This window comes from Balaenoptera musculus, chromosome 14 (assembly GCF_009873245.2).
Source record: "Balaenoptera musculus isolate JJ_BM4_2016_0621 chromosome 14, mBalMus1.pri.v3, whole genome shotgun sequence".
Classification (NCBI taxonomy): domain Eukaryota; kingdom Metazoa; phylum Chordata; class Mammalia; order Artiodactyla; family Balaenopteridae; genus Balaenoptera; species Balaenoptera musculus.
Genome location: NC_045798.1, coordinates 47540508 through 47684686, shown reverse-complemented (window position 1 = coordinate 47684686; position 144179 = coordinate 47540508). Strand labels below are relative to the sequence as shown.

At 36.4% G+C, this 144179-nt stretch overlaps 1 protein-coding gene and 1 pseudogene across 3 annotated transcripts; one reads left to right on the top strand and one right to left on the bottom strand.

Annotated features, from left to right (window-relative positions):
• Positions 1-32005: 32005 nt before the first annotated feature.
• Positions 32006-124052, top strand: TRAPPC8 (trafficking protein particle complex 8). Of its 3 annotated transcripts, XM_036874530.1 has the most exons (30): positions 32006-32529; positions 38764-38958; positions 51682-51771; positions 52591-52765; positions 54865-55018; positions 57293-57386; positions 58025-58281; positions 58637-58752; positions 59475-59625; positions 65194-65294; positions 68944-69049; positions 74784-74804; positions 75692-75823; positions 79672-79896; positions 81128-81236; positions 82659-82853; positions 84011-84141; positions 87377-87451; positions 87977-88103; positions 89996-90150; positions 96043-96485; positions 97833-97980; positions 99190-99286; positions 107590-107658; positions 107749-107807; positions 110177-110350; positions 113327-113428; positions 115843-115988; positions 121967-122056; positions 123004-124052. In XM_036874530.1, the coding sequence occupies exons 1-30, from the start codon at positions 32373-32375 to the stop codon at positions 123236-123238; spliced, it is 4329 nt and encodes a 1442-aa protein (XP_036730425.1). In that variant the 5' UTR covers positions 32006-32372; the 3' UTR covers positions 123239-124052. The 3 variants fall into 3 exon arrangements, with proteins under 3 accessions (XP_036730425.1, XP_036730427.1, XP_036730428.1); XM_036874532.1 differs by lacking the exon at positions 74784-74804; XM_036874533.1 differs by lacking the exons at positions 32006-32529; positions 38764-38958; positions 51682-51771 and having other exon boundaries at positions 52628-52765; positions 54865-54983.
• LOC118880006 lies at positions 61819-62401 on the bottom strand (annotated as a pseudogene).
• Positions 124053-144179: the final 20127 nt, after the last annotated feature.

Below are 144179 nucleotides of genomic sequence, written 5' to 3'. Positions count from 1 at the left end.
ATTCTGTTTGCTAATATTTTGTTGAGGATTTTTGCATCTATATTCATCAGTGATATTGGTCTGTAATTTTCTTTTTTTGTAGTATCTTTGTCTGGTTTTGGTATCAGGGTGATGGTGGCCTCATACAATGAGTTTGGAGTGTTCCTTCCTCTGCAATTTTTAGGAAGAGTTTGAGAAGGATGGGTGTTAGCTCTTCTCTAAATGTTTGATAGAATTCACCTGTGAAGCCATCTGGTCCTGGACTTTTGTTTGTTGGAAGATTTTTAATCACAGTTTCAACTTCATTACTTGTGATTGGTCTGTTCATATTTTCTATTTCTTCCTGGTTCAGTCTTGGAAGGTTATACCTTTCTAAGAATTTGTCCATTTCTTCCAGGTTGTCCATTTTATTGGCATAGAGTTGCTTGTAGTAGTCTCTTAGGATGCTTTGTATTTCTGTGGTGTCTGTTGTAACTTCTCGTCTTTCATTTATAATTTTATTGATTTGAGTCCTCTCCCTCTTTTTCTTGATGAGTCTGGCTAATGGTTTATCAGTTTTGTTTATCTTCTCAAAGAACTAGCTTTTAGTTTTATTGATCTTTGCTGTTGTTTTCTTTGTTTCTATTTCATTTATTTCCGCTCTGATCTTTATGATTTCTTTCCTTCTGCTAACTTTGGGTTTTGTTTGTTCTTCTTTCTCTAGTTCCTTTAGGTGTAAGGTTAGATTATTTACTTGAGATTTTTCTTATTTCTTGAGGTAGGCTTGTATTGCTATAAACTTCCCTCTTAGAACTGCTTTTGCTGCATCCCGTACGTTTTGGATCATCGTGTTTTCATTGTCATTTGTCTCTAGGTATTTTTTGATTTCCTCTTTGATTTCTTCAGTGATCTCTTGGTTATTTAGTAACGTAGTGTTTAGCCTCCATGTGTTTGTGTTTTTTACGTTTTTTCCCCTGTAATTCATTTTGAATCTCATAGCATTGTGGTCAGAAAAGATGCTTGATATGATTTCAATTTTCTTAAATTTACTGAGGCTTGATTTGTGACCCAAGATCTGATCTATCCTGGAGAATGTTCTGTGTGCACTTGAGAAGAAAGTGTAATCTGCTGTTTTTGGAAGGAATGTCTTATAAATATCAATTAAATCTATCTGGTCTATTCTGTCATTTAAAGCTTCTGTTTCCTTTTTTATTTTCATTTTGGATGATCTGTCCATTGGTGTAAGTGAGGTGTTAAAGTCCCCCACTATTATTGTGTTACTGTTGATTTACTCTTTTACATCTGTTTGCAGTTGCCTTATGTATTGAGGGGCTCCTATGTTGGGTGCATATATATTTATTATTATTATATCTTCTTCTTGGATTGATTCCTTGATCATTATGTAGTGTCCTTCCTTGTCTCTTATAACTTTCTTTTTTTAAAAGTCTATTTTATCTGGTATGAGTATTGTTACTCCAGCTTTCTTTTGATTTCCATTTGCATGGAATATCTTTTCCCATCCCCTCGCTTTCAGTCTGTATGTGTCCCTAAGACTGAAGTGGGTCTCTTGAAGACAGCAGATATATGGGTCTTGTTTTTGTATCCATTCAGCAAGCCTGTGTCTTTTGGTTGGAGCATTTAATCCATTCATGTTTAAGGTAATTATTGATATGTATGTTCCTATGACCATTTTCTTAATTGTTTTGGGTTTGTTTTTGAAGGCTCTTTTCTTCTCTTGTGTTTCCCACTTAGAGAAGTTCCTTTAGCATTTGTTGTAGAGCTGGTTTGGTGGTGCTGAATTCTCTTGTTAGCTTTTGCTTGTCTGTAAAGCTTTTGATTTCTCCATTGAATCTGAATGAGATCCTTGCTGGGTAGAGTAACCTTGGTTGAAGGTTCTTCCCTTTCATTACTTTAAGTATATCATGCCACTGCCTTCTGGCTTGTAGAGTTTCTGCTGAGAAATCAGCTGTTAACCTTATGGGAGTTCCCTTGTATGTTATTTGTCGTTTTTCCCTTGCTGCTTTCAATATTTTTTCTTTGTCTTTAATTTTTGCCAATTTGATTACTCTGTGTCTTGGTGTGTTTCTCCTTGGATTTATCCTGTATGGGATTCTCTGTGTTTCCTGGACTTGGGTGGCTATTTCCTTTCCCATGTTAGGGAATTTTTTGACTATAATCTCTTCAAATATTTTCTCGGGTCCTTTCTCTCTCTCTTCTCCTTCTGGGACCCCTATAATGCGAATGTTGTTGTGTTTAATGTTGTCCCAGAGGTCTCTTAGGCTGTCTTCATTTCTTTTCATTCTTTTTTCTTTATTCGGTTTTGCAGCAGTGAATTCCACCATTCTGTATTCCAGGACTTATCTGTTCTTCTTCCTCAGTTATTCTGTTATTGATTCCTTCTAGTTTAGTTTTCATTTCAGTTATTGTATTGTTCATCTCTGTTTGTTTGTTCTTTAATTCTTCTAGGTCTTTGTTAAACATTTCTTGCATCTTCTCGATCTTTGCCTCCATTGTTTTTCCAAGCTCCTGGATCATCTTCACTATCATTATTCTGAATTCTTTTTCTGGATGGTTGCCTAATTCTGAATTCTTTTTCTGGAAGGTTGCCTATCTCCACTTCATTTAGTTGTTTTCTGGGGTTTTATCTTGTTCCTTCATCTGGTATATAGCCCTCTGCCTTTTCATCTTGTCTATCTTTCTGTGAATGTGTTTTTTGTTCCACAGGCTGCAGGGTTGTGGTTCTTCTTGCTTCTGCTGTCTGCCCTCTGGTGGATGAGGCTATCTAAGAGGCTTGTGCAGGTTTCCTGATAGGAGGGACTGGTGGTGGATAGAGCTGGGTGTTGCTCTGGTGGGCAGAGCTCAGTAAAACTTTAATCCGCTTGACTGCTGATGGGTGGGGCTGGGTTCCCTCCCTGTTGGTTGTTTGGCCTGAGGCAACCCAACACTGGAGCCTACCTGGGCTCTTTGGTGGGGCTAATGGCAGACTCTGGGAGGGCTCACGCCAAGGAGTACTTCCCAGAAGTTATGTTGCCAGTGTCCTTGTCCTCATGGTGAGACACAGCCACCCCCTGCCTCTGCAGGAGACCCTCCAACACCAGCAGGTAGGTCTGGTTCGGTCTCCCCTGGGGTCACTGCTCCTTCCCCAGGGTCCCGACGTGCACACTACTTTGTGTGTGCCCTCCAAGAGTGGAGCCCCTGTTTCCCCCAGTCCTGTCGAAGTCCTGCAATCAAATCCCACTAGCCTTCAAAGTCTGATTCTCTAGGAATTCCTCCTCCCGTTGCCAGACCCCCAGGTTGGGAAGCCTGACGTAGGGCTCAGAACCTTCACTCCGGTGGGTGGACTTCTGTGGTATAAGTGTTCTCCAGTCTGTGAGTCACCCACCCAGCAGTTATGGGATTTGATTTTGCTGTGATTGCGCCCCTCCTACCGTCTCATTGTGGCTTCTCCTTTGTCTTTGGATGTGGGGTATCTTTTTTGGTGAGTTCCAGTGTCTTCCTGTCGATGATTGTCGAGCAGCTAGTTGTGATTCTGGTGTTCTCCCAAGAGGGAGTGAGAGCACCTCCTTCTACTCCGCCATCTTGGTTCCAATCCACGTTGATTTTTAAATGCTTGTCGAGGAAGAGAAAAAGTGCTCAGACGTGAGAGGCAAGAGGACTCAGTTTTCCAACACGTGACTTGGATTCAGTCTAAAATGTCAACCCAAGAATCGGCAGTCAATATGAAACTGAGTTCTTATACATACACATGAAATAACTAGAGCAAAATCAATTATTTTTTGTCACTACCTAAAATATTAGAAACTTCTTAAAAGCATTTGTCCCCATAGTTGATGTGGACTAAACCATCAACTATCTTAACTGATATTGACAGAATACAACACCTAATAGATTTGTGCTCAATTGTACTTTTTAAATTTTCAAATTTCTTTTCAAATTCATGTTGACTAATGAATATTGACTCAAAGATGTTGACTAATTTTTTAAAAAATCTAATGAAAAATCATAATCATGTAGACTATGTTGTTTGACTACAACAGGATTAAATTAGGAACCACGAAACAGGCATCTTGGTGTATTAGGCTGCGCAGGCTGCTACAACAAAATACCACAGCCTATATATTCAAAGTGCTGAAGGGGGAAATAACTATCAACCAAAAATCCTATATCTGGCAAAACTGTCCTTCAAAAGTGAGGGGAAAATTGATATAGTCTTAGAAAACCAAAAGCTAAGGGAGTTAATTACCACTATACCTGTCATGCAAGAAATCTTTCAAGTTGAAATGAAAGGAAACTAAACAGTAACTTAAAGGTGTATGAAGAAATAAAGATATTTGGTAAAGGAAAGTATATGAACAATTATAAAAACTAGCATTATTGTAACTTTGAAAAAAAAATACCACAGCATAGGTAGCCTGAACAACATAAGTTAATTGTCTCACAGTTCTGGAGGCTGGAAGTCTAAGATCAAGGCACCCAAATTTGGGTTCTGGTGAGTGATTTCTTCCTGGCTTGTAAACAGCCACTTTCTTGCTATGCTTTCACATGGTCTTTCCTTGGTGGGTGTATGAGTAGGGGAAGAGAGAGGGAGAGGGAGAGAAAGAGAAAGAGAGAGAGAACTCTGATGTTTCCTCTTATAAGGACACTAATCCCCATAAGACCCTTATGATCTTTTTTAACCTTAATTACTACCTTAGAGGCTCCATCTTCAAATACAACTACACTGGCATGTTAGGTCTTCAACATATGAATTTTGGGGGGGACACAAACGTCCAGTTCATAACACTTGGAAAACCTCAAATATTTAGAAGTTAAACAAAAAACTTCTAAGTAATCCATAGGTCTTACTGTGGATTAAGTAAGAAATTGGAAAATATTTCAAATTGAATGACAATGAAAATACAAGATATCCATTTTAGGATGGATGCAACTATGGTAGTGCTCAGATAAAAAATTTATAGCTTTAAATTCTTATATTAAATAGAAGAAAGTTTTAAGATCAATTATCTGAGATTCCACCTTAATAAGCTTTAAAAAAGAGCAAAGTAAACCCCAAAAGTGTAGAAGCCAGGAATTAAAGCTAAGAGTAGAAATCAATGTAATAGAAAACGCCAAACACTAGAGAAAATTAATAAATGTAAAAGCTGATTTTTACATTATTTACTAATCATGCTGAAAAGATTAGGACAATTAGTCAAACCTTAGAAAAACTAATAAAGGGAAAGAAATAACGTATTACCAATAACAAAAATGATACAGGAGTTACCACCACAGATCCTATGAACATTAAAATAATAATAAAAGATATTATTAAAACGTTTTGCCAGTAAATTCGATAAATTACATGAAATGGAAAAAAGTTCCTGGAAAAATATAACACTAAAATTGGCAAAGATGAGACAATACCTGAACAGCCCTGTATCTATTAAAGAAATTGATTTTTAAATCAGAAACATTTTGATGAAGAAAACCCCAGTTTCAATGGTAAATAATCAAATATTTTAGGCAGAAATAATGCCAATCTTGCATAAACTCTTTCAGAAATAGAGGAGAAAAGGAAATTACCAGTTTGTTTTATGTGACCAACATAACCACAAACCAGAAAAATGTATTATAAAAAATAAATAAAAGTATAGACTAGTATACTTCATGAGCATAGACTCAAAAATTCTTAATAAAATATTAGTAAATCAAATCCAACAATATGTAAAATGGATAATATATCATGATAAAGTAGGGTTTTACCCTGGAATGCAAAGTTGATGTAACATTTGAAAATCAATCAGTATTCACCATAGTAATGGAATAGTAAATAAAAATAACATGTCATTTTAATAGGTGCAGAAAAAGTGTTAGACAAATCTCAATACCAATTCATGATTCAGTTAACATCTGAATCATGAACATAATCGATGGTGAAATGTTAAATGTTTTCCTTCTAAAGTTCAGGACCAAGTAAAATATACCTTTCAAAAATTTTTTTGAAGTATAGTTGATTTACAATGTTGTGTTATTTTCACGTGTACAGCAAAGTGATTCAGTTATACACATATATCTATTTTTTCAGGTTATTTTCCATGATAAGTTACTATAAGATATTGAATATAGTTCCCTGTGCTATACAATAGGTCCTTGTTGTGTAAGGATACCCTATTCAACCTTGAAATGGAGGTCTTGGTCATTGCAATAAAAAAAGAAAAATAAATGCAAAGCATAAAAATCAGAACAGAGTAATGCATCTCTATTTGCAGATGATGTATACAAATGCTAGAAATGATTATAAAATGCTAGAAAACAACTCCTAGAAATAATTAATTTAGCAAGATCAAGAGGTACAAGGTCAATATACAAAAGTCAATTATATTTTTACGTGCTGGTAGCAAACAGCTGGAAATAAAAAAAAAAAAGATTCCATTTACAATATTACTACAAAATGTTAAATACCTAGGAATAAATTTAACAAAATATATACAGACCTCTTTTCTGAAAAGTGCAGAACATTTCTGAGAGAAACGAAAGGCCTAAATAAATGGTGAAATACACTGTGTTCATGAATTAGAACATTCAATATTATTAATATCTCAATTCTCCTCTAATTGATCTATAGATGCAACACAATCCCAATCATCATTCTAGTGGGGTTATTTTTGTAGAAGTTGATGAGCTGATTCTAAAGTTTATTTTAAAATGTGACCTAGAGTAGTTAAGCAATATTTTAAAAATAAATTTATTTATTTATTTATTTTTGGCTGCATTGGGTCTTCGTTGCTGCATGCAGGCTTTCTCTAGTTGCGGCGAGCGGGGGCTACTCTTCGTTGCAGTGCACAGGTTTCTCATTGCGGTGGCTTCCCTTGTTGTAGAGCACGGGTGCTAGGCACAAAGGCTTCAGTAGTTGCAGCACACGGGCTCAGTAGTTGTGGCTCGCGGGCTCTAGAGCACAGGCTTAGTAGTTGTAGCACATGGGCTTAGTTGCTCCACGGCATGTGGGATCTTCCTGGACCAGGGCTCAATCCTGTGTCCCCTGCATTGGCAGGCAGATTCTTAACCACTGTGCCACCAGGGAAGCCCAGCCAACTAATTTTTAAAAAGTTGTTCACTCAAGAAGTATTTATTGGTAGGTGATATAAGACAAAGTAATTTTAAAAGAAGAAAAACAAACTTGGAGGACTTGACCTGATTTCAAGACTTACTATAAAGCTATAGTAATCAAGATGGTGTAGTACTGGCACAAGGATAGACATAGATCAATGGAACAGAGTAAAGAATCCAGAAATAGACTTTCAGGTATATGGTAAATTGATTTTCTACAAAGGTGCCAAGGCAATTCAATGGGAATGAAAGTCCTTTTAACAAATGATGCTATAACAACTTGATATCTGTATGAAAAAACTTAATGTCAACTCTGTCTCCAACCACTTACAGAATTAACTTCAAATGGATCATAAGTCTAAATATTAAAGCTAAAAACTATAAAACTTCTAGAGAAAAACATAGGGAAAAAGTCTATGTCACCTTGAGGTTTTTTTTGGGAGGCAAATTTAACATTAAAGTATAAAATATCAAGGAAAGTGTACAAATTTAAATTTACAGATCACTGAACTTTTATAAATGAATACATCTATGCAACCACTCCCAAGATCTAGAGCATTACCAACACCACAGAAGCCTATCTCATGCTCCTTTCCAGTCAATGTTCCTCCACCAAAGTTAACCATTATTCTGACACGTCATTATAGCTTAATTTTGCTTGTTTTATTTTGTTACATGGAATCGTATAGTATATCTTTGTACATGTAGCATTTGTTTATTCTTTTTGCATAGTTTCTATTATATGAATACACCCTAATTTATCCATTATCAACAGATATTTGAGTTTTTCCAGTGTAGAGCTATTGTCAATAAACTGCTATGAACTTTCTTGTACAAATCTTTTGGGGCATATTTATGCATATGTGTTAAATATGTATTTGAGTGGAATTGCTGGGTCCATAAAAGTATGTTTAGCTTCATTACATAACTGAGATGCGACTTATTTGTGTTTCTGAGAGGGTCCTGGTGTAGGTAAGCAAGCCAGTAATGGATTTATTTAGTTCCCAGGATTCTAAGTGTGAAGAGCAGCTGAAGCCAATGGGACTGAATCAACTTAAACTCCCACCAGCAGAATATAAGAGTTCTGGTTGCTCCACATTTTTGCCAACACTGAGTATCAGCAATGGCATAAATTTAGCCATTATGGTGGGGGACAAACGATGTGGAGCATGCTTTCATATGCTTATTGGGCATTTGGACGTCCCCTTTTGTGAAGTAGGAATACACATCATTTGCCTATTTAAAAATTGCATAGTCTGTCTTTTTCTTATTGATTTGTAGAAGTTACAAATATATTCTGGATACAATTTTTTGGTCATATATGTATACTGCAAATATCTCCTATTCTGTGACTTGCTTTTCCATTTGTTAAATAGAAATTTAAATTTAATCAAGTCCAATTCAGCAGTCTCTTTCATTATGTGTCTTGTGTTATGTTTAGAAAATCTTTGCATATCCTAAAGTCTTGGGCATATTCTCCTATGTTATATTTTTAAAGTTTTTTTTTTTTATTTCACACTGAAGTCTATGACACCTGGCATAGAATTTTGGTGTCTGTTTTTGAAATTTGTATTCTGTTCCACTGATCCATTTGTCTGCACTTGAAACAATACATTTTTTATACATTATTTAGAAATGTTCTGGAATCTGATAGTGTAAATTTGTCCTTTTTCTTCAATATTGAATTTATTATTCTTATTCCTTTACATTTTGACATAAATTTTAGAATCAGTTTCACTAAATTCTCAATTTCCACAAAAAGTTTCTTCAATATGGGAAGAATCATCATCTTTAAAACACTGAATCCTCAAATCCATGAAGATGGCATACACCTTGATTTACTTGGGTCTTCTCTAATTATTCTCAATGACGTATTTTTGCTTTCTGAATACAGGTCTTGCATATCTTTCATTAATTTTTTTCTTAGGTATTAGATATCTTTTAATGCTATTAAAAGTTATATTGTTTTAACATTTTATTATCTATTTTTTCTAGTATATGGAAACACAAGTGATTTTTAATATACTGATTTTATTTTATTTTATTTTTGGATTATTTTTATTTTAACCTTTTATTTTATATTGCAGTAGAGTTGATTAACAATGTTGTGATAGTTTCAGGTATACTGCAAAGTGATTCAGTTATACATATACATGTATCTATTCTTTTTCAAATTCTTTTCCCATTTAGGTTGTTACATAATATTGAGCAGAATTCCCTGCACTTAACAGTAGGTCCTTGTTGGTTGTCCATTTTAAATACAGCAGTGTGTACATGTGAATCCCAAACTCCCTAACTACCCCTTCCCTCCCCCCTTCACCCCTGGTAATCATAAGTTTGTTCTCTAAGTCTGTGAGTCTGTTTCTGTTTTGTAAGTTCATTTGTATCATTTCTTTTTAGATTCTGCTTATAAGCAATATCATACAATATTTCTCCTTCTCTCTCTGACTTACTTCACTCAGTATGACAATCTTTAGGTCCATCCATGTTGCTGCAAATGGTATTATTTCATTCTTTTTAATGGCTGAGTAATATTCCATTGCATATATGTGCCACATCTTCTTTATTCATTCCTCTGTCGATGGATATTTTGGTTGCTTCCATGTCTTAGCTATTGTAAACAGTGCTGCAATGAATACTGGGGTGCATGTACACTTTAGGACCATGTTTTTCTCCAGATATATGCCCAGGAGTGGGATTTCAGGGTCATATGGTAGCTCTGGTTTTAGTTTCTTAAGGAACCTCCATACTGTTCTCCATAGTGGCTGTACCAATTTACATTCCCACCAACAGTGTAGGAGGGTTCCCTTCTCTCCACACCCTCTCCAGCATTTATTGTTTGTGGATTTTTTTGGATAGCCATTTTGACTGGTGTTAGGTGATACCTCATTGTAATTTTGATTTGCATTTCTCTAATAATTAGTGATGTTGAGCATCTTTTCATGTGCCTCTTGGCCATCTGTATGTCTTCTTTGGAGAAATGTCTATTTAGGTCTTCTGCCCATGTTTTGATTGGGTTGTTTGTTTTGATGATATTAAGCCTCATGAGCTGTTTGTAAATTTTGGAGACTAATCCCTTGTTGGTCACATCATTTGCAAATATTTTCTCCCAGTCTGGGGGTTGTCTTTTCATTTTGTTTATGGTTTCCTTTGCTGTACAAAAGCTTTTGAGTTTAATTAGGTCCTATTTGTTTATTTTTGTTTTTCTCTCTATTACTCTGGGAGACAGATTAAAAAAAAATATTGCTGCGATTTATGTCAGAAAGTGTTCTGCCTGTGTTTTCCTCTAAGAGTTTTATAGTGTCCCGTCTCACATTTGGCTCTTTAATCCATTTTGAGCTTATGTTTGTGTAAGGTGTTAGAGAATGTTCTAATTTCATTTTTTTACACATAGCTGTCCAGTTTTCCCAGCACTACTTGTTGGAGACACTGTCTTTCCACCATTGTATAGTCTTGTCTCCTTTGTCATAGATTAATTGACCATAGGTGCGTGGGTTTATTTCTGGGTTTTCTATCCTGTTCTATTGATTTATATGTCTGTTTTTGTGCCAGTACCATATTGTTTTGATAACTGTAGCTTTGTAGTGTAGTCTAAAGTCAGGGAGCCTGATTCCTCAGGCTTCGTTTTTCTTTCTCAAGATTGCTTTGGCTATTTGGGGGTCTTTTCTGTCTCCATACAAATTTTAAGATTTTTTTGTTCTAGTTCTGTGAAAAATGCCATTGGTAATTTGATAGGGATTGCACTGAATCTGTAGACTGCCTTGGGTAGTATAGTCATTTTGGCAATATTGATTCTTCCAATCCAAAAACATGGTATATCTTTCCATCTGTTTGTGTCACCTTCAATTACTTTCATCAGCATCTTATAGTTTTTGGAATACAGGTTTTTGTCTCCTTAGGTAGGTTTATTCCAAAGTATTTTATTCTTTTTGATATGATGGTAAATGGGGTTGTTTCTTGAATTTCTCTTTCTGATCTTTCATTGTTAGTGTATAGAAATGCAACAGATTTCTGTGTATTAATTATGTAACCTGCAACTTTACCAAATTCATTGATGAGCTCTAGTAGTTTTTTTTTTTTTAAACATCTTTATTGAAGTATAATTGTTCACAATGGTGTGTTAGTTTCTGCTTTATAACAAAGTGAATCAGCTACACATATACACACGTTCCCATATCTCCTCCCTCCTGCATCTCCCTCCCTCCCACCCTCCCCATCCCACCCCGCCAGGCGGTCAGAAAGCACTGAGCTGATCTCCCTGTGCTATGCGGCTGTTTCCCACTAGCTATCTATTTTACATTTGGTAGTGTATATATGTCCATGACACTCTCTCACCCTGTCACATCTCACCCCTCCCCCTCCCCATATCCGCAAGTCCATTCTTTAGTAGGTCTGTGTCTTTATTCCCATCTTGCCACTAGGTTCTTCATGCCCCTTTTTTTTTTTCCTTAGATTCCATATATATGTGTTAGCATACTGTATTTGTTTTTCTCTTTCTGACTTACTTCACTCTGTATGACAGACTCTAACTCCATCCACCTCATTACAAATACCTCCATTTCATTTCTTTTTATGGCTGAGTAATATTCCAGTGTATATATGTGCCACATCTTCTTTATCCATTCATCTGTCGATGGACATTTAGGTTGCTTCCATGTCCTGGCTATTGTAAATAGAGCTGCAATGAACATTTTGGTACATGACTCTTTTTGAACTATGGTTTTCTCAGGGTATATGCCCAGTAGTGGGATTGCTGGGTCGTATGGTAGTTCTATTTGTAGTTTTTTAAGGAACCTCCATACTGTTCTCCATAGTGGCTGTATCAATTTACATTCCCACCAACAGTGCAAGAGTGTTCCCTTTTCTCCACACCCTCTCCAGCATTTATTGTTTGTAGATTTTTTGATGATGGCCATTCTGACCGGTGTGAGATGATACCTCATTGTAGTTTTGATTTGCATTTCTCTAATGATTAATGATGTTGAGCATTCTTTCATGTGTCTGTTGGCCATCTGTATATCTTCTTTGGAGAAATGTCTACTTAGGTCTTCTGCCCATTTTTAGATTGGGTTGTTCGTTTTTTTGTTATTGAGCTGCATGAGCTGCTTGTAAATCTTGGAGATTAATCCTTTGTCAGTTGCTTCATTTGCAAATATTTTCTCCCATTCTGAGGGTTGTCTTTTGGTCTTGTTTATGGTTTCCTTTGCTGTGCAAAAGCTTTTAAGTTTCATTAGGTCCCATTTGTTTAATTGTGTTTTTATTTCCATTTCTCTAGGAGCTGGGTCAAAAAGGATCTTGCTGTGATTTATGTCATAGAGTGTTCTGCCTATGTTTTCCTCCAAGAGTTTGATAGTGTCTGGCTTTACACTTAGGTCTTTAATCCATTTTGAGTTTATTTTTGTGTATGGTGTCAGGGAGTGTTCTAATTTCATACTTTTACATGTACCTGTCCAATTTTCCCAGCACCACTTATTGAAGAGGCTGTCTTTTCTCCACTGTATATGCTTGCCTCCTTTATCAAAGATAAGGTGACCATATGTGCATGGGTTTATCTCTGGGCTTTCTATCCTGTTCCATTGATCTATATTTCTGTTTTTGTGCCAGTACCAAACTGTCTTGATTACTGTAGCTTTGTAATATAGTCTGAAGTCAGGGAGCCTGATTCCTCCAGCTCCATTTTTCGTTCTCAAGATTGCTTTGGCTATTGGGGGTCTTTTGTGTCTCCATACAAATTGTGAAATTTTTTGTTCTAGTTCTGTGAAAAATGCCAGTGGTAGTTTGATAGGGATTGCATTGAATCTGTAGATTGCTTTGGGTAGTAGAGTCATTTTCACAATGTTGATTCTTCCAATCCAAGAACATGGTATATCTCTCCATCTATTTGTATCATCTTTAATTTCTTTCATCAGTGTCCTGTAATTTTCTGCATACAGGTCTTTTGTCTCCTTAGGTAGGTTTATTCCTAGATATTTTATTTTTTTTGTTGCAGTGGTAAACGGGAGTGTTTTCTTAATTTCACTTTCAGATTTTTCATCATTAGTATATAGGAATGCAAGAGATTTCTGTGCATTAATTTTGTATCCTGCTACTTTACCAAATTCATTTCTAGTAGTTTTATGGTAGTGTCTTTAGGATTTTCTATGTGTATCATGTCATTTGGAAACAGTGACAGTTTTTTGTTTTGTTTTTTTTAACAGTGACAGTTTTACTTCTTTTCTTCCAATTTGGATTCCTTTTATTTCTTTTTCTTCCCTGATTGCCATAGCTAGGACTTCCAAAACTATGTTGAATAAAAGTGGTGAGAGTGGATATCCTTGTCTTGTTCCTGATCTTAGAGGAAATGCTTTCAGCTTTTTACCGTTGAGTATGATGTTAGCTGTAAGTTTGTTGTATGTGGTCTTTATTATATTGAGGTATGTTCCCTCTATGCCCACTTTCGGGACAGTTTTTATCATAAATGGGTGTTGAATTTTGTGAAAAGCTTTTTCTGCATGTATTGAGATGATCATATGGTTTTTATTCTTCAATTTGTTGGTGTGGTGTATCACACTGTTTGATTTGTGGATACTGAAAAATCCTTGCAACCCTGGGATAAACCCCACTTGATCAAGGTGTATGATCTTTTTAGTGTGTTGTTGGATTTGGATTGCTAGTATTTTGTTGAGGATATTTGCATCTATGTTCATTAGTGATATTGGCCTGTAATTTTCTATTTTTGTGGTATCTTTGTCTAGTTTTGGTATCAGAGTGATGGTGGCCTCATAGAATGAGTTTGGGTGTTTTCCTTCCTCTGCTATTTTTTGGAACAGTTTCAGGAGGACAGGTGTTAGCTCTTCTCTAAACGTTTGATGGAATTCGCCTGTGAAGCCATCAGGTCCTGGACTTTTTGGTTGGAAGTTTTTAAATCACAGTTTCAATTTTAGTGCTTGTGATTGGTCTGTTCATATTTTCTATTTCTTCCTGGTTCAGTCTTGGGAAATTGTACCTTTCTAAGAATTTGTCCACTTCTTCCAGGTTGTCCATTTTATTGGCATACAGTTGTTTGTAGTAGTCTCTTATAAGCCTTTGTATTTCTGTGGTTTCAGTTGTAAATTCTCCTTTTTCACTTCCAATTTTATTGATTTGAGTCCTCTCCCTTTCTTTCTTGATGAGTCTGGCTAAAGGTTTATCAATTTTGTTTATCTTTTCAAAGAACCAGCTTTTAGTTTCATTGATCTTTGCTATTGTTTTCTTAGTCTCTATTTCATTTATTTCTGCTCTGGTTTTTATGATTTCTTTCCTTCTATTAACTTTAGGTTTTATTTGTTCTTCCTTCTCTAGTTGCTTTAGGTGTAAGGTTACGTTGTTTATTTGAAACTTTTCTTGTTTCCTGAGGTAAGATTGTATTGCTATAAACGTCCCTCTTAGAACTGCTTTTGCTGCATCCCATAGGTTTTGGATTGTTGTGTTTTCATTTTCATTTGTCTCTAGGTATTTTTTGATTTCCTCTTTGATTTCTTCAGTGATCCATTTGTTGTTTCATAGCATACTGTTTAGCCTCCACGTGTTTGTGTGTTTTACAGTTTTTTTTCCTGTAGTTTATTTCTAATCTCATAGTGTTGTGGTCAGAAAAGATGCTTGATATGATTTCAGTTTTCTTAAATTTATTGAGGCTCACTTTGTGGCCCAGCATGCAGTCAATCCTGGAGAATGTTCCATGTGCACTTGAGAAGAATGTGTATTCTGCTGCTTTTGGATGGAATGCTCTATAAATATCAATTAAGTCCATCTGGGCTAATGTGTCATTTAAGGCCTGTGTTTCCTTATTGATTTTCTGTCTGGATGATCTGTCCATTGATGAATGCGGGGTGTTAAAGTCCCCCACTATTATTGTGTTACTGTTGATTTCTCCCTTTATGGCTGTTAGTATTTGCCTTATATGTTGAGGTGCTCCTGTGTTGGATGTATATATATTTACAATTGATATATATTCTTCTTGGCTTGATCCCTTGATCATTATGTAGTGTCTTCCTTTGTCTCTTATAACAGTCTTTATTTTAAAGTCTATTTTGTCTGATATGGGTATTGCTACTCCAGCTTTCTTCTGATTTCCATTTGCATGGAATACTTTCTTCCATCCCCTCACTTTCAGTCTGTATGTGTTCCTAGGTCTAATGTGGGTTTCTTGTAGACAGCATATATACGGGTCTTGTTTTTTATCCATTCAGCCAGTCTATGTCTTTTTGTTGGAGCTTTTAATCTGCTTACATTTAAGGTAATTATCAATATGTATGTTCCTATTACCTTTTTCTTAATTGTTTTGGGTTTGTTTTTGTAGGTCTTTTTTCTTCTCTTCCTGTTTGTTCTCTTCTCTTGTGGTTTGATGACCATCTTTAGTGTTGTGTTTGTTTGGGTTGCTTTTTCTTTTTTGTGTGTGTATCTATTGTAGTTTTTGGGTTTCTTGTTCCCATGAGGTTTTGATATAGCAGTCTATATATGTACAAGGTTGTTTTAAGTTGCTGGTCTCTTCCTCGTCTAGAGGAGTTCCTTTAGCATTTGTTGCAAAGCTGATCTGGTGGTGCTGAATTCTCTTAGCTTTCACTTGTCTGTAAAGCTTTTCATTTCTCTGTCAAATCTGAATGACAGCCTTGTTGTGTAGAGTATTCTTGGTTGTAGGTTCTTCCCTTTTATCACTTTAAATATATCATGCCACTCCCTTCTGGCCTGCAGAGTTTCTGCTAAGAAATCAGCTGATAACCTTATGGGGGTTCCCTTGTATGTTATTTGTCATTTTTTCCTTGTAGCTTTTAATAATTTTTCTCTGTCTTCAATTTTTTTCAGATTGATTAGTATGTGTCTTGGCATGCTCCTCCTTGTGTTTACCCTACCTGGGACTCTCTGTGCTTCCTGGACTTGGGTGACTGTTTCCTTTCCCATGTTAGGGAAGTTTCAACTGTTATCTCTTCAAATATTTTCTCAGGTCCTTTCTCTATCTCTTCTCCTTCTGGGGCCCCTATAGAGTGAATGTTGGTTTATTTAATGTTGTCCCAGAGGTCTCTTAGACTGTCTTCATTTCTTTTCATTCTTTTTTCTTTATTCTGTTCCATGGCAGTGATTTCCACCATTCTGTCTTCCAGGTCACTTACCTGTTCTTCTGCCTCAATTATTCTTCTATTGATTCCTTCTAGTGTATTTTTCATGTCAATTATTGTATTGTTCATATCTATTTGTTTGTTCTTTAGTTCTTCTAGGTCTTTGTTGAACATTTCTTGCATCTTCCCGATCCTTGCCTCCATTCTTTCTCCAATACCCTGGATCATCTTCATTATTATTATTCTGAATTCTTTTTCTGGAAGGTTGCCTATCTCCACTTCACTTAGTTGTTTTTCTGGGGTTTTATCTTGTTCCTTCATCTGGGACATAATCCTCTGCCATTTTATTTTGTCTAACTTTCTGTGATTGTGGTTTTCATTCCACAGGCTGCAGGATAGTAGTTCTTGCTTCTGCTGTCTGTCCTCTGGTGGATGAGGCTATCTAAGAGGCTTGTGCAAGCTTCCTAATGGGAGAGACTGGTGGTGGGTAGAGCTGGTTCTTGTCCCTCTGGTGGGCAGGGCCATGCTCAGCAAAACTTTAATCCACTTGTCTGCTGATGGCTGAGGCTCTGTTCGCTCTCTGTTGTTTGGTCACCTGAGGCAACCCAGTCCTGTAGCCTACAGGCTGTTTGGTGGGATTAATGGCGGCCTCTGGGGGGGCTCATGCCAATGAGTACTTCCCCGAAGTGCTGCTGCCAGTGTCTTTGTCCCTGTAGTGAGCCACAGCTGCCCCCACCTCTCCAGGAGACCCTCCAATTCTAGCAGGTAGGTCTGGCCCAGTCTCTTATGGTGTCATTGATATTTTCCCCTGGGTCCTTGTGTGCCCAAGGCTTTGCATGTGCCCTCCAAGAGTGGAGTCTCTGCTTCCCCCAGTCCTGTGGAAGTCCTGCAGTCAAATCCCACTGGCCTTCAAAGCCAGACTCTCTGGGTACTCCTCCTGGTGCCAGACCCCCAGGCTGGGAAGCATGATGTGGGGCTCAGAACCTTCAATCCAGAGGGAGAACTTCTGTGGTATAACTGTTGTCCAGTTTGTGGGTCACCCACCTGGTGGTTATGGGATTTGATTCTATCATGATTGCACCCCTCTGACTGTCTCACTGTGGTCTCTCTTTTGTCTTTTTGTGTAGAGTATCCTTTTTGGTAGGTTCCAGCATTTTTCCGTTGGTGGCTGCTCAGCAGTTAGTTGTGATTCCTGTGCTCTCGCAAGAAGGGGTGAGCGCACGTCCTCTACTCTGCTATCTTGAGCTAATCTCCCCATCTAAATATACTTATTTTATATCCAGTGACCTTACTAAATTCACTTATTTATCCTAGTGGTTGATCAAGACTCTCTAAGTGGCTATGCCTTTGTAATGATCTCTCTTCCTCTGTCTTCTAGATTTTTCTCTTATTGTTCTCTCTTCCCCACTCTGCTTCACAACTCTGGTGTAAGATTACACAGGAGATATTAGTGAACTAGACTTGTGTCCTGAATGGCAAGTACTGTTCAGAACCATGGAGAGCAGCGTTCATGGTTCAAACTTCTAATGGTCATGATATGATTATGGCAGGTCTTTGTTGGCCTTGTTCTAAAGCCTAGAGTTTACAGCAGTGTGTAATCTATAAAAAGTAGTCAGTAAGTATTTATTGAATGAAATGAAATGAATTCTCCATAGTGAAATCAAATTTGTGCAGGACTATAAACATTTTCACAGCTCTTGATACCTTTCAAATTGCTTTTCAAAAGTGGGGTGTCAATTTACAAAGCCACCAAGTAAAACTTCTAAGATTTCTCTCTTTATAACTTTCACTCATTTATCTTATGTGGGTGATGAAATGAGTGCCTAATGGGTACTTGCTTGCTAAAAGCTCAAAATTTAAATAAGAGAACAGATGAGGAAACAAATGATTATTTTATGAGATACAGTCTATATTAAGGTATGCTATGAGACACATAGAGGGACAGTTTATGGTTAGATCCAAAGGTCAGAGAATTCTATCTCATGAGAAGGTGAAATTTGAGCTTAATGTTGAAAGAATAAGAATTAATCACATGAAAAGAGAATGATGAAGAAGTGGTATTAGGATCAAAGGGAAGTTTTCATTGCCTGCCCTTCCCATAACACTTTTTATAATACATGACTGCTTGTCACTGACCATGGCTAATTAAAGCAAGGATGGACACCTAAAAACAACCAACCATTTAATCTGTTTTAATAAACTGAACAGGGAAGCAGAGGGAATACTTTATTACATCATATAGTATTGGGATTTGGACAACTATATTAAGTATCGTGTAAAATGAGTAAAGAGAAAAAGGTGTGTTTCTGTGTGTGTGTGTGTGTGTGTGTGTGTGTGTAAGAAATAGAGGAAGGAGGAAGAGGAAGAGGAGGAGCAGGAGGAGGAGGAGGAATGAAAAGAAATGAAAAGGAGAGGAAGAGGAAGAGGGTGGAGGAGGAGGACAAGGAGGAGGAAGAGGATGAGAAAGAGGAGGAGGGAAAGAAGAAAAGGAAGAAGACAAAGAAGAGGAAAGAGAGGGGCTTAGAAAAAGCATAGACTCCATAACAGAAAAGAGGCTGAGATGAAAAGGACATTAAGAACCCAGACTGAGGAAGGAGCTTTGGCTCTAGCATTTCTATTTCTGTTTGCATCAAGCCCTGTTATATTTCAGTTCCTGCCCTTGGATTTGATGAAAAGTCTATATTGTAACAGTTTCCTTTGCATTGTATGTGAGTTATTTTGAGTGGGTCTCAGTTTTTCTGTAATTAAAGGCTTAGGGAACTTCTATTAAAATTCTATTATAATTAAAGAGAGTTGATAGATTTAAGAAAATTTAAGTTTTTTTTGTTTTGTTTTCTTCTGGCCTCACAGCATGTGGGATCTTAGTTCCCTGACCAGGGATTGAACCCACGACGCCTGCAGTGGAAGTACAGAATCTTAAGCACTGGACCACCAGGAAAGTCCCATCAAGTGTTTCAAATATTGTTAAAATTTTGCATTTGAGGAGCAAAAGACTGGGGGGAGGACAAGGACCATGTCAAGGTATATCCTAATATGTACCAGGGATTTGTGCTATGGGGAGTCACTGAAAATTTTTATGGAAGTGAGTAACATGTTTACATACGCATTTTTGGAGAGTTCACTTTGGTGAATACAATTGGAACTGGGCAAGACTGGAAATTGAAAGAGCAATTATTTGGCCATTGAAAAATTGAGGTGAGGTATAATGAAGCGCTAAAGTGAGACAATAACTGAGGATGGAAAGAAGAAATGGAACTGATTTGAGAGATGTGTAAGAACAAAAACATAGAAGGAAAGATTTATCATAAATATAACAAAAAGAAAACATGTTTCTCATAAAAAGGCTTTATTAGAAACCCTTTATATGAAAAACATATTTGCTTTTTGTTACATGTATGATAAATTTTTCCTCCTGTCTTTTTGTTTTCCTGAATTTTGTTACTTTTTTTGATCAAATAATAGTTTTAGGGACTTCCCTGGTGGTCCAGTGGTTAAGATGCCACGCTTCTACTGCAGGGGGTCACGGGTTCCATCCCTGGCTAGGGAATTAAGATCCCACATGCTGCGCAGCATGGCCAAAAAAAAAAAAGTTTTAAGTTTTGAAGTAGTAAAATTTACCCATTTCTTCTTTTGTGATTTTAATATTCTTAACCTTAGAATTGAAGTCACATATTAATTGGGGAAGATCTGCCATCTTTATAGTACCGAGCTCATGAACAAAGTATATCTCTCTATCTACTTAAGCATTCTTTTAAATTCCTGAGTTTTTCAATAAAGTTTTGTAGTTTTCTTCACAAAATACCTCCAAGTTTTAAAAATAATTATATGTATTACTATATATAAATATTTTGTCAGTAGTCTCAAATATTTGTTATTGAAAAACGTATCTCTTAAAACATCTATTTTCAAATTTCTAATTGTGCTGATATGTAATAGCACAATTGATTTTTTTGTATATTGATCTATTATCTAGCAAACTTGTAGAATTCTTTTTCTGTTATCAATAATTTTTCTATGATACTAAAATAAATTTTCTATGTAGAAGGTATTATTCTGCCAAATAATGAGAGATTTATTTATTTTTCTTTCTGATCCATAAACCATATATTTCTTTTTTTTTGCCTTATTATGCTAGCTAGGGCCTCCAGTATGATGCTGAATAGAAGTAGTAATAGACATTCTTAAGTAAAGGAGTTAATTCATCAAGAGAAGTTAGCACTACTAAATGTTAATGTACCTAATAAAGAACCTCAAATTACATGAAGCAAAAACTGATAAGAACTGAAATGAGAAATAAGACAAATCCACAATTATAACCAGATATTTCTATACTTCTCTCTCAATAATTAATAGTAGTACACCAAAACTCTTACTCAAAATTTTAGTCTAAAGATATAGAAGGATACATCCTTCTATGAGGATAAATATAAGGATATAAGACTAGATACAAGAATAGTATTGTAGGGGAGTTCCCTGGTGGCTTAATGGTTAGGATTCTGGGCTTTCACTGCTGTGGCCCGGTTTCAATCCCTGGTCAGAGAACTGAGATCCTGCAAGCCACGAGACGCAGACAGAAAAAAAAAAAAAAAAAAAAAGAATAGTATTGTAGGTTGAATTGCATCCCTCAAAAAGATATGTTGAATTCCTAATCCCGATGCCTATGAATGTGACCTTATTTGAAAATAGGGTCTTTGCAGATGTAATCAAGTTAAGATGAGGCCATACTGGATTATAGTGGGCCCTAAGTCCAAGGATTGGTCCTTATAAGGAGAGAGAGGTTTGAAGATACACAGACATAGGGAAGCAGGCCAAGTGACAGCAAGCAGAGACTGGAGCTGCCACAAGCCATGGAATGCCAAGAATTGTCAGTATCCACCACAGGCTGGAAGAGGGAAGAGGATTCTTCCTTAGAGCCTTCTAAGGGAGCATGGCCCTGCTGACATTTTGATTTTGGGCTTCTAGAATCCAAAACTATGAGAAAAGAAATTTCTCTTGTTTTAGGCTTCTCAGTCTGTGGCAATTTGTTAGAGCAGCCCTAAGAAACTAATACAGATAAACATAAAAATACAAGACAAAGATATAGAGGACTTGAAGAACACGATATTACATAATTAACATTTAGAGAACATCCTTCTAACAATTATAGAATCCATCTTTTTTTTCAAATGTGCAAAGAACATTTACCAAGATAGACCATATTCTGAACCTTAAATGAACTCTCAATAAATTTAAAATAATTCAATCATACCAAGTACCTTCTGATCACAATGGAATTAAATTATAAATCAATAATGAAAACACTTGAAAAATCCCAAATATTTGAGAAATAAATAACATACTCTTAAATAATCCATGGGTACAAAAAGAAATAGCAAAGGGAATTTGGAAAGTATTTTGAACCAAACGAAAATGAAAAACAAACATATCAAATTTTGTGGAATGCATCTAAAGTAGCGCTTATTTGTAATTTAACTGACCATTAACTGCGATCTTATCTGCTACTGTAGCATTTTTACAAGAACATTTAAGTTTTGTTTGTTTTGTTTTGTTTTTGTCATATATGGTGTTAAATTTTCATTGGTTGAGATAACATTCTAATTTAGGAGTATGGATTTGAATGTGATATCTTTTAAAAAAATTTTCTTTCTAATTGAATTATTCTTATTCATTGCTATTGACTTTATGAATTTAGAATTCTTTATTGAGTACTTTTATTAATTTTCACGATATTTTTCAGTAAATTTATCTGAGCTTTCTGAGTATATAATAATTTGCTTTTCTTTTCCAATATTTATACTTATTTTTATTTCATTAACCCACATTTTCAAAACAATATTAAATATTAATAGTAATTAATAGTGCCTTGTTTCTGATTTTCACCAGAATGTTTCTGATGTTTATCAACTTCTCAAAGAGATCTGTGTTTCTAAACATTAAGAACCGTTGCTTAGAATCATGAGTTATTAGCAATCATACAGTCTTTAGTCTACAGGTGATGATTCTTGAGAACAGAAAGGTTAAGTGACTAGTTCCAAGGTCTTAAAAGTGGGCAGTAGAAGAACCATGACTAGAATTTCTTTTCATTTATGGTTTTGTTTTTACCAAAACTTACAACAAAAATTGTAATAGTTTTCCTCATCTCTGATTTTTTAAAAATTGCAAAACATTGCATTTGTACCTTTTTTGGTAACAGCTTTATTGAGATATAATTCACATACCATACAATTCACCCATTTAAATGATACAGTTCAATGGCTTTTAGCACATACACTGAGTTATGCATCATCATCACAATCATTACTAGAATATTTTCACTACTTCAAAAAGAAACATGGCACCCCTTAGCCATAACCTCCCAACTCTCCTACTCTTCCCATCTCCATCTTTACCACCAGGCCTAGGCAAGCACTAATCTATTTTCTATCTCTATAGATGTACATATTCTAAATGTTTTGTATAAATGGATTCATATGTGGTCCTTTGTGACTGGCTTGTTTCACTTAGCATGTTTACAAGGTTCATCTATGTTGTAGCATGTATCAGTACTTCATTTCCTTTTTTAAAATATTTATTTATTTATTTGGCTATGCCGGGTCTTAGTTGCAGCATGCGGGATCTTCGTTGCCACATGTGGGATCTTTGTTGCGGCATGTGGGATCCTTTAGCTGCGGCATGCGGAATCTTTAGTTGCAGCATGTGAACTCTTAGTTGTGGCATGTGGGATCTAGTTCCCTGACCAGGGTTTGAACCCGGGTCCCCTGCATTGGGAGTACAGAGTCTTAGCTGCTGGACCACGAGGGAAGTCTCAGTACTTCATTTCTTATTATTGCTAAATAACATTCTATTGCATGGCTATACCACATTTTACTTATTCATTTATCAGTTAATGAACATTTGGATTGTTTCTACTTTTTGACTGTTACTAATATACTGTTATGAACATTCAGGTACAAGTTTTTGTGTTGACATATGTTTTTATTTCTCTTAGGAGTCTCTTAGGATCATATGGTAACTTTATGTTTAATAGTTTGGAAAACAGCTTGTCTTCCAAACCAGCTGCACCACTTTACTTTCCCACCAGCATTGTATGAAGGTTCAAATTTCTCCACATTTTTGTCACACTTGTTATTGTCTTTTGGATTATAGCTATCCTGTGGGTGTGAAGTGGTATTTTATTATGGTTTTGATTTTCATTTCCATGATGGTTAATAATGGTGAACTCCTTTTCATGTGTTTATTGCCTATTTGTATATCTTTTCTTGGAGAACTGTCTATATCCTTTGCTCATTTTTTAAAACTTTGAGAATACTTAAATATATATTGGTCATTCAGATTTCCTCTTTTGTGACTTTCTGTCACTTGTATCATATTGTGTTGTGTTCTGGCACTTATACAGTATCAATTGTATAGCTTGCCTTTTTTCTTATTAATTATAGGAGTTCTTTACGGTAGATATATATCTTTGCACATTTGTAGCTTGAATTTTCACTACTTTGTGATCTTCTGATAAAAAGATCTTAAATTTAATGTAGTTCGATTATCAATCTTTTCTGTTACGGTTTGCACTTTTTGAATCTTGTTTAAGAAATCTGTCCCTATTTCCTTCATGAAAGGGAGGCAGTGTTAGTGTAGTTGTTTAAAATGGGTACTCAAGAGGCAGATTACCTGAGTACAAATCACAGCTGTTTTACTTTGTGGTACTGTGGCCTGGGACAATTTAGTTAATCTCTTTTGCGTCAGTCTCCTCGTCTATAAAATGGGAATGATATTAATAGTACCTAGGGCTTCCCTGGTGGCGCAGTGGTTGAGAATCTGCCTGCCAATGCAGGGGACACGGGTTCGAGCCCTGGTCTGGGAGGATCCCACATGCCGTGGAGCAACTGGGCCCGTGAGCCACAACTACTGAGCCTGCGCGTCTGGAGACTGTGCTCCGCAACAAGAGAGGCCGCGATAGTGAGAGGCCCGCGCACCGCGATGAAGAGTGGCCCCCGCTCGCCGCATCTAGTGAAAGCCCTCACACAGAAACAAAGACCCAACACAGCCAAAAATAAATAAATAAATAAATTTAAAAAAAATAGTACCTACTCACAGGGTTGTTATGAGGACTAAATGAATCGGGATATATAAAATGCTTAAAACAGTACTGGGCACAAAATAAGCATCAAGTAAGTGTTATTACTGTTTGCATCTTTATTCTACCTGACCTGATTTTTTTTTTGTATGCCGTGACATAGAAAACGAATCAGGTTTTTGTTCCATAGAGATAACCAATTACTGAAGCACTGTTTATTGAATAATCTGTCCGTTCTACATCGCTTTGTTCATGTTTCAAGTTGCTCTGTCCCACAGCTCTCCATTCTATTCCATTGGCCTATTTGTCTACGCCTGTCTCTTGATAACCGTATTATAACTTTAATATATCTTGCTTGCTGGTCGGGCAAATTCCTTTCCCTTTTTATTTAACTTCAAAATTATCTTTTTAAAAAAAAAAAAAATTTATTTATTTTATTTATTTATTTGGCTGCACCGGGTATTAATTGCGGCATGTGGGATCTTTAGTTGAGGCATGTGGGACCCAGTTCCCTGACCAGGGATCTAACCCAGGCCCCCTGCATTGGGAGTATGGAGTCTTAACCACTGGACCACCAGGGAAGTCCCCCAAATTATCTTAACTCTTCTTAGATCTTTGCTCTTAGGTATGAATTTTAGGATTACTTTGTCAAATTCCATAAAATCTCTGTGGGTATTTTGATTGGAATTGCACTGAACCTCTGGATTAATTTTAGTGGAACTGACAGCTTTATAGTGTCTCTCACTACCAATGAGAGCATAAATGAAAGCTCTCCAAAAATATGTTTCCTCATATAATTCACTTTCAGATAGGATTCTTGCAGATATATGTCTAGCTGACAAAACTTAAGTCAAATGATGATGTCTTAGCTATAAGAGAAGCTGAAAATATGAGTCCTGCCTCCTACTTTTGGGAGGAGAGTAGATGGGACAGCTACATAAATATGAGGAAGGTGTGCTATATATTTATCCCACTATATAATTTTTTTTAAATAAATTTATTTATTTACTTATTTGTTTATTTATTTATTTATTTATGGCTGCGTTGGGTCTTTGTTGCTGCATGTGGGCTTTCTCTGGTTGCAGCGAGCGGGGGCTACTCTTCCCTGTGGCACGTGGGCTTCTCATTGCGGTGGCTTCCTTTCTTGCAGAGCACAGGCTCTAGGCACTTGGGCTTCAGTAGTTGTGGCTTGCGGGCTCTAGAGCGCAGGCTCAGTAGTTGTGGTGCACGGGCTTAGTTGCTCCGAGGCATGTGGGATCTTCCTTTAACCTGTGCCCCCTGCATTGGCAGGCAGATTCTTAACCACTGTGCCACCAGGGAAGTCCCTCATTCTGATTTTAAAGGAAATGATTCTTACTTACATTTAACCATTAGGTATAATATTATGAATCTTTGCTGCATAACCTTTATCTGTTTAGGAGTTTCCTTTTATTTTTATTAAGCTATAATTGACATAATAGTATACTACTTCCAGGTGTAAAAGGTAATGATTCAGTATTTGTGTATATTGTGAAATGGTCACCAAAAAGTTGCTAAGAGAGTAGGTCTGAAAAGTTCTCATCACAAGAAAAAACAATTTTTGTAACTATGTATGGTGATGGATGTTAACTAGATGTTGCACATTTTTGATTGGATAATTTATCTTTTTTATTATTGAGTTATAATAGTTCTTTACATGTACTAGATTTTTTCCCTTGTATTTCTGCACTTTTGGTATCCCAAACCAGTTTTTGGCAGTATTTAAATTTATCAGATTTTCATCAAATCATATTAGATATGTGATTTGCAAAAAAAAAATCTCCCGGGGCTTCCCCGGTGGCACAGTGGTTGAGGGTCTGCCTACCAATGCAGGGAACACGGGTTCGAGCCCTGGTCTGGGAGGATCCCACATGCCGCGGAGCAACTGGGCCCGTGAGCCACAATTGCTGAGCCTGCGCGTCTGGAGCCTGTGCTCCGCAACAAGAGAGGCCGCGATAATGAGAGGCCCGCGCACCGCGATGAAGAGTGGCCCCCATTTGCCGCAACTAGAGAAAGCCCTCGCACAGAAACGAAGACCCAACACAGCCATAAATAAATAAATTAAATAAATAAATAAAACCCAAAAAAAGTTAAAAAAAAAAAAATCTCCCATTCTGTGGGCTGTCTTTTCACTTTCTTAACAGTGTCCTTTGAAGCACAGGTTTTAAAATTTGGTGGTGTTCAGTTTCCCTCTTTTTGTTGCTGTTGTTGTTGCTTCTGCTTTTGCTGTTGTATCTAAGAAACCATTGCCTAATTCCAGGTTATCAAGATGCATGCCTATGTTTTTTTCTAGGAGTTTTATAGTTTTAGATCTTACATTTAGGTCATTAAGTGTGAGTTAATTTTTGTATGTATGGTGTGAGGTAGGGGTCCAACTTCATTCATTTGCATGTAGATAACCAGTTGACCTACCACCATTTGTTGAAAAGACTATTTTATTTTCCTCTAATTGTCTTGGTACCCTTTAAAAAATTCAATTGCCCTTAAATGCGAGGGTTTATTCTGCCTGTATCACACTGTCTTGGTTACTGTAGCTTTGTAATAAGTTTGTAATTAGCTGGTTTGAGTCCTCCAACTTTGTTTTTTGTGTTTTTTTGTTTTTGTTTTTTTTAAAGATTGTTTTGGCTATTCTGGATCCCTTGAATTGTGACATATACTTTACTATCAGCTTGCCAGTTTCTACAAAGAAGCCAGTTGGTAATTTGATATCAATCTGTAGAACAGTTTGGGGAGTGTTGACATCTTATTAAGTCTTCCGATCCATGAACATGAGATGTCATTTCATGTGTTCAGGTCTTTAATTTCTTTCAAACTGCAAATATTTTTTTAAGCTGCATAGCAAGTTAGCTAAAAAAGTACATGACTTTTGGGGACTGCTTAGCAGCTGTAACTATTCCTTTTATTTTTATAGAGATAAAATCATTTTTAATGTGTTGACATTAAAAGCATTTATATAGAAGTATGTATTAAAACAATATCCATTGCATTAAATAATTTCTGAAATAAGGAGGGACAAATAAGTAAAAACTTTTCAGTTAATATATAAACCGAGGAAGTATAATGAAAAGTGCTTGAAACTAAAAGTCAGGAAACTGGGAAGCATTTTCTAGCTCTGCACCTAACTAGGCATATAACCTTGGGGAAATTAGTTTATCTCTCTAGGACTGTTCCTCACATTTAAAATGATATTGTAATTTTTCCTAAACGGAAAGTCATGGGTTTATGCAACCAATCTAAATATGGCATGCAAATTTGTATTTATTTTTAGCCTAAATCTTGAGGATTAATGTTTATAGAATTGTTTAGAGTTTAGATCTTCAACATTCTCACCCACCGTTCCCCCATCTACATTTTTCTTATCCAAACCCAGTTGTTTTTGGAAGTATTTACATATGATTTAAAACCAAGCATTAATATTATTCCCTTAGAAGCATAAAGGAGAAAATATGTATAAAAGATTTTTACTTGCTGCAGATTAAATTAGAGAAGGATTTATATAGGGCTTAAATACCTATAATAAGTATAAAATAGAATTATGAGCAAAATTGTGGCTATGATACATCCTTAAAATAACCAGGAAATGGATGCCATCTGTTTTAGTCAGAATTTTAATGATAATAAGTATACTCAAAACATCCAGTACAGGGGCTTCTCTGGTGGCGTAGCGGTTAAAAATCCTCCTGCCACTGCAGGGGACACGGGTTTGAGCCCTGGTCCGGGAAGATCCCACATGCCGCAGAGCAACTAAGCCCGTGCGCCACAGCTACTGAGCCTGCGAGCCACAACTACTGAGCCCACGTGCCACAACTGCTGAAGCCTGAGCGCCTAGAGCCCATGCTCTGCAACAAGAGAAGCCACTGCAATGAGAAGCCTGCGCACCACAAGGAAGAGTAGCCCCCGCTCACTGCAACTACAGAAAGCCCACCCACAGCAGCAATGAAGACCCAATGCAGCCAAAAAAAAAAAAAAAAAAAATCCAGTACAGTAAATAGAATAAAAAGTGTGGGCCAATATGTGGATTATATATTTGAACCTTTCTTTTTTTAGTGTTTTAAAGTAGCATAGCATAAAAATCTTTGAGCTTACAAAACTTTTTTAAAAAGTGAAGTATAGTTGATTTATAATAGTGTATTAGTTTCAGGTGTACAGCATACTGATTCAGGATTTTTGCAGATTATATTCCATTATAGGTTGTTACAAGATATTGGGTCTAACTCCCTATACTATACAGTAAATCCTTGTTGCTTATCTGTTTTACGCATAGTAGTTTGTACCTGTTAGTCCCATACCCTAATTTGTCCCGCCCTCTCTCTGATAGTCATAAGTTTGTTTTCTATGTCTGTGAGTCTGTTTCTGTTTTGTATATACATTCACATTTTTTAGATTCCACAGAAGCTTAAGAAACTTTTAATGTACAAATTTTCTCAGCATCCCCTGACCTCCAATGCTCTGATGTACAGGTAGGTATCTCTTATGTGAGATCCATGTACTCAGGAATCAGAACTGGTTTTTTATTGGCTTTTGAAGCCAATACTCAATAGCACCATCTACTGTTAACATAGTGAAATTTAATAATAGTGGAAAGAATAATAGATTCTCATATACTCATACTCATACTGATTCCAGATTCTCATACTGGAATGGATACAAGAAATCTTCTAGTCCCAACTTCATAAGCTTACAGATAAAGAATGTGAGGTTCACAAAAGACAAGTAACTTGTTAAAAGTCACAGATTTCTTGCTAAAACTGTATTGCAAGCTATTGCAAGCTAGAATTTCTGTAGATGCTTTCAAAGCGAGGGAACACATAGAAAAACAATTTATCCTAGTGATCAAGTCTCAAGGATTAAGAACCGAGCTGGTTCTGCTCCAGTGCTATCTTTGGGCAAGTTAATTAATTGCTCTGTGCTTCAGGCGCTACATCTGAAAACTGGCAACACATGTGCTTCTCAGGGTTTGTGTGAGAAGCAGAATATATATGTAGTAGACAATGTATGTAACGTGCCATGCTTGATATATGGTGAACAATAATGGTGATATTATTTTTATTCACAGGTGGTGGAGTGGTTTTGAATTCAGGCTTCTCTGACTTCAGTGTCCGTATTCTTGACCACACCAGACATCAGAAGAGACTAGCAGTATCACACATGCAAAATAAAATAACCCATGAATGTTTCATAGCACAGTATTTCAAAATTGGCATAGCATACGTTTTACGGGATTCTTTGATTTTGGGGAGAGTAGGAAGCTGGGTCTCATCTTCAATACTTGGAAAAGAGGTCCTTAGTTGCTTGTGTTATTACTATTTTGTCCAGCAAGCTTCCTCTCTTTTAGTGATAGACCCTGTCTGCTTGGCCTTGAGGGTGGGCACATGGCCAAGGCCTGGCCAACCATAACACTTCATGTTTCCTGGACAGAGTAAATGGTTCAGAGGACAAGTGATGCAAAAAGGGTCAACGTCCAGAGGAGTCAGAGAAATGAGAGACGTGTGATATCTTAGACCTCAGGCAAATACTGATACATCCTGCAAGGTACCTCATTCCTAATAAAACGGGGTGGAGACCGTTGACCGTCATCCCATATTCATTCTCCTCTTCATCTAGCAACAGAACCCTCAAGCCTACATTTTCCAGTCTCCTTTGGAGACACTGGGGCCAGTGGAATGTGAGTGAAATTGCTGAATGCCATTTCTACAATTTGATCTGAAACCATCAGTCATGTACGTTTCCATTCTCTTTTCCCCATTCATGTAGGCTGAAAAGCAAATGTGGCAGTGACTCAGCTTTAATCTTTAGGGGAAGACGATACCTTAGAAGATGAACATGTTAGATAGTTTAGGATAAGCTAGGAGAGAAATAGTGTTTTACAGTGCAGTCACTCACTGGAAACAGTGTGTGCATGTGGTGTTAGATTGTAAAGTCAATGCATAAGACGAAAATCCATTTAGGCATAGTCATAAAAAGGAAGGACGTACTGATTCATGCTACGATGTGGATGAACCTTGAACGTTATGCTAAGTGAAAGAAATCAGACACAGAAGGCCATATACTGTATGATTCCATTTACATGAAATGTCCAGAATAAGTAAATCCATAGAGACAGAAAGTAGATTAGTGATTGCCAGGGGCTAGAGGGGGTGCTGCGGTGGAGAGTGACTGCCTAGGGGGCACCAGGCTTCTTGTTGGGGTGATGGAAATGTTCTGGAATTAGCAGTAATGATTGTGCAACTTTCTGAATACAGTAAAAAACACTGAACAGTACACTTCAAAGGACTGAACTTTATGGTATGTGAATTATATCTCCAAAAATCCATTCAGGCTAAATTACCCTTGAAAGTCCTTCTCACAGAGCCTAATACAGCTAGTTTTACCTTCAATGTAAAAAATAAATTGCCTTTTTAAGTTTGAGTTGAGTACTAAAGTAGTATGCTTGCATTAAGGAGCCCTGTTACCAAAAAATATATCTTATAACTTGAGTCACACTCTGTTGTGTGAGATTCTTACATTATAAAGGGTAAGGGATATATTAGAGGTATTCAAAAGGGAATATGTATACCCCTGGGGATAAAAGAAGACTTTCCAAGAGGTCCTCAGGCACAGATAGTTTTAAGGAAACGAATTTCCAGATCCTCAACTCGCACGTGTTATCTTTTCTAGATTGATCTGTGGCTACGTTGTCATGTCATTATGTCCTATTGTCTTTTCCTACCTCCCATTTTTCAATTCATAGGAGAAAGGCATACTCACCTGTAATAAATTCTTACCAGGGTAGAAACTTCAGGGTGCCAATCTGTCAATTTGAGATACTCTTGTTTGGGGAAGCCTCCTTTAAATCAAGGACCATAAAGCCATGATGTTGGCTTTATGGATGTTGCATTTTTCCTTGTCTTATATTTTTGGCATTCAATTCAGAAGAAGTCCAATCAGCTGAATAAAATTATAGTAAAGTTCCTTTCATTCACTTCTACATATTTAGAGAAAAAATCTATAAAAATGAAAGCTAGGAAGAGAAGTTCAGGCCTCCATTCGGCACATAATTACTGGATTCCCACACCTCCATCACTATAAAGTAAATACTCTAGCAGAGTGTAAAAAGAAGGCGGCAGCGGATGAACGGGTCGGAGATTGGCAGGAACACCCTTTCCCTGAGACCAACAAAAATGCAGTAGTTTCTCTTACACTCGGGCTAACTGCAGCGCCCACAACGGCACACATTTCTGCTCACTGGTTGAGTCCACATGCGTGGCAGTCCTTTCTAAAATCTTTCTCAAAGCATGGTTGTGTTTAAATGATACGTGGCCTGTTTAGGCCGGCTCCAGCGAAACATCCAAACACGCAGCGGGCAGCACGCTTTCTCCGCTGAGCGGGTGCCCCCAGTCGCTCCACCAGGAGCGTGGGAAGGGCGGGGCGAGCGGGCAGGAAGCAGCTCGAACAGCCACATGGTTTGCCCACCGTTTCCCAGGAGGGCCGAGTGGGCGTGGAAGACGAACGGGTGCCTCCACCACTGTGACAGCACCGACCACGAGCGTCGGCCTACCGACCTCTACGTCACACCTCGCTGGGCTTTGCCAAGTACGTGCGCAAGAACCAGACCAAACGCCGCGTGCCTCCGCGCCTGCCTCCGTCCACCGAGCTCGTAGCCCCGCCCCAGCCCCGCCCAGTAGGAGGGCCCACCCGTCGCACTTCCGGCGCCAGCCTCCGGACCGGCCTCCGTCGCTTTTTACTTCCCTCTCCCTGGCTTTCTTCCCCCGCCCCCATCGTCTTTAACACTGTCACGTGAGGGGCGAGCGCGGGGGCTGCTGGGATAAGTACGCCGGTGGGTCAGGGTTCGGCCTCAACATGGCGGTTCTTGTCGGGCGGGGACCAACGCTTTGCCGTCGGGAGGATTAACTGGCGATTGTTGGCGTCTCCACCTATCAGGGTGGAATGCAAGGACGCCGGGGCGAGCGCTGAGGAGCGGCGGTGACGAGGAGGGGTCGGTGGTGGGTGCCCCGGGAGCCGAGGCGGCGGTGTCTGTTCTGTTGGTCTCAAGGCTTCAGTGTCGGGCCCCGCCCGGCCGAGCCGGGCCGGGCCAGGCCGGCGGGCGGCGGCAGTAGCTGCTGTAGCCGCAGGATCAGCCTCTGAGAGTGGGCCGGAGGGCGGGCGCCGCTGCTGCCTCTGCCGCGGTGATGGCCCAGTGTGTACAATCAGTGCAGGAGCTCATCCCGGATTCCTTCGTCCCCTGTGTCGCCGCGCTGTGTAGCGACGAAGCCGAGCGGCTCACTCGTCTCAGTCACCTTAGCTTCGCGGAGTTGCTTAAGCCCTTCTCTCGCCTCACTTCTGAGGGTATGTGGTCTCCCCTTTTCACTGAGCTCCCGCAAAGCTGGGGCCGGGAGAGGGAAGTTGGGGGCGGGCAGGGAAGAGAAGGGCGGTGTTTACATCCCGGAGCCGGTAGAGTGGCGTTGGGCTGGGGCCCCGCGGTGTCTCCGGTGGCCGCAGGAGGAGGGGCCGTGAGGTGGTCAAGACATCATGGTCCTAACCTCCAGTTTTTCTAGGCACTTCCCTGACAAGCCAGACTGTTAGGTAATTAAAAATGTGAGCCCCAGAGAAGGGCATTGAGACTGTTCTCAGCCGCCACAGGGAGGGAATTAGGAAGTTGCAAGGCAGGGCAGGGTAAGAAGATGCTCCCTGTTAGACCGATGAGGTCTTAGGGGGAAGGCGACGAATCATTTTCTCCTGGGAGTTAAACCGGGCTTTCAAAGTTGTCTTGAGTATTATATTCTTTAGCAGTGAGGTGCATCCCCTTCAAGCGTTCTGTTCAGTTATTTTACTTTTTTCTTTTGAGAATTCAAACATTTCCTTAGGTATCCAGTATTTTACTTAACCTCTCAAGAAAATAAAAAGAATTTTAAAATTAATGAAGCTTGCAGCAGCCTTTTTTTGCCTAATGGACGAGGAAGTAAGGACAAGTTGTAGTTAATTTAATCGAGATAGTTGGAGTTATGATTTATAGGGATGGAAAAGTCCTGAATTTTATTTTTCAGTTAAAAGTTTAATCAACGGGAGAAATATCTTTTATAGAAGAGCTGCCTGTTTTCTCCAGCTTTAGATTCTTTATTAGGGAAAAGCAAGTGTAATAATAGTCAAGTGTGGTTTAACCAATATCTTTACCTGTACTTTGCAAACAGAACATAGCAAAGTGTAGGTAAAGTTCTGTGTTAAGAACTTTAAAATAAAAAGGTTCTATAATAAAGCTGCGTCAAGCCAACGACCATGATGTTTATTTGGTTATGACTTCTCCACACAAAAAAATGCTGTGCCATAAATTTATTTTTTTACATGCCACACGTGTGTATTCTTTGGGAGAATATCTCCATTATAAGTTTGCTTTTGTATTTATTATTTTTTTAAAATAAATTTATTTATTTATTTTTGGCTGTGTTGGGTCTTCGTTGCTGTGCGCGGGCTTTCTCTAGCTGCGGCGAGCACGGGCTACTCTTTGTTGCGGTGCGCGGGCTTCTTTGCGGTGGCTTCTCTTGTAGAGCACGGGCTCTAGGCGTGCGGGCTTCAGTAGTTGTGGCTCGTGGGTTCAGTAGTTGTGGCTCACGGGCTCTAGAGCGCAGGCTCAGTAGTTGTGGCGCACGGACTTAGTTGCTCCGCGGCATGTGGGATCTTCCCGAACCAGGGCTTGAACCCTTGTCCCCTGCATTGGCAGGCGGATTCTTAACCACTGCGCCACCCGGGAAGCCCTCACGTTTGTATTTAAAGGAGAGAGAGAGAGAGAGCTATCCAAGAAAACAAAGATCGGGAACTCTTGGATTATTTTCAGCATGTACTTTAGCCATCCATCTCATCTCCTCCAGTATTGTCTTAAGTCAATAAAAACAATAAAGCGCGCTACATTCTTAAAAAACAAAACAGTGCGTTTGACTTTGAGCTGTGTGCTCTTTCCTGCTTTGTTAGTAAAGAATAATAATGCTAACACCTATACCTACTTACGTAGCATTTCTCTTTGAGTCCTCCTTGAGTCCTATGAGGTAGATACCGTTTATACCATTTTAAATTTGAGGACGTTGAGGCCCAGAGATGTTAACTTGTCCAGTCTTACAGGTGGGAAAGATTTAAAAACAGGCAATGTGATTCAAGACAAGGTGTTCTTAATCAAGTCATCTTATCTGCTGGTAATATTTAGAATCACTTATTCACACAAGGGAGCAGTGCTGTCCAGTAGTAACATAGTGTGAGACACATGTATAACTTTAAGTTATTTAGTAGTCACATTTAAAAAGGTGAAAAGAAATGGGTGAAAGCAGTTTAAGTAATATCTTATTTAACCCAGTATTTCCAGAATGTTGCCATTTCAACATGTAATAAATATTAAAAAATCTTAATGAGATATTTTGCATTTTTTTTATTGCTAAGTCTTTGAAACTTGGTGTGCATTTTACACTTATATTACATCTCAGTTTGGACTAGATATGTTTCAAGTGCTCAGTAGACACATGTGGCTGGTGCCTCCTGTATTGGACAGTGCAGTGAATAGAGGCTGAAATCAGTACGCTGTTTTCCTTGTGTAGAATGCAAAAGATTTAGGGAAGGAGTATAATGAGTTGACTTTAATAGGTAGACAGTTGGTGGAAAAGAAGAGGGTGGGCATTCCCTGTCGAGGACAGGGATGAGGTTAGAATGGTATGGGCAAAGGTATAAATTATGATTGAGTGGTTGGGGAACAGTGGGAAAAGTCCCTATTGAGTACAGGATAGTAAGGGAAAAAATGCCTAGATAAGGAAGGATCTTGAATTCTAGGAAAGGAATTTTTGATTTCATATCTAATGGTAAATATGTGGCACTCACAGATTTAAGCAAGGGTATGGAGTTTTGGGGGAGTTGGTGTGGTTTATAAGCAATTGAGGTTTTTTTTTTTTTTTAATACAGTAAAGTTTTGTGTGCTACGTAAAAAGATATCATTTTATTTTTCAAAATATGTTCTGTAGTACACCAGTTGTATGTTTCCTGGGAAAATTTTGTGGTCAAATAAGTTTGCTTAATATAGCACGTGTTTGGGAGAATTAGTGTCATTCAGCATATGGAGAGTTCTGGGAACACCTGCTGTAAAGAGACCTTTTAAAAACTTAATCCAGTATTTCCCAAATTTATTTGAACATGGAGTTGATTTTTCAGACAACTATCTTGAGCAACCAGTAATCTATGGGCAGCACATACTGGGGAATGTTGCTTCATAGCACAGTATTCAAGAAACTATATTTATATGGTAGTCTATAAACGTAAGGTAATGGTAGAGTTGAATTTCACCCTGAAATTGAGATGTTATGTGATACATAACATCACCTTTTTTGACATTATAATCTTAATGAAGCCTTAATATAATTATTTAATTCTGAACCTTTGGATTTTTTGTGTGTGATTTAAGAGCATTTCTCAGTCATTTTTAGCTTTTGCCTTTCTCTTTATTAAGTTGGTTTTGTGCTACTCCAGTGTATTACTTATGTATTGTTGTGTAACAAATTACCCCAAAACTTAGCACCTTAAAACAAAAGCATTTATTATCTCTCAGTTTCTCAGGAATCCGGGAGTGGCTTAGCTGGACAGTTCTCTCTTGAGGTTACAGTGGAGCTGTTAGCAGGGGCTGTGGTCATCTAGGGCTGGAGGATCCGCTTCCAAGCTCACTCATATGGTTTGGCAAGTCTCACTTTCTCACTCACTGGATGTTGGCCTGAGACCTCAGTTCTCTGCCATAGGTTCCCTGAGTGTCCCCATGACATAGCAGTTAGCTTATCCTGGAGGGAGTGATCAGAACCCAAGATGGAAGCTGAACCCTTTTTTTAAAAATATAAAAAAATTAATTAATTTATTTATTTTTGGCTGCATTGGGTCTTCGTTGCTGCACGTGGGCTTTCTTTAGTTGGGTCAAGCAGGGGCTACTCTTTGCGGTGCATGGGCTTCTCATTGCGGTGGCTTCTCGTGGAGCACAGGCTCTAGGCGCGTGGGCTTCAGTAGTTGTGGCACGCGGGCTCAGTAGTTGTGGTACATGGGCTCAGTAGTTGTGGTGCGCGGGCTCTAGAGCACAGGCTCTGTAGTTGTGGCACACGGGCTTAGTTGCTCCGCGGCATGTGAGATCCTCCTGGACCAGGGCTCAAACCCGTGTCCCCTGCACTGGCAGGCGGATTCTTAACCACTGCCACCAGGGGAGCCCTGAACTCTTATAACCTTATCTCAGAAGTAGTATACCACTGTTTTTGCTGTGTTCCATTGGTCACACATACCAGTCCTGGGATGTGGGAGGGGACTCCACTAGAGTATATACCAGGAAATACCGGGATAATTGGGTGCCATTTCAGAGTCTGGCTGCCACACGTAATAACTCATTTCTGGATTATTAGTAAGATTACCCAATAACTAATAACGTAATAACTGACTAACCCGTTCTGAATATAGGGCGCAACTAGAGTAGCCTTTTTGTGTTAACACTTACGGATACTAGAGTCAATTAAAAATTTTGAAAGAGGTTTAATACACACATGGTTACTTATGTTATTTGACAATTATGGAAACTACTTGTACAGTACGTTCTAAAAATGTCAGAAATGTACCATGGTATTTTTGTGTTTTTTGGTCTCTCTGTTTCATAGTTAGACCAGCTGAGAAGTTTCATTAGGGAGAGAGGCCTGCATTTAAATAATTTAGAAGACAAACAATTACAGACGAATGCAGAGAATACAAGAAACATCCAGGTCCTCATTACCTAGAGCCAACGAATCTTGTCATATTTGCTTTGTATCTTCCTTTCCTTTAAAAAGAAACATTATAGAGTTGAATTCACCTTTTTACCCTTCCTCAGTCCCATTTCTTTCTTTCTTTCATCATAGGTAATCATTATAATGGAATTTGTGTGTATACTTTCTGTTCATATATTTAGTTTTGCAATACAAGTACACATATGCCACATGTAGTATTTTATTTTTATTTTTATTTTATTTTTATTTTATTTTTAAATTTTAGGGAAGGCTCTTTTATTTATTTATTTATTTATTTAATATTTATTTTTGGCTGTGTTGGGTCTTCGTTTCTGTGCGAGGGCTTCCTCTAGCTGTGGCAAGCGGGGGCCACTCTTCATCGCGGTGCGCGGGCCTCTCACTATCGTGCACATGTAGTATTTTAAAAAGATTTTTGTCTGATGCTTTTTAATTAAAGATTTAGAAGTCAACAGAACACACAGAACACTTCAGGAAGACAGTTTTTAACAGATGTAACTTTATTTAAAATGTAGGCGGACTTGAGCTTAAAAGTTCGGTATAAAGCATTTTCCATTGGGGAAAATAATGTCAGTTTTTAATGGGTAGGTACCCAAAGTCAGTTTTCCAAAAAGTGCCTCGTGTTTGTATATGATCCATGATGTACTTGAAATAGAGTATGTTGTACATGCTGCCTCCATCTTAACTATACAGTCATGTGTCGGGCTTGTGCTGAGTGCTTTACACTTACTATGTTTTCTAAGAATATCTCACCTAAATCCTTCAAATAACCTTGTGAAGTATGTTACTTTCTTTATATGTTATAGATGAAGAAGTTGAGCATGGGAAAGTTTAAAAGTTGTTTAGGGTAACCCAGTTAATAAGTGGTGGGTTGGAATTTCAAATAAAGTCTGACTCCAAAAGTTGGGTCCTTAATCAGTACAGTGGACTGCTTCTAATAGTACCATGGCAACTAATCATCTTGTCTGATTATATTTATGAGAAAAAATACGCTAACATTTCCTTCTGTGCACCGTGGACACTGTCTTGCTACAGTCGCCTGAGAACCTGTTCCTTGGCCTTGAAGCCCTGAACCACTGGTTATAAATCCCATAGACTGAGCCAAGGCAGGGAGGAGGCAGGAGGTATTGGGTTAGGAGAAGGGATCTGGGCATTGTTTTTTTTTTTTTTTTTCTTTCTTTCTTTCTTTTTCGTAGACTTTATTTTTTAGAGCAGTTTTAGGTTCACAGCAAGGCTGAACAGAAAATACAGAGAGTTCTCATATACCTCCCATTCCAGCACACACACAGCCTCCCCACACTGTCAACATCCCGCAGCAGAGCAGCATTGATTTTTATGATAGTAGAATAGGGGCTGAGAATGCAGGCATCGCTATCGGAGAAGCAGAGGAAGCCTGCATGCAGCATTTAATTCCCTTTCTTCCCTTTTACTGTTTTCAGTGTTGATACCATAGACCTCACACTGCCGTGGACCAGCCTTAGGGTGAGGTGAGAATTAGACATTTGGTATGGATGGTAGTTGGTCCCTGGCAACTCCAACATAAGAGGAAGGAAAGGACCTAGAGTACAGTAGTTGTGGGCAGTAGCATTGTGGGAGAGGAAGGTTACACTGTTTAGCTAGCCCTTTTGGTGTATAATGGAATGTTGTAAGTCAGTTGTATTCTCGAAGACTGTTCCACTTGGAATTTCTGGTTTCCAATTTGAGCATCCTCTATAAACCATTAACCCAGTTTATTATTGTTGTAATAGTTGGCCTGTTACGCTTTGTATAGAAACAATTTCAAGTTTTTTTCTTTTTTCTTTTTAAGTTCATATGAGAGATCCCAATAATCAGCTTCACGTAATCAAAAACTTGAAGATAGCAGTAAGCAACATTATCACCCAACCACCTCAGCCTGGAGCCATTCGGAAGCTTTTGAATGATGTTGTTTCTGGCAGTCAGCCTGCAGAAGGATTAGTAGCTAATGTGATTACGGCAGGAGATTACGACCTCAACATCAGTGGTATGTAATAAGGTTTATTATTATTTTTTAAATGATGTTTTCTTTTACTAGAAAAGGTAATTCTATAACTTGGAAATCATTCAACACTTAAGTGCTTGCTGAGTGCTAGAGCCTGGAAATACAATGTTGAAAAAAAAGTCCTTGCTTTTAAGGAGGTTACAGTCAAGTAAGCAGGCAGCCATTCAAATAATAACTATGAATTATGTGATTTCACTTTACTATTTCATAATGAAAAATTTTTTTTGTAGTTCTAATTGTAAAGTTAATACAAGCTCCTTGAGGGCAGGAACTTTGGCTCTTTATTTTATTCCTAGTATCTAAAGTAATGCCTAGATCATAAGCATAATAAATATTTCTTGAATGAAAGAACTAACAGTAGATAAAAAACAACTATTCTTTTGTGACATTAAGTAATACTATGATTACATAAAAAGCATTAAGTTTATTATATATATATATATTTTTTTTTAAATGTAGGACCACCAATCTCAGGTGCCATGCAATCCTCCTATTCTTTCAGAGTCAATGCTCTTCCATTCTTCTTTTTTTTTTAAATTTATTTATTTATTTATTTTTGGCTGTGTTGGGTCCTCGCCTCTGTGTGAGGGCTTTCTCTAGTTGTGGCAAGCGGGGGCCACCCTTCATCGCGGTGCGCGGGCCTCTCACCATCGCGGCCTCTCTTGTTGCGGAGCACAGGCTCCAGACGCAGAGGCTCAGCAGCTGTGGCTCACGGGCCCAGTCGCTCCGCGGCATGTGGGATCTTCCCAGACCAGGGCTCGAACCCGTGTCCCCTGCATTGGCAGGCAGATTCTCAACCACTGCGCCACCAGGGAAGCCCCAAGTTTATTATATTTTTTATCTTGCTTAGCGCTAAGTGGAGGAAATGTTTATAATATATAAATAAATATTTGATCTTAATTTGATTTGAATGGTAAATGTTTTCATAATAGGATTGGTAGGTAAAATTATGTAATACTATGTAAAGTGAGTTAGCAGTGGTTGGTGTGACTCTTTTCCAGTATGAAAAAGACTTAATGGGGAGACATGGGATAGATTTTTAGAGGGGAAAGATTAAAAGTACATCATCTGGGAGTTCCCTGGCGGTCCAGTGGTTAGGGCAGTGCGCTTCCACTGCAGGGGAGCACGGGTTCGATCTAAGATCCCACATGCTGCATAGTGCGGCCAAAAAAAAAAAAAAAAGTACATCATCTAATTAGGATATTTTAGCAGCCTAATAAAATAATCTTCTTAGATCAGTATAACTTATAATCTATTACTTTAACACCTCCTAATTGCATATTTAAAGATTTTCCCAAACATACAAAGAGAAATTAAGTGGCATGTTTTAAATCCTGAAGTTAGTTGGTTGCACTTGTATAGTTAGAAATATTTGTAGATTTATTTTGTTTAAATATTTATAATTTTTCTTCTTTCTGTGTCATTTTAATTCCAGCAAGGCAAGTTAACTTGATAAGACTAAGTTTAGAAGATTATGGTTATCTTTGTAAATCAAAAGAATCCATTTTCAGGATACATATTTTAAGCAGTTCCTGGCATAACATGTTTTCAACATGAGGCAAAATTTGCAGATTTCTGGGAGAAAGCGGTGGAATTTGAACTATTTCTGTCATCAATGGAAAATTCATGTTGAGATGTGAATGGCAATGAATCAAGGGCCAGAGTTATCCAGTAGTTAATTGGATAACTTGAGTAAGTCAGTTATTCAGAATCAGTTTTATTCTCTGAAAACAAGAGGAATTGGCTAGATTACTTCTTTTTTTTTTTTTTTTTTTTTTAGTGTGTTAGCTTCTGCTTTATAACAAAGTGAATCAGTTATACATATACAATATGTTCCCATTTCTCTTCCCTCTTGCATCTCCCTCCCTCCCACCCTCCCCATCCCACCCCTCTAGGTGGTCACAAAGCACCGAGCTGATCTCCCTGTGCTATGCGGCTGCTTCCCACTAGCTATCTATTTTACATTTGGTAGTGTATATATGTCCATGCCACTCTCTTACCCTGTCACATCTCACCCCACCCCCTCCCCATATCCTCAAGTCCATTCTCTAGTAGGTCTGTGTCTTTATTCCCGTCTTGCCACTAGGTTCTTCATGGCCTTTTTTTTTTTTTCCTTAGATTCCGTATATATGTGTTAGCATACTGTATTTGTTTTTCTCTTTCTGACTTACTTCACTCTGTATGACAGACTCTAACTCCATCCACCTCATTACAAATACCTCCATTTCATTTCTTTTTATGGCTGAGTAATATTCCATTGTATATATGTGCCACATCTTCTTTATCCATTCATCTGTCGATGGACATTTAGGTTGCTTCCAGGTCCTGGCTATTGTAAATAGAGCTGCAATGAACATTGTGGTACATGACACTTTTTGACCTATGGTTTTCTCAGGGTATATGCCCAGTAGTGGGATTGCTGGGTCGTATGGTAGTTCTATTTGTAGTTTTTTAAGGAACCTCCATACTGTTCTCCATAGTGGCTGTATCAATTTACATTCCCACCAACAGTGCAAGAGGGTTCCCTTTCCTCCACACCCTCTCCAGCATTTATTGTTTCTAGATTTTTTGATGATGGCCATTCTGACCGGTGTGAGATGATATCTCATTGTAGTTTTGATTTGCATTTCTCTAATGATTAATGATGTTGAGCATTCTTTCATGTGTCTGTAGGCCATCTGTATATCTTCTTTGGAAAAATGTCTATTTAGGTCTTCTGCCCATTTTTGGATTGGGTTGTTCGTTTTTTTGTTATTGAGCTGCATAAGCTGCTTGTAAATCTTGGAGATTAATCCTTTGTCAGTTGCTTCATTTGCAAATATTTTCTCCCATTCTGAGGGTTGTCTTTTGGTCTTGTTTATGGTTTCCTTTGCTGTGCAAAAGCTTTTAAGTTTCATTAGGTCCCATTTGTTTATTTGTGTTCTTATTTCCATTTCTCTGGGAGCTGGGTCAAAAAGAATCTTGCTGTGATGTATGTCATAGAGTGTTCTGCCTATGTTTTCCTCTAAGAGTTTGATAGTGTCTGGCCTTACACTTAGGTCTTTAATCCATTTGGAGTTTATTTTTGTGCATGGTGTCAGGGAGTGTTCTAATTTCATACTTTTACATGTACCTGTCCAATTTTCCCAGCACCACTTATTGAAGAGGCTGTCTTTTCTCCACTGTATATGCTTGCCTCCTTTATCAAAGATAAGGTGACCATATGTGTGTGGGTTTATCTCAGGGCTTTCTATCCTGTTCCATTGATCTATATTTCTGTTTTTGTGCCAGTACCAAACTGTCTTGATTACTGAAGCTTTGTAGTATAGTCTGAAGTCAGGGAGCCTGATTCCCCCAGCTCCATTTTTCGTTCTCAAGATTGCTTTGGCTATTCGGGGTCTTTTGTGTTTCCATATAAATTGTGAAATTTTTTGTTCTAGTTCTGTGAAAAATGCCAGTGGTAGTTTGATAGGGATTGCATTGAATCTGTAGATTGCTTTGGGTAGTAGAGTCATTTTCACAATGTTGATTCTTCCAATCCAGGAACATGGTATATCTCTCCATCTATTTGTATCATCTTTAATTTCTTTCATCAGTGTCTTATAATTTTCTGCATACAGGTCTTTTGTCTCCTTAGGTAGGTTTATTCCTAGATATCTTATTCTTTTTGTTGCAATGGTAAACGGGAGTGTTTTCTTAATTTCACTTTCAGATTTTTCGTCATTAGTGTATAGAAATGCAAGCGATTTCTGTGCATTAATTTTGTATCCTGCTACTTTACCAAATTCATTGATTAGCTCTAGGAGTTTTCTGGTAGCATCTTTAGGATTCTCTATGTATAGTATCATGTCATCTGCAAATAGTGACAGCTTTACTTCTTCTTTTCCGATTTGGATTCCTTTTATTTCTTTGTCTTCTCTGATTGCTGTGGCTAACACTTCCAAAACTATGTTGAATAATAGTGGTGAGAGTGGGCAACCTTGTCTTGTTCCTGATCTTAGTGGAAATGGTTTCAGTTTTTCACCATTGAGGACAATGTTGGCTGTGGGTTTGTCATATATGGCCTTTATTATGTTGAGGAAAGTTCCCTCTATGCCTACTTTCTGCAGGGCTTTTATCATAAATGGGTGTTGAATTTTGTCGAAAGCTTTCTCTGCATCTATTGAGATGATCATATGGTTTTTCTCCTTCAATTTGTTAATATGGTGTATCACATTGATTGATTTGCGTATATTGAAGAATCCTTGCATTCCTGGGAAAAACCCCACTTGATCATGGTGTATGATCCTTTTAATGTGCTGTTGGATTCTGTTTGCGAGTATTTTGTTGAGGATTTTTGCATCTATGTTCATCAGTGATATTGGCCTGTAGTTTTCTTTCTTTGTGACATCTTTGTCTGGTTTTGGTATCAGGGTGATGGTGGCCTCGTAGAATGAGTTTGGGAGTGTTCCTCCCTCTGCAATATTTTGGAAGAGTTTGAGAAGGATAGGTGTTAGCTCTTCTCTAAATGTTTGATAGAATTCACCTGTGAAGCCATCTGGTCCTGGGCTTTTGTTTGTTGGAAGGTTTTTAATCACAGTTTCAATTTCAGTGCTTGTAGATTACTTCTTCAGGCCTTTTCTAGATCTTTAATCCTGTGATTCTATTTTATAGGGACTTTAACATTTTTATTATACATGCAACAAGTATTGATTTCCTACTGTATGCTTTGCATTGAGATATAGAGATGAATAAGATGCTATATATAACTTCATATATATAGTCATATATCTGGTCAATAATTATAATACATTCAAATTTATAGTATCTTAAAATGACAATATGTTATAATAGAGATATGGCATATCCAATATGCCAAAGTGCTGAGGGGCACAGAGAGAAGGATTAACTATCATATTTTTTAAAAATTATCTTTTTCTGTACTGAAAATATTTTCCTAACCTCCGAAGCTTATATACCTATTACTGTAAAAAAAAATTTAATTTATCAGAATGATATATACACAGAGACATAATGCTAAAAAGACTTAAGAGGAACAAGCAACAGTTGATCTGCTCTCTGCACCCCTGCCCCACCAACTCTTTGCTCTGGTATTCATTTCGTGTTTCTAAGTAATATTTTTATATGGCTACTTACGGCTTAATTAAAATTTTTATTTACTGATTTCTCATTATAATTGATGAAGATTTAGCTTAATTACTCCCCTTCCTCCATTTCCCTAATGCAGTTTTTATAATTTTTGATTAATACTCACTGTTTACAGTACTGTGACTGAGTATTCACTTCTTCACTGCTGAGCCGAATGTTGGGCTTTCAGTTCATTCTTAACAGCTCGTTTTTTTTTTTTTTTTCAGTATTTAGTAATTGCCTTTTTAAAAGCAACTTGCCCAGAGTTCTTCGTATTTTTTACTAGTCTCTCAAACTTCTAATAGCCTCTCACTCAGTAAGATTTTCTCCTTGACAGATTAATTTATGAGATAATCCATTTATTAAGATCTCCTTCCTGAAGGCTTCTCTCTTTCTACTCCAGGCATTCTCAATGGGGAATGATACCATCCCTCAATGGGGTGAAAATTTGGTACTTGGGGAGCAAAAATATTAGATATTACAATGGTTTGTGGCTCTCCAAAGGACCACAGTCTGTAAATGGATACACAGTATATCTAAGTATCTAAGAATACTTTTAAGTATTCTTTGGGGAGAATGATCAATTAGAAGAATGTCTAAAAAGGCTCATGGGAGGAGATAATGAAATAAAAGTTTCAGAACACTCTTCTACTCAGTTGTGGTCTGGTTGCTTTCCAAGGCCTGCTCCACTGCTGTCTTTCTGGAGATTTCTTTCCCTTTTCTGTAGCCTCTCATTCATATCTTTTTCGGTGTATTTTGTTGATTTGGTGAAGGACATCTCTAGCGGCTTCCTGAGAAAAGTTGTGTGGAAGGTAAAATTTTTGAGGAATGAATGTCTGAAAAAGATATTAGTAAATTGTTGTTGGCTTCTTTTAAGTCTTTAAGTTTTTTTCTATCCTGTGCTTTTTATTTCATTTGTATTATTTTTCAGTTTGTTTTGTTCTCTTTTTCATGTTGGAAACTTTCCTTAAATGTCTGGTGAGCCTTTGGCATTATTTTCTATTTCAAATTGAGACATTATAACCCTGATTGGGCATAAAAAAGTTTGTCATCTTGTGGACTTCTTTATTGGGTGTAAGGCTGTGAATAGGCTTGAGAGTTGCCCAGTTTTTATTACTCACAGTTGTTTTTTTTTTTTTGGCTGCACTGCGCAGCGTGCGGGATCCCAGTTCCGCGACCAGGGATTGAACCCGCTCCCCCTGCATTGGAAGCTCGAAGTCTTAACCACTGGACCATCAAGGAAGTCCCTTACTCACTATGAATTATTTGGGACCATTTAAGTATCTTTAGAGAAAGATTCTCAAATCCGATGTCTGGTTGCCTGTATATTAGGGATTGGCGTATTTATTTTTTATAGTCTATTAAAGTGGTTTGGTATAGATAGTTTATAGGAACAATGTGGTCATGATTTGGTTGTGAGAAATTTTATCTAATTATATGACTTACATTCTCAGGTCCCTGCCAACATCTCCACATAAGAAAAGATTCAGTGCCATTTGCCTTTAAACGTGGGTGGAGGCATTACTATAGCTGAACTCCTTAGGCAGATTTTAAAAAAGAATTCCAAGTGGTTAGGACAAACTACAGAAGAAAACAGTTTCTTCAAGTTCTTTGCTACTAAAGGCACCTCCCTTTAGCTTTATTTTTATGTTGGTCTTGAAGACTGGGAATGTGATATGAAGGACTGAATTCATTTTAATAAAATTATGTTATAACAGAATACTTCTCTTTGGAGATATGAGAGTGGTTTTATCCATTGTAAATAAGATTAATTCTCTGTTTGTCTAGAAATACGCTTCTAGTTTTTACGATTAATGTGAGTCATCATACTTTTCACCCATTCTATTTATGAAATACATGTTATATATTTACCTCATAAGCCTGGCTTAACAGTGCCATGTTTTCTTCATCAGATTGGTCAATTAAAGCTAGTGTTCCTTAGTACAGTAATTGGAAAGACACAATGATGGGATTGAAAGAATCTTCATTATATACAGTTATTTCCTGTGGTGGTCTGTTCCAGATTGTTTACACTCCACTCCTTGCCTGTTATCTTTTTTTCCATTCAGCTACTACTATTATTAGCATTTCTGTCTAATTTTTCTGAAACGGAGATAACTTTTATCTGTCCTATCGTCTACTGTCTATTGTGTTTACTTTTTTTTTAAGGCAATTTAAAAAAATTTTTTTAAATTTTATTTGGCTGCGTTGGGTCTTAGTTGCAGCACGTGGGATCTTCGTTGCAGCATGCGGGATCTTTTGTTGTGATGTGCAGGCTCAGTAGTTGCACTGCATGGGCTTAGTTGCCCCGCGACATGTGGGATATTAGTTCCGCAACCAGGGATGGAACCCGCATCCCCTGCATTGGAAGGAGGATTCTTCTCCACTGGACCACCAGGGAAGTCCCTATTGTGTTTACTCTTTTTTTTTTTAATATAAATTTGCTTATTTATTTATATTTGGCTGTGTTGGGTCTTCATTGCTGCGTTCGGGCTTTCTCTAGTTGCAGCGAGTGGGGGTTACTCTTCGTTGCGGTGTGTGGGCTTCTTATTGCGGTGGCTTCTCTTGTCGCGGAGCACGGGTTCTAGGTGCGCATAGTTGTGGTGCGCCGGCTCAGTAGTTGCGGCTTGCAGGCTCTAGAGCGCAGGCTTAGTAGTTGTGGCGCACGGGCTTAGTTGCTCCACGGCATGTGGGATCTTCCTGGACCAGGGCTCGAACCCGTGTCCCCTGCATTGTCGGGTGGATTTTTAACCACTGTGCCATCAGGGAAGCCCGACATATAGCATTTTAGACCAACACTGTCTAATAGAAATATGTAAGCCATTTACATTATTTTCAGTGTTCTGTAGCTACAATAAAGAATGTAAAAAGAGGGCATTCCCTGGTGGTCCAGTGGTTAGGACTCTGCGCTTTCACTGCCGAGCACCCAGGTTCAATCCCTGGTAGGCGAACTAGATCCCACAAGCTGCGCATTGTGGCCGAAAAAAAAACCAATGTAAAAAGAAACTGGTGAAATTCATTTTAATAATATATTTAATTTAATTCCAGTTTATATATATATATACACACAAAATATTATCATTTCAAATGTAATCAATGGAAAATTTCATTCTTTTTTTTGTATTGTCTTCGAAATCTTATGTGTATTTTACACCTGCAGCACATCTCAGTCAGACAAGCTACATTTCAGGTGCCCATTAGCCACATTTGGCTAGTGGCTACCTACTTTATTGGACTCTGAGGACAATGGTGAAATTGATCATATACAGAAATCCCAGTCTGTGAGTCTTCAGATGACAATATCCAGGACAATTTTCTCAAGCTCAAGAATTGATGAGTGAACAATGTATTTCTAAGAACAAAAAGAAAATACAGTATTTTCATCCAGCTAATCACTAATTTAGCAGGCAAGACTTTACACAATATTTTGAGATGATAACCTAGACCATCCCATTTTGTTAAAGGACATGTGACCATATTCTTTCATCTTTTATGATGTTTGTGTAACAAAATTTACTTGATACAGTTTGTAAGTGGACAAATGCTAAGGCAGGTATGTGTGTGAAGGTAATCTGAAAGAATTAGATGATGTAGAAGTAAAAAATTTATTAGCTTGATCGTTCTGTTTGCTGTTTAGAAGTCTAAAGAATGAAAACGTTTTGCAGTGATGGAGCAAATAAAATGACCTTTTTCTTCTCAGCGAATATGAGCCATCACATTTTTCCAAAATATTGCACCTTGACTATGCAAGTGCAAGAAGAACCAGAAGTAAAGATAAACTAGAAGTTGTTAGAGATGTGTTTGAATCTGGAATTGGTATTTACATGATGGATGTGTTCTAGGTTTGCGCATGATAGTTGATGAACAGTTAGTTGGCATGCAAAAAACGTTGCCTAACTGAGGCATGTATCTTTAAAATGGGGAATATATAGAATACAATTTGAGTTTGCTTTACTAAAATTTATTAAAAAGTTTGTTATGGTTTTACTCTCAATTCTGTAAATAATTTGTAAAATGAATTAAAAATACAATAAAATATCAAGGGTCAGTTAGATCCAGATAGTAAATGCAGTGACTATTTTTCCTGATATACTGAGGGTTGAAAGGAATATAGTTTCAATAAAGGACAGCCTGTTTTAAAAAGTCTTCTCCTGTGGTGTGTGAGAAATTTAATAATTGGGCATAAGTAATCATGACTCTCATCTCTTTAGAATACTTTGATTTTTGCTGATTTTTCTGAAAACACTTGATTAGAAATATTCTCTTCAAGGATAGTTCTCAAGGTTGTTGTTAAAATACAAGGTTAGTATTTCTTAGCTCTTCATATTATCTAAGATTATTTGATTTGCAAAATGCTCATAAATTTTATGAGTTCTGGTTTTAGTTTGTTGGAGCTTTTGTAGTCTAAGATACTCTGAATTAAACCATATATTCTGATAATCACCGTGTTGTCAAGTATTTTTGACCTTGAGACTGTATTTTAAAGAATTAAGTAATTATACAGCATCTAATTATCTGATTTCTTTTCCTTACTTGAATATTTTCGTTCTGAAATATACTAAGTTTTGGTACTACCGTTTATCTAAAGTTATAATCTTAAGTGACAACATTATGTGGAATTTGTAATATTTCTTAGTGCTTTTTTTGTTTAGTCTGCATGGTGGTTTTCTGGTACTTTCAACTTTTGTGAATGATTACAAAGGGAAAATATGTGATTTACAGGTGACATTTATGTTTAGGGTAGTCAGTCTTTTTCACTGGCAGATTTGGGATTTCTAATGATAGTATTTGATTTCAGTAGAAGGAGGACCAGAGTTGCTCTAGGTCTAGCTCACTGCTGGCAGCCCTTGTTAGATATTGGAACACTAGTAACTCTGTGTCCGAAGCTACTGGCACTAAGAAGGGAACAGAAGAAACGGGGAGAGAGAGAGGGCTGCATTTTGTGAGTGTGAGTGGAGGATATAGAGCATTATGTTGTTTTTCAGCTCTTAGCCGCCTTCCTTATCCTTCTTACCAAGGGAAAAGTACATTCTGCACAGAGAAACTTGAACTGGTAGGATAACATGGTTGCTGTTTCAGTTCCAGCCAGAGAACATGTAGAGATGGAAAGGGGTATGAGCAAGATACCGACTTCATCCCAAAATAAGTCAGAGAATTTCTAAGGGAAGAGAATTGTCACTAAATGTTAGTCTTCTGTTAATATTAAAAAAAAAAAAAAATTGAACTATTATTTTTTTCTACTTTCTTCAAAAATGTCGCTAGAAAAAGCAAAAAAGGATGCCCTAGACTTACTGACATGTAAGAAAAATAAAGGGGGACTTCTAGCCCTTCAAGGAAACATGTGGCTGAGGGAAAAACTTACCTCATGAACCTGAATGTGACCTACCTGAAGGATAAAACCCACTTCTGCCATATACATTTAGAAGATTTTCCTTTGCTCCTTATATTCTTTGTTGAGTACACAGTGTTTTCTTGCACCAGTATTTAGAAAGTATTATTTCTGTTTAAGAACTCCTACATGTGTGTACTTGCTTTTTTTCTTTTTAATTTTAGTTATGTAGACATTTATATTGTTCCAAAGTCAAAACTGTGAAACAAGGTACATTCACAGAGGTCTAGCTTCTGTTCAGGCCCTTCCCCTTTCTCATCTGTTCTCTTTTCTTTCTCTTACACATGATGGCATTTGTTGGTGGCATTTATCCTTCTGTTATTTCTCTTTGACAATATAAGCTAATACATGTGTGGCTTTCTGTATCTTCTTCCCTTTCACAAAAATGTATACTTTTCTGCTGTTGCCTTTTTTCACTTAATGTATCCTGGGAGCATTTCATAGTAATATATAGAGATTTTCCCTTTTCTCTTAAAGCTGCATAGTGCCTCCATTTAATGTCCCCCTCGATGGACATGTAGGTTTTCTAGTCTTTTGTTCCAGATAGTGTTGCAATGGATAGCTGTTTTGGAAGACCTAATTTGTTTATTCAGAACTCCCCAGCCCACCATGAAACAAACCCCTTTTCCTATGTCTACATTTTATATGTCTACATATGTCTTCATATGTCTACATATGTTTACAACTTACTGTTATTTGTTAATTTGTTAATAATTTGTTAATGTTGCATCATTGAAGCAACAAACAGAAAAATAATCAAAGTTGATAGTCATTTTCCCCATCTGTGGAGATTCCTTCTTCTTTAACCAAAATTTTCATTATCTAATCTTTATATTTTCTTGGCATTGGTATTAAATGAAAATTAATACTAACTTTCAAGATAGAGACTAATTTTGATTCATTGGGGGGGAAGATATATTTACTGGTTGGTAAGAAAATTGCTTTCCTGTTTTAACAGACTAATCCTTGTCATTCATTCTCCTATTTTTGCCACTTTTCATATATATTGTACTATTTCTGGGAATGTTTTTCCTCTTTTATAGCAATGAACATGAGATTTTTGTAATAGCCCTCCTAAACAATATGTGGGTTATTCTCATAGACATTTCTTGCAATTAAAGTTTTTTTGTATATATGGCACCAGGTTGGATATGCTATTCGGTCAAAATGAATAGCTTTTTTTCTTCAACCTTCCCAGTCGTTTAATGTAGTATTATAATGTAAACAGAAAACATACTTGCTGTGTTTTCAGTGATTCTAAGAATAAGACAAAAAAGTACACAAGGTTTTATAGTCAGCATAAGTAAATAGGAATGGAGTATCCTTTTAGTAAAACTGTGATTTAGATAATCTGCTTAAACCTAATGAAATGACTAAGTTTAACTAAATTCAAATTTTTGTCATTAGTTTTAATGTAAAATGCTTAGCATGGAGCAAGAGAGATTAGAAATTTTAAGAATCACATCATATACATGTATGCAAAAAGTGAAAGCACACGTCTTTGTATTTGATTAGAAGGTAAGTATGCGTTGAAATTCCATTTGAAGAGGTTTAGTTGCTATCATACTCAAGTAATCAAATTATAAAGTAGGGTTTGTCAGCCTCACCACTGTTGACATTTTGAACAAATAATTCTTTGCTGGGGTCGGGGGGTGCTGTCTTGTTCTCCTCATTGTAGGCTGTACTGCATCATTCCATCATTCCTGACCTATTTCCCTAGATGCCAGTAGCACCCCCTCCCTATCCCTAGTTGTGACAGCTCAGAGTATCTCCTGACATTGCCAAATGTTTCCTGGGGGTCACGATCACTCTTGGTTGAGAACCACTGTTCGGAAATAATACCATTTATGAAAAGGAGCTACTTATGACAACATGACTAGTGGCAGGGATACAAAACTTTAGTTCTAAAATCTGATTATTCATGTAGGTAACATTGAAAGCATTAATAAGTAAGCTGTGGGATCATTGGGTAGGTTTGGGAATAGGTCAGTTTTATTTTTGCAAATATATATACTGCCATGTATGAATATATTTGTGTGTAGGCTTATACACATACATCACATGTGTATCTTAAAGCAAAAGTGAAAAATGCTTGTGTATTGCTAGAAATGATGTTTCATACCTTTTAGGAATATGGACCTGAAATTTTGTCTGTTGTAAACTGATTCTACTGAGGAATTGTTAACTGGTTTATTTATCATTAATTTTAGCTACTACTCCATGGTTTGAGTCTTACAGAGAGGCCTTTCTTCAGTCGATGCCAGCATCAGATCATGAATTTCTGAACCACTATTTAGCATGTATCCTTTGACTTTTATGTTCTCTTAAAATCAAATGTTTTGGAAGTTATTAATCTCAGAAAGAGTTATATGAAGGCAAAATTGTTGAGAGGATATAGAGATGGAGAAATTATTTTTTATTGATGATGCTACAAGTTTTATTGCTGTCTTTGTTAAATGGCATCCTAGATACAGGACTGGTGTAAATAATTTTAGATTAAAAAATAAGAATACTAAGGGCTTGCTTATTTTTCTTTATCACCCAACTTGAATATTTCATGCTTAATATGTTTTTAAGCTATTTTAGAAAGAAAAAATGTAAACTGCCAGTGTTAACTGCTTTTGCTGATTGCCTCAAAATTAATTGCTTATGCAAAAGCTCATATTTAAAAAGTTATCCATTTTTTTAGTAATCTGTTTTATAGCTATTAACCTACTTTGACACTTATGACTTTCATTTTCTTAATGCAGTTACAGTGAAAAGTTGAGATGGGATAAAATATGAGATCACAATGGGATGGAATGGAGAGAAGCAAGATTCAGCAGAATTTTTCATTATGTTGATAGTTGCACAATTTTCATATTGTCCATTTTCATTTTCATGGATTTCCTTATTACATATATAAATGATCTTAAAAACTACCAACAAAAAAGCTTTACTATTTAGAACCTTGAATTACTTAGAAATGTTGAAGAAATTATCAGTGTTTTATGCTTGTAGGAAAACCTGTAAAATCAGATTTTTTTTTAGCTCAAAAAATATCTCCCTAAAGTTTATATTAATAGGATAATATTTATTATTAAGTGATAAGTGATAATTACCTTAATATGATTTACAAGGTATGTTGGTGGCATCGTCTAGTGAAGCTGAACCTATGGAACAGTTTTCAAAGTTGTCACAAGAACAGCATCGAATTCAACACAACAATGATTATTCCTATCCCAAGTGGTTTATACCAAATACACTTAAATATTATGTACTTTTACATGATGTAAGTGCAGGAGATGAACAGAGGTAAGCTTTTCTATTTTTTAAATTTTAAATAATTTCCTGTTAAATGAGTTAATGTTAATTTGGACATGGCTTAAGTTTTTGATATATTTTTCATCCAAGAAAGTAAAAATTCATTAATAAAACGTTTAACTATATCTCTTATTTGGAGTTATATTCAACAGCTACATCATTTTATGTTGGATTTCATATGCTTACCCAAAATTTTCTTTCAGTGTGTATCTCTATTATTGTAATCTTTGTTCACAAGTGCTTGCCATTTTATACCTATAGATCTTCACTGTTATTTCTTACTTTGTATAATATTATTTCTCATTTTTTCTCTTTTCTCTTTCCCAGTTTTCCTCTGACTTTTCACTTCCTGGCTTATAGGCACTGCTTTTTTCACTCTTCACTTTCTCATCACTTTATATTTTTAGCCTTGATGTTTTTCACAGTCTGAGAAACATCCAAGCACTTCTTTCTTATGTTCCCTTTAATGTTCATTATTAGTGATTTGCCATAGTCCTTTTATCTTTGGGATAAGAGAATAGATATCTTTAAAGATGAGTTCTTGAAAAATAAGATAATATTAAAACAATTTTACTTTTGTGGCTTTGCAGTTTATTTTGAATTTTGGTTCAAGATGTGGATCAAATTAATCTTTTGTTTCAAACTGTTATTCTGATATCTCAATGCTGTTTAGGATATGCAATTAAATAATTATTTCTTGCCCTTGTTATGAGCACAAACCATCATTTAAAAATAAATTTTCCTCTGTAAGACCACAGAATTGTTCTGAGGGTTACTAATCTTTAGGATTTTTTTGACATCATAAACAACCTGTAGCCTATTGGATAAAGTGTACTATATAAATAGAAATAATTTGAACTGGCTATTAAAATTAGTTTCTGTCATTTGAATATGGTATATATCTTCCATATTGGATGGTTATAACTAGGATATTTAAGTGATAATTGTAGTATTAGATCAGTGGTTCTTAGGCTTAGCAGTGTCATTGGTAAAGCAAGTAGATGTTTAGTTTATTGTACTTGAGTGTATATACATACACATACACTTATATCTGTGTTTATACAAATTTATAACTATTTTATTTATCCAGCCTTAATTTTATAGTGTGTAATGTGATTTAATTATTTGTTAGGCTTGTTATTTGTATAGTATTAGCTTCTGCATTTGAATGTGATACAGGATTATCCATGTACTTTTTGGCACCAGATGGCTGATTGGTTAAAAAAAAAAAAGCTATTTAAATTAGGTTAGCTCTATGTACCAAAATTTCATTTTCCATCAGAATGTACTGTTTGATTCTTAGGCTGACTTATCATTTGAATTATCTTGTCTCCCACCAACTAGCAAGTCTAGTTAACTAAAAGTAAGGAAATCAAATGCTCTTTGTTGTATCTGAGATTAGCTCATGGATCCAGCTATTATAAATTTTGCAAGAAAAAGGGTGGATTTTTATATAATAAATATTTTGGCTGCTTTTCTTGCATTTTCTCTTTTTTCTTCCTCTGAACTGTGTCCCTTTGGAGACAGCTAAGGGAATGGTAAACTGTAGCAGTGAAAGATGATTTTTTTGGGGGGTGCTATAATTTTTTATGTTAGCACTTACATTTTTTGATAAATGTCTGTTCTCTAAGACAGAATTTCGCAAAGTTGTATTTCCTGAAGGCTAGTTCACATAGTTGAAAGAGTTTCTGATCTATAAGTTTGAAGCCAGTCTTTGGAAATTCACAGTACATATTAGCAAATGGAAGGCTCTGAGGTGGTCTGCTGCAAAAGAAACTGGTTGGCTTGCTTACTGTAGTTCCCCAAACTAGTTTGACCACCAAAACTTTCTGTTTGACTAACATAAGAGTATCTTGCAAAATTTTATTCCATGATGCATACTTTGGTAACTGTGCTTTAAGGTGATAACCAAGCTAGCTAAATTTCAGTTAGGATCATAAACTTTTAGTTTTTTAAATTATTCTATCTCTAACTTTTTGTTCTGTCTTTTTTGGGGACTATTTTTTCATGGTTTTTGTATTATTTTAATATCTGTTATTGCCTAAGGTCTGCTCCCCATTGGCTACAAACTTTTCCATTTTTTATTTTAGAGCTGAATCAATTTATGAAGAAATGAAACAGAAATATGGAACTCAGGGTTGCTATTTACTTAAAATTAATTCTCGAACACCTAATCGAGCGTCAGATGAACAGATACCAGATCCTTGGAGTCAGTATCTCCAGAAAAATAGTATTCAAAACCAGGTATATGTAAAAAACAACAATGAAGCAAACCACAAAAGCTGTATTTCAGTTTTATGGCTAATGGTATCACTGTAGAATTTGTAGAATTACTAATAGTTATTTTGTGGAATCTGGCTAGTTTTGATCCATCAGTATGTGAGCTCTTAAGTCAGTAGTTCAGAAGCTGTTTTTAACTAACTGCAGTAATCCCTTATGTGTATACCTTTCAGGTATATAATATCAGTGTTAATTGATTGTTTTCTTAAAAGATGAAAAGTGGGGACTTCTCTGGCAGTCCAGTGTTTAAAACTCCATGCTTCCACTGCAGGGGGCGTGGGTTTGATCCCTGCTCCGGGAACTAAGATCCCATCCTGCATGACGCGCGGCGCAGCCAAAAAAAAAAAAAAAAGAGAAAAAAAACGATGAAAAGTGAATTACACATTAAGAATTGAATTAGATTGACTAAACATGTAGAGAATAGAATTTTTGGCTTGTACATTTAATTCATTATGAATGCTTACAGTCAATTCTTTATTATCCACATGCTCTGGGGTTGCCTTCCTTCATTTTCAACATGCTGTTCTTATGGCCACCTTTTGGAGCTCATACTTTTTAGGTGGGTGGGCTTTTTTCCCTAACTTTCCTCTGATTTTCTTTTCTTTTGAATTTCCAGCAAGTTTTGTTTCTTCCTAATCAACTCTTCTAATATAGAGTTCTAGACTAATGTTAATTGTTGTCTGTTGGCTGATGCGTGTGGGTGTAAGGTTTCACATTCTGTCCAACTTTTAAGGTAGAATTTTATGCCACTTGGTAGTGGTCAAATGCCAAGTTACTATGCTTAGTTCAGATAATCAAGAGTTGACTGTTTTTTGTTTAGAAAGAGGATTTCTTAAGTAAATGGAAAATATATTTATATTTTGTACAGTTAAACTGCATTATGTACTTGATGTGATATTATTTTAAGAAATATGAATTAGAAAGTTCATGTAGTTTTTGATGTTCTAATATAAATATTGTTTAATAATCTGTTTATTTGCCTTTTCTGTCTTATATATGGAATGTTTAATCCAGTTTTACTCACTTTAATATTGAGATGATTGTTGACCTTCTTTAAGATAATGCTGGGGAAAGGTGCCTGAGAGAAAAGAACCAGTTGGATGTGGAGAAACTTTAAATGGTGTTTCAGGGCCACACTCAGAATAGGAATAGTATTGAAATATTCAATTTAGAATCCAGCCATCTTAGGTTGGGAAAGGGAACATAATAAGTCAGATTGTCCAGTTGGAGAACTTTTAATAGAAGACAGAGCTATAGAAATTCTACAGCTTAGAATCCTAGAAGCCCAGGATTGAAGGATAGTTTAAAGGTTGTCAAATCCAGCCCCTGTTCTAATGCTTTAATTTCCTTTAAACCTATAAATGACCTCAACTAGTAAAAGTACTCATTGTCTTCTCAGGTGACCTGTTCCATGTCTGAGCAGCTTGAGGATCAACCAGAATTTTTCTCCCTTTGCTTGTACTCAATCCTGCAGGGACCGTATGAGTTTTCCATTAAGACAACTTTCAAATTATAGAAGATAGCTCTCATGTCTTTTTTAATATTTTTCTAGGCTAAATATACTGTTTTTTTCAGCTCTTTCTTAAATGTTGTTTTTAGACTGTTTCTTGTCCTGATCACGTTCCTCTTATTAAGTTCTAGTTTATATATTTTTCTCAAAGTCTGGTACTCAGAATAATACCTCATAGTATTAGTGGTCTCATGGAGTAGTCTGGGTATTTTTAAAGTTTTTTTTGTTGGCTGAAATCAGTGCCCTTTTTACAAGTAAACGTTGCATTGGATATTTTTCTAAAACACTTCTGTGTATTCAGAATGCACTCCAACCTATTAACGCTGCATCTGTGATCCAGGAGATTCCATACCATCTTTCTTTTTTTACCCCTGCTTGACTCTAGTAGTCCATCTGTCTTGCCATTATTCCTTACATAGATACATATACAGGTATTCGTATAAGCATGTGCATATCACATATAAACAGAAAAACTGAGATAGAAGTAACTTGAATTCAGAAGAATTAGGATAGTAGGTTGCATGTGAAACAGAATTTAAGAATATAGTAGGTGTGGATTGAAGTGATAGAATATGATACATGGAAGAAGTTAAGAATTTGGAGGATTGGAAGAAAAGAATTGCTGTAGCAAAAAAAAATGAGATTTACCATAGTTGTTGATGAATTTGATGGTATCTTAAACATGATTAAATATAACCATTAATGCTGTTTAAATTTTATTTTGATAGGAATCATATGAAGATGGCCTTTGTACTATAACTTCAAATAAGAATTCTGATAGTAACTTGCTTTCATTGGATGGATTAGATAACGAAGTCAAAGGTCTTGATATACTTTCTCTAAGTTTCTCTTTTGATTGAAAATATGCACTGTTGTTAAATCTTTATGCATAAAAGATGGGGGAATTTTCATGATGAAAAAAGATAATGGACAGGTTAGCTTTTCCTCTGAAGATTTTATTGAGTTATTTGAGTTTGATGTTTTTTGACATTTAAAAATTTGTTTTTTAAGAGTAATATATCAGGCTTCATAAAAATTTTTTTTGTTAGAAAGCAAGGGAAGATATTATGTGTAGCATTAATTATTCCCCCAATTCACATGATTTTGAGAGCTTTATTTTTGTATTTTAAATTACAGTTTAGATAGTGATAGCTTTAAAAATTTTTTGTTATAATTTTTCTTATTGGTTAGTTATGCTATTTAAAAATAATTCTTTATATTTTAACATTATTTTTCTTCATTTCTTTACATGAATTAAAAAATTTCTATTACATGTAACAGGTATTAACCCAAGTCCTAAAATTTTAGGGGGAAAACTTTAATGTTATTGTTTTAGATTTCTTAAGACATACAGAAAGATAAACGGTTCCAACATTCTTCCTTTTCTTTAGTAATATGGTAGTAATATCACAATTTTCTGTTGTTTTCTGAGAGTAAAAGAAAGATCTGTTTTTCAGTAGATGGCTTACCAAACAACTTTAGAACGCACCCGCTTCAATTGGACCCATCTGGTGACTCTTCTAACAACATTGATGGCCCAGATCATGTAAAATCTGCTTCATCATTACATGAAACAAAGAAAGCAAATGCTGGAATTATTCATGGTGCATGTTTAACCCTTACTGATCACGATAGAATTCGACAGTTTATACAAGAGTTCACATTTCGGGGCCTCTTGCCACATATAGAGAAAACAATTCGGCAATTAAATGATCAGGTAAGATTTAATTCTTTGCACTAGTATTTTAAAAAATTTCAGTAAATAGTAAACTTGAGAATATAGTAGTATAAGTTATTTAAAGAATTTAAGTTTTTGTTTTAAAAATAGACCAATATTAGGGTTTATTAACATTACTATCAGTGATGAAATTCTATTAAATCCTAGAAGAGGCTTATTTATTTTCACTAGGGATTTCGTCAGCATTTTGGACAGTTTTCTTTAAATCAGTGTTGTTAAAATGCACATTTGCTCACTCTTAAAACTTTTTAGTTATTTAGAATTTTTTCTTTTGTATGTAAAAGAAAAATATTAAATTCTTATATTTGTCAATATGTTTAATCTTTTTTCTTAGCTAATATCAAGAAAAGGTTTGAGTCGATCTCTATTTTCTGCAACTAAAAAATGGTTTAGTGGCAGTAAAGTTCCAGAAAAGAGCATTAATGAGCTAAAAAATACATCTGGATTGCTGTGAGTAAAATATTATTGTTTTTAGTTTTCCTGTATTTAACTCTGATTAGTGTTTGACTATATGATGTTCTGCAAAAAATGACTGTCTCTTTAGTTTCTTAGTTTCATATTGGTCAAAGCTGGGGTAGATAAGAATAGTGACAATAAGTAAATTATATTAAATTTAAAAACTATGATTAATTGGATATCTAAAAATAAACAAGATAATAAGGAGGGTCACTTTATTTTAGATCTGTTTTCCTATTTGTAAAAAGATGGAGTTAGATTAAGTATTCATTAATAACTCTATATTAAAGTATTGAGGTCTAATAATTCTAAGACATGGCATATATTTAGAAATTTTGTTTAATACAAAATTCTGTTTTAGGGGAAAATAAAATCCATTTTAGATTTTCTTTTTTTTTCTGCTGTACATAAAGGTGAGTCACATGGAATTGATCATTTATTTACTTCATAATTTGACAATAGAGAAAAATGCTTGCCTCCTGTTGAGAAGTTCTCAGTATAGGGATATAAATTATATAAATAAGGATGTAACTATCTATGTTTCCGAATATCTTTGAGAAATGACACTCTCTCCTTGGAGGTAGAATTCTTATCAAACAAGATCAGTTTTTCTCATGTTTTGGACAGTTGGGCACCTTTTTAGACATTTTATGATATTTAATGGTTTAAAGGTCATAAATTGTAAATTCCTTTCTTAACTTAATTTGTATTTACAGGTATCCACCAGAAGCTCCAGAGCTTCAAATCAGGAAAATGGCTGACTTATGTTTTTTGGTGCAGCATTATGATTTGGCTTACAGTTGCTATCATACTGCAAAGAAAGATTTTCTTAATGATCAAGCAATGCTTTATGCAGCTGGTGCCTTGGTTGGTATTCTGTAGTATTGTAATTTCTTACTTCTGCTACCATAAATGACTTAGAAATTTTTATTTATGAAATGGCAAGCAAAAAACCTAGGGGTAAGTTGTACTCAAATAGCATACAATGCTTTATAGGTTTTGAATTCATTTATGATAACTTGATGGCTTTTTCTTAAACTAGTGCATTCAAACATGGTCATATGTGAGGGTTGGTTTCTTAGATTTGATTAGTACTTTCTATTTAATTTGAATTACAGTTTTCACTGTATTCACAGTATAAAAACTTTTTTTTTAGAAGATGCTTTTTCGTCTCTTAAAATGATTTAAAATTGTTTGAAATGTTTTTTTCTGATCTAAGACTATATATTGCTTAAGAACATGTACTTTGGTGTGAGACAGACTTTCATACATTGGGGAAAAACTTGTTAAATCCACTTTTAGGACGAATAAACATTTTTCTGCAACAGTTTTTAAAATAGAAAATAAAATACAGAAATAATTTGATTATCTAAGAAAAAAGAATTAATTATCTAAAAACTGAGATATGATTAAAGCCTTTAACCTGACAGACTATATATAAAGTTCCATGACAGTATGAACCATATCTGTTTCAGAATACCTCTGTATCCTCAGCACCCAGCAGTGTCTGCTCAAAAATTTATTGAAGAAACTGAATGAAAATACGTGATTTTCACGTGAAAAAATTTTCTACAGCTCTGAAACGTCATGTTTTCTTAGCTAGTTTATATTTTAACTAATATACATAATGATATACATAGGGGTCTATATTATACAAAAAAATCTAATATATATTATATATATGGTATATTATATAAAAATACATTATATTTGCTATATATGAACTATATATACTGCATATGTATACATCAATAAAAGTGTACTAAGAAAAAATCCTGTAAGAAAAATAGGCCCGAATTCTAAGTTATTTTCTAATTTCATTCTACAAGAAATTACAAATCGGTATACACACAAACTGACAATTTCTAAGGATACAGTGAGAACATTCAGAATGATCACCCCAAGTTACTGCACGATCTTCAATAATCAACCATTAAATCATTTCATATAGTCTACAATAATGGATTAATACATTTCACAAAGACTTTCATCAAGAACTGGAGTGATCTACTTAACCTTCAGCTAGTTATGACAAATTTAACTACAGAAAAACCATATTTCTCCAAGAATTCCTATTATTGGCTTCACCGTGATATATCTTTTAACTTTATAGTTAAAATAACTAAGTATCTTCTTAACTATCATCAAAAAAGCCAGGCAATATAGTCTGTTATCAATTAGCTACTATGTGACTGGTAAATAGGAAAGAGATATCAGTACAAATAAAATTCATCTTAGGCAAGTTATTGAACATCTCTAAGCCTTAGTTTTCTCATCTGTAAAATGGGAATCCTAATGGCATAGGGTTAGATAAGGTATAAGGTTTGTAAAGTGCCTAGCACACTATCTTATATATATAATAAGCTGTCAGTAAGCATTGGCTGTGTTAGTTTTTGTAATCAGTATAAAACCTAGGTGTTTCGGAAAGAATTTTCTCTGTTTGTTGCCTTACAACTTTTTAATGTAATTGAAAAGTTGTCATAAATATATTTATAATCTGCTTTCTGTGCTTAGAAAAGAGTAAACTAGCACTGTTACTTTCTACATAGTCTATTTATTTAAACAAGAAGTTTATTTAAACAAGACACTTAAGTTGAAGGAAAAACTATAGGATTCATTTCTTTTAGAGTAATTTATCCCTATTTAAAGACAGATTGCCCTACGTATAATAGCTATGTACAAAAAAGGTATAAAATTGTCCTTGGTTTTACAATGATAAATGAAAAACATTAAAATTCTCCAATTTTCCTTGCAACAAGGTATGCAAGGATTTTTATGTTGTTTTTTTTTTTTGTTAAACAATGAGAGCAAAATAACTTGCTGAGTATACTATCCCATCTCCATTTGATGTCGATCAAAACATACCATTGACCATTTAGTTAAAAAAAAAAATGCAATATGCTTGTGCACATACACCAGTTACTTTATGTACAGTAGAGGAATGGGGAAGGGGAAAATGAAAGAGTAGAGAAACTATATTGTAGTAGTCAGGATGTGGTGGAACCAAGTTGCGGTTTTCTAATTGAGAAAGTCTTCTTGGTCTGGAGGAACAGAATTCTGAAGTAAACTAGCAGGTTCCCTTTTTAGTAGATACCTCCTGTCTGCTGCTGAAACACATCAATTGTATCTTCAGCCTCCATTTCCAACTGTGCAGGTGTGTCTGTTTCATTGATTGGCTGCCCGTCAAATCAGAATCTGATCTGCCTCATTGACAACCCCTGTTGTTCATAATAGGCTTTCATTAGTTTACTAAGTGGTGTATGCCTCTTAAACTGCACCTGAGAACCATCCTGCCCCACCACCCTCAAATTTATATGATCGTTGTTCTTAGTCTTGACTCCTTCCGTCTGCTTTCATTGGCCATGGCGAGCGCTGGAGTCTCCTCAGCTGCCTTTTCCCAAACCAGGTCTGCCCTGTACGGGTACACGAGCAGCGCAGAAGGAGGAGTGCAGAAGGAGGAGCGGCAGCCCTGGAGGAGGGAGAGGGCCCGCGCCCCTCGTGAGCTCCCTCCCCCACACCCTGCGTGCCTACATAATCTTTTTAAAAACACGCAAGCTATAAACAAAAGTGGAAAGAATAAAAATACATAAGAACTCTACTTCATTGATAATTATCGTGTAGATACTTGTTTAATAACTGCCATCTCTTTTGCATTTATTTTAATACTCTGTCTATAAAAATAAAATAGGTGATTTTAAAATGTAAAACTAAAATAGCAAAATTACATTACTATTCTTTTTTATTTCTTAGTATTTTTAATTTTAAAAAGTCAACTAACTTTTAAAAAACCTTCAGGAACTGAAAATATGTTACCTTTATGAATAAGAGTGTTTGAAAAATTATGTGAATTGTCCTTAGCTAGACAGTCTCTGGTCTTATAGTCATCTAATATGAGCTAATATAAAATCACAAACAAATTTTATTTCATCATTTATAAGTTTATAATTTCAAAATTGTACACAATGCATCTGCAAATTGAAAGTTTGGTAAAATCTTAGAAAAGTATGACAAAAACCTTCTATGATTTTATGGTACCTAAGCTTTTTCATTTCTATCTGCAGTCTGATAAATACTGCATTTAAATCATTTAGATGGAGGCATATTAGTAGCAGCTATATGAGAGAAGGTAGTTTAACACTGGAAAATAAAGGCATAGCTGCTGTAGCATAATATATGCATACCTAAAAATCTTTGTAGTCTAGAATAGCTGCCCTAAAAATAATAGGCCTTAGAGAAAAATAGGGCTGGGAGAGTCTCATAAAACCTATGTATGTTTGTAACCAGAGCATAAAATGTTTGTGTGAGGCAGGTTAGCATGGCAGGAGGTTATCTCAAGGAATAAAATACGAAAAACAATATGTGAACACTGGGGTGGGGAAGAGGAACTTGTAACCATTGTAATCGGCCATGAAGGTGAGCATGGAAGGAAGCGCAGCCTGCCTTGAACCAAGAACTGCAAGGCTGGGAGCATAAGTCTCTAGAGAGGCCCCCTCCAGCCCCCCAACCACACACAGATACGAAGTGTAGGCATTCATTTTATATTTTCTTAAAATACAGATTAAAAAAGCTCCTGCTTGAGCAACAGCTAAGCTCAGAGCTTTTTCCTTTCCTGCTGAAGGTTATAATTCTATATTTGCTATATTTGATCCCGTTGCCTAAGAAAAACTATTTTTGAATGAATAACAATTTCATTTGAACTGATATCTCTTTCCTATTTACCAGTCACATAGTAGCTAATTGATAACAGACTATATTGCCTGGCTTTTTTGATGATAATTAAGAAGATACTTAGTTATTTTAACTATAAAGTTAAAAGATATATCACGGTGAAGCCAATAATAGGAATTCTTGGAGAAATACGGTTTTTCTGTAGTTAAATTTGTCATAACTAGCTGAAGGTTAAGTAGATCACTCCAGTTCTTGATGAAAGTCTTTGTGAAATGTATTAATCCATTATTGTAGACTATAAGAAATGATTTAATGGTTGATTATTGAAGATCGTGCAGTAACTTGGGGTGATCATTCTGTATGTTCTCACTGTATCCTTAGAAATTGTCGGTTTGTGTGTATACTGATTTGTAATTTCTTGTAGAATGAAATTAGAAAATAACTTAGAATTGGGGCCTATTTTTCTTACAGGATTTTTTCTTAGTACACTTTTATTGATGTATATATATACAGTATATATAGTTCATATATAGCAAATATAATGTATTTTTATATAATATACCATATATATAATATATATTAGATTTTTTTGTATAATATAGACCCCTATGTATATCATTATGTATATTAGTTAAAATATAAACTAGCTAAGAAAACATGATGTTTCAGAGCTGTAGGAAATTTTTTCACGTGAAAATCATGTAGTTTCATTCAGTTTCTTCAATAAATTTTTGAGCAGACACTGCTGGGTGCTGAGGATACAGAGGTATTTCATACTGTCATGGAACTTTATATATAGTCTGTCAGGTTAAAGGCTTTAATCATATCTCAGTTTTTAGATAATTCTTTTTTTTTAGATAATTAAATTATTTCTGTATTTTTTTTCTATTTTAAAAACTGTCGTAGAAAAATGTTTATTCGTCCTAAAAGTGAATTGGCATTAACAAGTTTTTCCCCAATGTATGAAAGTTTCATTTATTTCTAATTAAATTTTTATTAAAACTTGGTCTATATGAGACCACAAGTATGGACGTAGTAGAATATTTTACTAAGAAGCCAAAACCTTCATTCTCATCTTCATTTCAAAATTCTTTAGCACTGTTGTATATTATTTGAATTATTAACAATGGAATGGGTTTTTAAAATGAAATTAGAAGTCCTAGAAAATTGACAGTAGTATAGGTCTCAGAAATGGTGTCTGTGCCTTCTGTATGATACAGGATATAAACTATAGAGTGTGTAAGTAGCTGAAAAGATACATAATGCAAGCTGTTGTGAGCTCTGTTTTCAAATTTTGAAGCCAGTACATTGGAAAGAGATGCACTTTATTTTGTTTCTCTCTATATGGTTCTGTCATTGGTCTGTTCTTTAGTCATTAAGGAATAGGGAATAACGAGGAGGAGGTGGTAGCAGATATCTTAAGCTAGGCTCACTTGGTAGTTATATATACCATGACTGAAAGTGGAGTTATATATATACCATGACTGAAAGTGGAGTTATATATATACCATGACTGAAATGGTTTACTAGGTCTTCTTGAAAAAACTCATTTAAATACTGAATGACAGACTTTGGAATTTGACTAGAGAATTTTGAAACTAAAAGCATATAAATATATTTTCCAAGTCTGCGTTAGGCTATCAGATTTATATATGTGGGTACATAAAAAAACTCAGCAAACTTCATTCCAATTTTTAGACTTCCTGGATGCTAAACTACAAGAATATTCTCCTTTTGAAATACTATAAATCATGTCTTTTCCTCTAGGAAATGGCAGCAGTGTCAGCGTTCCTTCAGCCAGGAGCACCCAGGCCATACCCTGCACATTATATGGATACAGCAATCCAGACATACAGGGATATCTGCAAGTAGGTGACTAGAATATTTATGTTCTGTCCGTTTAGAGGTAAATTTGACATTTATATGGTTATTAGATATAAATGGTTCTTTGTTTTTTATGCTTTAAACTTAAATAAGCTCCCAAATCAAGTTAATATAGCCATAGATAAGGTGAGATGATCTTTTAAAACTAGGGTTTTACTACATTTTCCTTTCCTTTCCAATTTTGTTTGGATATGTGGTTAGGAATTTGTTACATGTAATGTTGAGGTTATTTGTTCTATTGAGGGTGATTTATATTTTGGGGACATCTCTAACTTTAGCTACTGTTAAGCCAGGAGTTAGCTAGTTTGAACTTTCCTTGTTAAATAGGCAAACACAGAGATTTAAATAGTGGTTCAGGGAAGAAAATGAGAAATGTTTTGTACACGTAGTGAGTTCTGTTGAAACTCTAGGGGAGTTAGAACTCACCACCTGTAAAGGAGACTATGAACTGGTCCAGAGAAGGTGTCATGGTATGCTTGAGGAATAGACCTTGAAAGAAAGGTGGTTGGGAGTTGATAGCCATAAAGACATTTCAGTAATTGTGATTGGCAGGAACAATGTTTTGGATACAGCATTACTGCTGAAAAGGAATAGAGCCCTGGCTAGCTAGGTTAGAGGGTTTGTATATATGGAAAGGTGTTTTGAGAGAAATCAGCGTGGGGGAGCATTAACTCTCATTATTATTTTTAAGCTGTAGTTAAGATTTATGTAGTAGTAAATGGGGGAGTTACTGAATATTTGAGTAGAGCCTTGACATAATAAAAGTCATTTTTCAGAAAGATTTTTTTTGTGTGTGTGTGTGTTTTAAAAAATTTATTTATTTATTTATTTATTTTTGGCTGTGTTGGGTCTTTGTTTCTGTGCGAGGGGTTTCTCAAATTGCGGCGAGCGGGGGCCGCTCTTCATCGCGGTGCGTGGGCCTCTCACTGTCGCGGCCTCTCTTGTTGCAGAGCACAGGCTCCAGACGCGCAGGCTTAGTAGCTGTGGCTCACGGGCCTAGTTGCTCCGCGGCATGTGGGATCGTCCCAGACCAGGGCTCGAACCCGTGTCCCCTGCATTGGCAGGCAGATTCTTAACCACTGCACCACCAGGGAAGCCCCAGAAAGATTAATATGACTTTTCTATGTAGAATGGATGGGTTAGAGTCAGAGACACAAAGGCAGTTTTGTGTCCTATAATGTTGAAGTAGAAGTAGTAGTCATAGCAATGTGTTTACAACACAACACTAATAATAATGATTAACATTTGTTTAGTGCTCAGCATTTACCACTATGCCAAGGTAATTTACATGCTCATTTAATCTTTACAACAAGCCTATGAAATGGTGGATACTATTATTATTCCATTTGATAGACAAGGAGATTGAAACTTAAACAGTTTAACTTGCCCAAGGGTATGCAGTTAATAAATGGTGGAGCCAGTATCAAATCCTGCCCTTTGTATAGAATACTTTGTATAATCTGTTTGAGAATATATTTGGAGTTTCTGGCAGGAGAAACAGCCTTCTGTGAAAGAGGAACCTTTGAAGGATTCCGAAAAAGAGAGATTCAAAAGGTAGAAGAACTATGAGAATGAGGCATTAAGGAAGCCAGAGCAGTAAAGTCCTTTCTCTGAAAAGATTTTCCTTGTCTTCATGAAGCACAGAGCTCTTGGAGAGATGCACATGGAGTGATGCAGAAGAAAAGTGAAAATACCAATTGACCCAGATAGCCAAATAAGCCGTGGCAATCCAGTTTTGTCCTCCTGTTCATAGCAGACTATATGCTTTTTCTAAATACATACTTAACTGACATGCGTTTACCTTATAATCTTTTTTCTAAGTTACCATAATTGGTAAGGTTTATCAACAATTTAATAGATATTTTGGGATAAATTAGAAAACACTACATTAGTTATACATATCAATTTTAAGAAGCTCCCTGGTCTCAGAAATATTAAAATGTAAATAAATTTTCTTAAGTACAGGAAATACAATATTACTTTTGCAATGCCCTTATAATGCCAGGCTCCACTTTTTAACTGATGCAATCCTATTTATCTTTATACATTTCTTTTTTGAAGCTTTCCCTTCCCTCCTTTATCTCCCCAAATCATAATAAAAATCAATGGTACCCTGTTTATTATCTATTTCATGTCAGTTTCTGCTTTTAGATAGGGATTGTGTCATAGAAACACTTGAATCTTTAGTAATTCCACTGCCTGACACAAATGACTTTTTAAAATCTTGCTTTAATAAACAAATTAATATAAAGTCCTGAACTTGGTAGCCTGTGACTTCGTAGCTGATCACAAGGGGAAATAGCTGAGGATAAAAATAAAACAATTGTGTTAAGATTTGTAAAGTTTACTTAAGAAGAAGATTTAAGAACTGAGCATATTTGAGCATATTGTAGTATGTGAGTAGGTACTGGCAAGGAGGAGTTAGTCTTTTGTATTCATTAAAACATTCTCAGATGTTCATAAATACCAACCCTCTAAAAAAAATCATGATTTGTAGAAAGTTTATGGCAGATCACTACAGTAATTTTGGAAGTAGTGAATTGTATTTTTAAACTATCACTGTTCAGAATGACCTTTAAGTTTGTAATCTTTGGTTGTAATTTTAAGGTCAAGTGGTATATTTTTGTATAAGAATTAGAAAGTAAAATGAGAAAAACTTTGCTGCTACAGTTTACCCTTGAACAGGATAGGTTTGAACTGTGTGGGTCCATTTTTTTTTTTGGCCACGATGTGCGGCATGCGGGATCTTAGGTCCCCAACCAGGGATTGAACCTGTTCCCCCTGCAGTGGAAACGTGGAGTTGTAACCACTGGACCGCCAGGGAAGTCCCGCGGGTCCACTTATACATGAATTTTTTTCAAGAAATATATACTACCGTACTACACAGTCCAAGGTTGGTTGAATCCATGGATGTGGAACTGTGGATACTGAGGGCCAACTGCATATTTTTGACTGCACTGTTCAGTGGTCAAGTGTATTTCTCAACAAAAGGATTCCGTCTTGTAATTTCACAGTAAAAAATATTTTCATTTATTTTTATTGTTTTCAAGAATAAGTAATACAACTCTAGATTTTTGATGGTAGTTGTCCACAAGAAAAATCAACTGATTTTGTGTTTTTACAAAGAAGATTTTGCTCAGTAACAGTCAGGCAACACTGGCTCCATGCTATCTCCAAGTGAAACATCTCAATAGTACTAACCAGAGAGAAATTGCCTAATTATTCCTAAAAGTAGTCAGTAAAATGAAACACACATAACCAGAGTTTGCAATAAGGAAGGAGAAAAGAAATCTGGGTGAAATGTTTATATTCCTTTATGTCTGAAAGCAAGTTTTGTTAACTAACTGCTGATTCAGAGATACGAGTTGGGTTCTAGCTTTTTTCATACAGGAAATGTGACTTTGTATTGTAGTCTTACTACAAAATTATACAATGCTAAAAGTTTTGATGAGTTATGAGAATTCTTTGAAGTTTTTTTTTTTTTAACGTTTTTTGGTAAGTAGAGAACAAGGACATGGATTTCTTTTTACTTAAAAACTAGAATTGGAAACTTTTGTTGAACACATGGTTACTGTGATGTACTAAAATATTATTGTAGTGCTAATTATATTTTTCTTGCCTTTTTTTCTCTAGGAATATGGTATTGGCTGAAAGATGTGTATTGCTCAGTGCTGAAATCTTAAAAAGCCAAAGCAAATATTCAGAGGCTGCAGCTCTCCTAATACGGTTGACCAGTGAGGTACTAAAACTGTGTAGCATTTGTTCTAATTAGTATTGTTTCATATTTTTTTAAAAGTGTTTCTTTTTTCTTGAGAGGATATGCAAAACAAAATTAGAGGGGTATCTCTCTTTCGGAATTTATAACCTGGCTACTTTAGTAATTTGTTGAATTAATTTTAATTGCAGTATTCTGTAAACTGAATTTATTTTATTTACAGATTTTAAGCCTGCATGATTATTAACCACAAACATGCACTGTATGTCTTCTGTGAATTAGGTTTTGACTTATGGATAACAATATTTAAAGCAACATGCATATACATCATTCCTAATATAAAATTGATACTTTAAAAAGTAATTACTCAGGAATTTTTAATTTTGTTTTCATTCATATGAACTTGTTAAAAAATCATCTTACGCATTTTTTAAATCTATATTATGAATATTTCAAAAGGGAGAAAAAGAAATTCACTTAAATAGTTGCTGTTGAAGGTTTCCAACAGACATTAAGTTGCATTGACTATAGGCTTGTAAAGAATGGCAGTAATTCTTTGTAAGTATGGTTAAAGACATGTTTTTTAGATGAATGCTCAAGAACAGAAAAAACAAAATCAAACACCCTTGTGTTTATATTAATGTTCCCTAGGGTTTTAATCCTTGGACCATTGTACTTTTTTACTTCATACATGTTTTAGGTAATCTATTTACAGTTACGATTTTCACTCTCAAATCTGTCTCCAGCCCTGGCGTCTCCTTGAGCTTTAGATTTGAATGGCCAACTGCCTTTTAGACTTAACCTACTTGAGTGTTTCCAATGCACCTTTGAGTCAACATAGCAGTAACTAAACTTCTACTTTCTTACCTTATAGATCTTGATCTTAAATTATAACCAGCCAGCTCCTTATTTGCTCAGGGCAGAAACTACTTGAGATGTTCCTATATTCTTCTATACTGTCAGTGACACAATTAGGGGATTTTTAATCAATCAATTAATTAAATAGGCTGCATCGGGTCTTAGTTGTGGCATGCAGGATCTTTGTTGTGGCATGTGGATCTTTTGTTGCGGTGCGCAAGCTTCTGCCTAGTTATGGTGTACGGGCTCTACAGTGCGCAGGCTCGGTAGTGGCGGCATGTGGGCTTAGTTGCCCCACGGCATGTGAGATCTTAGTTCCCTGACCAGGGATCGAACCCATGTCCCCTGCATTGGAAGGCGGATTCTTAACCACTGGACCACCAGGGGAGTCCCAGGGGATTTTTTTTTTTTAACTTCTTAAACATGTTTTTATGTCTTCACATATTTTACTTCTCTCTCTTTCTCTTTTTAAAATCCCTCCTATTACTGTCCTGGTTCATGTCCTTAATGTCCTTCTCTTGGACTTTGGCCCTTTTCCTCTTTCTTCACCTTAATTTAGTAGTCCTGATATCAGTCATATCCTTCAGATATTTGTATGTAGTACCCAGGTTGTTCTAAGTGTCTCTGTCCTGTCCTCTCATATATGCTCTGAGACCTGACTTGTCATATTATATTGGAAATTATATTTAAGCTGTAAACTTCTTGAGGATAGGGAACTGGGTTGCTTTCTACACTTTTTTTCTTTTTTAATTAATTAATTAATTAATTTATGGCTGTGTTGGGTCTTCGTTTCTGTGTGAGGGCTTTCTCCAGCTGTGGCGAGCGGGGGCCACTCTTCATCGCGGTGCGCGGGCCTCTCACTATCGCGGCCTCTTTTCTCGCGGAGCACAGGCTCCAGACGCGCAGCCTCAGTAGTCGTGGCTCACGGGCCTAGCCGCTCTGCGGCATGTGGGATCTTCCCGGACCAGGGCTCGAACCCGTGTCCCCTGCATTGGCAGGCAGATTCTTAACCACTGCGCCACCAGGGAAGCCCCAACTTTCTACATTTTTATCCCTAGTGCCTAACACTGGGCTTGACACATGGTATATGATTTACAGATGTTTGTTGAACTGAACCATTAATTATTCTAAAAAGGTTTCTGTCAGTTATAACTAAGTAGGCTAAGGGATGATTTTAAAAATATTTAATAATTGATACTGCATGGACACTGACCAGTATGAACAGTTGTCAGACAGAAACTATTTGTTAGAGCTGAATATAGGTTCTTGAGTGTGTTGATGTTCTGTATTATAATAAATAATCTTAACTTGGGTTTGAATATGTTGCTGAGTTTTTCAACCTAGGGGTTATCAGTGAATGTAAAAGGAATTTATGGTTTAGGAGCTTGGAGTAAAATTTCTTTAGAGCAAATTCTTCCATCTGCATTGTAACGTTATTATTTTCTTTCATTATTCTTTTTTTTTCCAACTCTTTGTTTTTACCTTTCTTTTTCAAACCTGGATGATTTATTTTGTCATGAAATTCTAGGAAATTTATCATTGTCATTTACTGCTTTGGGGTGACAGATGGGGGTGAATGCGATATATTTCCCCAGAAATTGTGATTTTCAATGGCCTTTTCTACTATACCTGTCAGATATTTCTTTGAGATAACTTGAAAGTAAAGACTGCTAGGCATAATATGTCTAAGATTATTAAATTTTAACTAATAATTTGTATTTATTGTAATTTTGTTAACTAGAAAGGCTGTATGAAGTGAAAAATGTACTCATCCTGAGGGTAGGGAACTGAGTTACATAGTCTTGACATTCATGAATTGTTTTTCCTAGATTTTTGTTAATACCATTATAGCAAAAGATAGCTGTGATGAAAAGAGTTGTGCTTTGACTTTATTTTTTGCACTGTAAGTTTATGGGCAAGTGGGTCTTATTCTTGTGTTATGCCCTGGCATTTTCAGCATGGCAGAGCAAACCCAGTTTAGTGATGAAACATGTCACATTTAGTAGCACATAGGTAGTGTGTCTAAATTTGGTGCTTAAAACATGGTGCTTTCCCCCTCCTTGTGTCTCTGTTTCTGTGTTGAACATTTATTCTGGTCATACAACCCTTTTTGTCTGTTACTCCATTTAAATACAATAAATCAGCTTATCAAGGATATAGTAATAGCACCAGTTTTTTGTAAGTTTCTCCAGCTTGGGAGGAACTGTTCCTGTGGTAAGTTGTTCAGCTGCTAGCACCTTTCCTGTTAATTGCACAATTAGGCAAAGAAAAAAAATCTTAGTGCCATGCCATCCTTGAGATTTGATTCAGTTCAGGTTGTGCAGCGGGTGCCTTTTTTCTGTGGAAGTGTTTATGGAAACCTCTACCTCAAATGATTTTTTCCCTTATATTTATCTTCATATTTTAAGTTAGTGTTGCCTTTTCAGCTTTTGTTAAAATTATATCTTGGCTGTGGGCAAAGTTCACAGGCTGGAGTTCTTGTTGAAGTGGTATCATGGGGTTTTTTCCTTAGTTCCTTATAGAGCATATATGATAGACTTGTCATAGCGTGGATGTGAACTAACACTAAAATAAAATTTTATTCTTCAGCTCATTCAAAGAAAGCCTCTGCTTTCTGGATAAAACTATCACTTTGTGAAATTCTTCCACTTTTCTTCCATCAACACAGATGGCAGTTGCCATTCTTTTCAGGGCCATTTTTTGGTTTCAAAGCAGTGTTTTTTTTCTACTTTAGGTGTCACTGTAAGACAGGACCTAAACGAAGAACAAAGGCTGCAGTGAGATATGAGTGCAGGGTGTTTAGCTCTGCAAATCGATTCTTTCTCAGCAAACAGTTTTACTGGATGCAGGAGGCAAATTTTGCTTCAGCTAAATTAATATATGCTGTGGACTTCCGGGTCTCTCTTGAATTGGTCAGTCAAAGTTCAGAATGCTGAGGGTTTACTGTGCTGGTTCTCAATTGAATTGTACATTAGAATCATTTACACACCATCAAAGATATCTAGGGTATATTCCTTGTTTTATTCAGAATGTCCAGGATTGCAGCCCATCTGGGTTTTGCAGGTTAATGAAGCTTTGTAGGCAATTAAAAAAATGTTTTTATGCTGTGTGTGTGCATGTATGTGTGTGTGCGTGGGTGCATGTGCATGCTAAGAATAAACTTAAGAAATTTATAGGACTTAAACTGACTCTATTGAGAAACCTAAGTAAAATTCCAAAATAGAAGAAGTAATTAGAGGGAATCTACTAGATATTAAAATGTATTATAAGGCTTTAGAAATTAAAACTGTTTACAATGATAAGAATAGACAGAGTAATGGAATAGAATGAGAATTTAAATACTACATATAATTAGCTGTCATTTTGTCATATTAGTGGGAAATGTTAGGTTATTCACTGAATGGTATTGTGACATCTAACTAGCTGATTCCTATCTTATTCATTACATGATAATATAATTATAGCTTGATTAAGTTATAATATGAAAAAATGAACAACCTGGAAGAATATATGGGAGAACATTTTTTAAAATCTAGGAATGATAACATTCTTTCTTAGTTTGATACAGTATTTTGAAGTCATAGAAGCAAAGATATAGTACGTTTGACTACTAAAGAATAGACTCTTTCATGTCAAAACTGGGAAATACTATTTGCAAATGTATGACAGAGGCCTAATATTAATTAAGTGTACAAAGGGCTCTTACAAACCAGATAATCACAAAAACCGATTCACAAATGGGCATAAATAGGCAATTCGCAGAAAAAGTACAAAGACACTTAAACATATGGAAGATGAACAGCCTTACTATTAAAGAAATGTATGTTGAGGAACAAAGTGTTTTTTTTCTTTTATGAAAGTGATAAAATTAAAAAAAATGATTTTTGGCTGAGTGGAAAATGAACTCTTATTCTCTTATGGAAATTTTTACTGGTATGGCTTTTTTTGTACCAGTTTGGCTATATTAATTGGAATTTGAAGTATATGCATAGCTTTCATTAACTCAGCACTTCTACGTCCAAAAACTTGTCTAATAAAAATATTTGTATAGTTACCGAAAAATCTTTGTGTAAAGATGTTTATTGAAGCATTTTTTGTAGTAATTAAAGTATGTGGCAGTATTAAATCAATCAATTGGAGACTGTATTAATAAATTATGGTACATTTATATAATAGAATACAATGTGGCTTTAAAAGAAATGAGAGATGTAGATGTTTTGGAAAGAAGTCCATGATATTAAGTTAAAACGCAAGATAATACTCTGTATAATACCATTTATGCATAAGGAAGTATGAGTATTAAAAAAACTGTTGTATGTAACATGTAAGTACAGGGAGGGAGAGAGAGAAATGACACAAACCAGCACCATGTTGGTAATGGTAGTTACCTCTGGCAAATTGGATGAGGAATGAGGTGGGAAAGAAAGATACTCACTTTTTTTCTTCAAACATTTATTCTTTAAGGAAAAAAAGAGGCTGTATTTAATAATTTTTTAAGAAGAAAACATTTTCCTAAAAAAATAAAGAAGTAAGCTCCCTAGCTTCCCCAGGTAATTCCGATGCAAACCCTTGGTTAAGAACTGCTTTTGTTAATTGTATATTCCTAATTTTCCCACTCACTAGCTTTTGGATTTAGTTAACTAAGAAAATCATCTGATCATTTAGTTTTTGTTATGAGGGGGTTGAAATAGATTAATAATATCTACCATTTACTGAATGCTTTCTGGAGTGTCTCCTCAGATCTTTTTCCGCTCTAATATAATTTTATGATTGCCACAGAGATAGTTACAGTAATCAATGGTCTATGAACACTTTTTGATGTAACTATAATTTGTTGAAATTATTGCATTTAAAGTCAATGTTTTCTGTTTTCAACTTTCCCTGGGGAAAATAATGGCAGCAGAACACATGGAAGGGCATGGTAAGTTCAGCTTGAGAATAGCTGAAAAACTAGAGAAAGTTTGGTGAAAATGTTGTTGATGCTTGATCAGCAACCTTCAGTACTTTCTCAGTTATTTGTAAAGTGATGATGGCTCTGTCATTTGAAAGGTTGTCCTTACGGGTGAGGCTATAAATGTAGTATGTGGTTTTTTTAGACTCTGTTGTAAGTCAGTTGAAGTGGAAACTAATTTGAGTTGTACCATTTACTAACTAATATGCTAACAGTAGGTGATAATCTTTGAAGGGGAAACTTTCTGGACTTTTTAATGCAAATCAGTCATTTTGACCCTCTTGAGCTAGAGCAAAAACTGAGAATTCCTTTTAAGTACAGTAAAACTTGATAGAGGACAGAGTAGTAGATTAGATTATATCATGATCTACACACATTCTATTTTTCCTTTTTTCTCGGATGGATGGAAGTATGCTATTGTATGTCACAGATCAGTTTCCAGAAGAAATTAGATTGGTGTGAATCTGTTTTTTTCTGTACTCCATTTTCTGGTTTATCTTTAAATCAGTATACCTGTATTAAATTCCCAGTTTATATTATTTTTTGCCATTTGAAAAGAGATTGCATTTCTTCACAGATTTATTACATGGGGCATATCATAACCAGACATTTGGCTCTATGAAAAGCAAAAGGAAATATTTCATGATAGAGACTTTTTTGAACTTTTTTTTAATTTGGCTTATTGGAAGAAAGAATCATCAAGACTGGATTGTCTCTTGATCTCTGCCCTCAGATACTCCTAAGTTAAATATTGCGTATGCTATATATTATTTTAAGAAAGTAAATGTTTTTTCACTAATTACCTCTTTACTTTTAATTTTGTGAAATTAACCTTCTTTTTCTTTAACATTCAATAGGATTCTGATCTTCGAAGTGCACTTCTTTTGGAACAGGCGGCACATTGCTTTATAAACATGAAGAGTCCCATGGTCAGAAAATACGCGTTTCATATGATACTGGCAGGCCACCGGTTTAGTAAAGCAGGGCAGGTGAGTGCATTTGCTTTAAAAAGAAAATAATTTATTTATTTTAATTTTTATTTGTTATAATTTGTTTAGTTTATAGATGTATGTTATTTGTCAATTTTTTAAAAAAATAAATTTATTTATTTATTTGTTTGTTTGTTTTTGGCTGTGTTGGGTCTTCGTTTCTGTGCGAGGGCTTTCTCTAGTTGCGGAGAGCGGGGGCCACTCTTCATGGCGGTGCGCGGGCCTCTCACTATTGCGGCTTCTCTTGTTGCGGAGCACAGGCTCCAGACGCGCAGGCTAAGTAGTTGTGGCTCACGGGCCCAGTTGCTCCACGGCATGTGGGATCTTCCCAGACCAGGGCTCAAACCCTTGTCTGCTGCATGGGCAGGCAGATTCTCAACCACTGTGCCACCAGGGAAGCCCCAATTTGTCAATTTTTTGATTTCAAGTTCTAAAGATGGAATTAAATTTTGTTCTGAGGTAATGTGTTATATTGGTAAGGACATGAGATTTGGATTTAGACAAATCTGAGTTTAAATCTTGATCTACTCACAACTTGACTTTTTAAAGTTATGTCTTTGAGCTTCCGTTTTCTTTTAATTTATAAAATTTGGAATTTTGCCCCAATTTTTGTGAGGTTAAACTAAATCATATATGTGAAGGCCAGATATACTGCACTTAAGTAATTTTAATTCTTCTTAAAGGCGATTAAACCCTCCCTACTTCAACTCTGGTCTTCTATTTTCTCTCAGAATGTCTCTTAATGGTATTTACTAAATATTTAATGGGTAGAAATCTTCTGTCTCTTGTCCCTGGGAGCAGTTGGGTTGGAAAAGATCTTTATTAATTTAGAGAGATTCTCTGGCCCCAGTTGTCCTTTTAAGCGTTAGCTGGAGGGACCTTTCTAGAGGCAGTTACCACTTTCTAGAGTGGTAAAAGCAGTTGAGATACGGTGGTTAACTGTAAATATAGATAGAAGTGTGGATTGAGTAATCATCTCTATATTCCAGGGACTTTGCTAGGAGCTGAGCTTACACCCGTAAAACTAACATGTCTTGTCTCTTAAGGAATTTTTTAATCTAGTCAGGGAGTGTGAGGATTTTTTTGAATTTAGTTAATAAGAATTTTTATGAACATACATTTTTCAAAGTCTGCGATAACCAGAAAATGCCAGTGTTGTAAATTATATGTTATTTCAAAGATACAAAGAAATAAAGATGTTCTAAAATTATTCTCAATTTCATGTAAGAATGCCATGATTTTTAAAAACCAACTTTTCAAGATTTGGGTTCCTCCCTCTATTTTTGGAAACTGGCAAGTTAGAAAATATGTGACTTTGCTTTATATTAAATACAAAACTGTAAAAATATTTATAAAATTAAAAGTCTTTATAATAATTTGATGTACTTTATGTATTAGAATTTCTCAGGCTCTGAAGTGGGGAAAAAAAATAAAAAAGCTCTGATTTTTCACAGCTCTTTTTCCATAGTAAGTATAAAATGCATCTGAAACATACTATTCCATTGTTTATCTTTGCTTAAAAGTGTTATTCAAAAATCTACAAAATGTGTTAAGCATGTGGTTTCCTTTCCTTAGAAGAATAATTATATGCCCCATTAGGAATGATTGTGTGTCTCTTATTAAAAATAAGTTATCCTTTTTCCACATCTTTGTCCGCTTTTGTGAATGGTTTCATTTGTGGTTATGATGTCATTGGATCTTGTATTTACCTTCTAAAAGTACAGGGCATATTGCTTCTAGGAAATGCATATCAAGTTAAAAATGGCTACATTGTGGTAGGTTGACATACATTTGCTCTCTGGCCTAATAATCATCTTTAGCTGTAGTTATCTCATGGAGTTAATGATTCCAAGGTAGGTTGCTGCTTTGTGACCACTCTCTGTATACCTTGAACCCAGGGAATCGCTTTCTCAAGTAGTAGAAACTTGAAAATATAACTGGTAATGAAGACCTATTGGAAAAGCAAATATATGTCCCATTGAAGTTTGTCAAGAACAGTATCTTCCTTGGAAGATAGGGCACACATAGGGCATGTAATTCTGACTGAGGCCAGGTTGTTTCTGAGAAGCACCAACTTTTTATAGCATTTCCATTAAAAACAGGTGTGTGTATTGGGAGGGATGAGTGAGGAGCATAAAGGAGATTATATATATAGTAATGTCATTTCTCAGTCCTCTCTGATTGTGAGTTCATGTTGAATTACTTGTCCCCAGAAATTTTTTATAATTCAATTTTTTCATTAAGAATATGAACACGTATAAGGTATTTAAAGTTAGAGAACTGACATTATGAGAGACTTTTACAGTTAAAAAACAAAATTAAGAAAGTGCTGGAGAAGGTGTTTGTGCCCAGAATACCCTGGACAGTCTTTCTATTTTTTACTTCAAAAGGCAGACTTTAAATCCTTGTTACCTCTTAAATCTCTTTAGATGCTTTTTCAAGAGATCCTAAAAAATGCACTTGAACGTGACACTTTTAGACATGTTTGTTTCTCTGTATCTCAGTTTTTAAGATTCAGTAGCTGTGTTCCTTTACTAAATGCAGTATGGAGATTGGGTTTTTTGTTTTTTAAAGAAACATCACTTAAAAATTATTTTGAAATAATCTCAAACTTATAAAAAAGTTACAAGCACAGTTCAGAAGCTTTTGTTTACCTGAGCCATTTGAGAGTTGTGTACCTGGTGCCCCAGTACCCCCCAGTACTTTAGGACATATTTCCTGTTTCTTAGAAACAAAATTTTTTCTCCTGTATTACCATAAAACAACAATGAAAATCAAGAACTTAGTACTAATACAGTACTACTATCTAATCCTTAGACGCCATTCAGGTTTTGATAGTTGCCCCCTAAATGTCCTTTATAGTGAAGGATCCTGTTCAGAAGGATACTTTGACTTTTATGATATTGACACTTTTGATGATTATAGGCCAATTATTTTGTAGAATGTCCCTCAGTTTAGGCTTATCTGATGTTTCCTCATCCTGAGATTCAAATCGGGTATCTTTGTAAGAATATCACAAAAGAGAGACTGTTCTTATTTCATGCTATCAAGTGGCAGATGATTTTGATTTGCTTTCTTTATCTCTTTTCAAGAAAATATTTCCTAAAAAAATGAACAATTCTGGTTAAACATGGTACAGAATTTGTAAATCTGCCCTGGAGGGAGGAGTGGTTACAAGAATTTAGTCTGAAGCAAAAGGTTAGGTGGAGAGAAGGCTTTTTCTTGGTACCAAATCCCATTTTTAGAATGGAGGTTGTCTGAGTTCAGAGGGTGGCAGTGATATGTAATTAAAGCCAAATATCTGCTCATGGGTGTGGCAGGATGCAGCGGTGGGCAGAAGAAAAGGATGCCAAACTCTATCACTACCAAACAAGACCAATAAATATATGTACATACTTATACCATATACTCATATATGCAGTATTAGCACACACATTACTGTTCAGCCCAGTGCAGTGGTATAGAGAGCTGACCATAACAAAATTTAGACTTTACAAGATAGCTCTCAGCTACAAGCTAACGACAAGTCTCTAACTCATTCATGACTCCATGTGCTACTGCTCTGGAAACTCCCTGATGGTTTTTCATGAAGTCATTATTAGCCCTGACTTCTTAGACTTCTTGCCCTTGCACAGAGCAGCTACTTGTTTGCTTCAGGACCTCTTGGTTTTTAGCAGTAATTGCAAAGGGGTTTTCATAAATGTTAGTTTCATTTTCCTCATCATCCCAGTGTCTGTTAGAGGAAGAACTAATTACCAGTTACTTGATTTCGTGTGTGTGTGTGTGTATTTTTTCCAGTCCAAGAGAAATTTGGATTGTAATACTTTGTTTTGTATATTTTCTTACAGAAGAAACATGCTTTACGCTGCTATTGTCAAGCCATGCAAGTTTACAAAGGAAAAGGCTGGTCTCTTGCAGAGGATCACATTAACTTCACCATTGGACGTCAGTCCTATACTCTTAGGCAACTGGACAATGCTGTGTCTGCTTTTAGGCATATTTTAATCAATGAAAGTAAACAATCTGCTGCTCAGCAAGGGGCCTTCCTCAGAGAATATCTTTATGTTTACAAGGTGAACACTGATTTTCAGGAGTGGATGTTAAAATTATATTTGTCATTATTCTCAGCAAAAAGCACATTCAGTACTAGCTAGTAGGAGTCTTATAAGTGGTTTTATTAGAATATATGCAATTATCTGTCTTAATATGGCAGGATAGGCTTTTTGGTCATAGATCTGAGTTGTGTTGCCCTTCCACAGTTCTCATAAAAGAGAATTTTAATATTCCAGTAAACATTTGTATCTGTACTTGGAATCTTAAAAAAAGAAAAGATGCCATGAGCTTTCTGGACTGTTTCTTCATTATGTATTTTTGAATTATAACTGGTTTTACAGTATATTGGGTTATCTCCCCATTTGGAAAGTACATTCCTCTCTTTTTCCTATGAAAGATAAGGAGATACAGATCTGTGGGAGGTAGATAGATTAATTTGATGTAATGCAGAAAAATTAATAGGAAGAAAAAATATTTCACTGAGACAGGAGGATAGTAACTTTAAAGCATTGTTTTGTGGAAAAATGGAAAGTTGTAATTTTTTCCTCAGGGTCCATGAATAGTAAATATTTTATCTGTCCTGCAAAATATAATTACCCTTTTATACTTTATTAATTTGAAATCATATGGGTAAGAATTTTGGCAGATAGGATGCTATAATGAGTCCAGGTAAAAAACATACAAAAATAAAGATGTGGTACATATATACAATGGAATATTACTCAGCCATAAAAAGGAATGAAATTGGGTCATTTGTAGAGACGTGGATGGATCTAGAGACTGTCATACAGAGTGAAGTTAAGTCAGAAAGAGAAAAACAAATACTGTATATTAATGCATATATGTGGAACCTAGAAAAATGGTACAGATGAACCAGTTTGCAGGGCAGAAATAGAGACACAGATGTAGAGAACAAAAGTATGGACACCAAGCAGGGAAAGCGGTGGGGTGGGGGAGGGGTGGTGGTGGGCTTAAAAAAAAAATAATAATAATAATATTTGGAGGTATAACATCCAGAGAGAAGTAACTAGCAGAGTAACCTTAGGGAGATTCTCTTGGACCACAATCAATGATATCTAAAGTTCTTCCAAGTTATAAAATTTTATGACTCTAAAATATTAAGTAAAACTAGTAATTAATATTCTTGTTTAACATGTTTTTAATATCTTGTGTATTAAAAAATGAGGAAGCACATTTTGAAGATAACGAAGTTTTCTCAAAAACTGTTCTTTTCTTTGGTATTTTTCCTAGAATGTAAGTCAGCTATCACCAGATGGTCCTTTACCGCAGCTTCCTTTACCATATATTAACAGTTCAGCAACACGGGTTTTCTTTGGCCACGACAGACGACCAGCAGATGGTTAGTAAAGTTTAATTTGGCTTTGTTACCTCTTGACTTTTTTTTTTTAAGTTTTTTCATCTTTTTCCATTTAAAAAATAATGTGTAGTTGTTAAAGAATATTTGAAAATAAACAGCAATACCATATCATCTATCATCCTGCTACCTGAGCTACTACTTCGGGGTTTTCCTTCCAGCTTTAAAAACTAAAAACAATAACAACAAAATAGCCGTACTTATAATGACTTTTCTTATATAATATAAAGAATTCTCATGTTATTACATAATCTTGATAAACATTTTTAATGGCTGTAAAATATTCCATTCAGTGCATATAAAGTATTGTAACATTTGCTTGTTATATAGTTTCCATCTTTTTGCTTATATAAAATCTAAGTTGTAATAGACATTTTTGTGGATAAAACTTGTCTTAACATTTTATTATGGAAAATTTCAAATGTACACAGATGCAGTGAACAGTTGCCAATATTATGCTGTTCTTGTTGTAAGACTTTTTTAAAACATAGAATTATTTCCTTAGCATTGAGCCATAGAATGGCAGTCCTGGGCCAAAAGTATAAATATATCAAGGGTCTTTATGCATGTTAAAGTAAACTTTGTAATTTTAAGCCTTCTTAATTGGAGCTTAATATGTTTCTTTTTAAGAGCTAATTTAGTAATTTATTTAAAAATTTTTATCAGGATGCTTATAGCAGCATTGTTTTTAGTAGCAAGAAAAGTAAAACAGCAGGGAATGAATTGATAAATTTTGGTACATTCATATAGTGGTTTCATGGATAATACCTACAACATAAAGCTGAGTGAAAAAAGTTGCAGAATGATGGCTGAAATGTAATTCCATTTATATAAATTTCAAAAATGTAAACTAACTCTATGAATTGTTTATGTATACACTCATTTGGTAAGGTAAAAAATATGAGTGTGAATGCTATACTTCAGCTTCAGAGTAGCTCTGGGAAGAAGTGGTACCAGTGGAGGAGATGAAGGAGAGTGACAGGATAGGGGAGGGTGACATAGAGGACATCAACTCTATCTGTAACATTTATTTTATTTTTAAATAAAATTTGGGATCATATAACAAAGTTGACATTTGTTAAATTTTGATATACAAGTATTTGTTATATTATTCTCCATGCTTTGTTCGTATGTTTGAAATACTTCATATAAAATTGTAGACGACTAGGAAGATGTGTTCTTTCAGAGTCAGAAGAAAAAAAGCATCAATATTATAAGTTAAGTTCCAATTAGGCTAGAATTAGTAAGAGGATATTTTTCTCTCAGATAATTGGAAATAGGCAAGAATGGTATATGTGTTTATTTGGATACCTTAGACTTTTATTTTAAATATATTTCATTTGAGGGCAGGTGTTAATAAATATGTATATTTAATAGTGACACTTTTCTTTTTTCTTTTTTTTTAAGGTGAAAAGCAAGCAGCTACTCATGTAAGTCTTGATCAAGAATATGACTCTGAATCCTCTCAGCAATGGCGAGAACTTGAGGAACATGTTGTGGCTGTGGTCAACAGAGGAGTACTTCCATCCAACTTCCACCCCACAGAGTACTGTTTGAACAGTTATTCAGATAACTCAAGATTTCCGCTCACAGTTGTAGGAGGTGATATACTTGAATTTCTTTTTAAAAAATATTTATTTATTTAATTATTTATTTATATTTATTTATTTTGGCTGTGCTGGGTCTTAGTTGTGGCACACAGGATCTTTATTTGCAGCACACAGGATCTTTAGTTGCAGCATGTGGGATCTTCTTAGTTGTAGCATGCGGACTTCTTAGTTGTGGCATGCATGTGGGATCTAGTTCCCCGACCAGGGATCCAACCTGCATTGGGAGCGTGGAGTCTTACCCACTGGACAACCAGGGAAGTCCCTTGAATTTCTGTTCATGGTTTTTTTGGGGTTTTTTTTCCCACATCTTTATTGGAGTATAAATGCTTTACAATGTTGTGTTAGTTTCTGCTGTACAACAACGTGAATCAGCTTTTACTTGTTTTGTTTACAGTGTATTCAGGATAATGTGGGTTTTTTTGTTTTTTTCTTTTAATTTAATTAATTAATTTATTTGGGCTGTGTTGGGTCTTTGTTGCCGCGCGTGGGCTTTTTCTAATTGTGGCAAGTGGGAGCTACTCTTCATTGCTGTGCACGAGCTTCTCATTGCGGTGCACGGGCTTCTCATTGCGGTGGCTTCTCTTGTTGCGGAGCACGGGCTCTAGGCACACGGGCTTCAGTAGCTGTGGCACGTGGGCTCAGTAGTTGTGGGTCGTGGGCTCTAGAGCGCAGGCTCAGTAGTTGTGGCGCATGGGCTTAGTTGTTCCGTGGCATGTGGGATCTTCCCGGACCTGGGCTCGAACCCGTGTCACCTGCATTGGCAGGCGGATTCTTAACCACTGCGCCACCAGGGAAGCCCTCAAGATAATGTTCTGCATGCCAAATATGACTAGAAGTTGGGGGTGCAAAAGTAAATTGAGTACTCATAATATAGTGAGCTGCATTTATAAAACCATGCAGTGGGGGCTTTAATACAGGAATATGCAATGTACTTTTGGAATATAGAAGACAGAATGACATTCTTTGGTACAGAGAAATTGGGGAAATCTTCTTGAGAAGGTAATTTAAACTGGATCCTGAATAAATGGACATTTACAAGGTGATAGGCAGAAATGCAGAGCTGTGAAAGCAAGGTGTGTTCAGAGAATTGAAGCATAGGGTGATGTATGGGGTTTATTCAAGTTATTAATTTAGGCCTTTCTTTTATAGAGCCAGTAACAGTGGAAGTGGCTTTTAGAAACCCTTTGAAAGTTCCACTTTCGTTGACTGATTTGTCATTGCTCTGGAAGTTTCAACCTAAAGATGTCAGTGGAAAGGAAAATGAAGAAGTTAAAGAACTAGTAAGTTGTTAAAAGGTATTTGTAATAAGCATGTTTCAGTTAACAGTCTAACAGATGCTGTAATAACATTTCAACTTCTGTTCAGTGAGCTGAAGTTACTCTTTTTTATGCTTATTTTCCCTAGTTACAAAAAGTATGATATATGCTTATTGAAAATTGAGAGTACAGAAGAAGATAAGGATAGAAGTAAAACTGTTTTGTCTTCTCAGCATTTATTTCTTCCAGTTTTATTGCGATATAACTGACATACAGCGTTGTATAAGTTTAAGGTGTACAGCATAATGATTTGACTTAACATACCTCAAGAAATGGTTATCATAGTAAGTTTACTAGCATCCATCATCTTATATAGATACAAAATTAAAGAAATAGAAGAAGATATTTTTCCTTGTGATGAGAATGCTTAGGATTTTCTCTTAACTTTCTTATATAACGTACAGCAGTGTTAGTTATATTTATTATGCTGTACATTACGTTTCTGGTATCTTATCTTACAACTGGAATTTTGTATCTTTTGACTTCTTTCATCCAGTTCCCCCTCTCCCCACTCCCTGCCTCTGATAACCACAAATCAGATCTCTTTTTCTATGAGTTTGTTCATTTGTTTTTTTGTTTTTGAGGTATAATTGACCTACAACGCTATGTTATTTCCTGATACACAACATAGTGATTTGCTATTTCTGTACATTTTAAAATGATCACCATAATAAGTCTAGTTGTCATCTGTCACCATACAAAGATGTTACAGAGTTATTGACCATATTCCCCACATTGTACATTTCTTGTGACTCATTTACTTTGCAACTGGAAGTTTGTACCTCTTAATCTCCCTCACCTATTTCCTCCCACCCCACCCCCTGGCAGTTACCTGTTTGTTTTCTGTATCTGTGACTGTTTCTGTTTTGTTATGTTTGTTCATTTGTTTTGCTTCTTAGATTTCACTGTCTTCTCAGTATTTAGAACTAACTACTTTAACACTTATAGTATGCCTTTCTAATCATTTGCATTTGTATGTTTTTTCCTCATACGTGGGATTCTCATTATGTATGTTGCTTTTTTCATTCTGTATTTATATGCATATTTTGGTATTAAATATATTAATATTTCATTTTTGTATAATATTCCATAACACGAATGGTCTGTAAGCTATTCTACTCTCTCTCCATTGGTAGTAGTTTTGGAAGTTTTCATTTGTTTACTATTATAATAATTCATTGGTGAAAATTTGGGTACATAGTTTTTTTATCCTGATTACTTCTGTAGGAAAAATTCCTAGCCATGAAGTTAGAATATTTTAGGGAATAAATATTTTAATACTCTTGGTTTCCCAAAAGGTCATACCAGCAAGCTTTGCACCAGCAGTATATGGGGTTGGGTATCTCATCTTTGCAAGATTAAGTATTCTTATTTATTTAAAAAAATCTCGATTTTATAGGTTAAGAAAAATGCTGTCTTACTATTTTATTTTCCATTTCATTGATTTCTAGTGAAGTTGAAGTTCTTGTTTTTGTATTTCTTCTTTTGTGAATTGTCATAACTTTCATTTATATTTATCTTTTTTCTTATGTATGTCTAATAATTTCTTTATATATTTAAGATAGTTATTTTTGAGGCAGGAAATTTTGTTACCCAGCTGATTGTAACAGAAATAACTTGGGCGAGTACATTTTTTTACTTAGTTATTTATTAGTTTATTCACCAATATCTTTTTTTTTTTTTTTTAATTTTTATTTATTTACTTATTTATTTATGGCTGTGTTGGGTCTTCGTTTCTGTGCGAGGGCTTTCTCTAATTGCGGCAAGTGGGGACCACTCTTCATCGCGGTGCGCGGGCCTCTCACTATCGCGGCCTCTCTTGTTGCGGAGCACAGGCTCCAGATGCGCAGGCTCAGTAATTGTGGCTCACGGGCCTAGTTGCTCCGCGGCATGTGGGACCTTCCCAGACCAGGGCTTGAACCCGTGTCCCCTGCATTGGCAGGCAGATTCTCAACCACTGCGCCACCAGGGAAGCCCTCACCAATATCTTTTATGTTACTTACACTTCTTTATACTACCTTGCTATATGCTTTAATAATGTGGTAAAAATTATTTTTAAATTGGGAAGTATCCCAATATTTTGGTGCTGATTTATGAAGAGAGAACTTAAAAGAAGATGTCTGTTATACTAACTTTAAACTATTTAAACTATTTCTCTTGAAGCGTTTTCAGTTTTTTAAAGGTTGCTTTATTAAGTCTTAAGTCTTGCTGCTTAAATTCATTTGAAGACATTTTGTGATTATTTGTACTTATTGTGAATAGTTTTGAAAGATTGAGGTTTCCCAGGCTCTATTCTGACTTGAATTTTAGCAACCTCAGTAATTTTTCTAATGTTTTTTGGATGCCTGGAATACAAATTAGAAGAGTATAAATTGTTCACTCTTGGAAAAGTTTTTTTAAAAGATCTGTTAGTTTTTGATGTGTGTTAGTCTGTTCAAGATATTAGGTTTTAAAGGAGGTTTATTAAAGTTAAGTGAAAATTGTCATTGTGTATAATGAAGTTGCACTTTTTTCTGTAAATTTCAAACTTTTCGGGTTTCTTCATGAGCTTCTACTGGTGATGGACTAAGATGCTGAATTGGAATTTAGGGAAATGAAATTTTTATTTCTTGTGTCAATTAGCTAATTTCATGGTAAAAGTTAAACAGGGTTTATGAGGATTAAGTTTACCCCCAGTGTGAGCCAACTTTAGCTCTGCTTTTGGAAGAGACAGGACTTTTTTGCTCTCCCGCACTGCCCTTATTGTCCACCAATCTTACGTATCCTACTTAAGCTGTTATTACTTTTTCCATGTGTAATTAGCCAATTTGGAAAAAGAGGCTGGTCGGAGTAAAAGATGAAAAAATTTGCTCTTATTGCAAGATTAAATTAAATGGCCATTTTTTTGCGATGAGCAACTGAACTTGTATCTCTTGAGATTTTATCTTCTTGGTGGCTGTGACCTTGAGTAGATCACTTATCCTCTGCAGTTGAATTGGACTGAATGAAATGAAAATAAAATAAATCAAGTGCCTACTACTGCATGACTTTACTGCCGGAGTGAAATCAAAGCACTTTGCATATTGCTTAGCACATGCTGAAAAGCTAATAAATGCTAACTATAACTATTGTTATTGTTCTTAAATATTGATACATAGAAATGTTAATAATCTGATACTTTATTCATTAGAGTGTATATTTTACATAATTTATTTTTCAGGTAAAAGGTGAACCTGAAATGATTGGAACTGAAGTTGTTTCAGAATTCTTAATTAATAGTGAAGAATCTAAAGTGGTAATTTTTTCATTATTTTTCTGTCAAGTCTTTAAAAGTAAGATGAAAACAAATTTTAAAAATCCATTTATTCAGTTTGTTTTATATTCCAGTTTTCTTAAAAACTAAAATTTGGAATATTAGGAAACTGGAATTGCACGGGGGGAAATTGATTGGGAAAGTAGGTTTGCAGTGGCCTTTAGTTTGTTAATTTCCTAAGAAGCCTGGTGAAAAAAGTTTTTGCTTTCTTCTTGGCATGAGTGTTGTAATTTCATATGATATTTGGTTGACCAGAATATTTTGGTTTTTATTAAAAGTACTGATGAGGATCCAGGCCCATAACTTCTGAATTTAGAAAATTTCTTTTGAAGAAAATGCTTTCTATAAGAGAAATCAATTGATAGTTAAGTTTAGGTCATGAGTTTATATTGATATTAAATTATATTGATATTAAATATAAATTCTGCAACATTACAGAATTTAGGTATTGTACTATTTAAGAGACTATGAAAACAGATAATAAGAGTGACTTAAATATCTCCACAGGCAAGGCTAAAGCTCTTTCCCCATCACATAGGGGAGCTGCATATTCTGGGAGTTGTTTATAATCTTGGTACTATTCAGGGCTCCGTGACAGTAGATGGCATTGGTGCTCTTCCTGGATGTCACACAGGTAAAGCTATAGAAACTAATAATTAAATCTCCATAGAATAAAATGAAAAATGAGGTATTTTAAAAATAAGTTTAATGTACATTTAATAAGGCATTTAATCAAATGAAAGAATGAATAATTTGGATTATTTTTAACTCTGCCATTGCTTCAAAAATAAACAACTTTATTCCCTTCTGACGTATTTTTGATAATTCTTTGGTTCTACCCTATGTATTTTTCTTTTTTGTTATTGATCCAAATTTAGTAAATTCTAACTAAATATATTCTAACCATTGGTTGAGATGTCTGCTGCCACTACAAAAATTGTCTGAATATATTCTATTTTTTGAATATGCAAACCAAAGACCAGTGTTTTCATATCATTGGATGTGAAACACCTTAAATTCTGTCATCTGTTTTGTAAAAAGAGTAGGATTTAGAGTTAAGCTGATATTCTTGGTGCACCAGATGATAAGTTTTACAAAGTTTTGAAGAGTAAAACTACCAGATATATGTTTAACATGGTTTGCCTTTTTTTTGCCCTTTAATTTCATGGAACCCTTCTAATATCACCTTGTAATTGTTATTTGAGTTTAAGTTAACAAGATGCTAGAGAGAGAGTTTACTATAAAATCCATCACTTCTATCTCTTAATTTTAGTAGCTAAGTCTTATTATTTTTTTTAACAAATTATAGTCATTGGCAGACTTGAATTTAGCATTTACAAAAGCTGATTATATTGGGAAATCTTTTGGGAACACTTGGAAAATTTGTTGGTCCTTTTAACCTTCAGTTGGATATTTCTACTTGCCTGCATATCTAGGATAATTCAATAAAACATTTTTTAAAAAGTATACAGAAGTGGAATGAATCCATAAGAATTCAAAAATTATAAACAAAAAATTGATACTAAAGTTGAGTATGGTGTTTATGCATTTTAGTACTATATGTGTAATTCTTGGTTGAAAAGCACCAGACAAGATTCTTTTATAAATAATCTTGCTAATTTTTGAATATTTTAAGTAAGTAAACTGAGTGTTAAAAACTTTTTGAAGCTTCTTTCCTTTCCCACTGTACCTACCTAGGATTTTAATCGAGTACCACAAAGTTACGGTTGTCAATAAATTATATCGAATTGCTTCATTTAAGGTACCAAATATATGCATTAATAAATATGTTATTTTATGACATTAGTGGGAGGAGAACCTGAATTAACTATTAAATTGCATCTTATAGCAGAATTTTTCTGAAGTTTTAGTGTAGTTCTATTTACTATGTAAAATGCTAATAGGGATCTGGGTCAGATGAGGTATGGGAAATGCTGCATTGTGTGTCTGGTCTGGGAGTATCACGGTGATCTTCAGCACATTAAAGTCTCTAAGTATTCCTGCAGGAAATATAATTGTACACCCTGGCTTTTTTCACACCTACATGCAATGTGTGGAAGCTTTTGAGGAAAATCTCACATGATTATTAAGTGAGTTTAATTTTGAGAAAGCTACCTATACTATCTTTAATTTTCTTTGTGCAGTCTATTAAGAAGATGTAGTTATTTATAATCCAGAAATAATTCAAATTAATATATATATTGAATATGAGTAGCTGTTCTGTCAGATAGATCTTTTTGGTTAATAGCCATTATGGTTAAATATAGGTTTCAAAAACTTCCTATTTAGTAGTCCTTCTGCAAAGTAAGTAAATCCTAATAAAATGAGAAATTAAGCAGCATGCAATAGGTGTTGTTAAGCATGGAAATAAAATATGCTTAACTCTTTGATTAACCATGCTAATTAGTAATTGTCTAGAATTTTTCTAGAAATAATCTGAAACATACAGTATTCATATATTCAAGCTAAATTGTTACCAGTTAACTTACCAAATTATTTTAGGGCGTTGATTGTTTTTTATTTCAGGAAAGCATTCCTTGAGTATGTCAGTCCGAGGGAGACAGGATTTAGAAATTCAAGGTCCTCGACTTAACAACACAAAAGAAGAGAAAACATCTATTAAATATGGTCCTGATCGACGTCTAGATCCCATAATCACTGAGGAAATGCCACTGTTGGAGGTATTTCACTTTTTAAAATTTCATGCACTTAATAATTTATCTGTAAGGTGAGGATGATATTTTGGGTAGATTAATTTTAGACTTTGGTATTATTGATTTAGACTTTGGTATGATATTTTGGGTAGATTAATTTTAGACTTTGGTTGCACTTTTAAATTCTTGGGGACTTCCCTGGCGGTCCAGTGGTTGAGACTCTGTGCTTCCACTGTGGGGTTGTGGGGGGGTGCGGGTTTGGTCCCTGGTCGGGGAACTGGGATCCGGCGTGCTGTGTGGTGCGGCCAAAAAAAAGCTGATGCTGAACAGATGTAATTCGCAAAGATAAGGTAATCATGCAAATTAGCATTAAGTCACAGTCAGGTTGTAAGATATAATCCTCAAAATACTAATGGAGGTTGAGAAAAACCTTCTGAAAGAACACTTTGGTTGTTATTAAAATCAATGGCTCTTTCTGGGTAGGACATAAAAATAACAGGAGTTAATTCTTGTAAAAAATTTAAGCAATATAGATAATTTTTATATGAATAAAACCAATATTCCCTTCACTTTCTTTGTATCCCACCCTGTCATACTTTCATGCCATCTTTTAGTTGCAAAAGATAGAAACTGATGCCGGGTAGCATAACCCGCCTCCCCCCACCAATATTATTTAGTTTGAAGGATTTTGGAATATCTCATGGAAACTAAAGTAACATAGAACAGTAGGTCTCAAGGAAGAATAAGGACTCAGCAGCTCCAGGGAATTCGTAAAGCCTTTAGAAAGCGTTACTTTTGATATGACTTCAGTCTTACAACTTCTGGTCTTTGTGCCACTTCATTACAAATTTCAAGTTTCTAGGAAAGAACTATGGCCCACCTTGAATCAGGTGTTTACCTGAGAGGCAGGCCAGTGGCACAGCCATGAGGTATAAGTGTGAACACTGGAAGGAGGGCCTTCCTCCTGCATCCTCAGGTTTCCCTAGTAGGGGAGTTAGAAGCTTAGTCATTCACCTTCAGAAAGTGCCAGTGATTCCAAACTGATGTTTCTCTTTTCAGACCTTTCGTTGTACACTTATATATATTTTTAGTAATCATACTGCACATTTTATCCTGTGACTTGCTTTTTGTCTTTAACAACAAAACTTGGTCTGTGTTTTCAATCAGTAAAATTCTTTTTTAACAGCTAGATAAGGTATTCCTTTATTCAGATACATTATAATGTATTTTAATCATTTACGTATTGATGAGTGTGGTTCTAGTTTTTCATCATTACTGACAGTTCTGCAGTAAACATTGTTTACATATTTTGTTCATGTTCTAGTTTAGGCTAGGCTTTTAGAAATGGAATTGTTGGGTCAATCGTGCAATATACTATAAAATTACCTTCAGCAAGGCTGTAGGAATTGACTCTTTTCCTTCAGAATGAGAGTGCCCATTGCTTCATGTCTGTGCCATAATGGATACTATCAGGTTTTTTATTTTTATTTTTTAACTTATGCAAATCAAAATGGCATTTCTTTGATAACTGATAGGGTTAGTCAATCTTCATTTTTTTGGTCCGTATGATTTTTTTCTTCTGTAAGTCCATATGATTCCCTTTAATTGGTGTTAACTTCCTTTTTCTCATTGGGTGACTTTATGGGTACTAATCCTAAAGTGGTGGGGTAGGTAACATGCTCATGAAAACGGTGATGTGTGTGTGTTGAGGGAAAGGTATTGTTGAGCTGCATGTATTCTGCCCAGATTTTACACTTGCTTAATTATGTTGCATTTAAAGAGTTGTGTAGGGCAAATAAAAGACTCATTGAAGACTGATGGCAGTGCCAGTTTCTGGTTGATAAATATTTGCACATACTTTAACTTTGATTTGGTGTGTTTCACCACTTAAAGATTTTTAACTTACATTAAATCATTCTTAACTGATGGTCCTTTACTTGGTTGCTTCTAAGTTTTATATTTACTTACAGAGACTTCCCTAGTCAAAACTTTTATAGTTTTATTGTTTAGTGTTTTTGCTTTGAAATCCAAGGGAATATACTCTCTGAATGTCAGGGGGTAGGGATCAAACTTTGTTTCTAGTCCCAATTACCATTAATTGAATATTGGCAACTTATTATGGCATCTTTCTAATATACTAAAATCCTGAAAGTATATTATGCAGATGATACCTATTCTCCTTGACATTTCTTCTGTTTTTGTGTCAGTTTCATACTCTTGCTTTATCATCTTTTTTTAATTTGGCAAGCCGAGGCCTCATAATAATTTTTTTCTTACACTTGTGCCACTTTTGTCCAAGTTTGCAAGTTCCCACAATAATACAATAATGAAAATTGGCATTTTTATTACAATTGCATTGCTATAGCTAGGAGTTTTGAGACTGAAGATGAAATGAGTTGGGATCCAAATGTTATTTTAGGGCTATTCAATACCATTGTAGTTTAGAAGTCACTAACTAATAAACATTTTGCTTAGGATTGTATATGTAAGAATTTGCTAGAGCTTACTTGCAGAAGGGGAGATTCTGACCTCTCTGGTTAAAGTTTTGAGATAAATCAGTAGAGAATACCAAAATACTCAGTTTTTATAGATTCTCCTAGCTTATGGTTTTCATTATACCATATCAGTTAAATGTTCTTCAGTTATTAAGACTGTTAAATGTGCCAATGGTTTTTAAGTGCAATGCTTCTCAGGCACACATTGTTAAGGATAGAGCTTAGCTTTTCATAAGCCCATCTCTAATTATTTGATCTTGGAAGGTTTCTTCACTTATAAAATGAGGAAAGTTGAACCAGTTGACTTTAAGTTTGTTTGACTTTAAGTTCTATTTAACTCAACAGTCTTTAAATTTACATTCATCTTGTTTTCGATATTGCTGGTTCTGTACTTAACTTTGCCTCTTGCATACCGTAGTATTTTTGTTTTGTTTTGTTTTTAAAATTTTATTGTTATAGATGCAATTCTCCCTGAAAAGGGTGTTTTAGAGCAGAGGACCTCTTGTTCTACATAATACAGCAACTGGTGTTTGGTTAATTAAACAAAAAAGCTTGTAAAGTGAATAACCAAAAAAACCATAATAGATCCATACCCTAAACATTAATTGAAAACATACAAATATCCATTTATTTACTATTTTGGGGTGTGGGTTTAGGTTAGAGGTCTTTTCTATGAGTTCTTTGTGTTGGTATGGGTTTCCTAATATGAGTTTCATTTCATCTTTCATGCATTCTTCTACATCCATAAGTTGACATTTTAAGTTTCCAGTTTTGGTTTCTTCAGAGTGAGAAGCTAAGGGAAACTGTCAAGTAATCTAAGTACAGTATATGTCTAGATTTTATCTACAGATAAAAGTTGTACTTTAAGGTATAAAAGAGGGTGGGTTTAGTAGAAAGCCAAAAGCTACTAATGTTCAGTTCCATAAACATCACTTAGTATTTTCTACTGAAATACTAGAGAATTTGGTTAATCCAACAGACATGGTAGGATGGAGGTCAGTTAAGAGACCTTATATTATACTTGGATGAACAGTAGTATACTTTAATATTAGTAAAAAAAAATCATAGAATATTCCCATTCCTAATATCTTATGTCAGAAATATTTTATAGAGTTTGAAGTGTTTAAGGGAGTAGTGAAAGAAGTAATCAATCTACAACATCTGATGAAATAGTCTCTAACAGTATATATTTATCAAAACAAGATTGAGGATGAAAATTAGGGAAACTCATTGAGAAAAGATAATTAAAGTGTCATGTGTTAACTCTCATGTGTATAGCATACTGAAAGCAGACAGTGAGCTATGAGCTATATCTACTTAGAAATATTTTGTATTTAAGTTCTGTTGGAGAAAAAATGGTGTCATTCCAAAACATTTTCTTCACTTATTAATTTTTAACATTTTGTTAGGATAAATTTTAACATAGAAAAGCAGAAAGAAGAGCAGGCCCCTTCAGGTTCTCACTGCATAGGCAGTAAGTTGTGTATATGTAGTTTATTCAACCAGACTTGTCTATCACTTGTGTGCAATCACTTGCTGTTACAGATAAAACCACAATGAATAACCTTTGCATATCAGTTCTATACATTATGTATATGCATATCACACATATGTCTTTAGGATAAATTAGTAGAAGTCACATTCCTGGTTCTTGGTCTTATTTTCCATTAAAATTTGAAGCTGTCCAAAACACCACCTGTTTAAAAGGACTTTTAGGGACTTCCCTGGTGGTCCAGTGGTTAAGAATCCGCCTTCCAGTGCAGGGGACGCGGGTTCAATCCCTGGTTGGGGAACTAAGATCCCACACGCCATGAGGCAGCTAAGCCCGCGCACCCCAACTACTGAGCCTGTGTGCCGCAGCCAAGAGCCCACATGCTGCAATGAAAAGATCCTGTGTGCCACAACTAAGACCCAATGTAGCTGCCCCCGCCCAAAAAATAAATAAAATAAAATAAAGGACTTTCAGCAACAGTGCATTTGAAGTAAAGGCTAGATACACTGGTTCTCCTTAGAGTCAACATAGTGTATTTAGTAAAACCTTTATTCTGAAGGTATATTACACAATATCCTACAAGTGGTGTATCCCTGGTCTTATTCCATCACCCTTCCCATTCTACCAGTGCTGTAGCCTTATTGATGGTATCTGGGTATCGGTGTGTGTTTTAGTGTGTCTTTACAGTACTCTGTTTCACTTGTTATTCATGCAGTTGTTTTTGATATAACAACTCAAAATTGATATTCCCTCACAAATTTTCGCTTATTTGACTAAGCTTATTTGATACTAGCTAATTAGTACATCATCAGTGTCTTCAGTATAATGCTATACTTGGTTTATTTTTTCCCATCTTCTTAATCTGTGTTTTGGATTTCTCCCTTAATCCCTTATTTTCTCATGTCCATTTTTAAAGCTTCTGATTTTCCCAGATTTTATCTGATTCATTAAGAATATGGCCATAATGAAGTCCTATTCAAACTTAGATTAAAAGACACAGATATTTCCACTGGACTTTCATAACTCCTTTGGGACAGCCAGCTGTAACTTTATTCCTCATACTGTTACCTTTATATTCTTCCTTTCTTAGATGCTGTCAGAGTACTTCTGACATTTATTCTTCTGGATCTTTTAAATGCAAATGACTTACTGGATGATTTCGTTAGCCCGTATTTCCATCTCTTATCTGAAATCCTGAGGCCAGGCATGTGTTGGAAGTCAATTTTTTTTTTTTTTGATTTTTAGAAATTGTGCATATACATGTGTGTTTTTATCTAAAGCATTATGTGACCCCTGTTGGGTTTGTGGCAGCACCTGGTAATCAAGCACATTAACGTGGCTTGAGTGAACCACATGAATATCACACTAAATGGAAAAGGCTATAAAGAGCCTCCATTCGTCAGATCAGGTTTTGCTTCCATACAGGTTACTGAAAGCCTGAGGATGTTCAAAGATACCGGCTTTTTAAATTATACATATGGAATCATGCATCTATATGCTTTTCCCTTTTAAGACCTATTGTGCATCTTTTCATTTTAATGATGTATAAATAGATAGTTGAGCTACTTTTTAAGTTGACAATGTTAAGGGTTTTACAGCTGATAATTGTTCATGTAACCACGCTAAATTACTTATAGCTTCTCTTGTCCATAATCTACACAGTTGTGAAAGTTTTGCCGGTGGCCCTCTAGTTATTGACATTGTACCTTTAATTCATAACTCTGAAATCTGCTACTGAGTAAAACTGGTCTCTGTCTCATCCTCTTTTTTAAAATGGAGTTCTTAATACCAAATACCCAGGGAGATATCAAAGAGAATTAATAAAATACTTGTAAACCTGTAGTAAAGAAATACAGCATCTTAAAGTGTTATTAATTAGAGGCTCAGAATTTTTAACAGACAATATAATAATATTTTTTCCCTCCAATGCAGGTGTTCTTTATACATTTTCCTACAGGGCTTCTCTGTGGAGAAATCCGAAAAGCATATGTAGAATTTGTCAATGTCAGCAAATGTCCTCTTACTGGATTGAAGGTTGTTTCTAAACGTCCAGAGTTCTTTACTTTTGGTGGTAACACAGCTGTTCTAACACCACTAAGTCCCTCAGCTTCTGAGAACTGTAGTGCTTACAAGACTGTTGTGACAGATTCTACCTCTGTGTGTACAGCACTCATATCATCAGCTTCTTCTGTAGACTTTGGCATTGGCATAGGAAGTCAGCCAGAGGTGATTCCTGTTCCCCTTCCTGACACTGTTCTTCTGCCTGGAGCTTCAGTTCAGCTACCAATGTGGTTACGTGGGCCAGATGAAGAAGGTGTCCATGAAATTAACTTTTTGTTTTACTATGAAAGTGTTAAAAAGCAGCCTAAAATACGGTGAGTATTATAAAACTTTTTAGGTTTAACCTCTGTGTCTAATATATATAGATATATATACACCCATTCAAATAAACATTTTGATATTTGTTAACATAAGTCATAGTTTACTAAGAAATTACTCCCTTCCAAATTATGCATGAAGTTTATATCTGAGGTTGTCCCTAATCTAACTGTAAGTTCCAAGCAGCCAAAAGTGGAAAAAATTAAGCTACATTAATATTTTTCATGCTTCTTTCTATAAACTTCATGATTCTTTGATACAGCTAAGTACTATGGCCAGAGTTATCACATAATAATGAAACTCACAGGTATCATGTATTAAAACAGGGTGTCATTTGTATATGAAGACAACTTGCCTACAGTCATCCTTTTTAAAGAAAATTATTCTGTTTTACTTTTCCTTTTCCCTAGTGCCCTCCCCTGCCTCCCAAAGTGTATGTATTTGCAGAGCACATGATTTAGGTGGTGTTACGGGCATGGCTGAAGAAATTAAACCTAACTGACTTACACAAGGATCTGTAGCCTGCAGCGCAGTAGAGTATTTTATGATAATGCCATTGTCATTTTTACAAAATTAACCTGGAATAATTGTGCTGCATTTTAAAATTTAATAAAATATCTTGTAAGGCTTACTGTGAGAACAAAAAGATAGAATATTTGTAAGGACAGGTATATTTTAGGTCCTCGGTAAATGTTAATTCCCCTTACGAAGGTGATAAAGAGTTCTCTGGCCAAAGCAATCCATTAAGGCTTTGTAGAATGTAGTAGTGGTAAAATGAGCTTCCAAAGAAAGTAAAGATTTCAGAATTTGGATCAAAGGGGATAGGCAAGAGAGTAGTGGGTATTCCAGGAAGTAACTGTATATATGAATGAAAATTTCCAAGTTGGAAAATATGAACTGCATATAATTAGTTTGGCTACAGTATAAAATGTATAAAAGGGGAATAAAGGTTGAATTGTAAAGCTCTATTGTGGAGAGCCTTAAATGCCAGGTGAAAGTTTGGCATTTACTTGGTAGGCATTCAGTCATTAACTTTGGAACTACTATAAGACGAGGTATAATCAAGACATGACTATATGATGATTATTTTCATGTACTATACTGTGGCTGAGTTTGATGAGCAGGGAAAAAGGGAGACTAATAGTTTTCTTCCAAACTGAGAATAAAGAATTGAACTAATGTTAGGCTAACTAGATAATTTTACCTTATTGTATCTGTCTTGGTTTTTTTAGAGTATGAATTGTCCTGAGGGTGAATAGGTTTTAAAAAGCTTTATTTGGAATTAGAGAAACATAACACTGGGAGAGGGTCTTAGATTAAATTTGTAATTTTTACTTCTTTAGTCACAGAATATTAAGACACACGGCAGTCATTTGTACCAGTCGATCTTTGAATGTGCGAGCCACTGTCTGCAGAAGTAATTCTCTTGAAGATGAGGAAGGCAGAGGAGGCAATATGCTAGTCTTTGTGGATGTGGAAAATACCAATACCGTAAGCTGGTTTAAAACTAAATTTTGTCTTTAATTATATTTTAAGTGTATCCTTTGTTTTTCGTAATGATTGTTTTTTCCTTCACAGGACAGCATAAGATAGGAATTTAGGAATGTTCATATAGAATAGAATGTAAAAACATGTTAATTCTCAATTTGCTTTGTAATTTTATCCCTCAGTACTTCAAATAAAAGGATCTAGTGGTATTAATATAGTATATAATCATATGGTATATGGCCATATACCAGTAATTCAACCCAAAAAAGATCTCATAAAGTGCTTTCTAGTCTCACCATTGAGGATGTGTTTTGATGTGCTGAAATTTACAAAGTTCTGTTAGGATTTCACATTCAGTATTAACTTGATAACCCCTCACTTATACATTTCCAACAGTACCATTTCCTTTATATAAAGCATTTCAAACATTTTATCATTCCTGTTTATGTACTCTAAATATCAAAATGAATATTCTTGAAGAAGGAAATGTTGTCTTATTAATGTAGAATCTTAGCTTCATATTGATTCAGTTTAGATACCTATTTGAAATGTTACTTATTATTTCTGTAATGTCTTTTTTCTTTTAGCTTCATAAATTTGTATGGTCACTTCATTTTAGGACATTTAAGGTCTATGTGCTGATACTTCGGTGATCTTACCAAAAAATCAATATTTGTAAGAGTAAGAACATGTGAATAATTTCAAATTAGCTCCTATTCAGGAGAATAAAAAATATATGCAATTTAAATAATTTTATGTACATTGACTGTATATTGGGATTCTGTTCTTTGTTGCTTTTTGCCTTAACAGGAATGTGAGAGAAAGATCAGAAGAAATAAAAGTGCTATGATTTTGATTAAAAATTGGCAGTAAATAATTTTTGCTATATTAAATAACTCATTATAATAGATTCTAATAACTGAAGCCTTTCAATATGTAAAAATTTGCCACTGGGAGTATATTATAATTAAATCTATTTTGTGAATAAGATGATGACTTATGTGTTTTAAGAATGTTTATAGAGGGATTTAAATAATTTACATTTCTGAAATGTATTGTTAATTTATTTCAAAATAAAAATTTCGTCTTATGTTAATTGATACTGACTTTGGTAGCAGTGTCATTCTCATTATTCTATATTAGAATAATGTTATCAATATTCTACGTTAGTGCTCCTCAATCCTAAATGACTCTTTTATTTCTTTTTGATAGAGTGAAGCAGGTGTTAAGGAATTCCATATAGTACAAGTATCAAGTAGTAGCAAACACTGGAAGTTACAGAAATCTGTAAATCTCTCTGAAAACAAAGGTTTGTGCCTTTATCCCTCTTCATAATAAATTCTGATATCTTCCTTGGTTGATTATATTTTTTTCAGAAGAGTACCAGAATATCATAAGATTATTGGTGCCTTTTTTTTTTTAACTCATTTAAATATCTGTATATACTTTGCTATAATTATATCATATATTACATCATATCAAAGTCCTTTTTTTTAACATCTTTATTGGAGTATAATTGCTTTACAACGGTGTGTTAGTTTCTGCTGTATAGCAAAGTGAATCAGCTATATGTATACATAATATCGCCATATCTCCTCACTCTTGCATCTCCCTCCCACCCTCCCTATCCCACCCCTCTAGGTGGACACAAAGCACTGAGCTGATCTCCCTGTGCTATGCGGCTGCTTCCCACTAGCTATCGGTTTAACATTTGGTAGTGTGTATATGTCCATGCCACTCTCTCACTTCATCCCAGCTTACCCTTCCCCATCCCCGTGTCCTCAAGTCCATTCTCTATGTCTGTGTCTTTAATCCTGTCCTGCCCTTAAGTTCTTCAGAACTATTTATTTTATTTTGTTTTTAGATTCCATATATATATGTATTAGTGTATGGTATTTGTTTTTCTCTTTCTGATTTACTTCACTCTGTATGACAGTCTCTAGGTCCATCCACCTCACTACAAATAACTCAACTTCGTTTGTTTTTATGGGTGAGTAATATTCCATTGTATATATTGCCACATCTTCCTTATCCATTCATCTGTTGATGGACACGTCAGTTGCTTCCATGTCCTGGCTATTGTAAATAGAGCTGCAGTGAACATTGTGGTACATGACTCTTTTTGAATTATGGTTTTCTCAGGGTATATGCCTAGTAGTGGGATTGCTGGGTCGTATGGTAGTTCTATTTTTAGTTTTTTTAGGAACCTCCATACTGTTCTCCATACTGGCTGTATCAATTTACATTCCCACCAGCAGTGCAAGAGGGTTCCCTTTTCTCCACGCCCTCTCCAGCATTTATTATTTGTAGATATTTTGATGATGGCCATGCTGACTGGTGTGAGGTGATACCTCATTGTAGTTTTGATTTGCATTTCTCTAATGATTAGTGATGTTGAGCATCCTTTCATGTGTTTGTTGGCAATCTGTATATCTTCTTTGGAGAAATGTCTATTTAGGTCTCGCCATTTTTGGATTGGGTGGTTTCTTTTTTTGATATTGAGCTGCATGAGCTGCTTGTATATTTTGGAGATTAATCCTTTGTCAGTTGGCTTTGTTTGCAAATATTTTCTCCCATTCTGAGGGTTGTCTTTTCATCTTGTTTATGGTTTCCTTTGCAGTGCAAAAGCTTTTAAGTTTCATTAGGTCCCATTTGTTTATTTTTGTTTTTATTTCCCTTTCTCTAGGAGGTGGGTCAAAAAGGATCTTGCTGTGATTTATGTCGTGGAGTGTTCTGCCTATGTTTTCCTCTAAGACTTTTATAGTGTCTGGCCTTACATTTAGGTCTTTAATCCATTTTGAGTTTATTTTTGTGTATGGTGTTAGGGAGTGTTCTAATTTCATTCTTTTACATGTAGCTGTCCAGTTTTTCCAGCACCACTTATTGAAGAGGCTGTCTTTTCTCCATTGTATATTCTTGCCTCCTTTATCAAAGATAACGTTACCATATGTGCATGGGTTTGTCTCTGGGCTTTCTTTTTTTTTTTTTTTTTTTTTTTATAAATTTATTTATTAATTGATTGATTTTTGGGTGTGTTGGGTCTTCGTTTCTGTGCGAGGGCTTTCTCTAGTTGTGGCGAGCGGGGGCCACTCTTCATCGCGGTGCGCGGGCCTCTCACTATCGCGACCTCTCTTGTTGCGGAGCACGGGCTCCAGACGCGCAGGCTCAGTAGTTGTGGCTCACGGGCCTAGTTGCTCCGTGGCATGTGGGATCTTCCCAGACCAGGGCTCGAACCCGTGTCCCCTGCATCGGCAGGCGGATTCTCAACCACTGCGCCACCAGGGAAGCCCTGGGCTTTCTATCCTGTTCCATTGATCTATATTTCTGTTTTTGTGCCAGTACCATACTGTCTTGATTACTGTAGCTTTGTAGTATAGTTTGAAGTCCGGGAGCCTGATTCCTCCTGCTCCGTTTTTCTTTCTCAAGATTGCTTTGACTGTTGGGAGTCTTTTGTGTTTCCATACAAATTGTGAAATTTTTTGTCCTAGTTCTGTGAAAAATGCCATTGGTAGTTTGATAGGGATTGCATTGAATCTGTAGATTGCTTTGGGTAGTATAGTCACTTTCACAATGTTGATTCTTCCAATCCAAGAACATGGTATATCTCTCCATCTGTTGTATCATCTTTAATTTCTTTCATCAGTGTCTTATAATTTTCTGCATACAGGTCTTTTGTCTCCTTAGGTAGGTTTATTCCAAGGTATTTTATTCTTTTTGTTGCAGTGGTAAATGGGAGTGTTTCCTTAATTTGTCTTTCAGATTTTTCATCATTAGTGTATAGGAAAGCAAGAGATTTCTGTGCATTAATTTTGTATCCTGCTACTTTACCAAATTCATTGATTAGCTCTAGTAGTTTTCTGGTAGCATCTTCAGGATCCTGTATGTATAGCATTGTGTCATCTGCAAATAGTGACAGTTTTACTTCTTTTCTGATTTGGATTCCTTTTATTTCTTTTTCTTCTCTGATTGCTATGGCTAAAACTTCCAAAACTATGTTTAATAATAGTGGTGAGAGTGGGCAACCTTGTCTTGTTCCTGATCTTAGTGGAAATGGTTTCAGTTTTTCACCATTGAGAACGATGTTGGCTGTGGGTTTGTCATATATGGCCTTTATTATGTTGAGGTAAGTTCCCTCTATGCCTACTTTCTGGAGGGTTTTTATCATAAATGGATGTTGAATTTTGTCAGAAGCTTTTTCTTCATTTGTTGAAATGATCATATGTTTTCCTTCCTTCATTTTGTTAATATGGTTTATCACATTGATTGATTTGTGTATATTGAAGAATCCTTGCATTCCTGGGATAAACCCCACTTGATCATGGTGTATGATGTTTTTAATGTGCTGTTGGATTCTGTTTGCTAGTATTTTGTTGAGGATTTTTGCATCTATGTTCATCAGTTATGTTGGCCTGTAGTTTTCTTTATTTGTGACATCTTTGCCTGGTTTTGGTATCAGAGTGATGGTGGACTCATAGAATGAGTTTGGGAGTGTTCCTCCCTCTGCTATAGTTTGGAAGAGTTTGAGAAGGATAGATTTTAGCTCTTCTCTAAATGTTTGATAGAATTTGCCTGTGAAGCCATCTGGTCCTGGGCTTTTGTTTGTTGGAAGATTTTTAATCACAGTTTCAATTTCAGTGCTTGTGATTGGCCTGTTTATATTTTTTATTTCTTCCTGGTTCAGTCTCGGAAGGTTGTGCTTTTCTAAGAAGTTGTCCATTTCTTCCAGGTTGTCCATATTTTTGGCATAGAGTTGCTTGTAGTAATCTCCCATGATCCTTTGTATTTCTGCAGTGTCAGTTGTTACTTCTCCTTTTTCATTCCTAATTCTCCCTTTTTTTCTTGATGAGCCTGGCTAATGGTTTATCAATTTTGTTTATCTTCTCAAAGAACCAGCTTTTAGTTTTATTGATCTTTGCTATTGTTTCCTTCATTTCTTTTTCATTTATTTCTGATCTGATCTTAATGATTTCTTTCCTTCTGCTAACTTTGGGGTTTTTTTGTTCTTCTTTCTGTAATTGCTTTAGGTATAAGGTTAAGTTATTTATTTGAGATGTTTCTTGTTTCTTGAGGTAGGATTGTATTGCTATAAACTTCCCTCTTAGAACTGCTTTTGCTGCATCCCTTAGGTTTTGGGTCGTCGTGTTTTCATTGTCATTTGTCTCTAGGTATTTTTTGATTTCCTCTTTGATTTCTTCAATGTTCTCTTGGTTGTTTACTAGTGTATTGTTTACCCTCTATGTGTTTGTATTTTTTACAGATTTTTTTCCTGTAACTGATACCTGGTCTCATAGCGTTGTGGTTGCAAAAGATACTCGATACAATTTCAGTTTTCTTACATTTACCAAGGCTTGAATTGTGACCCAAGATATGATCTATCCTGGAGAATGTTCCATGAGCACTTGAGAAGAATGTGTAATCTGCTGTTTTTGGATGGAATGTCCTATAAATATCAATTAAGTCCATCTTGTTTAATGTATCATTCAAAGCTTGTGTTTCCTTATTTATTTTCATTTTGGATGATCTGTCCATTGGTGAAAGTGGGGTATTAAAGTCCCCTACTATGATTCTGTTACTGTCAATTTCTCCTTTTATGGCTGTTAGCATTTGCCTTATGTATTGAGGTGCTCCTATGTTGGGTGCATAAATATTTACAATTGTTATATCTTCTTCTTGGATTGATCCCTTGATCATTATGTAGTGTCCTTCTTTGTCTCTTGTAATAGTCTTTATTTTAAAGTCTATTTTGTCTGATACGAGATTTGCTACTCCAGCTTTCTTTTGATTTCCATTTGCATGGAACATCTTTTTCCATCCCCTCACTTTCAGTCTGTATGTGTCCCTGGGTCTGTAGTGGGTCTCTTGTAGAAACCATATGTATGGGTCTTGTTTTTTATCCATTCAGCCAGTCTGTGTCTTTTGGTTGGAGCACTTAATCCATTTACATTTAGGGTAGTTATCGATATGTATGTTCCTGTTACCATTTTCTTCATTGTTTTGGGTTTGTTATTGTAGGTCTTTTCCTTTCTTGTGTTTCCTGCCTAGAGAAGTTCCTTTAGCATTTGTTGTAGAGCTGGTTTGGTGGTGCTGAATTCTCTTAGCTTTTGCTTATCTGTAAAGGTTTTAATTTCTCCATCGAATCTGAATGAGATCCTTGCTGGGTAGAGTAATCTAGGTTGTAAGTTTTTCCCTTTCATCACTTTAAATATGTCCTGCTACTCCTTTCTGGCTTGCAGAGTTTCTGCTGAAAGATCAGCTGTTAACCTTATGGGGATTCCCTTGTATGTTAAGTGTTGCTTTTCCCTTGCTGCTTTTAATATTTTTTCTTTGTATTTAATTTTTGATAGTTTGATTAATGTGTGTCTTGGCGTGTTTCTCCTTGGATTTATCCTGTGTGGGACTCTGCGCTTCTTGGACTTGATTGACTATTTTCTTCCCCATATTAGGGAAGTTTTCAACTGTAATCTCATCAAATATTTTCTCAGTCCCTTTTTTAGTCTCCTCTTCTTCTGGGACCCCTATAATTTGAATGTTGGTGCGTTTAATGTTGTCCCAGAGGTCTCTGAGATTGTCCTCAATTCTTTTCATTCTTTTTTCTTTATTCTGCTCTGTGGTTCCACTATTTTATCTTCCAGGTCACTTATCTGTTCTTCTGCCTAAGTTATTCTGCTATTGATTCTTTCTAGAGAATTTTTAATTTCATTTATTGTGTTGTTCATCCTGGTTTGTTTGCTCTTTAGTTCTAGGTCCTTGTTAAATGTTTCTTGTATTTTCCCCATTCTATTTCCAAGATTTTGGATCATATTTACTATCATTACTCTGAATTCTTTTTCAGGTAGACTGCCTATTTCCTCTTCATTTGTTTGGTCTGGTGGGTTTTTACCTTGCTTCTTCATCTGCTGTGTATTTCTCTGTCTTCTCATTTTCCTTAACTTGCTGTGTTTGGGGTATATGTTTTGCAGGCTGCAGGTTTGTAGTTCCCATTGTTTTTGGTGTCTGCTCCCAGTGGGTAAGGTTGGTTCAGTGGGTTGTGTAGGCTTCCTGGTGGAGGGGACTGGCACCTGTGTTCTGGTGGATGAGGCTGGATGTTGTTTTTCTGGTGGGCAGGATCATGTCCGGTGGTGTGTTTTGGGGTGTTGGTGAACTTATTATGATTTTAGGCAGCCTTTCTGCTGATGGGTGGATTTGTGTTCCTGTCTTGCTAGTTGTTTGGCATACACTGTCCAGCACTGTAGCTTGCTGGTCGTTGAGTGGAGCTGGGTCATTTTTTTTTTTTTTGGAGCTGGGTCTTAGCGTTGAGATGGAGATCTCTGGGAGAGCTTTCACCGTTTGATATTATGTGGGGCCGGGAGGTCTCTGGTGGACCAGTGTCCTGAACTTGGCTCTCCCACCTCAGAGGCTCAGGCCTGACACCCAGCCAGAGCACCAAGACGCTGTCGGCCACACGGCTGAGAAGAAAAGGGAGAGAAAGAAAAGAAAAGAAAGAAAGAAAAAAAAAGAATAAATAAAATAAAATAGTTATTAAAATAGAAAAAAATTATTAAAAATAAAAAAACAAGAAAGTAATTAAAAAAGAGAGAAAGAAAGAAGAGAGCAACCAAACAGAAAAGCAAATCCCCCATTGATAAGAAGTGCTAAAAACTGTACTAAAAAAAAAAAAGAAAAAGGACAGTCAGAACCCTAGGACAAATGGCAAAAGCAAAGCTATACAGACAAAATCACACAAAGAAGCATACACATACAGACACAAAAAGAGAAAAAGGAAAGAAAAAAACATATATAAAGGAAGAGAGCAACCAAATCAATAAACAAATCTACCAATGATAATAAGCTCTAAAAACTAAACTACGATAAACAAAACCAGAAACAAATTAGACACAGAAAGCAAACACAGTTGCTCCCAAAGTCCAGCGCCTCAATTTCGGATGATTCATTGTCTATTCAGGTATTCCACGGATGCAGGGTACATTAGGTTGATGTGGAGATTTAATCCGCTGCTCCTGAGGCTGCTGGGAGAGATTTCCCTTTCTCTTCTTTGTTCGTACAGCTCCTGGGGTTCAGCTTTGGATTTGGCCCCGCCTCTGCATGTAGATCGCCTGAGGGCGTCTGTTTGCCAGACAGGACGGGGTTAAAGTAGCAGCTGATTAGGGGGCTTTGGCTCACTCAGGCCGGGGGGAGGGAGGGGTATGGAATGTGGGGCAAGCCTGCAGTGGCAGAGGATGGTGTGACATTGCTACAGCCTGAGGCACACCATATGTTCTCCCAAGGAAGTTGTCCCTGGATCACGGGACCCTGGCAGTGGCGGGCTGCACAGACTTCTAGCAGGGGTGGTGTGGATAGTGACCTGTGCTTGCACACAGGCTTCTTGGTGGCTGCAGCAGCAGCCTTAGTGTTTCATGCCCCTCTCAGGGGTCCGTGCTGATAGCCACGGCTCATGCCCGTCTTTGGAGCTCATTTAGGCGGTTGATGACTTTCTTATAATTAACTTTTGTAAGCATTAAATTGTGCTTTCATTACTTTACATGACTGTAAGTGAAATTACAGTGTTAATCGATTCTTTCCCATCTTTTTATTCCACATCTTTTCTATTTGTATATATTTTTTCTTTTTTAAAAAATTCAATTGTAAAATCAGTGCCTGAATACATGGTCACTGTCAAAATTTCAAACAGTACAGAAACATATAGACTATAATTGAAAGTTTCTCTTTGTTTCCTTTACTATTGGAAAGCTGGTTTTTCTGTGTATAACCAAACTTGTGTGTTGATTGGCTTTTCTGTATATTTGCATACACATATAACTTTAAACAAAAGAATATGCACACTTGTGATACATACTGTCAAACTGTTTTCCAAAATATTTCCATCATTTTATCATCCTGCTAGTAGTATGAAAGTGCTTAGTGCTTGTAAGAGTAGATTGAAGCTGGCAAAATATTTACTGTTTCTGGAAAGAATTGTACAGTGCATTTTAAAAGATTTAAAAAAATGTTTAAACTCTTACGTAGCTTCATAGTAATTCTTATTTTTGGAATTTATACAGAGGAATTAATTCAAAATATAAGAAGATCCATATATTCAGAGCAGTTTATTGTAAGATTATGTTTAATAGGGAAAAATCAAATGGAGCTTTAATGTGAATTAAGCTACAACTCAGATTATTTTGTGGTCATTAAAATATGTAAGCTTTTAAAATGTGTTGCAATAGTGGGAAAATGCATCACAGCAAAGTATGTGCATATAGTAATATTGGTATAAATCATCCATATGAAAAAAATATTGATAGAAAATGAAGAAATGATAGAGTGGTGGAATTGTGGACTCCCTGGCTCCCAAGTTCTAATTTTTCAAATTTTCTGTTTATCTGTAATGTCATACATATCTGAATATATATATGTGCATATGAACATGCATTTCAAGAAAATTTAATCTTACCCTTTTAAAGAGCTGAATGAGATTTGCTTTATTGAGAGGAAAGCAAAGATGTTTTTCATTAAACACTATTTATAATTATGAAATATTTTCCAGTGTGACTGAAGAAGTCTGAGTAATGAATTAGGTTTTACCATGTTATAAACTGAGAAAGATATTTGAAATTTTCTCTTTTCTTTTCCTAGATGCCAAACTTGCCAGTAGGGAGAAGGGAAAGTTTTGCTTCAAGGCAATACGGTGTAAGGAGGAAGAAGGTAAATTCATTTTACTGTCACACTTTGTTAAATGGTCATTTTATATTTCATGCCAATGATATGATTAGTTTGTTCTCCCCTGTTTTTTAGTTGCTACACAGTCCTCAGAAAAATATACCTTTGCAGATATCATCTTTGGAAATGAACAGGTATGCAAATAAGCACAATAACGTTTGATTTTAAAAGTCACAGTCTGGAGTATCTTGACTGGTTTGGTAAAACTGTTGCTTTAGTAATCCCCAGATTCTTTGGTGGATGAACATGTCAGCTTTGTTGGGTTTTGCAACTTGTCTTCATGCCCCAAAGCAAACAAAAATGCTATATGGAATATAGCATTTTAATTAGTTATTTAAATTTAACTTTCTTTTAGAGTGTAAGATACTCATGAAATAAGTTTAGTCCTTGGGATTAAAGAAAGAAACAGGATTATATGAAGGAACCTGTTTATTTGGGAACGTGGTCACAGTGGAACATACAGATGATAACCCTCTGAATTTGGGAATATCATATGGTTCTGTGACCCAAATAATAAGCTGTTTTGTAATTTTAAATATATTATTGACTAGGGCAGTGATGCTCCCAATAATTTTATGTTAGAACCACCTTGAGAATGGTTTTCAAACTTTGAAATAATGTGCATATAAGTCACCTGGGGATCTTGTTAAAATGCAAATTCTCTGTCAGTGGGACTGGATGAGACCTGGGGTTCTGAATTGCTAAATCTCTGAGGTGATCTTGAGGTTATCAGTCTGCACCCTCTATTTTTTTTTAATTTATTTATTTTATTTTTGGCTGCGTTGGGTCTTCGTTGCTGCACACGGGCTTTCTCTAGTTGTGGCGAGTGGGGGCTACTCTTTGTTGTGGTGCGCGGGGCCTCTCATTGCAGTGGCTTCTCTTGTTGCAGAGCACGGGCTCTAGGCGCGTGGGCTCTAGAGCACAGGCTCAGTAGTTGTGGCGCGTAGGCTTAGTTGCTCCACAGCAGGTGGGATCTTCCTGGACCAGGGCTCCAACCCATATCCCCTGCATTGGCAGGCGGATTCTTAACCACTGCGCCACCAGGGAAGCCTTTCACACTCTATTTTTTATCTAGAGAATTTTTATAAAAATGAAAGCTTTGCTGTCCCACCTCTAAAGCTCTGGCTCATACTTTGGGTAGAGTTTGGGAATACACATTTTCATCCAGCTCTGCAGATAATCAGAAGAGGTGATTTGGGGACCTGCTTTGAAAAATACTGGACCAGATTCCCTGTCGTTTTGTGCTGTTACTGGTATTATTTCTTTGTGTTCTTCTCCTTGATAATTCCAAACATACTTAGACTTTTGTATTGCGCTTATCATTTGCCTTCATCTGACCCACTCTTTGTACTATCTTTTGGCCATTTGAGGAAGCAGCTATTTAGAAATATCCCAGAGCACCAAAAGTCCAATAATTCCAGAATGAGTATGCCTTTTGGACACTGTGCTTCCTTGCTTCCTGAATGGTTGAATTTTAGCTTTTAGGACTTCAGTTGTTTGCTTTGTTTGTGTCTTTTTTAAAAAATTCCCTAGAAACATCATCAGGACCCTTAAATTATATTAAGGTTGTAGTTTTTATTGTATTTGTTGTTAGTAATTTTGTATAGGAGCATTGCAGATGGCATAAACAAAGACATTTTCCCTTTTGATGAATCTTACTTACCAGAACTTACCAGGCACTACACGTTAATGAGATAACTATGTGGACAGTGGTTTACCAGAAAAAGTTCATGTCTAAGGGGGAAAATATATGTATTTATTAATATTTAATAATTAACTTGAAGCTTTAACAGCTATGTAATATAGTTTATAATGCAGGAAGTTGTTAAGTGTAGAGATTTTACTATGAAACACAGTAGTCCATTAATTAAGGGAAATTCTGTTAGTTCTGAGTCTGTTTAAAAATCTTTTCTCAAAAAAAAAAAAAAAAAATCTTTTCTCTTGTTCTCTCCCTTCAAGTATAAAAGCCAGGTTAATGCCAGTGGCTTCATTCGTTCTGTTTCTTTGGATATCACTTAGTTTTCCAAGTATTTGAATGGGAAATATTTGTGTTTTTTCATAGTTAAAAAAATCATAATTTCCTTTTAACAATTTACCTTTTTAAAAATTGAAGTATAGTTAATTTACGATGTTGTACTGGTTTCAAGTGTACAGTAAAATGATTCAGTTATACATATATATGTTGTTTGTCAGATTCTCAACAATTCACTTTTTATTCATTTTCTTAGAGATACCCATTTGCCCTCCCTGGGTACTTAGAAGGTCAAAGCCAATGTCATGGAAGTGTAAATTTATGAATTTAAGCTTCGAACTTTAAGATTCAGGGTAATTTGTGCCAAATATTTTAGGTATTCAAGTCTTAGGGTGGCCTCCTTGTATTCAACCAAATTGATAAGAAATTACTGAATAAGCCTTTTGGGTGTATGTAAGTTGTAGAAATATAAATTTTGGCAGGGTATATCTAATTGAAAGCACATACAGACAAACGATTTTCTTTTAACAGATAGTAAGTTCAGCAAGCCCATGTGCAGACTTCTTTTATCGAAGTTTATCCTCTGAATTGAAGAAACCACAAGCCCAGTCTTCTCTGCATACAGAAAAGCAGTCAATAGAGGACACTATGAGATTAATTCAGAAGTGCAGTGAGGTGGATTTGAATATTGTTGTATTGTGGAAGGTATGTGTTGTTAAATTATTTCAGCAAGCCTCACTTATACTTGATTCTTACACTTATACTTGATTCTTAAGCTGAAGAGTAAATGTAAGCTGCTCTTTATATTTTCTCTGCTTAAATTTTCGAATTTGAATATTGAAGTAGTTTTATAAGTTTTTCAACCATTCCAAAATAACTTTTTTTTTTTTTGCCTAAAGGGAAGAATTCATTCAAATTAGATGACTTTCTTCTGTGTTACTTATTACTTGTAAGAGGTACTGAGAATATTGTAGACATGATAAGCTCCATGAAAGCAAAAATGCTGTTATTAAACTCTTTATTGTGAGCATTTTCAAACTCTGAAAAGGGAAAAGTAGCACTATGAACCTCTAAGTACCCATTACTTAGGCTCCAACCACCACTAATTTGCTGCTGTTCATTTTCACGTATTCCTTTACTTTGCTTTTATTTTTACCTTCCTTTATTTTTTAGCTGTAGTATATATTTTTTAATGACATATTTCATCTTCTTTTATGTGTACTTCTAGCAGATGAGGACTTTCTTGTTTAATATAACCCCACCATATTATTATCTCTATGCTTTTATATATACTTCAAGCAGATGAGGACTTTCTTGTTTAATGTAACCCCACCATATTACTATCTCACCCAAATTAACAGTAATTCTTTACAATTATCTAGTTGTTGGTCTGTGTTGAAATTTTTCAGATTATTTGAAAATGTTTTAATTAAAAAAAAAATCAGATTCAACTAAGATTTGCACATACACATGACAGACCAGAATGAAGTTGTTTAGGCATTGGTCTTCCCTAAAGTTAACTATAATGCAGAAGAGGTTTATTTTTCACAGTACACCCTTTTGTATCTTAAGTATGTATCTTTTTTTTCCACTGTAGAAATGATTCTACAGTGAAACTTAGGATCTTGCCCAGGGGTATTCACCTGTACTATGTGAGGAGGTTTGATTTTGTATTGTCTGATATAAGGCCTAACATGGAGACATGCTCATGGTAGATGATTAGAACATGTTATTTTAAATTGATTCAGATGTTCTAAAGTGTTCTTTTTACTAAACTGCACACTTTTAAGTAAACTTTCTTGAAACCAAGCTGGCTTTACATGAATTCCAGTAAAACTGCTTAAGCAAATTGATACTTTTGTTGACTGTAGAAGGTGAAGGTGTTTAATGTTAAAAAGATAAGTTACACGTTATTAGTTTGAAATCAAATGTACTTGAAGCTTAGAATCAAGAGAATCCTGTTTTCAGGCTCAGTAGCATTACCCCTTAATGTAAACCAAGCATCCATTAAATGTATAGTAGACCTTTGGCATTTGTAGCTGTCACTCCACAGATTCCTGCCATGTAACAATTTGTAATATTCGTGAGACAAGATTTTGAGTAATGTGTGCTGTATTCTGTACTCATCGTTGAGCCCACAGTAACCTTGGTGGGGGCGGGGCGGCGAGGGGTTATCTTTCAAAAAATCACCCTGAATAAAAACCAGTTACTAGTATTGCTGATCATCATTGAAGAAGAAGAAAACTACCCAAGATTATGATACTCCTTAGTTAGAAAATGGAAGTTTGAATAGATTACAGGACGGGATATTAAGTTTGGTAGGGGCTAGTAGCTATGATAAGTTTATTATTCAACTCATTTGAGGAAGTGACTAGTAGATTTTCTTTAGTGAAGGCTCTAGATAGTGCACAAAGGACCCCCTTGAATGAAAGAAAACTTGACAAGTCATTTAAATTGTGGAGTTGATGCATAGGGAACATAGTACTCTAAAAAAATATGATTCAGGAGAAAACTAAGACCTTGGACAACATTTTTGTAAAAAAAATTAGTTGGTAAGGGGGTATAGTATAACTTGTAACCGATCTTAACCAAAAATAAAGGTTTGTTTTGAAAAACTAAGACTTTGTGCAGGAAAGAGAATGCATTATAGGATTATGCATGGCTATGGGTGACTTTCGTTTGGTCCCTGAGACCATTGGAAAAGATGTGTGACCTGTCTCAGGACGTTATCTATCAGTTGTCATCCTCTCTTGATTAAAGGTCACCCCATCAAGTATTTAACTCCTCCTGCATTTCTGGGTTGTGCATGGACGGGTGCTGAGCAGGTCCTGGGCCTGCCTCTGCCTTAGTGCAGCACTTCTCCAAGTGTGATTCATGGATGACAAATTGTCACTCATGATAAGTACAGAAATTGAAAATAAACACTTAGGAATGTTCATAGCATTCTGAGTAGTTTTGAATCTGTTGAATCTAATAGTAAAAAAAATTGGGCTTATCAAAAAAAAAAAATTAAGCATCTCTATTTGCATAATGTGACAGTACCAGTATATCAGAGCCATTTACAGATTTTATTTTCTCCAACACAGAAGAAGTTCAAGAAGAAGAGTTACGTACTGGAGTAAGTGTTTTAATATAGATGAGATCAGTTCATTGTATAGGAAGAAAAAAAGCCTTTTTTTTTCTTTTTTCTTTTAAGCATATGTATCAATACTTAAATTTAAGATCTCCAAGGACATGGCATTTCCACTTCTAGGATTTATGATTGTACTCACTGATTTTGCTCCACTATGTGATAAACCCTGGCGCATTTCAGAAGCAAGACTATAAGAAAAAGCCTTTTGCCTGTATATTGGCAGTCCAGTAAAGAAAAAAACTTGTGTTATGGTATAGCACTGTTCTTTTGGACTAGTTTCTTAAGCGCTCTAGAGAAAATTGGAAAAGATTTCAAGATGTGTCTCTCACGTATCCAGGCCAACTGTTTTATATTGAGGCAGAGCAGATTTTGACAGATAACTTAATTGATTGAATGAATGAACAAAAGTAGAAATGCTGACACAGCCATGAGTGTTGGTAATTGATAGTTATTAGCCATAATACCTCTGCTTTCCATCAGATACTGCATTGGTTACTTTTGAGGTTACTGCCAAGCAGGCTAACATTTCTGTGCTTTGTACTTCTCAGGCATACGTAGTGGAAGACAGTAAGCAGCTTATTTTGGAAGGTCAGCACCATGTTGTTCTTCGCACTATAGGAAAAGAAGCTTTTTCATATCCTCAGAAACAGGTAATGACAGAGTTTGCTTTGGGGCCTTCCTGTGAACTTGTGGGGTTTTTTGTTTGGTTGTTTTTTGTGTTTTTGAAGGTGTCTGGTTTGTGCAAGCTTTTATATTGGAATTTGAGTTGGGGCTTGGTGGCAGAAAGCTGATTAAAATTAGAAATGAACATAAATTGATTTTAAAATTCACTAGCACTTCATAAGAGTATTAAGATGCATTTGTGATCTTGGGGTTTCCTAAGATATATTCTTTATTGAATCTAGAACTCACAGTTAGCTTGAGAGGAAGGGAACCATATTCTCTATATTATCTTGTTTGTTGTTTAACAGGCCCATACCATTGCAGAACTCCATGGGGCCTATCATACAGTGTAAAGGATGCCCTCTGGAGTTGTGCAGCAGCTGGTAATACTGTTTATTTTCTTACTTTTCCTAAAATACTGTTTAAGCTTACCAAAAGTTCTCATAGTATGTGTAAATATTTAAACCCAAGTCTGTTTCTTATTTTAAGAAAATTGTTTTTCTCAAACTGATTTGATTAGTTAAAAAAAGTCCCAAGTTTTAGTTGCAAATTATCATATTTTGATAATTTCGGACGTCTCAAACAAGGCAAGATTTTTCACTTAGAAAATGAAACAAAGTGATTTCTATAAAATTCACTCAAGTTATAGTCCCATTTTACTAAAACACTGTGTAGGGCATATCCTTTTTATCCTCTGTATTTCACCTTTGAAATACTTTATATTCTCTTTATATGATTAACTGAGTTGGGAGATGCAGCATGTTCATCATACTGAGAATAATATATTTGGAGCCCAGAGACTTGCAGATTGATGACCTAGTGCAGGTTACTCGCATAACTTGATAAACTTTTAGCTTACATATAAAACAGGGGTAATAGTACTTTATACCTTGCCTCTCTTGTGACGGGACTGTCTGTCATAAGGTTGAATCAAACCCTTATTATGAAACTACTGTACAAATTGTCCAGCACTCATTGCGAAAATACTTGCTGTTGCTTTTAAGCTAGAAGAGAGGGAAGCTCTTCTAAATATTCCCTCAGTAAATTACCTTCAGGTTTTTGGTATCCTTTTCTGGCCGTTGTTCGTGTGTGTTCCCCCTGGTAAGTGGTGTGTAGAGATTCATTTAGTATAATTTAGAAGTCTCAAATAACAGCTTGTTTTTCTTAGATGATTAGATTATAATAAACAGTAGTACATTTTTTGAACTTTTTATTAAAGTGTAACGTACATGCAGAATAATGACTAGGTCACTGACTTTTCACAAATTGAAGAACACTCCAATATAAGGAGGACCCAGGTCAAGAAAGAGAACGTGACCCGCCCTGCAGAAGTTCTGCTCCTGCTCGCTTCCCTCCTCCAGAGTCAGCCTCTAGTCACTTTTCTCTCACTCATAAGTCAAAAGCAGTTTTAATTCTTGCTTTTGCAGCTGTATAAATCAAGGGTCAGCAAACTTTTTCTGAGAAAAGCCAGATGGTAAATATTTTAGACTTTGCTGGCTCAGAGTCTTTGTCAGAATTACTCATCTGTTGTTTGGAGTCCAAAAGCAACCATAGCCAGTGTATAAACAAATAGATGTGGCTCTGTTTCCATAAAACTTTCTTTACATAAAGAGGAGGCAGGCTGAATTTGGCCCATGGGCTGTAGTTTGCCAGTCCTTGGTGTAGATCAGAATCCAGCTAGGCTAGCAGGAAATTAAAAAATCAAAATTTTCTGGACAGTGAAGGAAAATGGAGAAAAAAATTACCAAGAAAGCAATAATAATACTAGAAGTGGGACATGATTCTCTATTTTCATTTAGATGATAATAATATTTATTGAAATGTTTACAGTGTGCCTCACACTAGCTATATTGAGACTTTTACATGTATGTTAATCTTCAGTTAATATAGTTGAGGCACTATAATCTGTAAAAACTCAGCAAGCTATTTTCAAAAAATGACTCTTTAAGGCAATTTTAGTTTTTCAACTATTAAAACAGATGCTATACAATTGAATATCTATAGCCTAAGTACTAAGCAATTTTATTAGATGAGAACCATAGCAACTTTTGAAATTATTATTATTGTGAACCCCTTTTTTACATATGGGGAAATTGTCTTAAAGTATTAAATAACTTATCCAGGATCACAGAGCTAATATGTGAGGTTGCTGGATTTCAAGTCCAACCCCAACACATAATAAATACAGAATGAATAAATGATTACAGATCCTAGTTTTTTTATCCTAGGTTGTATGTATAGCATATGATTTCAACTGTTAGTTTGTTAGTTTTTACAGCAGAAAAAGTATTGTTCATGCTTTACTTTATCTCTACTGGTTTTAACTTCTTTAGTTTGTATGTGCTATACTTTATTTTAACAGGGCAGTGTTTTTATTGTCATATATTTTTTCTTTTCTCAGGAGCCACCAGAAATGGAACTATTAAAATTTTTCAGGCCAGAAAACACTACAGTTTCCTCAAGACCATCAGTAGAGCAGCTTTCTAATCTCATTAAAACGAGTCTTCACTATCCAGAATCATTTAGTCATCCTTTTCATCAAAAAAGGTTTGAGATGTATTTTTGTTAACATTTTTCTACAATATACACACCTGTGCGTGCATGCACACACAGACATACACACATTTATTAATAGCATTAACCCAGATATTGAAGAAATAATTTAGAATAATATTGAGTCTGTAGAAATTGCCCTTAAGTAATTTATTTACCCTTTACTATGATTACTATATGTTGCTGCTGTAATTAAAAGATGGATATTTCCTCAGCCAGTTAGTTGTCAAAAGTTTTCTTTTGATGAGCAGGTTTATCATTAAGTCAAAAAGAAGGAAAAAATACCGTCATTTTGTTTTTGTTTTAAGTACAGAAATTAAACCTAAGACATGACTACAGTATAGACTCATCACACAGTTTAAATTTAGACAGCATCATTTACTTAAGATTTATTAAGTATTAAACTTCTGGGGGACTGATGTATTTATAACTTTGGTAAATAGCCTGATTATATAAACTTAAGGTTCTAAAATAAAAAGTCTAAGTCCGATGACACTTCAAAAAGTGGCTGGTTTACAGATATAAAAGAAGATGGAGAGAAGTCTGTTAGAGCCAGTCTGTAAATTATAACTGAAGGTATAAGTTTTGGTGAAGTCACCTTGGATAGAGGTAGGGATGGGGTGGGATAGAACAAAGAGAATGGTGACCTATAGAACAGTGGTGTTTGAGAGATGAGCTAAGGAGAAAGTCCACGAAGAAGACTGGTTGAGAAGTAGCAATCAAAGAATTAAGGAAGAAAAGACCAATGAGGAGGAAGTGGCATCACAAAGGTGGAGTGAGAACAGTTCAAGGAGGGAGAGTGGTTAACAGTTTTAAATGCTGCAGGAAAGTCGTTCATTGGCTCTGACAGTAAAGAAGTTGCTCATGCTTTTGAGAAGAATGTTATTTTATAGTGGGGGTGGAGGCGTGATATAGGAGGTTGAGGAAAAGTGGGAGGGAAGTAAGTAAAGATACTCACGTAGACCACCCTTTCAAGAAGCTGGGCTATGAACGGGGATCAGGGAATAGCCATGCAATATTATTGTTTTACTAGGTAAGCTATGGATGTATTTATGGTCTTGAAGGAAATGATGGGATACAGGAAGGGCAACAGAATCCTTAATAGATGGAAAGATACACCAAAGAGTGGCAGGATTAGCTTCGGACCTCCTTACTATGGAAACGGGGAAAGATGAAAGTAGGGAAAAATTTTAACACCTTTACACATTATTGGAATGCCTCCATTTTTCGGGAGTTTATAGAAGCACGGTTAAGTACTCAAAGTAATCTAGGAAGTAAGAGAATAAAGGGTAGAGAATTTTTAAAAGTGAAATTTGAAGATAACTACTGAGAGTAATGAGGAGCTGGCCAAGGACACACAGAAAGAGTGCTGGGCAAAATTAAGATGTTGACTTAGCATCAGAAATATTTAAAAAGTAACTTAAATGCTGCTAACCATTTTTAAACCCTTTTATTGTGAGATATAACACACAGAAAAGTGCTCAAAAATGAAAACATGTGGCCATAGTGATTATTTTTCACAAAGCTAATACCCAAATAATCACCTCTAGGGAAGAAATTAGAATATTGCTAGCAATCTCAGAAGCCCCCTGTGTACTCCCTTCCAGTCACTCCCCTGTCCATCCCCAGTATTAGCAGTCATTTCTTTGCTCCTCTTTATAATTTTCCAACTAATTGTTACATATCTGTATTTTGATTGTCGTGGTTTTTAAAAAATATATAATTAATTAATTAATTTATTGGCTGCATTGGGTCTTCGTTGCTGTGTGTGGGCTTTCTCTAGTTGCGGCGAGCGAGGGCTACTCTTAGTTGCGGTGCACGGGCTTCTCATTGCCGTGGCTTCTCTTGTTGTGGAGCACAGGCTCTAGGTGCACGGGCTCAGTAGTTGTGGGTCGCGGGCTCTAGAGTGCAGGCTTGGTAGTTGTGGCGCACGGGCTTAGTTGCTCCGCAGCATGTGGGATCTTCCCGGACCAGGGCTCGAACCCGTGTCCCCCGCGTTGGCAGGCGGATTCTCACCCACTGACCACCAGGGAAGTCCTTTGGGTTTTTTTGAACTTTATTTATGAATGGAATTATACAGAGTATATTCTTGTTACGTCCAGTTTCTTTCACTTAATATTATGTTATTCATCAACCATTGACAAAGCTGTGGAATTTTCATTGCCAAATGAATATGTTTGAACATATTAGAATTAGTTTATCTACTCTATTGTTGATGGACTTTTGGATTATTTTCATATTTCAGCTTTCTGCTCTTGAATATTCTTGTATATATCTCCTGGTGCATGTGTGTTTGCTCCCCTCTTTTTTTTCCACATTTATCTAGGAATTTTTTCAAAGTAGTTTTACTGCTTCATCTATCCCACTAGTAGTGTGTGGGAGTTCCCTCTGCTCATAACCTTCACCAACACTTTCTGTTGTCAGACTTTTAAAGATTTTAGCCATTTAAGTTATTTTTAAATACTTTTGGTCTTAAATCTTTGTCTAGGTCTTAATTGCTCAGTACTCATTCTGTATGCCTTTGACTGACAGAGGCACACTGGGGTCACCTGGGGAAATTTAAGAAATACAGATGCTTTGGTCCTACTCCCAGAGATTCTGATTTGATTGGCTGAAGGTTGGGGGCTGGACATCTAGATTACCTAAAGTTCTCCAGGTGATTCTAATGTACAGCCAAAGCTGAGAAAAAATTTCTTGTTTTATCCCTAGTGAACCTGTCTTCCCACTCTTCCATAGACAGTTTTGATTCCATAATGTTTCATTTTAACCCACCGTTCTACTTTGTCCCTGTTTATCAGACCTGTCCTGCTTCACGTACTTCCTGAATATCTTAGATGCCATGGTGCTGCTTAATGGTTGAAACCCTGGCTATGCCTTAGAGGCTGGGATATGTAGGACTTCTCCATGTGCTTCTATTAGGGTAAAAAGCATCATAGACTCTAGGCAGTTCAGGGAAGTATGTGAAACAGGACAGGTTTGATCAAACTAAAAGGAGAGCAGTGGGCTAAAATAAAGCATCATAGAATTAAAACTGTGCATGGAAGTATGTGAAAACAAGGCAGGTTTGAGAAGGATAAGATATGGCAGGTTCTTCCAACTTTGGCTGCACGTTAGAATCACCTGAAGAATTTTTGAAAATCCTGATACTTAGGCCAGTTAAATCACAATCTCTGGGAGTAGGACCTATGTGTCTATATATTTTAAATAAATCCTCAGATGATACCAGAGTGAATCTGTATCAGTTACTATTGCTAAATAATGCTTCGTAAGAACCCACTCCAGAATTCAGTAGTTTACAAGGCATTTATTCCCATGCTCATGGGTCTGCAGGCCAATGACGATTTGGCTGAAGCTCTGCTTCAGACTGTGGGTTGGTTGGGTTCGTGTTTGTGCCACATATATTTGGGCTCAGTCCAAATGGGCAGCAGCTAGCTGGGTTATGTTCTTCTCATGGCATATCTCTGGAGTACAAAAAGTGAGCCACATTGCAGTAGCACGTTTAAGGCTTCTGTTTGCATCAGAGTTATTAATATTGCATTGCCAAATAGCCTCTCCTTAACAATCAACAAGGATGATCCACCGTTGCACAGTGGGAGGTGAGGGGAGTGAATAACGGCTAAACAATAATTACCATTACCACAGTACCCAGGATTGAGAATCACTGAAGTAGAGGGTCAAGTGATTGGGCATCCTTGTGAAACTAAATATCAGAAGTGTAATTGAGTGAGAGAGCTGGAGATAGTGGTCAGAGAGTGGAGAATCTGAGTGGTATTTCAGAGGCATTTATTTTAGGTGACTAAAACAAATTCACAGTATGGTCATGGAAGTTAGATGGCTGAGTTTTGAATAGTACTGGTGGTTATGGAGGTGACAGATCAAGGGTTTGAGAAGGAGTTGAATGAGTTGTCTTACCTTGACAGTGAAGTTCTCCAAAAAGATGACAAAATTCAGGATTGAAAAGAAGAAAGCAAACTCATCCAGAAGCTTTTAATAAATGAAGCCAATAAGATGATATGGAAGAAAAATCTTGAGCAATGTTTCCTGTCTAGATGGTAGGCCTCTGCTTGACAGATGTACTAGATGAATTTGGGGTGGGGGGAAGGGGGTGAAGCAGATATTTCAAAAGACTCATCCCGTCCCCCTCCCCCAAAGAATCTCTGCTGTACTGAGTTACTGTCACTGGTTTTAGTTTGTCAGTATGGGGACAGAAAAAAAGAATAAAAACCTTGGAGTAGTTTATGACCAAAAAAATGAGGTGTTTTTATAGGAGAGATAGGAGGAAGAACTCAAGAAGTGGTATTAACTATATTAATGAGACATTCTGGCTAGAGATATGGAAGATGTTGGAAGAAGAACAGCATGTGTTATTGAGAGGCCTGCAGAGGAAGCTGTGTAGTCAGCCAAATTTCAGTTAAAGTAAGATGTAGACATATAAAGAGAGGAGATTGAGGATCTAGAGGAGTGTTGTTAACGTAATACAGAAATGTGGGAGGGATGGGACAGGGAGGAGGTTTGGTCATGGCAGTGGAACACAGGGCAGCAGAGGAATGAGAATATGAGAAACAGCAGGTGACCAGAGATAACAAAGGTATGAATCAAAGAAATTGACAGGAATTTGTGAAGAATAGTAGAAAATTGGGAATGGGGGCTAGTGAGACAGTAGCCCCCATTCCCACTTATTAACACTTAGCATGATGCCTAAGGTTTGCTGGGGAGATGGGGGTCCTATTCACTGAAGCAGTGAATGGAGGAAGAAGAGGAATGAAGGAAATGATTTTGGGGCTGGGAAACATCCAGATGTTCTGATTTCTTCTTTTACTAGAAGCATTTAGATAAAGCATGGAGAATTTGAGGCCCAAATGGTAACAGAATAGCAAAGTTTCTGAGCTTTTGCTTTGGGTTACAAATTATGCGATTAGAATTTAACTCAATGGGGTGCTCTAGACTGGAAACCTATTCGGTAGTCTCTGCTGTCCTCTTCTCCTTGTTAGAAGTTTGTGGAGGAGGTGAGGGCGTAGCACCGGTGCAATCTAAGAATAAGTCTTTGAAATTATCTTAGTTTTTGTTTAGGGAAATTTGTTATTTGCAGTATGGTTCAGAAATTATTTCTTAGTAAGAGGATATAAAATTTCTGAAAGCATAAAAATATATTATCTGAGCAGAATTTTAAAGTTAATTTTGTGGGAGCTTATAGGATTCCTTTTTTCTTTTTTACTATCCCTTTGTTCTTTGTGTTAATAGAGTAAACTATTTTCAATAATAGTGTGTAACCATTTGTGCATAGTTACGTTCATTTATTGTGTTCTTGATTTTAAATCTGCACCAGTCTGTTCATTAGGTCCTCTTCTATCACTCCATGTCCTTTCTCCTATGCTTTAGTGATTTACTAATTATAAAGTGAGATCAGAAATTAGGTTAACTGAGCAGATGTGTCTACTTGAAAGGGCTCTCCTCATAACTTGCTGTACAGAAATAACTCTCATATTCTCCTGAACGTGATGGCTTTTATGCAAATTTGATAGAAGAGCAAATGTCAGTTCTCAAGATTAAGTAATTTTCACGAAGCATAGAGAACAGGATTAGTTGTTGGCATTTTCATGATTTTCTTTTCTCCATTGATCTTTCTTAGTTGCGATTATTCTGTTTTGCATTTTGGGAAATAACCACCTAGAAACATTTTGGTTATTTTTTAAGATTAGTTTTAATATATATAAATAAAATGGTTTTGTGGATGTATATATTCTGGTATTTAGTATTCAGGCATTGTATTAGTATGTTTTACTTCTTGTTTATGCAAATAATTTGGCTTGAGTGATTTTAGGATTCAGTTTTTTTCCTTACTTGAATCTAATTGTTTTTGAGGAGCTTATGCTATTAGGTACTCTTAAGTTTTATTTTCAAGAAAGTGTTTTTTTGTTGTTGTTTTTTTTTTAATATCCCGCTAACCTTTTTTATTTATTTTTTTTCCACAGCCTTTGTTTAGTACCAGTGACCCTTTTACTTTCCAATTGTTCAAAGGCCGACGTCGATGTAATAGTTGATCTTAGGCATAAAACAACAAGGTAAAGATTTATTTAGGGCAAGTTTATTTTGTAGTTAAAGATTGATTTGAAAGCAATTTAATATTTTGAAATTATGCAAATAATTACCTAACATAGGTAAAGTTTACTCAGGCATGCCTTTATTTTTTTATTTGGTATTAAGAAGTGTTAGAGAAGACTTACTGAATATTGTCTTAGAATTTCAATAGTGGCAAATGGAAAGCAATTTCCAAAAGCAACAAATTATTTTGACCAGAGGCAACAATTTTTATAAAAGTTTGTTGGTGATAACTCTAAAATTGAAAATCAGCAAGTTCAGAATAGAAGTTTCTTTTGTCTTGTTTTCTGATTTATAAAATAATGCTTAACAACAACAACAAAAATGCTGGTCCATACTGGCGCTCCAAGAGCTAGATGCTTTTCAGAATTCAGAAATTTTTGGGTTTTTAGAAAAGCAGTGTGAAGCGTATACTGATTATTATTGTATAACACTCCAAACAGGATCTGGGTTAGCTCTGTGAAATCCGAACATTTTGTGTATGATTATGTGTATCATAATTAATTTGCTAATGCCTTATTGGTAGACCCTTGGTTGCTTTCCATTTTTCAGTATTATAAACAATTTCAATATTATAAGCATTCTTATATGCACATTTATTTTTAGGTATGGATAACCAAGTGGTTAAAAGCTCAGGTTTGAAATCAGGTTCCATTGTTTACTAGCTGCTGTTGTGAGTGTTAAGTGAGATAATTCATTCTTAGCATTGTGCCTGGAACATAGTAAGTGTAATAAATTTTAGCTATTATAGAAATTGTAATATTAGCTATTGCCGTTATTAATACAGTTGGTGTCATAAAATAATTTCTAGAAATAGAATTGCTAGATGAAAGGGATGTGTTATTGGGACTTTGGGAAAAAATTTATGAAGAAAAAAATTCTCCAACTTACTACTTGCCTCCTCCCTTAGCCCAGAAGCATTGGAAATCCATGGATCATTTACATGGCTTGGACAAACACAATATAAACTTCATCTTAAAAGCCAGGAGCTTCACAGTTTGCAGCTGAAAGCATGCTTTGTCCATACAGGTGTTTATAACCTTGGAACTCCTAGGGTATTTGCCAAGTTATCGGACCAAGTTACAGTGTTTGAAACAAGTCAGCAGAGCTCCATGCCTGCCCTGATCATCATCAATAATGTGTGACAACTTACAAATTTGTACTGAAATCCACAGGAATCAGTTTTATTTTACTGAATGGTTTTTACAGCAGTATTTGAAATACCTAACTTGTTCGGGAGGTTGGTGTTAGATCACTGTAAAATACTTTTGATTTGTCAATTTGTTGATGATGCAAAGCACGTTGGACTGAGAGTACTTAAATTCTTTTTTTGTATTTCTTTAATCCCTGGTAATAATTTACATGCTCATAATACAGAATTTCAGCATATCCATGCACCTTATTAAGCCCCACTTAAAACCAGTGTCTAAGTCTGCTGTTACAACTTATCAATGATATATGAACATTAGGAGATGATTTTGAGGAAGAAAAGGCCTTGTTGGCAATATTCCTGTTAAGCCATTAGTCTATAAATTCCAGCTTTACTGTGAAGTTCCATAGAGTGTTAAATACAGATTTTCCTGTCTTGCTTCACACAGTTCTCTAAAATCAGTTTTGAACGTTGGTTATAGGGTCTTCATACTTCAGTATCTGGTTGTTCCTATGGCTTATACATAACTTTGTAAAAAGAAAAACTTTTTTTTCTGATGCTTTGATTATAGTTTTGGAAAGAGTTTGACTTTTCCCCCCGTCATTCATCTCAGCATAGAGTGCACTATTTCACAATATGAGATTTTTGTCATTTAAATTATCATATTCTTTATTATGTAACTTTAACAATTGAGATGATCTGTTTAAAATATAAATCTACTCAAGTTAATTAAAAATAAGCTTTTCAAAAGTGTATTATATTTATAACAAATGTACTGTAAATAGAATAAAGACATGCTATTCACTGTATAGATTTATTAGATGCCTTTTTAAAAAAATTCTGAGAACTTAACATATTATTGAAAATGACTGTCAGCCGAGACTTCCCTGGTGGTCCAGTGGCTGGGGCTCCGTGCTCCCAGCGCAGGGGGCCTGGGTTCGATCCCAGGTCAGGAAGCTGAATCTCACCTGCGACAACTAGGAGTTCACCTGCCGCAACTAAAGTTCCCGCATGCCGCAGCTGGGGATCCCACACACTGCAGCTAAGGATCCCGCACGCCACAACTAGGACCCAGTACTGTCGAATAAATAGATGGGTAGATGGATATTTAAAAAAAAAAGAATGCCAACCATATTATTATAGCAGGTACCAGGTCAATTTCCTGAGAAAGCGTTATCTTTGTTTCCAAAAGTGAAGGACAATCTTTGTTCCTATAGTCCTTGGTGGCCGTGTTATACATGAACAAATGAATTTTGTCTTTAAATGTTTCATGTCTGATACCCAGTTACAATTTTGGATAACCTCTGTATATCCTGGGAGAAAGGAAGATCAATGCTTATTGACCCTACTGTAAATAACCACATTGCAGACACTTATGCTGGTTATGGCAGACTAGGTAATTTAGCCCTCCTGCTGGAGAAAAGTAAAAAGTCAGAACAAAATAGAAGAAAATGTTTTACTAAAAACAAAGTGTTATCAATATAGTCCGTTATTAGAGGACCAAAATCCAGTAGAAGAAAGTCTAGAGAGATGATATTTGGACCCACTTTGCCTTGGGAGGTTTGCCCATTTAGGAAGAAGCAGCTGAGAGGCAGAGCCTATGTTTGACTTATTTTGAGACAAGAAGTATAGGTTAGGAGAAATAATTGAAACTGAAGCAAAGAGAAGAAAAGGATGGAAAATAGGCCAAAAAAAACCTGGATTCAGTGAGAAAGTCTTACATATTTATTTGGAGTCCTAGAAAGGGGAGAGGATAGGGCAGAAGCAGTATAGAATCTGAGAATTTTCCAAGACGGACAACAAGTTACAGATTCAAGTAGTTCAGTAAATTCCAAACAACATAAATGTAAAGGAACCTATATACAGATGTATCATAGCGGAACTGCTAGAAGTCAAAGACAAGGGGAGAAACAGTCTTGAGTACAGAAGGCAAAACTTCCTTGAGTGGTAGCAGTAATTCAACTGATAACAGACTTCTCAACAAAAATAATGGAAGCCAGAAGATAGTTTCTTTCAACCCTTGAAGATACCCCACTAACTGCTAAGCCCAAATTCTAAATGGCAAGGATACCTTTCAAGAATGGAAGTGAAACAAAGACGTTTTCAGACAAATAAAACCAGAGAGTTTACTTCATGTGACTCTAGGATAATCTGCCTAAATCTAAATCTTTCCACTCATTCTCCAAATAAGTATACAAATCAACAAGAGCAAGTGAAACCACACCTAGCTCGTGTGTTTAGCATAACTAGACAAAATATGAACTTCAGATTATCTGCACATGGAAAATTTAGCCTTAAATTCCAGCTGGCTATCTCAAGCATCTATGTCAAGCCTTTGTACAGAGTGGATGCAGGTGGGGAAGACCGGAATCCGGAAAGACCCTATGGAAAGGAAATAAGAGAACAGGGCTTAAGGGTGAGCTGAAATCACTAAACAAAGAAAGTCATCCTGACTGTAAAAGTACAAGACATCTGGTAGATCAGAGCCCTGGTGACAGGCAAGGCACTTGAGGCTTTGCAGTGGAGTCTTGTAGGAGCAGAAAGGAACAGGGTCCATTTATCACACAGCTAAAGAAATGCCTCCTAATAGGAATTACCTTATAAGTTGGTTACTTAGAGTGTCGAGTATTTTGAGGCTTGTGCACCCCGAATCAAGTGAAATTGTTCCATTAAATCTTCATACCCTTAGGCCTGAGTTCCAGAAGACTCCATTAAAATGCAACTGCCTGTAGGTACCCTAATAACTCACCCTCATTGACCTTTAAAATGTTAAGATTTGTCAGGCAGCCTATAAAAGTGAGGCAAAACTTGGAATGGGGCACAAAACAGTGTCTAGAAGGGAGGTGAGGGGAGCTGGGGGGAGGAGCAGGAAATGGGGAGAGGGGAAGGAGGAAGGGATAGGATGCTGAAGGAAAACTTGGCCCGTTACATAATCTTGCTTAGGGTCAACCCTATTTGGTAGTATTCCATTGTTCCTCAGGATTATCGGGCTGTAGTTTTTCACCTCAGGAGAAAAGTTTGCATGTCATGTGTCGTCTGTCCCCACACCCTGTGTTTTTTTTTTTTCTAACTTATTTATTTTTGGCCGCGTTGGGTCTTCGTTGCTGCGCGCGGGCTTTCTCTAGTTGCGGCGAGCGGGGGCTACTCTTGGTTGTTGCACGCGGGCTTTCTCTAGTTGCGGCGAGCGGGGCCACTCTTCGTTGCGGTGTGCGGGCTTCTCATTGTGGTGCCTTCTCTTGTTGGGGAGCACGGGCTCCAGAGCACAGGCTCAGTAGTTGTGGCGCACGGGCTTAGTTGCTCTGCGGCATGTGGGATCTTCGCGGACCAGGGCTCAAACCCGTGTCCCCTGCATAGGCAGCAGCTTCTTAACCGCTGCGCCACCAGGGAAGTCCCACTCCCTGTGTTTTTGTTTTGATTTTTAAGCTGTGATAGATGTCAGCTTTCCTAAAACTTGGAACAGTTTTCAGTATCTCACCTGCTTGAGTAGTTATGCTGTACTTGGTGGCAGGAGAGGATGCGTCTGGTAACGGGATGTTTGTGAAAAGGCAAAAACGAGTGTTCTTTTTCACATGTGAACGAATGGTATGTCTTAGTTGAATTAACATTCCACCAGAATGTAGTATATAAAACAACGTGAAATCTTTTGAAGACCATTAGTAATCTGTTGCTTAGAAAGTCTGCTCTAAAAATAACTTTTTGCACTAGAGAAGAGGCATTTGGCCGCAAGAGGGAACAATAGAGAATTTTAATGCAAAGCGCAGAGGAAGGGGAGGAGAGTGCTTGGAAGGGAGGCTCCTGTCCTTGAAAGAGAAGGGCTGTGGGCGAGAGGGTAGCTGCGGGAGCCCGACCCCTGTGCCACCTGCGCCTCCAAGGTCTGTTCCAGTCTGCATCCCAGCAACCCTCCAGGGGGAACTGCACGAAAGTGAGGCGAGATCAATAAACCCCATTTTCAAAAAGACTGAGGATTCAAAGCCTGGGCGCAGAGCAACTCTTGTTGAGAGCAGGGGTTGCTGGTCTGCGCCTGCCACGTCTCACGTGGGCATCTCGTCTGCTCCTCCACGCCTTCCGCCCTGCGTTTCCTGGTGTGTAGGGCAAGGTCACATTTGGGGGCACGTATTTCTTTCCTGGAAGTTTAGGGCCATGGTTTGCAAAAAATGTTCAGCAAAGAGAGCAAATTTGAGAGTGAGAGGGAGGTGTAGTCACTGCTGAGGTGACACCGTACACCTCAGATGGGGCTGGAACCCACCATCTTCCGACTGAATCCGCACAACTTATCTGAGGACTTAATGAAGCTCAGGTTCTTTATGTCTCAGCGCAGAAGGAATTCAGCAAGCAGCAGAGTGATATGTAAGAAGTAAACTTATTGAGAGAGACGCATTCCATGGGCAGAATGCGGCCCCTCTCAGAAGGCAAGAGCGACCCCAGAATATGAGGTGGATAGTTTTTATGGGCTAGGTAATTTCATAGGCTAACGAGTGGGAGGATTATTCCAACTATTTTGGGGAGGGGAAGGGGATTTCCAGGAATAGGGCCACTGCCCACTTTTTGGCCTTTTATGGTCAGCCTGGGAACTACCCTGGCGCCTGTGGGGGTGTCATTTAGCATATGCTAATGTATTACAGTGAGCGCATAATGAAGCTCAAGGTCCAGTGGAGGTTGACTCTTCCACCATCTTGGGCCTAATCAGTTCTAACCGGTTTTTGTCTATCCAGTTTTTCTCAAGGGCTGTGTATTGTGCCCTGCCCCCTTCCCTCCTGTCTCAGAAGCATGTTCATAACATGCAGGAGGGCCAGTTATTAATGTTCAGGACTTCTGTGAACCGACTGTTAAACACAGACACTCCTGAAAAATCAAATTATATAAACTTACAGCTAAATACGGTGTATTCAAAATGAAGGTAAAACTGAAAATTCCTCACTTGCTAAATATTTTACTGTTACTTATACTGTTGTTTGTGTCTATTGTGTGTGTGGAGGGGTGCAGGGGTGAATACTACCTAATGGGGAGCCCCTGCGCATCTCCTCCCAACTCTGCGTTCAATCCCATCTCTTCCCAACTCCATGTTATCTGGCTCTGGGAGCTTGAAATTGGCCAGAGTGGGAATTTTGGGCTCTGGAAAATCAAATGCTGAACATCCGGGCTTGCTGTATTGATTTTGGCTGTTTACTCTCAAACTAAGAAAGACATGCAGAAAATGTTAATGCAGATTAAACTTTAAAGCATTGCCTGTCTGTAGCTGTCACATTATGAATAGCACAAATAATCGAGAAGATATTCCTCTGGTGTCCAAAAACGGTTACCCAGGTCAGCAAAGTTGCTCATGTCATTGGTGAACAGGAGCAGATGTGCCTTCTCACTTTCCTCTTCCTCCTTAGCATAAGCAAAAAATATCAACCAGCATCATACTGGAATTATTCTCATTTGTGAATCGGAGCCCAGGCTGGTTATCCAAGAGCTCGGCAAAACTCAACAAAAGTCCTTTGTGAGAATCAGTAGGCTATATGGAATTTGCAGTAAAAAGTATTGCATATTTTATTTTTGTTTGTAAATTATGTGCTACAAAGACTTTATATCAGTTTAAAAAATGTTTTTTTTTCCTGGAGAGGATTTGGTAAACATTTATCAGCACACCTCAGGGTATGAGCATAGACCATGAACAAGTTAGTGTCCTGACATCCACGTTGCTCTTAGCCGAGAGGTAAGGTGTCTTGCTGAATCTTCCAGCCATTAGGACCCCATAAAGCAGTGGTTCTCGAAATGTATGGGCATGATCATTGGGGTAGCTACCAAAAATGCAATTCCAGAGGCTACCTCCCCAGCAATTTGGTCTACCTGCCTCGATCAGTTTTGTTGGTCTGGTTTGAGTGTGGAATCTTATTTTTGTTGTTGGGTTTTGTTTCGTTTGTTGTTTTTAAATCGTGGGGTTTTTAACAAGCCCTGACTCTGAAGAGGAGACCTGGACACCACACTTTGGGAAACGTTGCCCCGGGGAGCCTGAGAAGCACTGTGTCCAGCAGCAGACTTCTATAAAGTTTGTTTCTATCAAGTTTTCAGGCACATCATGGAAACGTTACTAGTCTTTAAAAGTTCTGGGTGGCTGGGCCAGTGTTTTGAATATATGCCCCTAAGACATGGCAAATTGCTCAAAGATTAATTTTCTGCTTAAGGACAGTTGCAATAAAAATTGAGTTTACAATAACTCATTTGCTCAATTGGTTAAACACTAAAGGCTGGGATTGACACTCAATCCCAGCTTGCCTGTCAGTTTTATTTCTTGGCCATTGATCATAACTGCTAACACTTACTAGCTTTTGGTGTTGTCTGTTTTGCCATTCACAATGGTTAGGCTCTTTTGGACAGATATCTGTAGTCTCTACTAGGTACAGGTAGATGAGAGCTGTAGATAGGATAACCGCTGAAGTTTCCACCCAAAATGAGGCATTTTGAGAGTGAAAGGGGGCACTTTAATAATTACGGTGTGTTCCAGACACGCTGGAGTGTGAGTTCATACTGACCTCAGCTCTCCTCTCAGGCTCTCTGCTGGCTGGTATGTTACAATGAATTCTGCTACCCATACAAATACTGCATATTCACGAAAGTCATATGGCTTATCCTTAGATGCCTGGGGGAGTCCTAGTTCCCTGTTTTTTTTGGCAGAAATGTTCACTCATTTCAGATGTGATGATGAGTGGCAAGATTCAGCTAACCTTCAGATCAGAATCCGGTGGCAGAATCCTCAGGTTACCTAGTGCCTGGAACCAGGACTGAATTTTAGCCCTGGGCTAAGAATGCCACTGCAATGGGTATGGGCTACCGGCCTAACTAGATTCCTAAACCCTTTTCATTCAAGTGTGAAGGAGCTTGTACAATATTTTTAGCCAATACACGTATCTTGAACACCACTTATATGTCTTTTATGTTGCTTTGCAAACTTGTTAGTGCTAATATCTGCTGAGATAGCTCATATTTGAAAGGCTTTTGGTAGCCACTTCTGGATTATGGACTGACCAGAGGTTTTCAAAGGCTAAATAACCACCCCTGGGTTAGGTACTTGAAATGTTTTTTAACTACTTCTAGGTGGTTAAAACTAACTTAACTTACATATATATCACACTGTTTTTGGTGAAATATTTTAAAGTAAATTATACTCAATATAACATTTGATTCCTAAGGCACAATGTTCCAAGACAGAATTTCCTCTTATATCGATAAGAAGTGTAGTAGTAATGACTTGAATCTTAAATTTAAGCACAATATTATAAAATAGTATTTGCCTATTTCACTGAATAGGATGTTAATAGGTATTAGGTGAAAAAGGAGTTCCCTGACTAAACAAATTAGGGAAGTATGGAATTAAATGAAATTAAAGAGGTTTCTTTATTGCTCATGTGCATTCATGGGGGTTTCCCAAACATATTGATAGGGACCAGCCAGCTCTTCCCAGACAAAGCCTTTTTCATAACTGGTGACATGCTTATAGACTAGAGGTTGGTGAACTTCTTCTGCAAAGTGGCAGATAGTAGTTTAGGCCTTACGGGTCCTACAGTCTCTGTTGAAGCTACTTAACTCTTCCAGCTGTAGCACAAAAGCCGCCAAACCCAATACGTGGGTGTGGCTATTTTTGTAAATACCTATTTCTGTAAATAAAGTTATATTAGCTTTAGCACTGAATGACATTGTCAGCATATCTTGGAAACCTGGATAAGACTAGACAATAGAGGAGAAAGGAGAGAGGACCGATTGTAGGGAGAAGGGATGCCTCATTCCTTTCTAAGGCAGGTTTCTTGTTAAAACCTAGCAAGTGATTCTTGAAACCAACTGTATCCACTAGAGGGCACCAGAAGTGCAATTTTGCATCAGTGCCATCCTTACTATTTACCTGTGAAATATTGGAATTAGCATTTTATGAGGTAACACTTAGTGCGGTTGGGTTTCACATTACACATTTTTTTCTTCTGCTACAGAGAATTAGAATCAGACAAGTTAATGATAATCTACCAACCTAAAGTTACGATATTAACTCAGGAAATACCTCATAATTAAAACTGTTGCTGCTGGGCTTCCCTGGTGGTACAGTGGTTAAGAATCTGCCTGCCAGATGTACAGAATGAACTTGAGGACACAGGGAGGGGGAAGGGTAAGCTGGGACGGAGTGAGAGAGTGGCATGGACATATATACACTACCAAATGTAAAATAGATAGCTAGTGGGAAGCAGCAGGATAGCACAGGGAGATCAGCTCGGTGCTTTGTGACCACCTAGAGGGCTGGGATAGGGAGGGTGGGAGGGAGACGCAAGAGGGAGGAGATATGGGGATATATGTATATATATAGCTGATTCACTTTGTTATACAGCAGAAACTAACACACCATTGTAAAGCAATTATACTCCAATAAAGATGTCAAAAAAAAAAAAAAAACGAATCCGCCTGCCAATGCACGAAACAGGTTTGAGACCTGGTCCAGGAAGATCCCACATACCGCAGAGCAACTAAGCCTGCGTGCCACAACTACTGAAGCCCGAGCGCCTAGAGCCTATGCTCCGCAACAAAAGAAGCCACAGCAATAAGCCCGCGCACCACAACAAAGAGTAACCCCTGCTCGCCACAACTAGAGAAAAGCCCGCATGCAGCAACAAAGACCCAATGCAGCCAAAAATAAATAAAATAAATAAATAAATAAATTTATTTTTAAAAAAACCAAAACTGTTGCTGACTTTTCAGTAGTCTTTACTTCATCCAGAGAATCAAGATAGATGGATTTTCCCAAAACTTAATCTTTTCAGACATTGTAAAGTTTTACTGATCAGAAAGTCATTTAATTTGTCATAGTGCAATCTAAGATGGAGGCTAAAATGGAACATTGTTAAATCAATGAAACTTCTGATAAAATATGTGGGTAAGAATTCTTCCATCCCTGCTTGGTGGACACACCTCTTAACCTTTTTCTTTCCTTATATCACAGGATTCTTTTATATACGGTGACATAATGGGTTTTAAAGTTCCTACAACGTGGTTGGTATCTAGTGCATGCTGACTAAGTCGTGAGTTGGGGAGCTACCAATGTACCTGGAGGGTTCCTCCCAGCAGGATATGACGTTATAGGGCAAGATGACTCAAACCAGAAGAATGCCCACGCACTGTGGAGAGCAGGAAAACTTACCAGCTTGATTCAGTCATTTGGGCAGTTTTTTAAAGTATCCCACAGTTACCCAAAAGTCACAATCTGGGGCTGTTAAGAAGTTGGCTTGCATAATCTTTCAAATTTTGTAACAGAAGTTACAGTATTATAAACTAAAACATTGATTTCAAGATCAGTACCAAGATAGAGATGTCAAATGTAATACTTAAATATTTTAGATATTTAAAGGGAGGTTGTAATATTTCCTAAGCAAAAAAGTAAGGGGCCATATGAATTGACTTGTGGATAATGGACCATAATCTCTGCAGACAAGGCTGCCTTGGAAGATCTAGTACCAATGGCTCCTAAGCCTACATGGGTTTGAATCCACAGCTTTGCTCCTTACCAAATGCGAGACCTTGGGAAAGTAAAGGTAACTTAACTACCTTAGTTTTCTCATCCGTATAGTGTGACAACAATAGTTCCCATATGACTAGGTCATTGTGGTGATCAAATGACTAAATTCCATGAATTTCTTAGTTCAGTGACTGGTAGTGAACACTCAATAATCTGTTATTTATTTTTTATTTTTTTAAATTTATTTATTTATTTTTTTGGCTGTGTTGGGTCTTTGTTTCTGTGCAGGGGCTTTCTCTAGTTGCAGTGAGTGGGGGCCACTCTTCCTCGCGGTGCACGGGCCTCTCACTATCGCGGCCTCTCTTGTTGCGGAGCACAGGCTCCAGACGCGCAGGCTCAGTAGTTGTGGCTCATGGGCCCAGTTGCTCCGCGGCATGTGGGATCTTCCCAGACCAGGGCTCGAACCCGTGTCCCCTGCATTGGCAGGCGGATTCTCAACCACTGCACCACCAGGGTAGCCCTGTTATTTTTAAACATGATTTACTTAAATCCCATTTAAGAATGCTCTTTGTAAGCTCCTCTAATAGATGCCATTTCAAATGGCTGTATGAACCATAAACCCATAATTCTATCTATAGCAACCACTGCACTATTTTAAGTTTCCAATTTTGTTCAAGATTATAGGCTTTATTTTGATTGTAGGCTTAGGCCTCATGCACATCAACTATGAGATTTGCTCCCTTCATATCATCCCTTAATACTTAGAACGGTGTGGGACACATGCTAGAAATTCTTGTTGAGTTGAATATAAGAATTGATTAAATTACCTTTTGTCTATTACAAGCACAATGAATCTTGTGATTCTCAGTGCCAACGGGCAGCAGCTCTTCAATGACTTTAATATAACATGTGTAATGCTTTATAAATGAGAAATCTTCATAATCCTGGCATTTAGTTTGATAAAAATGAGCTTTTAAAACTGAATTTACATACTTGCATTCATTTTCAAAATGAATTCATTTTCCTGTTAAAAGAATGGAAGAAAACAGCAAGAATAACTGAGCCTTTTATTCATGACAAAAAGTTTAAGGGTTTTAAGGAAGTGGAAACATTGGGTTTGCTTCTGTATTGTGCCTTTTTGCTAACATTTTCATTAAAAGTGATTTCAAGTATAGAAGTTCTATACTTGGCACTGTTCTAGGTGCTAGAAAGACGATCCTGGGCATTGGCTGCAGTAATAGCTAATGTTAATTTAAAGATATGAATTTGAGGTGGGGGGGAATTCCCTGGAGTCCAGTGGTTAGGGTTCCACGCTTCCACTGCAGGGAGCATGGGTTCAAACCCTGGTCGGGGAACTAAGATCCTGCATGCTGCACGACGGGACGAAAAAAAAAAAAAAAAGTATTAATTTTTAACTTAAGGGTGGCACCCTTCAGACAACAACTGTATGAATAGTACATTTGTGAAGAATCACAATTTCATATTTGAAAGTTACAGGAAAGTGTTTTGCTATGTGAATTTACTAGACCAAGCAATGAAATCTTTTGATTACATTTTTCAAGCTACTACCTTTAAATTTTTTGTTCACTTTATTTACATACTGTAAATTCATTCTTTTCGGTATACACTTCTGAGTTTTGATAAACACATGTAATCATGTGACTACCATCATGATTCAGAGACAGAACAGTTCATCACCCCCAAAATTCCCTTGTGCCACCCCTTTAGTTTAGTTTCCTAGGGCTGCTGTAATAAAGAACCACAAATTGGCTGAATCACGCAATAGAAATTAATCTTCATATTGTTTTGGAGGCCAGAAGTCCAAGATCAAGGTGTTGGCAGAGTTGGTTCCTTCTGAGAGCTGTGAGAATCTGTTCCATGCCTCTCCCCTCCCTTCGGATAGTTTGCTGGCAATCTTTGGTATTCTTTGCTGTGTGGAATCATCATCCTATCTCTGCCTTCATCTTCGCATGGGTTCTCTCTGTGTGCAAGTCCGTGTCCCAATTTCTCGTTTTTATAAGGACACCAGTCATTTCAAATGAAGGGCCCACCCTACTCCAGTACGACTTCATCTTAGCTAATTACATCTGCAGTGACCCCATTTCCAAATAAGGTCACATTTTGAGGTACTGGGGAGTTACGACTTCATATGAACTGGGGGCTGGGACACAATTCAACTCATACCAGTAGCCAACCACTACCCCGACCGTCATCCCTGGCAGCCACTGACCTGTTTTCAGGTCCATAATTGTTCCTTTTTCAGAAAGTCATATCAGTAGCATTATACAGTATAGACTCTTGGCTCTGGCTTCTTTCACTTAGTATACTGCATTTGAGATTCATACACATTGTTGAATTAATACCAGTTTTTGGAGGTCACAGATAAGCTTGCTATTAACAGTCACATTCGTGGTTTTATGTGAACATAGTTTTGGTTTATTTTTTAGTGAATTCCTAGGGGTGGGATTACTGTGTCACATACTGTGCAGGTAGTGTATGTTTAACTTGATAAGAAACTCCCAAATTGTTTTCTAAAGTGGCTCGACCGGTTGGCATTCTCACCAGCAATGAATGAGAGTTCTTGTTGCTCTGCATTCTTGCCAGCAATTAATATTGTCAGTTTATTTATTTATTTAAAAATTTTAGCCATTCTAATAGGTATGGTAATTCTTAGCTTTTTTTTTTTTTTTTTCCTTTGGCTGTGCCGTGTGGCTTGCGGGGATCTTAGTTCCCCGACCAGGGATCAAACCCGTGCCCCCTGCAGTGGAAGCGCAGAGTCTTAACCACTGGACCGCCAGGGTTAGTGGTTTTAATTAGCATTTCTTCGTGGTTTTAATTAGCATTTCTCTAATAGTCATCACTTAAAAATTCTTTTGTTAATATGATGGGTACCTACTGTTTGTACTGTAATTGTTATGCTGTATAAATCCTGTCATCTCTTGATATTTGAGGACTCTCTGTATGTTTTTGCTTATAAAGAATATCATTTTGTTTTTATTAGAGGTTTAAACCTTGTTGTAATATATCAAGGAGCATGTGACTTAATTCTGCCATCATGCCTTTACTCTTAGCCTCAGTTTGATGCTGCTTTCTTATTTCTTGGTTTCTTGCATTGAAATATAGTATTTTACCTTAAAACAAGTAAAAAAACCAACAATTTAATTTTGTCAAAAAAAAATACGGTTTCCCAAAGCATCACGAGTGTTACTACCTATTAAAAAAAACTAGGTTACAATATGCTTTCTAAAATTTGAATGGTTTATAACTTCTAAGCCCACAGGAGTTGGTTGTGTGCTATTTAAATACAGATTTTGAAAACCGCGTGATGTTTAGATTATATTTATGGTAGGTTACAGAAGAACCAAGTCATGGTGGTTGCCTCTAGACTGGAAAGTTGATAATAGTGGGACAAGAGTGGGAGGGAAACTTGCTTTCCACTCCATATTCTTTGTCGCCATTCATATTTCAAACTAGGCAAATATCTTTATTTTAAAAATTGAAATAACTAAAAACAAATAACTTAAAAGCTAACTTCCAACTTTAAATTAAGCAGCTCTGAGTAGGGAATCATGAATTTACATATATAACAACAAAAGAGTTAACTTTTTAGGTTTCCTCAGGAACTTGTCATTGGTATGAGTGTAATGATAGAATTTAGAATTATCTTCTGAAGGAATGCATAGTATCAATATTTACCAGTTGTTGCTGTTAATTGCTGTAGTTTTCACATTAACTAGATTCATAATAATCTAGTTTTTTTGCCTCTAACTGGATCAATTCCCCTTGTTGATGAGGGAGTGGCATGTTCTCACAGAGATTCTCAAGAAGTACTTTACATCACTCATGGGCAAAACACGTCCCATTTCCTCACACAATGCTCAGTTGTTTCACTCTCTGAATTACCAATAACCCAAACTCTATGTGTAACGGAAGCTCGAAGGTTTGTGGCATTGGAGGGTTGTTATCTTGAAGCCAGCCCTATAGCAAGTGAAAACTGAAAACCAGACATCTAGGTAGAAGTCCTTTGACGACTCTTATCCTTGGGCATCATTTCCCACTGACCTACTGTTGCACAGTTTCCATCTCATCGTCTGGCTCCCAAACCTGTCTCCCTTTTGCACTGCCTCCTGAAATGCAGTCTTCCTGTCTTGTGTAGCTGTTACCTGGAAAGAGCAGGACTTCATAGGATGCAGGAAAAAACAATTCTATTCTTTTCCCTCCCTTCCCCTGCCCCCAACACATGCACCCAAACCTACCCAGACACATTGAATGAAATGTTGGTAACTCTTTCAGTCAATGTGCTCCTGTCACTTTAAATCTTAAGAACAGCCTCGATTTCAATAATTAAATTTTCTAAGCACTTTAAACAACCAGCATTCTGAATGTCATAATGTTAAAGCTCTAGCTTTCTGCTGGGAAGCCTTAAATTAGGGAGGAGGGTGGCCAAATCTCCCTTCTTCTATCGTGGGCACCGCCTCTTCTGTCCCAGTATACCTACCTCCCAGAATTTGTCCTCCCTCCCTGGTGCTGTGGGAATCTGGCATTGATGTCCTCTGGGCACTCTGGTCTTGGTAGCTGTTTAAAACTCATTCTCAACATCTTGTCCTTGTGATCTTGTATCTCTCTGCCTTGTGCTCTTGTTACAGAGGGGTTTGGTTCATTGTGTTTGTTTTTTTATCTGATGGGTGTATCAGTATCTTCGGTTGCATATTCTGTCTGCTCTGTGTCAACATTATTCTGATAATTTTTCTTGTCCTTCCTTTTTCCTTGTAGTATTTTTTATATATATTCTAGTCCGATTTCTAAACCTATCTTTAAAAGAAATGAGTTCCTCGACCTATTGTTCCCGTTTGCAAGAGGCCCATGGAGAGAGGGTTGTGTATGTTTGATATTGTTGTGTCCCAGTAATTTCCTTATGATTGAGGGTTTTATATACAGATAGATAGATAGATAGATAGATTATTTTATTATATATATATTTATATAGATAGATATAAAGATAGATAGATAATTTTAGCCTTTGCTATTTTTTAGCCAACTAGGATTAATAGCTGTAGAAGTTGTTGCAGAGTTGCACTCTGCCTCACTGCAAGATTTTTTTAGAAAAATGGCTGGTCAGTGTAATTTCTAGTTCAGCCCTGCCTTCTCTGCTTTTCTTCAGATTCAAACTCAGGAGAGACTGTCATCTTGACTTTTATGTTAGAACACCCTTCTGGTTTTCCTCAGACAAATCTGATGCTCCGTTTGTGTCTCCTTTTTAAGCTCGTTTTCCTTTCTTCAACCACTTCAACAGGCCTAATTATTTTCTTAAAGAGTGAGCTGGTTTGGGCACAGAGTGAGGTTTCCATTAAAAGGGGGGCTTGATCCTATTCCTATTTTTTATGTCCACACTTCCCTGGGATTTGGGGTTAATAAGCATAGAAAATCATAGGGAAAGTGACCTTTCTCCTGGATTTTCAGGGTGCGTAATTAAGCATTTAAAAATTAACAGTGCTCAAGGACTAGATGAATTAATAAGAAAGACAACAGAGAAATAGCTGTATAATAGAAAAACACTCCAGAGAAATGAGATAAAATATTCTTATATAATAAATGCTATTCTTTAGAAAGTTATTATTTTGTTATGAAAAACAGAATTGTAGACTCAAGGAAAGTTAATTAAAATCTAGGAAATGTCTGTTAGTCTAAAATGAATTGCAGTTTGGGGAGGTTCAAAACTCCTTGTTAAGGATCCTAGATCACCCATGACATGCATGCCACGTGTCCCTATAATTGATGAATCTTGTCATTTAATTGAGGTAAAACTATTCACTTAGCCAAAGCTAACTGAATTTTTGAATAAATAAACAGACTCAAACCACCAGCAGAAAAAATATTTATGGAAGTTATCAACTTAATTTTTAAAAAGGATCTAAAAATGCAAAATAAAATGTATTTGATTTTACAACCAAAAAAAAAAAAACTCCTTGTTAAGTTTAATATTTAAAAAATTTGGACCATCTGCCAAGCAGTTAAATTTTTTATGATGCATATTTCATGCATGCAATCATACCTGCAATTCAGGTATGATTTAAAAATAAATGATTATTGCTAATGTAATAATTAACCTAATACTGGGCTTCCCTGGTGGCGCAGTGGTTGAGGATCTGCCTGCCAATGCAGGGGACACGGGTTCAAGCCCTTGTCTGGGAAGATCCCGCATGCCGCGGAGCAACTACTTCCGTGAGCCACAATTACTGAGCCTGCGCGTCTGGAGCCTGTGCTCCGCAACAAGAGAGGCCGCGATAGTGAGAGGCCCGCGCACCGCGATGAAGAGTGGCCCCCGCTTGCCGCAACTAGAGAAAGCCCTCGCACAGAAACGAAGACCCAACACAGCCATAAATAAATAAATAAATAAAAATTAAAAAAATATATATATAATAAAAAAATAATAATTAACCTAATACAATTAATGTAATGTAGTAATTCCTATATTCCTGTATATAGGAACTTAGAAGGGGCTACTTTACATAAACATTCATCTGCCTATTATAATTATTTTAAAATGTAAATTTAGGTCTACCATATAGGAATTTGGAATTGGATACTTTTCACAAACACACATTTGTCAGTTATAATTAATTTAAAAGGTAAGCTTAGATCCACCATTTTGAACATGATGATCAATCACAAATTTCCATCTCTAGCCAAAATTTCTCTCTGAGCCGTAGCCCTGGACATTTGGCCTCAGCGTGTTCTGAGCTCCCCAACCCTCCCAAACCCTGATGTGCCTGCCAACTTCCTTGTCTTGGATGTGGCACTACCATCAGCCACATCAAAGCCAGGACACGTAGACTTGTCCCTAACTTTTTCCTCACCCCCATTCTCCACATCCAATGAACCGCCATGTCCTCTTGATACTGTCTCCTACCAGGTGAATTTGTCTTCCTTTCTCCTTTTCCCTTGCTACCCGCAGACTCCAGGCTGCTGTGATGGCTAGTCTGGTTTACTACAAAAGTGACCTAATGTGTCTAACCCTTGTGCTACCCCACCTCCAATCCAGTTTCCACATTGCAGCCAGAGTCTCCTTCTAAAGTGCAAAGGTGATCAAGTTATTTCCCTGTTTGACCCCCTTCATTTTCCAAAAAGAAAATCTAAACTCCCAGCAAGTTCTTCATTGTGAGTTTTATTTTAGCTGCATCTCGCACCCACCTCAACCTTGCACTCTGTGCTCAGCTTTCAAAAGGACTTTGAGCTTCTCTAATGCATCATGCTTTCTCTCACTTCCAGGTCTTTGTATAAACTCCCCCCTCTACCTGGAATGTACCCTCCCACTCATGCCTTCAGGACAAGCCTAGCTGTCCTTCAGGATTCCAGTTAGATCTCTTCCCCAAAGGTCCCCTAAATCCCAGAAGCAGTTCCCATAGCTCCCAGTGTGCTGCCTACCGCATTGTGTTATACAAGCTATGGCGGTGCTGGGCATCTCCCCTCCTTTCACATAGTAGAGCCCCACATCTTTAGCTGGCACATGGCTGGTCAGAATAAGGAACTCTCTGGTAGAGTTGACGTAGCTACGTTTCTAAACTCCAGCCTCTGGTATGTAATTGGAAGTATTATGTGGGATTTCTGGGGAGTGTCCCAAAAGGGAGGGGGTATACCTTCCTTCTCTCTTTTCATCCTTGCTAAAGGCCAGGAAACACAGGCTGGGATGGCTGAAGCTAGAACAGCCATCCTCAGCCACAAGGTGGAAGCCATGTGTTGAGAATGGAGAAACCAATTAGTAGAAGCCCGTGGTCCCAGTGATTGTGGAGTCTACATAGTAGCCTGTCTACCTGAACTTTGGTGGAAAAGAAATGGACCTTAATTTTATTTAAGCCATTGCTCTTTTTACTGAACATAACCCTAAATAAAACATAATAAAACTGTGTAGCCATTGTCAGTAAGATGTGTTGTTACCTTTAACTGTTAAGATCCTCGAGGGCACGCATCACGTTCGCCATTGCACCTCTGCATCTTAGCATAGTGCTGGCCGGCAACTATATCCTCAGAAGTATTTGTCCAATGAGTGGATCACTCTGATAGATTTATGGAGGTAGGCTGGTTTGGTGTGCCATATTTTATTTTTTTAATTTTTATTTCTTTATTTATATAATTTTGCTTTTTTTTTTTTTTTTTGGCTGCTTTGGGTCTTCATTGCTGCGCACAGGTTTTCTCTAGTTGTGGTGAGCGGGGGCTACTCTTCGTTGCAGTGCGTGGGCTTCTCATTGGGTGGCTTCTCTTGTTGTGGAGCATGGGCTCTAGGTGCGCAGACTTCAGTAGTTGCGGCACGTGGGCTCAGTAGTTGTGGCAAGCAGACCTTAGAGCGCATGGGCTCAGTAGTTGTGGCTCACGGGCTTAGTTGCTCTGCGGCATGTGGGATCTTCCTGCACCAGGGCTCGAACCCGTGTCCTCTGCATTGGCAGGCGGATTCTTAACCACTGCGCCACCAGGGAAGTCCCCCATATTTTATTATTTAAACCCAACTTTTAATACAGCAGTTAATTTGGTTGAGGTTAGCATTGCTATTGTAAACCAATTATTCCCCCTAATTCTCCATTTCCCAGACTCATCCTTTTAAAGTCTAGTCTTCGACCAGATTCCCCTCACCATTCCCAAGGAAGTTTACCCTACTGTAAGTCTGATTTTGGAGAGACAGCAGTGAGTGCTAGCTCGCAGTGAGCGGCAGCTTGAAGCAAGATCTTAGTTCCCTGACGGGGGATCAAACCTTGGTCTCGGTGGTGAGAGTGCCAAGTCCTAACCACTAGACCACGAGGGTCAGTGGCTAGAGTCTGGGTCCCAGTTCTCATCTGCCTTGAAAAAAAAATAGACAAGGAGACAGAAGGTAGAAAGGAAAGTAAGGCATTGTTTTAGAAAAACAGAGTACATGCAGACAGATGCACGGGGGAGCTCAGAGAGAGAGTCGTGCCTTTGGGAAGTTTAAACCATTTATAAGGGGCCAGTCTTCCAGGTCTTTGTTTTCCTCTGGCCAATCGTCTTGCTTTGTTCTTTGACTCAGGACCCTCTCTTATGTGTGCGTGCATCCTTTAGCCAAGATGGATTTCAGTGCAAGGACCTTTGGGAAGTTAGCAGAACTTATTATGGTCTGGTGTCCCCTCCCTTTTTGATCCCCGAGGAGCCTTTCTGCTCATGTGCAGTCGAGGTCTCTCTGACCCCAAGGATGAAAATTATGTGACCTCTTTATTTTTTACACAGGCAGTGGTTAGTCCCCCTCTGTCTCTGCCATTACTGTTTTCTTAAAGTGTCCACAGGAGACAAAGTCCAGTTATTTACCCTGTTCCTGTTGTTATTTCTATCTTGAAGTATAAACAGGAGGCTGGCTGTAAATGTCTAACCTGGAGCCCATCCATCTCCTGCCTCAAGTTCATCCTGGTTATGCTTGTCTGGACAGCTGCTGCTCTGGCTTCTGGGCCACCTCTGGCCATTGGGAAGGTAACAGGCTTCTCTTCAGCTGCACCTTCTCCCAGGCTGCTTTGCCCCAAGTGTGGCCAACCTGGGCCCTTTATTAAGTTCCCAAAGAACAGCTGTTACTAAGCTGTAGCATTGAAACAAGAATTCACTGAAGGCTTACCGTTAACAAGAACACAAACTAGAGTCTGTTTTCAAATGGAGCAAAGTTGCCTAAATGACCAAATTTCCTAATTTAAGCAAAAGTTTAAAGTCCAGTCTTCATCAATCCATTTTTCTCAAAGGGCTTTCACTGACTGATTTATGGGACAACATAAGTTCAAAAGGCTGTTTATAGAATATTTATGCCAACAAAAAATTAATCAATAGTTGATCTAAGAAAGAAATGGAAGATTTTATTCGAGTCAACCTGAGGATTACAACCCAAGAGATAGTCTTTCAGAAAGTTCTGAGCGCTGTTCTGCCCATTAGAGATCAAAGCATAGTTATATACGTTTTTGAAACAAAGGATTATACATCAAATAATGCACTGACAGTTTACATAATCCAGATCTGCATGTACAAAGCAAGTAGTAGGTCATCGTGATCCCTTACGAGATTGAGAAGTAAAGTTATCTCCTAGGAGGGCTGGTTAATGCCGATGCACAATTCACACTAGAGGGGAGGGAGGAGGCCTAAACGGGCAGAGAGAACTTTTATGTTTAAATTTTTCTTGTCTTGCCGTAAAATATGAATTTTATTTCATCATTTGTAAGATACCTTTTATAATGGGCTATAAGCCAACCTGCTTGAACTTGACTGCAGAGAGGGTCATTAACTAGGGTTATCCTGGACACTAAGCTTACAAGGCTGTTCACTACACATCCTGGAAAGGGTAGTCTGAAACCAATGGCCACGTGATGCTTCGGCTCACAAGACAAGCAGAAATGCAGGAGCCCCGTGGAGAACTGTCTCCCAACAGAAAGCAGCATTTTGTCTCTTGAGGCTACTTGAACATTTGAGAAGTTTCCTGAGTAATGTTAAGACTAGCAAAACACTTTTACACCTCAGCATGTAACCTTAAAGGAACAAGGAACAGGTTATATCAAGAAATTGTTGGGATTGCTAGCCAAGAACCAAGGAACATGGATAACCTTAGAAACAATATCTATACCCTCTGCTGTTCCATCATAAACAAAAATCTGTGCTAGACATTTATTTCTTGGTATCATGCCTTAGTAGTCTGATGATAATCAGGAATTCTTTGCAGATGAAGACAGTTGTTCTACAGTCTGTCCTCAAATGACTGATAAAGCAATTCCAGGGTTCCTGATCTTCACACAAATTTTTCTATTTGGGGAGGCTGGCACCTGGTCCACAGCTTGTTATTTCCTTTTTCTTATTCACCAGTTTGGCTTTGCATGCATTCAAACGTTCTATATTTAGCATAACTCTTCCCCAATATGAGATGGGGTGATATCAGAGAGGATTGTTAACTCTTGCCAAGTAATGTAGCTTTACCTTTTCCTTATTTATGACAGAAATATCACAACTCTCATATTTTGTAGTATTTTTAATTCTTTCATTTTTTATGTGATGGAATAATATGATAGAAAAAATATAAGTTTAAAAAGAAAGAAAGAGACAAGCTGACTCTAATTGAGCAAATTAAACTCTGAACTTTATGTCAACTTTTAAGTGATTGTGGCTTTGGGCATTAAAATTCTATGTGCTCCAATTTGTGAATTAGAAAGTGTGTGTGTGTGATATACACTTTCTTGTTTGTAATATTAAAATACATATATGTGTATATTTATTAATTCATAGACTGTTTCATAGAAATAGTTATTCTGAAAATTAGAATTGTTTGCAATAATCACAGCAATGTCCCTATTTGGTTGGAACTGATGAGGTTTCATACAAAGGAAGTTCTCTAATTTGTTGATTTAAATTAAGCTCAAGTTTTCACCTGTTAAACGTTCTTAAAGCACAGGATCTTATACGGTTGCCATTTTGAACGTTAGGATACATGCCCAGG

Excerpts from the sequence above, each read along its gene's own strand:
- TRAPPC8 (XM_036874530.1), top strand. The coding sequence starts at position 32,373 with ATGGCCCAGTGTGTACAATCAGTGCAGGAGCTCATCCCGGATTCCTTC. Across the intron at positions 57,387-58,024 it reads ATTAGATAACGAAGTCAAAG|ATGGCTTACCAAACAACTTT; the intron begins GTCTTGATATAC and ends GTTTTTCAGTAG. Across the intron at positions 88,104-89,995 it reads TCTTCCTGGATGTCACACAG|GAAAGCATTCCTTGAGTATG; the intron begins GTAAAGCTATAG and ends TTTTTATTTCAG.